A 144,179-nucleotide genomic window follows, 5' to 3' on the forward strand; every position below is an offset into this window, starting at 1 on the left:
CACCCAGAAACATCACCACAGAAACAACCAAGATTCAGAATATTATAAGGTAATACTTCTCAAAACTTTATGCTAATAAGTGTGACAACTTGGCAGAAATGGACCTTTTTCTAGCGAATATTGACATGCCAAAAGTAAACCAAGATGAGTTAAACCATCTTAACAGGCCCATATCAAGCATTGTAATAGAAACAGCAATAAGAAACTTCCCATCTAAGAAAAGCCCAGGACCAGAATTCTAAAAGGACTTCAAAGCAGAGTTCACACCAATACTCCCCCAACTCTTCAATGAAATTGAAAAAGAAAGTTCACTACCGAACTCATTCTATGATGCCATCATACCCTCATCCCCATACCAGGCAGGGACTCATCAAAAAAAGAAAACTATAGGCACTTTTCTTTGATGAACATTGATGCAAAACTTATCAACAATATTTTGGCCAATCGACTTCAACAATTCATCCAAAAAATCATACGATGAAACAGGATTCATTTCAGGGATGCAAAGCTGGTTCAAAATAGGCAAATCAATTAATATAATTCATCACATAAACAAGAGAAAGCATAACAACCACAACGTTATCTCAACAGATGCAGAAAAACCATTTGACAAGAGCCAACACCCCTTTATGATGAAGGTTCTGGAAAAATTAGGAATCCATGGAACATTCCTCAATACAATAAAGGCTGTATATGACAAACCTACAGCCAGCATTATACTTAATGGTGAGAAACGAAAGCCATTTCGTCTTAACTCTGGAGCAAAACAAGGAATTCCACTCGCTGTACTTCCCTTCAAACTACTATTAGAATGCCTAGATACAGCAATAAGTCAAGATGCAAATATAAATGGGATCTAAATAGGGAAAGAATAAGTTAAACTCTCCCTTTTTGCAGATGACATGATCTTGTATTTAAAGAATCACACAGATTCCACTCCCAAATTACTCAAACTGAATCAAAAGTTTGGCAAAGTAGCAGGGTAAAAAATTAACCGCAAAAATCAATGGCTTTTCTGTATGCCAAAATGAGAAATGTGTGGCTGAAATTAGGAAAGCAACTCCATTAGTAATAGCCCCACAAAAAATAAATTACCTAGGAATTAACTTAACCAAAGAAATGAAGGACCTCTATGATGAGAACTTTAAAAACCTGAAAAAGGAAATCAAAATAGAAGCTAGAAAGTGGAAAAAACTCCCATGCTCCTGGATTGGAAAGATCAACATCGTGAAAATGGCAATACTTCCCAAGGCTATCTACAAATTCAATGCGATACCTACCAAAATTCCAACCTCACTCTTCAAGGAAATAGAAGAGGCAATCCAAAAATACATATGGAACAATAAAAGACCCCGAATAGCAAAAACGCTCCTCAACGGAAAGAACACTGCTGGAGGAATATCAATACCAATTTTCAAACTCTACCACAAAGCCATAGTAGTAAAAACAGCTTGGTATTGGCACAAGAACAAACCTCAGGACCAATGGAATAGAATTGAAAACCCAGAAATGAACGTACAGACCTATAGCCATCTAATCATCGATAAGGGAGCTAAAACAATAGAATGGAAGAAAGACAGCCTCTTCAGTAAATGGTGCTGGAAAAAAAATGGTTAACTACTTGTAGAAAACTAAAGCTAGATACTTATATATCACCTGGCCCGAGAATCAATTCCAAATGGATCAAAGACGTCAGAGTCAAAGCAGACACTCTGAAAACATTACTGGATGGAATAGAGGACAAACCCTAAGTCTCCTTGGCACAGGCAGAAATTTTCTTAATAGAGATCCAGAAACTCAACAAATAAAAGAAAGATTGGACAAATGGGGTTGCATGAAATTGCAGAGCTTCTGTATGGCAAAGGACATAGCTAGCAAGATCAATAGAAACCCCCGGTTTGAGAGAAGTCCTTCACTAGCCACACAATGGACAAGGGTCTCATATCTAACATATAGTTGGAAATCAAAAAATTAAATCCCCCAACAACAAATCTTCAAAGAAACAACTGCCCAATAAATAAGTGGCCTAAAGACTTAAAGAGAAACTGCTCTGAAGAGGAAAGAAGGATTTCCAATAGACACAGGAAGAAAAGCTCAACCTCTCTAGCCATAAAAGAAATGCAAATCAAAACAACATTGAGATATCACCTCACCCCATTTAGAATGGCTATAACCAAGAACTCTAATAACAACAGATGCTGGAGGGGATGTGGACAGATGGGAACCTTACTGCATTGTTGGTTGGAGTGTAAACTTGTTCAACCACTTTGGAAAGCAGTATGGAGGTTCCTCAAAAGACTCCACATAGAGCTCCCCTATGACCCAGTAGTCCCACTTTTGGGCATTTACTCAAATGATCACCAACAAGACCACACTAAAGCTATCAGCACAAATATGTTTATTTCAGCATTATTTACCATTGCTAAGATATGGAACCAACCCAGATGCCCCTCAGTAGATGAATGGATCAAGAAAATGTCGTATATATACACAATTGAATTCTCTGCCTCCATCAGAAAGAATGACATTGCCTCATTTGTTAGGAAATGGAAGGACTTAGAAAAAATTACATTTAGTGAAGTAATCCAGGCACAAAGAAACATAGTTCCCATAGTTTCCCTTATTTGCAAAAACTAGTATATGTCTGAGTGAAGCAGAAAAGGTCAGTTATGTTGATGTTAGGGAAATGAACCCTAAGATATATATTCAATTTTTTCTTTCATGTGATTGTTTCTAGCATATTTATAAGATGATTTCTTTGTTGCTTTGTATGTCCCTCCCCCATGCTATAACCCCTGCTTTCACTGTATTTGATGTTGGTATAATTTGTGGAGGTGAAGGGAACAAACAAATCGTTTAAATAGAGATACAGTTTGACCTATTGCAACAATGAGCTGTACAAGTCATTTTATCGAAAAATTAACTTTACAACTTTGGTGATGGGGGTATAGGGAGCGGTGAATTCGGTGGAGGTGGCGGAGGGGGGGAGGATGTGAAGGGATAGGAAGGGGAAACAAAGGAGCAGGCTACAATGCTTAGTAAGAAATGTACTCATTATCTTGCCCATGTAATTGTAACCCCTCTGTACAGTATTTTCACAATAAGAAAACGAGATCATTGTCTTCTTAATCCTTAACATCTATAACATCTGTTAGCATTCTTAATAGTCTATAACATCTGTTTATTCTTCTGAAGGAATGTCACTTTCAACAAAAATGTCATCCTCAGTTTGCCGGGACAGAATTCTTGCAAATGCAACCAGGAATTGATGTTTATGGCTTCCAAAATTAAGTTTGAGCCTGTTGCATATTAGACAGGCCATGAACGAAACGTATTCAGGTTCCTGCTTTTTTTGGTATTTTCTTTTGGCATTCTCTTCCATTACCTGCCTGTGATGCTCACAGTCACAGTGCTCTTCCTCCTTTGGCTTTGAACCCACTTTCTATAGAACATGGCTGTCATTTGGACTGCATTTTAAATAGGCTTCAGATTCTTGGAACTTCTGTTTGTCCTAGACGTCTAGCCCTAGAATAAGAAGACTATGTCTATTAGATTTTTTATGATAGTATATTACATTATGGTCTCTAATAAGAGTAGTAAACTGGGGCTGCAAGTACTTCATGTATTTCTAGATAAATTACTTCATTCTCTGCTGTTTCCAGGTAAACAAGATTTGTCATATTATTTAGCTCTTGTCTGCCAATTTTTTTTTCTTATCTCAAGGATCAGATGGCTTCTAGGATTCAGAGTTCTTCCTCTGCTGCTATTAGAATATTTCAACCATTTGGGGGAAAGGCTTTTTGTAAATTTTCACCTGCAAGATTTTCTTCCATGTAAGTGTTAATTGAAAAGTACACGGCAGTGTTGTCAGCTTTAACAAACTCAGTATAAAAAAAAAGAAAGAAAAACAGACAATGTTATTTTTCAAGCCTTTATGACTGTTTGTGGACTTGTTCTGAATCATTTTTATGTGACTCTACCTCAAAAATGCAACAAAACTAGTTCCACCATCTATCCCAGAATGTTCCAGAGTTTTCCTGTTGTTATCATTGATAAATGCAATGAAGGGAACAAGTGACTCATTGAAAATAAACATAGTGCTAGGTTTCCAGACTTGGAACCATAGTCTAGGAGTTTAGATATGACACCACAGCAGGAACTGGTTCTCACAAATAAAATACAATCCCTACTGATAAAAATATCCTATCATTTATGAACTTGTGAATGCCTTTTTTGTTGCTTTTTATGAAATAATAGCATTTTTTCTGAAGGCTAGGAAATCCAAGCTCAAGGTCTCTTTTGGTTAGGACCCAGGCTCTCTGTTTCCAAGATGATACCTTGTCACTGCACTCTTCAAAGAGGGGCTGCTGTATCTTCACTATAGGAGATCTAAGGGCAAGGAGGGGAGAATTCTCTTCATCAAACACATACCAGGACTTGTAATCTACTTACCTGTCAAGTACCTCCTAAAGGCAATGCCTCTTTCTAATAAGCCTTGGATGATGAAGTTTCAGTGTTAGTTCTGAGAAGACAAAAATATTCTAAACATAGCAAAGCTAGGTGCCAGTGGTTCAAACCTGTAATCCTAGCTACTCAGGAATCTGATATCTGAGGATCACAGTTCAAAGCCAGTCCGGGCAGAAAAGTCCGGGAGAATCTTATCTCCAATAAACCACTAGAAAACCAGAAGTGGAGTTGTGGCTCAAGCGGTAGAGTACTTGCCTTGAACTGAAGAGCTGAGGGACAGCGCCCAAGCCCAGAATTCTAGCCCCACGACCAACCAAAAAGAAATGTCCTACACATAGCACAGATATTTATTGAAAATGAAGTAGTAGTTTTTTAATACTATCCTATACAAATAATAGTAGAAAATATTAGGAGTGATGTTTAGACTTGAAGGTAACTGTCATACAGGAAGTGGACATGGTGGGAGAGGTAGAGTGGAGGAATGCTTTCTTGTTATGATTTGAAGTACCAATGAGAGTTTAACCATGTCACATGAATTATTTTAATGAGAATAAAAATATTTGAAGAAAATCTTGAGTGACAGCCGGACATTGACATTGCAGAAGAACTAAGTCTGATGTTAAAAATCAACCCATTCTAAAATGGAATCTGACAGAGTAGAAATCCTAGAACCCGAGATGAATGCTAAATACTTAAAAGGACTAGATTTTAACAAGAGTATCTGCCTCTTAGTTTTCTATTATGTAGCCAGAGTGACCAATAATAATTACTTGGATTCTAACAATTCTGATTAATTTTGACTGTTTTTGAGATATATGTAAATAGATTTATGTACTATGTGTTTTTCTGTGTTTGGTTTCTTTCATTCAACATTGTATTTGTGAGATCCTTCCATATTCGTGTATTTATTGGTAGATTCTTTATACTCACACTGCATAGCACTGTTTTCAAGACTTCGTATGTTTAGAAAAAATCTGGAGTGTTTAGTAAAGCAGATCTCTTGATCCACTTTCAGAACTTCTGTTTTAGCTACTCTAGGGTAAGTTTTAAGGACTGGTTTTACTAACAATGCCCATATGTGATGCTGGAATGGGGATCGTATCTTGAGAACCATTTCTATAGAGGATGCCATATAGGAATAGACTACCATGCTTTCAATAGGCATTTGGTTTGTGATTACTGTTTTCTTTCTTGAGATAAGGTCTCCCTGTTGCTTAGGTTGGCCTGGAACTCTTTATCAGAATTCCCACTTGTGCCTCTCAAGTGCTGAAATTACAGATATATACCACAATGCCCACCTTTTTCTGATCACTTTAAAAAATATTATTCATGTATTTACTCTTGGCTATACTAGTTTATTCTGATAATCTTCATTAATTCCTTTATTAAAAATAAATAGCTCATGTAGTGAGACTATGTATTATCTTATTTTTAAAAATACATTGTACAGACAAAGGATAATAATGACATCATATTGTTTTCTGAGTGCCAAGAAATAAAGTCATTTTATTACCATCTCCAGTTTGCTTATGAGAAAGTAAAAAGTATAGGATACTGAGGTTGGCAAAGTTCAAGGACATGTCCTTAAGTACCACATCTCTTCCCCTTGACATGCCATAGTAAGTATGCCAAGCCAGAAGTGTAATCTATATAAATATAGATCGGAAGATACAGGAGAAATCACTCTCACTGCAGAAATCCCTGCCTTGCATTCATAGAGCCAATACTCCAGCTGATGGGACAGATACAAAGTGTATGCAATAAAGGATAACAGCAGGTGGGTACAAGTCAGTGAGCTCAATTTCATTTGATAAAAAATACAGAAAGAATTCAAAAAGAAAAGAATTGAGTCCTACAATCCACGGAGAAATTTAGTAAACACTGTGAAAGGGCCTTCTAGGCAGGGGGGATATTCTGAGTAAAAGTATCATATGTTCTGACAACTGAAAATAGTTCTATCTGGTTGAGACATGGGGTGAATATGGATGAATTGCATCGTAGAAAACACCTCATGGGGGCTTTGTTATATGAGAGTTTAGAAAAAGGTAAGCAAGGGAAATGCGGTCAGATTTGCTCTGTGTGTGTGTGCATGTGTGTGTATGCATATGTATGCATATGTGCAGAGCATGTGTGCACTGGGTCTGGAGCTTGAATTCAGAGGCTAGGTATTGTCCTCAAGGCATTCTGCTGGTTAATTGAAGATGAGACTTTGGAATTTTTTCCCGCTAGCTGGCTTCTAACCTCAGTCCTCAAATCTCAGCCTTCTGAGCATCTGTGATTATAGATATGAGCCTCTAGTACCTGGTTCAGAAGCAGAAACGGTCAGATAAGTTGATGTTAGGTGAAATGAGCCCCAAGATAGGGACTCAAATGTTTTATTTTCTTACTTGTTATTGTTTCTAACATATTTATGAGATGATTTCTTTGTTGCTTTGGATGTCCCTCCCCCACGGTATAACCCCTGTCACTGTATTTGATTTTGATATCATTTGGGGAAGGGAAGGGAAAAAACAAATTGTTTAAATAGGGATACAGTTTGACCCATTGCAACAATGAGAAGTACAAGACGTTATGTCGAAAAATGAACTTTACAACTTTGGTGCAGGGGAGGGGGGAGGAAGAAGGGGAGGTGCGGGGAAGAAGGGGAGATGGGAAGGGTAAACAAAGGAGGAGGCAACAATGCTTGATAAGAAATGTACTCATTACCTTGCTCATGTAATTGTAACCCCTCTGTACGGTATTTTCACAATAAAAATAAAATAAAATAAGTTTTAAAATTTGCCTTTTAAAGGATCACTAAGATGTCAGATAAAGGATAGACTATAAAAAAGGAAGAAAACTATACATTGTCATAACTGAGAATTTTAAGGAGTATTCAGTCAATAGTACATTTTCCTCAAAATTTCTAGCCATAATAGAGCAAGTGTTTGATATAATTTTTGTTAAGCACTTTAAGTAATTTCTAATATTAATCTATCTATGCCTACTATAATTATTATCTACTAAAACAAAGATAATGATAAAAATGCCATTCCATTGTAATACTTCACTTGAAATCACTCTGTCACCAAAGATAACACAATAGATAAGTTACAAAAGTATTCTGGAAAATTACAGACTTGAAAGAAATTGAACTGATTGTAAAAACAAATTATTTCAACTTGATTGATTGGTTCTAAAAATACAGAGTACTTCTAAAGGGTTGGGTATAACAATAGTCATGAAATTAAAAGAAGTGATATTCCTCTGGTATGTGAGAACTCTCTGTTATAGAGCTACAGAACTAGGTATATACATACTCTGTTCCTCTTGGGCAGTACTTTCAAAAATTTTAGATACACTGAAAATGTTAATTATGACGATGGCATTAATTAACTACTGCTCATTAAGTACCTATTGTGAATTGAATGTTTCATTTTTAAATTAATTTTATTTCTAATTAACATTTTTTATTATTGTATAAGTGGTTTCAACTCAATGGTCAAGTGTTTCATTTCTATTATTTCAATTATATAGATTAATTATCCTTTCTTTGAAGTGTTAGGCATCAGAAGTGTTTTAGATTTCAGATCTGTGATTGGATTTTGGAATATTTGTATATGTGTGTGTGTTTGCATGTATCTTTTAGGACAAGATTGAAATAAAAATATGAAATTCACTGTTTCATATACAATGTACATATTCTGAGGTAATTATATATATATATATATGCATACTGTGTGTGTGTGTGTGTGTGTGTGTGTGTGTGTGTGTGTGTGTGCGCGTGTGTGTGTGTACCTTCATTTTCGCTGAATCCCATCAGAGGCAATTGGGAATTTTCCACTTGTGAGGTCGTGTCAATACTCTGAAAGCTCTGGATTCAAGTATTTTGGACTTTAGATGTTCAGGTTAGGAATGTTCAGCCGTTTCCAATTCTATGAAGCTGGTATCATTATTCCCATTTAGCGATAACAAAACTAAGGCTTAAATAATTTATCCAAAACACTCACATTGTATGTGTTAATCACTTACAATGTGAGGGTTTTAAGCCTCACATTTATGAGGGTTTTAAGACTCACATGAATGTTACCTAGAAACTCATGTCTTCAATTATGACATAAATCTCTTTGTTCTCTAGATCTGCATGTGATACTCAATTTTCAATAAATAACTGGCTCCAAAATACATGAAATATGTCAAAAAATGCATTGAACTAAGCTTTTTAGGGCCTAAATAACTTTCTTTAAATCTTCATAAAAGATAAGAATGATATACAATTAACAGAATTATATCCCATAATTATAGCCATAAGGAATAGGACTATAATTATAACCATAAGGAATAGGAAAAATGTATAAAATTTAGAACTGATTTCAAAACATTTTCTAAATTAATTCTAAAAAAAAAGAAAGATAAACATAATGAAAGTAGAGATCTTTATAGAAAGGACAAGAGAAGGGGTATAAGAGGAAGATTTATATGCAATGGGAACTAGAACAATAGATAAAATATATGTAAGCGCTCGTGCCTGCTATCACAGCTACTAAGGAGACTAAATCTGAGGATCCTGATTTGGAGCTTAGCCAGACAGGAAAGCTTGTGAAATTATTTCTGATTAACAAGAAGTAGATGAGTTGTTTAAGTGGTAGAGAGCAGAGAGCCAGCCTTGAATGAAAAAAAGCAAGGGAAAGCACTCAGCAAGCCCCAGTACTGGGAAAAAAGGGAACACACACACACACACACACACACACACACACACACACACACACACACACACACACACACAGAGACACACACACACTCTGCACATAGATAAGGAAACTGAGAGTGTGATAGGGTTTAAGGGTTTGGTGGAAAGGGATACAGATATCCAAGACAATACTACACAAGTATCCCTTCTGATTACTTTGGTAATTAAACTTTATGTCATAACATTATAGAGAGGAATGACCCCCATGAAAATATCAAGTAAATATACGGACATAAAACTAGGAATATTTCATCCCCCAACTCTAAAGCAGAGGGAAGACATTGGGATTTTGCAGAGGGATTAGGCAGCCAAGAGTTGGAGTGTTAAGTGCTGGTTAGCTTGGAACTTGTGTGCCTCAAAGTTATTGACTATTAAAGGTGTATGTTCTGTTGGACACTAGTGGCTCACCCCTGTAAATCTTAGCTTAAAAATTGCTTTTACATATAAAATTAATGATTATAAATACTAAGAATGAAGTTGACATAACTAATTTAAATATTTCATTAGTTATTTCTGGACTTTGACTTTAGTCAGTTTCATATTTCTAAACTAATTTCAAAGTATTTTTATGCTTCCAGCACTTATGTAAGTCCTTGAAAAGCTAGCAGGTGCAAGGCTTAGGGTCTACATTGTATAACAGAACCAATGGTCATGCACCACATGTTACATTGAGTATGCACTGGTGTGGCATGAAGACAGGCACACTTTCTCCTGCATCAACCTATGAGGGAAAACTCCAGTCATTCTCATAGAGTGTTTTGAAACAGAAGTTCAAATTCTACAAATACACACACACACACACACACACACACACACACACACACACACACACACACACACACACACACACAGGCATTTTACCAGGGGCAAGATCACAGAAGATCCATCCTCTTTCCAGTAGTCCCTTTTCTCCAAAGGCTTTTCACTTAGCAACCAGTAATTTTGTCTGACTCATCTCTGAATATTTATTATAAATATAAAATGGTAAATTTCTAACTACATTGTTCTCTCTGATGTATTCAGTGTCATACTTCTACTGTAAAAATAAACCTTTTCTTCACATCTATTTACTATCTAATTTATATAATTATCCATACATCTACCCACATAGCTATCTAGCTAGCTAGCTAGCTATCTGTCTGTCTATCTGTCTATCATCACTGGTGTCTTGTACTTTTGGAAGAACCAATGTGTAGCCTTGGATTCTTATTCTATTCAGTGGATTATTGTCTACTTACATTTTCATAGATATGGCCAAATGAGACTTTTTTAGAACTGATCAATTGCCATATTCCTTTGTGATGTCCCCAGATATTTATATATATTATTTTCCTAGGAATTCTAGATCTTATTAGTGTGGAAAGGTACTAAGGAAAAAAGATTTGAGTGCTTGATAATGGGTTTAATTAATTTTCTTTAGTAAAGAAAGCTAGAAAACACAAAATATATCCATGCATTCAAACTTCTACTAAGCTTTACATTCTAATCCAGACTTCATAGAATTTTTCCTTTACTATCAATATTCCATTGTAATGCCCATCTATAATGAGAAATTTTGTTCCCACCATAAATACATTTCCTTACTTGTTCAATTTATTTAGTTCTACAATATACACAAAGTTTCAGAATAACTAAATTCTTACACTCCTAAAAAGGACAGCAAAAAAGAGTTTATAATTTTTCCACGTTTTTATTTAGTAAGAGCTTGCTGAATAACCTAGGGTAGCCTCAAAAGCATGATCCTTCTGCCTCAATCTCCCAAGTAATAAGTATACAAGTCTGTTTGACCACCACCTCTAACATTGCCTTTGCTAGGCAAGCTTTTTTCCACTAGCTATATGTTAACTCTTTATCTTCTTTAGATTAAAGATATAACGCAAAGCTATTTTATGCCAAAATAACTGGGATAAGTTGGATTTATTTAATACTATTTCTGGTTCATTTTCAAATGTGAGGTATGGATAATTTCTACTCCACTTATTAGCTTAAATAAATCTTTCTAATGCTCTGAATTAAGTTCTGTTAGGTGATTTCAGTATCTTTGTTTTTCTGTGAAGAAATTTCCCTTTGAATCTGCTGTGTTTCAAAATAGCAGTGATCTGGTCTCTCATTTCACCTCTGTTAACCTCTGAACAAGTGGTGAGTTTCAACACACTTTTACTGAAAAAAAATGAATTTTATGTAATAATTGCTACAGGATTTTTTAAAAAATAGGAATTGGAAGAGATAAGTTGTTACCTATCTTTCTGCTCTATTCCACCTCTTTTCTTTCTGATTTCACAGGCAGAAGAGATACTATTTGAAGTTTGTTGACAAACATTTCTTAAGATGTTGGGTATATTCTAGGCACTGAAACAACTAGATCGATCTGAGGATTAGCATCTAGTGTCAAAATGAAATTGTCCTGTGACATGAGGCATCCACTGAGAACATTATGAACTTTTACTACATGATATATCAAAAAAGTACATGTTTTTATTTGACTAATAATAAGCACATTTCTGTTTATTTAAAGTATATTTTTGCCTGGTTTGCTTTCCCTCTAGTGATTAAATGGCAAAATTAAATTTCTCACTTGGAGTCCTATATATCAAGTTTGTGTAAGAGTATGAAAATCCATTACTGACATCACTATGCTATAAATCATTGTAAATAATTTTTAAGATGGGTCAAATCTATGTAACCTAATTTGGACCCACCAAATGAAAATTATGTGTTCAAAATTAATTTTTTCATATGTATTTACAAATGATAAAAAGAAGACACAAGACAATGTATCTTCAACAATAGGGGACAACCTCTTCACACAAAATTTAAATTAAGTAGGAAAAATATTAACATGAAGTGTTTTTTTGTCTCATTTTCTCCCTAGATTCTATGAGGTGTGCACCATCTTTCTCTATAGTCTAAACAGATTATTGCTTATTTCTGTTAAATTCCTATGATGCAGTTGATAAGATTTCCTTCTTTTGCCTTAATTGCTGGAGAAAAGAGTATAGTAATGAACTAGAGAATGCACAAGGAACTCCCATGGACTTATGAGCAAGTTTATGCTAGAATCCAGAAAAGTCTTTCCCTGTATCTCTCCTCTTCTGAAAGGAAAGCCTTGGATAAAGCCAGTGTTTATTATTAAATAATGGTCCATTTTCAGGATATATTTTTTTAAGATTTAAAATTATATGATGTTCCTCATACTTTGACTGATGGTTAGTGATCATAAGCAATTTGTAGGCCTTATGTGGGTTCTCTTTCTTTTTCTGTGCACAGGTCTGTTCTGTGGACAAATATAAATTAACGCTCAGATACAATTTCTGTTATGTATGATTGCGTGTAAAGGGGAACAGTAAGAGGGATAAACCTGAAATTATTCTTAATAATGAAGCAAGAATAAAGCCAGTCACTGCAGACACAGCACTTATACTCTCAGCAGTATGCACTGGAGGATTTTTTTAATTTTAATTTTATTGTAAAGGTGTTATACAGAGGAGTTGCATTTATATAAGTAGTGCAATGAGTACATTTCTTGTTGAACAGTGTTACCCCCTCTCCTGTTTTATTTTTCTTTTAGAGGATTTTTCTGACACGAGACAACAAAAACAGTGCCCACAAATTCCAAGAGTCGGTTCTAAGAGTTATCAATCATAGTTTTTAATGGACACAAAGTCAAAACTGACCATGCCTGGCCTTGTAGCAAGATTCAAAATGTTGACCAAATATTGTCACAAAACATTCAGGTGTTAGCTGGTTGGTGGCTCATGCCTGAACCCTCGCTACTCAGGAGGCTTAGATCTAAGGATTGAGGTTCAAAACCAGACTGGGCAGGCAATTCCGTAAGACTCATCTCAAATTAAGCGCCAAAGACCTGGAAAAGGAGGTGTGACTCAAGTAGTAGAACATTAACCTTGAGCAAAAACCTCAGGAACAGCAAGCTGGCTCAGAGTTCAAGCTGTGACATACCAAAAGAAAATCAATCAATCAAACAAAAAATCAATGAAAGTCTTACAAAATCTGATATACTCAACAATCTTGTTAAGGGAGGTTTTCAGATAACAGAAGGCAAGCAAGAGCTAGGTAACAGAATTGCTAATACAGAGGAAGGGCCAATTCCTAAGAATTAAATCTCAATGTATCCTGGGTTTAGGTTAACATACAAGGTCTCTAATGATTAGATGTTAATTAGGTTACTTACAGAAGCCTTACTACTTTGGCCATAAAATATATCCATTTCAAACAGGTGTTATACGATTGGATTCCTGTTATGTTTACGATAAACAATCTTATGCCAGGTATACCCTGCTGTGAATTACAACTTTCTTGTTAGCAATACCCTGGGTTTTTGGTTAAAGGATATTATCCTTAGAATATTTGTTTATAAGGATATTTAACTAGTCATCTTTTCTCTTCCCTAAAAGTATCCTCTTACAATGGTAACGAATGAATTGGAAACCTTTTGTTTATTTCTCAGATGGCAAAATCCAGTGGGTTGAAATCCAGCCAAGTTCTTCCTTTCTGAAATCTGAATTCATTTTGTAATTACTTAAGAACAGAATCAGATAAACTTTAAGGAATTTTGTTTGTCTCGTATTCATTTACCTAGTAAATGTATCTCACATCAAATTTTAATAGGTAAAACAGTTCAAGCATTGGTGGCTCATGCCTGTAATCCTAGCTAATTAAGAAGCTGAGGTCTGAGGATCATGGTTTGAAGCCAGCCAGGACACAAAAGTCCATGAGTCTCTTACCTCCAATCAAACTCTTGAAAATCGCAAGTGGCTCCATGGCCCAAAGTGGTAGAGCACTAGCCTTGAGCAAAAGAGCTCAGGGACAGTGCTCAGACCCTGAGTTCGAGCACCACGACTCACACAAAAAAAGGAAAGGGAAGGAAAGAAGAACGAAAGAGGGAAGGAAAAAGGGAAGGGAATGGAAGGGAAGGGAAGGGAAGGGAAGGGAAGGGAAGGAAAGGAAAGGGAAGGGAAGGGAAGGGAAGGAAAGGAAAGGAAAGGAAAGGAAAGGAAAGGAAAGGAAAGGAAAGGAAAGGAAAGGAAAGATAAAGGAAAGGAAAGGAAAGGAAAGGAAAGGAAAGGAAAGGAAAGGAAAGGAAAGGAAAGGAAAGGAAAGGAAAGGAAAGAGGAAAGGAAAGGAAAGTAAAAAGGAAAGGAAAGGAAAGGAAAGAGGAAAGGAAAGGAAAGGAAAGGAAAGCACTGGCCTTGAGCAAAAGAGCTCAGGGACAGTACTCAGATCCTGAGTTCAATCACCATGATTCACACATACAAAAAGAAGAAGAAGGAAAGGAAAGGAAGGAAGGAAGGAAGGAAAGAAGGAAGGAAGGAAGGAAGGAAGGAAGGAAGGAAGGAAGGAAGGAAGGAAGGAAGGAAGGAAGGAAGGAAGGAAGGAAGGAAGGAAGGAAGGAAGGAAAAAATAAGGAAAGAAAAAACGTACACATGATACTTAAAAACGTGCTCTTTACTATCTGGCATAAGGGAGATGGGACAAATTGATATAATCTGGGCAGACTTTGTGACCTGTCTTATTTCCTTCCTCTTTGAATTTAACTTGTTCTCTCAGTGTGATATAGTAAGGATGCATTATGCTAGGGGATTATATCCTGTCTTATAAAATCAAAGCATACTCACCCAAAATGCAAAATAGGAGTAAACGTAATAGAGTAAGTCACATTTACTAATTTAATAAATAGAATAAATAGAGTAAGTGTAAGTAAAATAGTAGAGTAAGTAATATTTACTAATGTTAGTAAATATCCTTTAATGATATATATTCTCTCTTGAATGGGATCAACTTAATTTATCATTAATAAATTCATGACCCATTATTAAATTCAGAAATCTCTCTTAGCAGCATCTCATACCCGCTGGAAATATTTTGTAAAGAAATTGTGATATCTCAACCATAGCTTCTCATGAACAGTTTCATATCAAACTAAATGTCAGTAGATATCCTTCCAGTTTAGTTTTTGCTCATAGTTAATGAATAAGCAAGAATTAGATATCTTGCATATAAATAATACAAAAGAAAAGAAAACTAAGCAATATTAGGACTATGAGCCGGTTGGCTTTGTGTCTTCCACTTGATGGGCTTTGATACCCTGTAACTACTATAAAAATTTACTTTTTAAAAAAGAATCCATGGGCATTTAGAGCTATAACATCAGTGCTGAGAAATTACACATGGTAGGAGCATACAGCTTCTCTGAGACTTTTCACAAAATATGTGAGCAATGGCACATACCATATAAATCTATTTTTATTTCATATTTATTTACATTTATGCTGTATTTATTATATCATAATATTTATATATTTATTGCTGATACCATGGTTTAAATTCAAGGTCTTGTGCTTGCTTAGCTTGTTTTCTTTGCTGGCATTTTACTACTTGAACATGTCTCCAGTCCTGTTTTTTGCTGTCTGTTTCGGAGATAGATTCCCATGTACTTTTCTGCCTGGGCTGGCTTTGAACAGTGATCCTCTGAATCTGAGACTCCTGAGTAGCTAAGCTTATAGGCATAAGCCAAATCTATTAAGCCACCTCTGTTTTAGAGATTTCATGACAGTTCAAATGTAACTATAGGCTTAAAGAGAAAGATATACAGGATAGACTATTATATATTTTTGAAAAGCAACTAAATTATAATCAAATCCACGTCCTTGAATATAGTTGATATAGATTTTAAGAAAAAAGTTTGAAACTACTAATTTGCCAATCTTAATGAGCTTATATTTATTTATTATCGTCCAATCTATTATTGAAAATAGCTCTAAGAAAATCTTATGTTCTACCCATATTAGTAACATCTCAATGTGGAAACAGCTTTTGCTTGAAGTACAATTGAATCTCAATGTGGATGGTACTCAGGAGTTTGTAGAGGAGCCCCTTCTGTCCTCTTAAAGATGTGCCTACTGCCATCAGAGTACTGGCTGCCAACCTTCTGCCTTTCAAGTCCAACAGATGAGGGATTCTAAGAAACATCACTTCTTGCCTGTGAAACACACTGGGCATAGAAAGAGGGTTACCACAGGCCAAGGATGGATACCATAGCTTACTATCTCACTATCTGGTACATTGAAATTTTATTTAAAGCATCTGTATGCAAACTTTGTATGTTAACATTCATGTATTTACCTCAAAGATATGATTTATATCTTCTTTATATAAAAATTAGCCACTTTAAAGTATAGACTGAAGGAAATTCAAAATGGATTTGTCTCACAGTTGAAAGTAATCATGTCGAGAAGACATAACCTTTTGATACTTATATTTATCATTTTAGTCACAAATGTTGCAGAATACTCTGAATTTTGCTTTGTGTTTTGATAAGCAAGAACTGTGGTTTATCATTCTTCAGTGTCACAAGCATGACCAGAAGACAATAATGGTTAGGATAAATTTGTGATCTTTTCTTCATTAGAAAAAAGGTTTTAAGAGTCAACATATAAGTATGTATTTACTTCAGTTAACAATACTATTTTAAAATGTTTAATATTTATTTGAAATCATTCCAGGGAACCATATGGAAGGGGCTAATAATATTCCTCTTCCTCCTCGTCGTCGTCCTCCTCCTCCTCTTTCTTGTCCTCCTCCTCCTCCTTGTCCTCCTCTTCATCCTCCTCCTTCTCCTCCTTCATGAGTCCTGGGGTTGAACTCTGTCTGGGCACTGTCCCTGAGCTGCTTTTGCTCAAGGCTAGCAGTATACCACCTGAGGCACAGCACTACTTCTGGCTTTTTCTGTTTATGTGCTACTGAGGAATCAAACCCAGCGCTTCATACATGCTAGATAAACACTCTACCACTAGGCCACATTTCCAGCCCAACAATACTATTTTTAAATTAAGGATCTGTAGGAAACAAATTGGTAGTTTGCCAATTTGTTTTTCACATGAATGGTTTATACTGGATATATTTATGAGTTATTGAATTATCAAGTCCTTTTATGTGTATAATTGTTTGAAATGATGCTATATATCAGACATTCATATCTAAATTTTATGAGGAAGAAATATGGAGGCTAACATCACAGATAGTCAGTGATATTATCTAGGAATTGGATCTGGGTGGCTCCTGTTAACCAATTGCAATTGAAGTTAATATTATAGAACTAGTGGGAACTACATGTTTTTTTAAATTTCAGTATACTAAAAGCCAAAGAGCTGAAGTATCTTGCCTTTGACTATATTGCGAACTACAGAGCTGGAATTATAAGGTACAATAGCAAGGCTACGTTAAGCAAGGTTGTAGCAAACTTGAATCTCAGTGGATTTAATATAGAAAAGTGTGCTTTATTCTTTCATAATGGCTACTAGGTATTCAGAACACCCTGAGAAATGTATTCTACTTCCCTTACTGCCTTAGACTGGAAGTGACATTAAATTCCTTTACAAAGAATGAAAACAAATGATCTCAACTACACTTTCAGAATGTGTGCAGGAATGTAGTCTTCTTACAGATGTCCTTGTCAGAATGAGTCCTTATACTCTGCTACTTACTCTTATCGTGACACTTATCTATGTCTCAACTTAGATACTGTGAACTTTGAATCTGGTCTGATGTTATTCAAAGAAAATTTGTATCCCTAAGAACTGTTTATTCTTAGCTTTCCTTGCTTTAAAAATATTAACTTAAATATTAAAAATATTAATATTCTTATAATGGATGGGATTTGGGATATTTCCTTTATCATACACAATATTAGACAATAATAAACCCTTATTCAAAATTGATGGAGAAACTCATTAGGCTTCAAGAAAGAATTTAGGTTTCAGATTTATTTCTTCAGGTTTTACAGTGAAAATGGGCACTCTGAACATTTCATATCCCTATTTTCTCTTGAAAAATGTCATTCTATAGCTCCAACTACATTTTCTTAGGTGAAATAGCTACAAAAAATATCATTGTAAAACAGAGGAAAATTAAGCCAAGAAATGATGTTTTTATAGTACTCTGAACAAAAGCATGGTATATAAATGAGAGACATACACTTCATATTTATCATATTCATATAATATATAATGATGCAAAAATTCTAAAATTAAGTAATATTTTAATAAAAGATATAAACCTCACTCTACACTGACACCAAAGGACAATAAAATATGGTAGAATAATTTAATATCACCGAACAAGTTGTGCCATGAAGATTTTACTCTGCAGCCATGTGCCCATAGAGGCCTGGCTCATAGCCTCTGGGACCTTTGGAAAGCTCTATCTTTGTACAGAGAATTGGGACAAACAAGAGGCTTTATACTAAGGATGACACGTGTGAATGTTTTTGTTATCCTAGGATGCTGACCATAGTATGTAAGTTTACTTCAATGGAGACAGGAGGTTATAAGGACTGAATCTCATAGCTGATTCATGACTCCATGAGCAGCCCCCAGTAAAAACTCTGATGTTAACACTCTTGTGAGTTTCTCTGGTTGGTACCATACCTTGTCTCATACTGTTGCTGGGGGAATTAACTTCTGTCTGCTTCTACTACATTAGTCAAGAATAACTCAAAGTTTGCTCATGGACTTTGCTGTCAGGTTTGCTTTTAATGCCTTTGCTTCAATTTTCACTGCAATAAATGGCACTGCTTTAGCCAGATCTTCAAGTCTTTCCAGTGAATTACTAAAAAGGAGGGAGTTCTTAAGTCCTTTAAAGCTTAAAGTGAATAAAAGTTCATAAATAATTTTCTAAACAAATTATGAGACCAATTATCATAATAATATTTCAAGTATTTGTTAGGCACTTTTGAATGAATATCCTTTTCTCTATTCTCTATAAAGACACAAAGAATCCAGCATCGTTTTAATCTGTAGACGTCTAAAAGCTTTGTGCATAAGGGTGTGAGTTTTAACCTAATCTCACAGAGCTCAGGAGAGAATAGAGCAATGCTTGAAAGCTGCAATCCAGACAACAGTGTGATGAAAAGAAATGAGTTGAAATGTGACTATGAGGTAAGTAAAAGGTTAGTCCTAGCAATGTAGATTGGGGCCAAGTTGAAGAGGTTTTTGATTTTGCTGTTGTTTTCCATGAGACCAACAGATACACTTTCAGTAAATTTCAGTTAATCAGATTTCTGAAAGTTTCTGTATGAAGACAATTCCCTATAGGGATCTCTGTATGCTGCTAAATTCTAATCAAAATCTTACTGTTAGAAAAAGCACCTGTAATAAGGATATTGCAGTATTCCACACATATCCTCTCACTGTGACGTCCTTATCAAATTTACACAATACAGAACTGCAAAACTGATTTGTCTCCAGCCAGAAGTTGTTTTCTCCACCTACCGTCTAAGAATCCAGCTATGTTCTCTTGGATTATTGTAAATCACAGTAGTAAAGGTTTCACAATCACAATCATAATTTGGGTAATGAAATATGATGCAAATCCACTTCTATCCCAGTTTCCCTGTGTTTTCCCTGGCTCTAAAGCTTCCAGAATGACTGTTGTCAGAAAGATGCACTGGCAATTATGTTATTGATCACAGAGAACCTGAATGCATACTGGTTTATTTGGAATTTATTTTTGAGGGATGAGGGTTAGAATGGGTGGAGCTCATAAGGTGTCAGGTTGAGGTAAAATATTTGGATTACACAAGAACATGAGGACCTCATGTAGGGTTTCAAAGGTTATAGCTTCATGACGACCACCTCACATTTTCACTTGCACCAGCTTGCCCACTGCCTTTTCCCCACTGCTATATAAAGATAATATATCAAAGATATGCACTGATTTTAGTTTGTATTGTTTGTTTGTGTTTCTTCTGTCAAATGTGGAATATAAAGGCAATCTGTATTTGATGTTCCTTAATTTGATTCACTTCAAAATTCAGGTGATTTGGCCACATTGAAGTACTAATTTTCTCACAGCTATAGACTATCTTTCACATTTATGAATGTATCATCTGTGTTTATATTATGTGAACGTTTATTCCATTTGCTTCTTACTATTTAGTAGACATGAGCTTGCAATACAATAAAATTAGACCTCTTATTTATTTCCTTTTCCTTAAAATTATATTCTTTCATATATTTCCTATCTCAATGTCATCAATGTCCACGATGATTTCTAAGCCAGAAGCTGCAATCATTATGACTTTTCCCACTTCTTCATAAGTCCATTTAGCCACCAGGTTCCAGATAATTTACTGCCAGAAACTTCATTATCCTATGCTCATTTTTTCCTGTTCTCCTATATATAAACAGCAGTATTACTTTAGGCAACTATTCTTGTCTGATTCCTGTTTCTTGTTTTGTATTTTTCACTTTGAAAATATATCATGAAATGTTGTAACAGATGCTTAGAGTATAGAGCATGAGACATAAAAGGGTCAAGGTAAATCTTGTTTCCTTATGCTGCTAATCCTAGAGGAGTCTTCTATTGAGGAAAACGAACTGGAGCTATAGAACTGGAGTTCTATTGATATGTTAGGCTGAGCACTTGGGTGGAGATGTTGAATTGATGACTGACCCATAAATTGGATTTAAGGATACAGATTTTGGAAGTCACCTGGTTAGTAGTGGTATCAAAAAGCCAAAAGTTTGGATAAGGTCAAAAGGAACTGAGTCTAAGTAGAAAAGGTAGCTGTCTGTAGACTAATAAGTAGAAATTTCCAATTATTTAGGGGATGAGATAAAGGGGACAAGAGAAGTATAATGTAGGTGAAGGTCAGCTACAGGGAAATGTAGTTGTAGATGTGGGAGGGAAGGGACGATAGGGGAAAAACAAAGGAGGAGGCAACAATGCTTGATAAGAAATGTACTCATTACCTGGCTCATGTAACTGTAACCCCTCTGTACAATATTTTCACAATAAAAAACTTATTTAAAAAAAGAATAATTGAGGTGATTAAGCAGGAGCTTCCAGAGATGTGGAAGATAACCCTCACAAGTGTGGTGTTGGAAACGAAGTGATAGGCTCTGGGAACTGAAGGTGAAGGGGAAATAGATGAGAACTATTAGCAACTTGAAGGTTATTGGTGACTTTCTAATTCTACTAAAACATTGGGGCAAAAATCAATTTTGAAGAGTGTCTAAAAAGAATTAGATAATAGATTGAGAAGGAAGAGTATAAGTGAGGTGTATAAGGAAGAGTATATAAGTGAGCAGAGAGGGGCTGGGAAGATGGCTCAGTGGTAGAGCGCTTGCCTTGCATGCCTGAGGCCCTGGGTTCGATTCCTCATCACCACATAAGCAAAAAAGAAAAAAGCCGGAAGTGGCGGTGTGGCTCAAGTGGTAGAGTGCTAGCCTTGAGCTGAAGAGCTGTGGGACAGCGCCCAAGCCCAGAGTTCAGGGCCCACGACCGGACCCCCCCCAAAAAAAATAAGTGAGCAGAGAAATGGGATGGTTTTCTAAAAAGTACACTCTAAAAGGGTTTTTGAGATGAGAGGTGTTTCATGCTACTGAGCAAGAGAAAATTGATGGCACAGGCAAGGAAGAAGAGAGGGAGCAGAGTAATGTTCTTGAATAAGCAAGAGGGGATTGGATCTGATACATGAGTGGAAGGACTGGATTTATCTAAGATCATGGAGATTTCCTGAATGCACAGAAGAGGAGGCCGAGTGCATAGCTCAGATGTGGACAGATGAGATGTGATGAGAGCTTGTGAAGTTTTCTTCCTGTTGATGCAATTCTCACTGAGAAATGCAAACCAGGGCACTGGGAAGGTGGCTCAGTGGGATAGCGCTTGCTTTGCATGCATAAGGTGCTGGGTTCGATTCCTCAGCACCACATAAGCAAAAAGAAAAAAGCCTGAAGTGGTGCTGTGGCTCAAGTGGTAGAGTGCTAGCCTTGAGCTGAAGAACTGAAGGACAGCGCCCAGGCCCAGAGTTCAGGGCCCACGACTGGACCCAAAAAAATAAAAGAAATGCAAACCAAGGTCATGATCTGGAAGTGAGGAACTGAAAACTTTGGGAGGTAATTTTCTTTTTCTCATGTCTTAAAGAAATTTATAAGCCTATGAACTGGGTACCTGTAGCTCACATCTGTAATCTTAGCTACTCAGGAGGCTGAAATCTGAGAATCATGGTTGAAAGCCAGCCTAGGCAGGAAAATCTGTGAGATTTTTATATCCAGTTAACCACCAAAAGCCAGAATTGAAGCTGTGGCTCAAGTGGTAGAGCACAAGCCTTGAATGAAAAAGGTAAAGGACAACACCCAGGTCCTGAGTTCAAGCTTTGGGACTAGTACATGTGCACACATGTACGAGTGCATGCACACATGCCACCACACCCACACATGGCTACTTGAATAAAAATAGAACAATTTATACAAGAAGTTGGAGATTTAAAAGATAAAAAATGATACATAAACCTTCAGCTAAGCTGACTAAAGGAAGGAGGAAACAGGCTCAAATGAATAAAATTGTTGGTGGGAGTATAAACTTGTTCAACCACTTTGGAAAGTAAAATGCAGGTTCTTCAAAAGACTCCACATAGAGCTCCCCTATAACCCAGCAATTCTACTTTTGGGCATTTACACAAATGCTCACAAACAAGACCACGCTAAATCTACCAGCACGACTATGTTTATTGCAGCTTTATTTACCATAGCTAAGATATGGAACCCACCCAATGCCCCTCAGTAGATGAATGGATCCAGAAAATGTGGTATGTATACACAATGGAATTCTATGCCTCCATAAGAAAGAATGACATTGCCTCATTTGTTAGGAAATGTTAGAAAGACTTGGAAAAAATTATATTAAGTGAAGTAAGCCAGACCAAAAGAAACATAGGTCCCATGGTTTCCTTTATTTTCAATTCCTAGTGTATGTCTGAGTCAAACAGAAAAGATCAGATAGGTTGCTGTTAGGGAAATAAAATCTAAGATAGGTATTCAAATGTATTTTTTTCTTTCATGCGATTGTTTCTAACACATTTGTAAGATTATTTCTTTGTTGCTTTGTATGTCCCTTTCCCACGATATAACATCTGCTTTCACTCTATTTGATATTGTTATAATTTGTGAAGGGGAAGGGAAAAAACAAATCATTTAAATAGGGATAGAGGTGGACCCATTGCAACAATGAGACGTACAAGTTGTTATGTCAAAAATGAACTTTACAACTTTGTTGGGGGGGAGGGGGGGGCAGTGTGGGAATGATTGGGTGAGGGGGGTGGGGGGAGGATGGGAAGGGATAGGAAGGGGAAGCAAAGGAGGAGGCTACGATGCTTGATAAGAAATGTACTCATTGGGGCTGGGAAAGTGGCTCAGTGGTAGAGCCCTTGCCTTGCATGCCTGAGGCCCTGGATTTGATTCCTCAGCACCACATAAACAAAAAGAAAAAATCCGGAAGTGGCGCTGTGGCTCAAGTGGTAGAGCGCTAGACTTAAGCTGAAGAGCTGAGGGACAGCGCCCAGGCCCAGAGTTAAGGCCCCACAACCGGACCCAAAAAAAAAAAAGAAATGTTCTCATTATCTTGCCCATGTAATTGTAACCCCTCTGAACAGTATTTTCACAATAAAAAAAGTGGGGATAACACACACATCAATGAAATAATGAGGATAATGGGCTGGGAAGGTGGCTCAGTGGTAGAGCGTCTTGCTTTGCATACCTGAGACCCTGGGTTTGATTCCTTAGCACCACATAAGCAAAAGGAAAAAGCGGGAAGTGGCACTGTGGCTCAAGTGGTAGGGCGCTAGCCTTGAGCTGAAGAGCTGAGGGACAGGGCCCAGGCCTAGAGTTCAGGCCTCACGACTAGACCGAAAAAAAAAAACAAAAATAATAAAGAAAAGAAATAATGAGGATAATGAGGGAATATTTGAAAGCTTATATTCAAGTAAACTGGACAATCCCAAAGAAAGAGATACATTTCTAGAGTTACTTGAACTACCAAAATTCAATCAAGAAAATATAAATCACTTAAATAGATCTATAAGGAATGAGAATAAAGCAGTAATAAAATTCTCCTGACCACAAAACGTCCAGGATCATATAATTCAGTGCTGAATTTGACCAGACCTTTAAAGAAAAACAAGCATAAATATTCAAAATTTTCCATGAGTAGAGGGGAAAAAATACTTTCAAACTTGCCACGCCTACTCCGGTGGCATGGAACACCTGCTTTCAGACCTGAGAATGGGGCTTCACAGAAGCATACCTCTGAGAATGGGACTTCACTGAAGTCTACCTCAGAGAATGGGGCTTCAAAGAGGCCTACCTCCTGGAAAGGCTGGCAAACCCCTGGGAAAGATGTCTTTCTCTTCCTGTTTTTCTTTTCTTCGCTGTATAGGAGTGCCTATTAATCTTTTACTGTTCTTGGTGCTTGTTCTACTTACTCATGCTCAACGTTCCCTTATTCAAGGCTCTTTCTTGGAAGTGTTGATGACTCCAACATCTGATGAGTGTCCTGAGAATATGACTAACTCACCAGAGTTAAGTGCTACCCTAAAAGCCCCTCTTATGGAGGCTATTAGACAAGTCATAAGTAAATATAAAAGTATTGGGGGTTTCATGACGTCACTTCAGCAGAAGGAATTGTTTGTAAGAAATTTACAAGAAGCTGTAGTCATGGCTAAAGCAAAAAGAGTGTATGGCTATTGGAGACTTCCTTTTAATCCTAAAGCATATACAATAGACTCATATAGATATCCTGTAGATAAAAAAGTTGCAGAGGGATATTTATACCAAAAGCTAAAAAAGATTCCTAAAAGGTTGATAGATGAAAAGTGGCAATGGCTTATCAGAGGAAAATGGTGGGATCCTCCATTATCTAGAGGACCCCAAAGACTTCCCCCAGATCCATAGCCTTTTACAGGTGTGTAAGGATGGCAACAGATAAGGATTGCAACCGTTGGGTAAACTACTTAGGAGAAAGAAATTCCTATTACTCTCTTTCATTTACTGAGAGACTTGCTAGATCTAGGCCTCCCTGGTGCTTACTATCAAAGAAGGAATAAGAAAGATCTTATGAGACAGTTAAGGCCACTATGGAAAAGAGTAAACGATTATGTAAAAGGGTTACAGAAAAGACACTAAGAGCTTAAATTTGATATATGGCCAGATTTAACTAAGTATACTGAATATCATGATTTTGGCCACAAATTGGGGACCCTCTATAGAATGACAAAGAAGCACAATTGCTTTGAAACACATAAAGTACAAAACTAAACAAAAGTAACAATAAAGTACTAGAGTTCATGCCTTTCTGTCCAGCACCTTGCCCATATGCTCTGGTTAATGGTTAATAGGTGATAAACATCGAAACCAATTGTATTTCTTAAAAATAGAGGTAAAGCCAAAAACAAGTGCCTATCGTCATAGCTCACCATCCAAAAAACAAGATCAGGCGACCAGCTGGTGACCACCCAAGAAAGAAGCCTTGCAGCAAGATTGTGTAACCTTTTGCCCTTTCTCATGGAGACTTTTGCTATAAAAGCTTGTTATCCTCTGCAATAAATCGCACTCAGCATTCACTCCTCTTGTGTGTGAGTTGTGTTTGCCATCCCCCCACCTGTTCCAGTTACCTCCACTAGGTGTCCTCTGTCGTACCGACAGAGCCGGTCCGTGGCACAAACTCATCATATGAAGCCAGTATTCCACTTATTCTAAAACTAGACAGTATACAACAAAAAGAGATTTATAGACCAATCTCTATGATGAACATAGATGTAGAAATTCCCAAAATAATTGTTGCATACCAAATGCAATACATCAAAAAGATTATATCCTATGACCAAATTGCTATATTCTAGGTACTCAACGTTAGTGGATCAACATACTTACATCAATAAATGCAATATCACATATGAACAGACTCAAGGAATACTATTATCATTTTAATTCAGGCAGAAATATCCTTTGACAAAAATTCAACATCTTTTCATGACAAAAGCTCTGGAGAAACTATGAGTTTAGGCAATGTTACTCAATATAATAAATGCTATATTTGACAAGCCTATATTGTCAACGTCATAGTAAATGAAGGCAGAACTAAAATAATTTTTTCTAAAGTTAAGAACAATACAAGACATTCAGTCGACTCCCTTTATTTCTATTCACAATAGCACTGGAATCCTAGCCAGAGCAACAATGCACAAGAAGGAAACAAAAGGGATTCAAATAGGGAATGAAGAAATAAAGTATTTTTATTTTCAGATGATACGATTCTATACTTAAAGCAACTTAAAGTTCCAGAATATAAAGTCAACATTAAAAAACCAATAGCTATTCTGTACATCAACAGAAAAATAGGAGAATAATTCCATTTTCCAATAGTTTCAATTTTTTCTATGAATAAATTTAACCAAGGTGAAAGATTTCTATACTGAAAAACATGAAACATTGAAGAAGAAATATTAGAAAGACACTAGATGATAGAAAGACCTGCCTTGTTCCTGAATATACAGAATTAATATAAAGAAAATGTATATATTATGGAAAGCAATGTTTGCAGATAATGAAATTCCTACCAAAATCTCAATATCATTACTCACAGAAACAGAAAAATATCAATACTACAAATATAGCAAATATCCAATGCAATCTTGAACAAAACTAAAAGTTGAGGGTATCATGATACCTCACTTCAAATTATATTACAAAGCCATAGGAACAAAAATAGCAAGCAACTGGCCCCAAAATAGACATAAAGATTACTGAATAGAATGCCCAGAAATGCTGCTACCACAATCTGATTTCTGACAAAGGATCTGAAAGCATGTATCAGAGAAAAAATAGACTTTGCAAGAAATGGTGCTGGAAAAACTAGCTTTCTTCATGCAGAAGACTGAAACCAGATCGCTTTCCCTCTCTCTCTCCCCCTCTCTCTCTCTTTCTCTCTCTCTCCTAACATCAATTAAAAGTGAATCAAGAATTTTAATGTAAGACCTGAAACTTTGAAACTACTAGTCGTAGTCAAAACACTGGCATGCATTGGCATAGGTAGTGACTTCCTGATTAGAAATTCAATAGCTCAACAAATAAGGGCAAGTATTGACAAATAGAATTATATTAAACTAAAAAGCTTTTACACAACAATGTCTCTAGAGGCTAAAGGGACAACCTACTGTATGGGAGAAAATCTAAAGCAATTATTCATCTGACGAAGAATATACATAATACAGAATATACAGTATATACATAAAACTCAAAACACTGAACTCTTCAAGAATAAAAATGGGCAAAAGTGCTGAACAGATCATTCTTGGGGTAAGAAGAACAAAAGGCCAATAAATACATAAAGAAATGCATAACGTCCCTGGCCATAAAGAAATGCAAATCAAAATGACAGAGATTTCATCCCACTCCAGCCAATATGGCTAGAGCAGAAACAACATCACATAACACATGAGGATGCCAAGAGAAAGGAGTCCTGTTAGTGGGAATGCAAATTAGTGCAATTATTATGTAAATAAGCCTAAACTGATTTCCTAAAAAAAAAAAAATAGTACTGTATGCTGCAACCATGTCATGATTGGGTATTTTATTTATTGAATATTTTTAGTGGGAGTAGGTATTGAATTTACATCCTTGAACTTGCTAGGCTGGTGCTCTACCACTGGAGCCACACCTCCAGCTCTGCTTTATGCTGGTCATTTTCAAGATGGAGTCTAGCAAACTTTCTTAGGCAGGTTGTCTTTGAACTATGATCCTCCATATCTTAGCTTCCTGAGTAGGATTACATGTATAAGTTATCATCATTTGGCTCACATTTAGGCATTTATCTGAAGGAATGAAAGTCATAAAACAATAAATGTACTTATATATCCATGTTCATTACAGCACTTTTCTTAATAGCCAAACCTGAGAAAAACCCAGATGCCCTATAACTGATGAGTGACTCTAAATATGTGCTCTATATACACAATGGGCAAGGAAAAGAACCACATGGTCATCACAATAGATGGGGAAAAACATTTGACAAGCTCCAACACCGCTTTATGATGAAAGCTCTGGAGAGTCCAGGAATATATGGGACATTCTTCTATATAATATAGGCATATATAATATAGACAGACCTACAGCCAGCATTTATTTAATGGTGAAAAGTTAAAACCATTCCCTCTAAAATCAAGAATGAGAGAAGGATGTTCACTCTCTCCACTCCTCTGCAATATAGTACTGGAATTTCTAGTCAGAGCAATAAGGCAGGAGACAAACATAAAAGGGATCCAAATAGGGAAAGAAGAAATAAAACTCTCCCATTTTCCAGATGACATGATCCTGTATTTAAAGAGCCCCATGGATTCCTTTCCTAAGTTACTTTGGCTGATTTGAAACTTGGTAAATTAGCAGGGTATAAAATTAACCCCAAGCTGGGCACTGGTCGCTTATGCCTGGCATCCTAACCACTCAGAAGGCTGAGATCTGAGGATCGTGGTTCAAAGCCAGCATAGGCAGGAAAGTCCATGTGGCTTATCTCCAATTAAGCACCAGAAAACCCGAAGTGTCATTGTTGCTCAAAAGTTAGAGCACTTACCTTGAGCTGAAGAGTGCTGGGACAGAGCCCAAGCCCAGAGTTCAGGCCACATGACCACCAGAGGAACAAAGGAAGAAAGAAAGAAAGAGAGAGAGAGAGAGAGAGAGAGAGAAAGAAAGAAAGAAAGAAAGAAAGAAAGAAAGAAAGAAAGAAAGAAAGAAAGAAAGAAAGAAAGAAAGAAAGAAAGAAAGAAAGAAAGAAAGAAAGAAAGAAAGAAAGAAAGAGAGAGAGAGAAAGAAAGAGAGAAAGAAAGAAAGAGAGAAAGAAGGAAAGAGAAAAAAGAGAGAAAGAAAGAAAGAAAGAAAGGAAGAAAGAAAGAAAGAAAGGAAGAGAGAGAGAGAGAAAGAAAGAAAGAGAGAGAGAGAAAGGAAGGAAGGAAGAAAGAAACCCACAAAAATCAGTAGCTTTTCTGTATGCCAATAAGGAGAAGAGTGAATCTAAAATCAGGAAAGAAAGTCCTTTTGTAATAGCCTCAAAAAATACTTTGGAATTACCAAAGAGAAGAAGGACCTCTGTGATTAAAACGCTAGAAACAGGTTTAAGGAAGTAGAAAAACCTCCCATTCTCCTGGATTGGAAGGTTTAACATCATGAAAATAGCAATATTGCCCAAAGCTACCTACAAATTCAATTCAATACCCATCAATATCCAACAAAATTCTTCAGTGATATAGAACAAACAATCCAAAAACTAATCTAGAATAATGGAAGACCTTGAATAGCACAACCAATCCTTAGTAGGAAGATCAGTGCTGGAGGAATATCAGTACCAGGAGGAATATCAGTACCAAGCTTTAATCTCAATTAAAAAGCGATAGAAATTAAAACAAACAAACCAAAACAACTTAGTACAGGCACAAAATAGGACAGAGGACCAATGGAATAAAATAGAAGAACCAGAAATGAATTTACAGACCCATAGCCACCTAGTATTTGGTAAGGGAGCCAAAGGATGGCAAAAAGGACAGCCTCTTCAAAATTGATGCTGGCAGAACTGGCTACCCAGTACTTGTGCAGAAAACTGAATTTAGATCCTTATATATCAACCTGCACCAGAATCAACTCCAAATGGATGAAAGACTTCAATGTAAGATCAGATACCATGATAATATTACAGGAAGATATAGGGGACATGTTAGTGGGGTGGTACAGTTCAAAACTTACTAAGTAATGATCCAGAATCAGAACAAATCAAAGGCTAGGTAAATGGGATTGCATACAACTAAAGAGTTTCTGCCTGGCAAAAGACATGCTTTAACAATTGCTGGTGGGGATGTGGCCAAAAGGGAACATTATTACACTGTGGTTAGGAATGCAAACTGGTTTAACTACTCTGGAAAGCAATATGGAGGTTCTTCAATAGACTAAACATATAACTTCCCTATGACCCAGCAATTTCACTCCTGGGTGTGTATCTAACTGTCTAAAATCAGGCTATACAAAATGCCACCAGCATGACCATGTTCATTGCATCATTTATTACCATACACAAGACATGGAATCAGTTCAGATGTCTCTCAATGGATGAATGGATCAAGAAAATGTGGCCAGGCACTGGTGGCTCATGCCTATAATCCTAGCTACTCAGGAGGCTGAGATCTGAGGATCGTGGTTCAAAGCCAGCCTGGGCAGGCAAGTCCAATAAACCACTAGAAAAAAATGGAAGTGGTGTTGTGGCTCAAGCCGTAGTGCATTTGCCTTGAGCTGAAGAGCACAAGGACAGGGCCCAAGCCCAGAGTTCAAGCCCCACGATGACAAAAAAAAAGAAAAGAAAAAGAAAATATTGTATGTAACAATGCTCAACAAGAAATATACTCATTGCCTTACTCATGTAACTGTAACCACTCTGTATAGCATCATTAGAATAGAACAAAACTGTTTTTAAAAAAGAAAGAAAATGTGGTATGTATACACAATGTAATTCAATGCTTCCATTGGAGAGCATGACATTGCCTCGTTCATAAGGAAATGAAAGACTTGGAAAAAAAATTTACTAAGTGAAGTAAGACAGACCCAAAGAAATACAGGCTGCATAATTTCCCTCATTTGTAATAATTAAAATGTGTCTATAAATCTACAAAAAAATTCCAATGGATAGTAAAAGACAAATAACTACACTTGGACATGATGAATTAAACAGAAGTCTAAACATTCATACAGTGAGACAAAAGGAGGATATCCTTAAGAGAGGGCTCAATAGTTATGTACATATGAGCATATAAAATGATATTTATAGAAATGAACTCCAAAAAATGGAAGTAAAAAGTTTTTATTGTACTGTTTCAGTATTTTTTAAAAAAATCTTTCTTCTCTTCTTTTCTTTCTTTTTCTTTTAATTATTTTTATTTTTTTTTTACTGTGAATATACTGTACAGAGGGGTTACAATTACATGGGCAAGATAATGAGTACATTATCTCCTCCTCCTTTGTTTCCCCTTCCTATCTCTTCCCAACCTCCTCCCGCTCCCCCACCCCAGCCTTCCAGGCCCCCCCCACCAAAGCTGTAAAGTTCGTTTTTGACATAACTACTTGTACACCTCATTGTTGCAATGGGCCCACCTGTATCCTTATTTAAACGACTTGTTTTTCCCCTTACTCTCCACAAATTAAACCGACATCAAATACAGTGAAAGCAGGGTTTATAATGTGGGGGAGGGACATACAAAGCAACAAAGAAATAATCTTACAAATGTGTTAGAAACAATCGCATGAAAGAAAAAAAATATTTGAATACATATCTTAGGGTTCATTTTCCTAATATCACCTTATCTGACCTTTTTTGCTTGACTCAGACATATACTAGAGACTGCAAATGAGGGAAACCTTGGGAACTATGTTTCTTTGGGCTTGGCTTACATCACTTAATATAACTTTTTCCGAATCTTCCCATTTCCTAACAAATGGGGCAATGTCTTTCTTTCTGATGGAGGCATAGAATTCCATTGTGTATACGTACCACATTTTCTTGATCCATTCATCAACTGAGGGGCATTGGGTTGGTTCCAGATCTTAGCTATGGTAAGTAATGCTGCAATAAACATAGTTGTGCTGGTAGCTTTAGTGTGGTCTTGTTTGTAAACATTTGGGTAAATGCCCAAAGTGGGATTGCTGGGTCATAGGGGAGCTCTATGTGGAGACATTTAAGGAACCTCCATACTACTTCCCAAAGTGGTTAAACAAGTTTACACTCCCACCAACAATGCAGTAAGATTCCCTTCTGTCCAAATCCCCTCCAGCATCTATTGTTGTTAGAGTTCTTGGTTACAGCCATTCTAACTGGTGTGAGGAGGTATCTCAATGTTGTTTTGATTTGCATTTCTTTTATGGCTAGAGAGGTTAAGCATTATTCACGTGTGTATTGGAAATCCTTCTTTCTTCTTCAGAGGAGTTTCTCTTTAAGTCTTTAGCCCCCTTATTAATTGGGCAGTTTTTTCTTTGAGGATTTGTTGTAGGGGGATTTAATTTTTTGAGTTCCAGGTATATTTTAGATATGAGACCATTGTCCGTTGTATGGCAGTGATGATCTTGTCTCAATCTGAGGGCTTTCTATAGATCTTGCTTGCTATGTCTTTTGCCATGCAGAAGCTCTGCAACTTCATGCAATCCCATTTGTCCAACCTTTCTTTGATTTGTTGTGTTTCTGGGTCTCTATTAAGAAAATTTCGGCCTGCACCAAGGAGACCTACGGTTTCTCCTATTCCATCCTGTAATGTTTTCAGAGTGTCTACTTTGACTCCGAGGTCTTTGATCCATTTGGAGTTGATTCTGGTGCAGGGTGATATATAAGGATCAAGCATTAGTTTTCTACAAGTAGTTAACCAATTTTGCCAGCACCATTTACTGAAGAGGCTGTCTTTCTTCCATTCTACTGTTTTAGCTCCCTTATCGAAGATTAGATGGCTATAAGTCATTTCTGGGTTTTCAATTCTATTCCATTGGTCCTGAGGTCTGTTCTTCTGCCAGTACCAAGCTGTTTGATTACTATGGCTTTATACTACAGTTTGAAATTTGGTATTGATATTTCTCCAGCAGTGTTCTTTCCGTTGAGAAGCCTTTTAGTTATTCGGGGTCTTTTATTATTCCATATGAATATTTGAATTGCCTCTTCTATTTCCTTGAAGAATGAGGTTGGAATTTTGCTAGGAATCACATTGAATTTGTAGATAGCCTTGGGAATTATTGCCATTTTGACGATGTTGATCTTTCCAATCCAGGAGTATGGGAGTTTTTGCCATTTTCTACGTTCTGCTTTGATATCCTTTTTTCACGTTTTTAAAATTTTCATCATAGAGTCCTTCACTTCTTTCGTTAAGCTTATTTCTAGGTATTTTATTTTTGTGGGGTTATTACAAATGGAGTTGCTTTCCTAATTACAACCACACTTTTCTCATTGTTGGCATACAGAAAAGTCATTGATTTTGGGGGTTTAATTTTATACGCTGCTACTTTGCCAAAGTTTTCAATCAGCTTGAGTGATTTGGGAGTGGAGTCTATGGGTTGCTTTAAATACAAGATTCTGACATCTGCAAAGAGAGAGTTTTACTTCTTTTCTTATTTGGATCCTCTTTATGTTTGAATCTTGTCTTATTTCTGTAGCTAGGCATTGTAATAATAGATTGAAGAGAAGTGGAAAGAGTGGATATCCTTGTCTTCTTCCTGAGTTAAGACGAAATGACTTTAGTTTTTCACCATTAATATTATGCTGGCTGTAGGTTTGTCATATACAGCTTTTATTGTATTGAGGAATGTTGCATGGATTCCTAATTTTTCAAAAACCTTCATCATAAAGGGGCGATTGATCTTGTCAAATGCTTTTTCAACATCTATTGAGATAACCATGTCAGTCTTATCTTTGCTCCTCTTGATGTGATTAATTATATGAATTGATTTGCATATATTGAAGAAGCTTTGCATCCCTGAAATGAATCCTGTTTTATAATGGTGTATGATGTTTTTATGAATTGTTGATGTACCTGTTGACCTAGATTGTATCTGCAGACTATTGACTGTGCAAATACAGACTTTGGTTGATGCTTGCCTTAAGATAGTGTTCTAGCACAAAACTGGTGTTATTTTCATCCCAAATGGGCAGAGTAAGGCGGAAAAAAAAACACAAGGAAAATGGCAAGTCCCGGTATCTCACTCCCACTCATGATAATCAGGGACAGAATAGATAATAAATAATCCAGAATAGAGTTCCCAAATAGCTCTATAAACACTGCTGGCCAACATGATAAATGAAAAGATTGAAAACCTACAAAGGACTCTGTATGAGCGTGATAGTGAGAGAGAGGAGGCAAACCAAAGGTTTATACAGGAATAGCATGAGTGTGAGGAAGATACTCAAAAACTAATACACAACTTGCATGAGCAGCTTGAGAATTCTCAAAGAGAAAGGCAGGAATGGCGTAGGAAGGCTAAGAACACTCAAAGAGAACTACAGGAATGGCGTGAACGTGAGGAAGCTAAGCAAAGAGTAATACAGGAATTGCGAGAGCAGGATGAGAATAAAAAAAGATCACTAAAAGCATGCATGGAATCCATTAACAAAGAGCTGAAGGAAGTCAGGTAAAGGGAATGCTGAATAGAACCCAACAGAAGGAATGGAAGTCCAAGGAAACCATAACCAATCAACTAAGTGATTTGAGAATAAACACTGAACACCAAATTAAGGAAGTAAAGAAGTTCATACAAGATCTAAAACAAAGCTTCAACAAAGAATTTGAAGCCATCAAAGCTGACCAATTAGAAGGAAAAGAAATAAAAAACAAAGTAGAAAGTCTTGACAGCAGGTTAGACCATGCAGAAAATCTAATCTCGGGGATTGAAGACAGCCTAGATATTATAGAGAAAGAACATACAATCATCCAAGACAATTCCAAGAAATATGATAGATCTATCCAACACTTGGAAAACACAAGCAAAAGGAATAATCTGAGGATAATGTGTGTAGAGGAGCACCTAGAAATAGAAGTTAATGGTCCAGGAAATTTGTTTAACAGGATCCTAGCAAAGAACTTCCCATACATGCAAAAAGATAGGCCTATTCAGATACAAGAAACTTTTAGAACCCCAAATAGACAAGACAAGAAAACGACATCCCACCGCAGCATTATAATCCACACAGGATCAACTCAGACCAAGGAAAAGATCCTTAAAGCTGTCAAGGAGAAAAGATTAATCACCTATAAAGGAAAACCAATTAGAATCACCTCAGATTTCTCAGCAGAGACAATCAAAGCAAGAAGAGCCTGAAATGATGTATGCCATGCCCTAAAACAAACAACTATCAACCAAGAATACTGTACCCAGCTAAACTCTCCTTCATAACTGAAGGACAAATAAAAACCTTCCATAGCAAAGAAAAAAATGAAACAATATATCTCCACCAAACCAGTCCTACAAAAGATTCTTAAAAATGTCCTACACATAGAAAACCAACAAGACCACAATAAAGGCCAAGAAACTGCACCCAAACTGAGAATCCAAGAACCATAAGAAGAACCCAGGTTTCGCAACCCCAGAGAAGGTGGATAACATGGCAGGAACTCCCAAATACCTCTCAGTCCTTTCTATCAATATTAACGGACTTAACTTTCCAATTAAGCGACATAGACTGTCTAGTTGGATTAAAAAACAAGATCTTTCTATCTGCTGCCTTCAGGAGTCACATCTTGCCCATAAAAACAAACACATTTTCAATGTGAAAGGCTAGAACAAAATCTACCAAGCAAACGGCCCCCATGAACAGACGGGAATTGCAATCCTAATACCAGATAAAATAGACTTCAAATTAAATTTGTGAGAAGAGATAAAGAAGGTCTCTACAGATTAATTAATGGATCTCTCCATCAGGAAGATATTACAATTCTAAGTATCTATTCGCCGAACTACGGAGCACACAAATTTATCCAAGAAACACTACTTTCCCTCAAATCCCACATAGATCCAAAGACATTAATTGTTGGGGATTTTAACACACCACTCTCCCCACTAGATACATCAACTCGGCAAAAACTCAAAAGAGAACCTGCAGATCTAAACAACTGCATAGATAACTAGATTTAACAGACATCTACCGAATATTTCACCCAGCAGCATCAGAATACACGTTTTTCTCAGCAGCACATGGAACATTTTCTAAAGTAGACCACATTTTAGGCCACAAAGGAAGTTATACTATGCATTCTCTCAGACCATAAGGGAATAAAATTAGAACTCAACACCAAAAGCCACCAAATGAAGTCCGGTAACACATGGAGGCTGAACAACACACTGCTGAATCACGAGTGGTTCATGGAAGAGATTAGAAAGGAAATTCAAATGTTCATGCTATTTAACAAAAATGAGCACACAAATTACTAGCTCCTCTGGGACACAGTAAAGGCAGTACTCAAATTCAAGTTTATAGCTCTGAGTTCCTACATCAACAAATTGGAGAGATCTGAAACCAACAATTTAATGACACATCTGAACCTCCTTGAAAAAGAGCAGCAAGATAAACCCCAATCCAGTAGACAGAAAGAAATAATTAAAATTAAATCAGAATTAAATTAATTAGAATCCAAAAAAAGTATAGAAAGGATCAACAAAACAAAGAGTTGGTTCTTCAAAAAAATTAACAAAATTGACAGACCCTTAGCAAATTTTATCAGAAAAAGAAGAGAACACACCTAAATAAATAAACTCAGAGATGAGAATGGAAACACCACCACAGAAACAACCAAGATTCAGAACATTATAGGGGAATACTTCTCAAAACTTTATGCTAATAAGTTTCAGAATTTGGCAAAAATGGACCTTTTCCTAACAACTATTGACATGCCAAAACTAAACCAAGATGAGTTAAGCCATCTCAACAAGCCCACATCAAGCACTGGAATAGAAACAGCAATAAGAGGCCTCCCATGTAAGAAAAGTCCAGGACCAGATGGTTTTATAGCAGAATTCTTCAAGCCCTTCAAAGCAGAGCTCACACCAATACTCCGCCACCTCTTCAATGAAATTGAAAGAGAACGCTCACTACCGAACACATTCTGTCAAGCCATCATAACCCTCATCCCAAAACCAGGTGGGGACTCATCAAAGAAAGAGGACTATAGACACATTTCTTTAATTAATATTGATGCCAGTCTTCTTTCTTTTATTCCCTTCCATTGTGGTATAAGATTTCTGCAACCTTCATCTTGTATATAAGCTCATCTGATTTGGGGAGGGGGAACACAGAAATAGTGGGACAATAGGAAAACCAATCGGCAGTTCGATATGAACTATACAACTTTTAGGGGGAGAGAAGTCAGAAGGTGGAAAACTGGGAGAGAATGACGGATGGGGTGACCCTGTTCGAAAGAAAATGTACTCATTACCTGAATCATGCTACCCCTGTGTACATCACCTTTACAATAGAATTTTTAAGAAAGAAAACGTATTTTATTTCTAAATAGAAGAAAGAAGAAATGGTTGGAACTGGAAACACATTAATTGAAGTAAGCCATGTTCAAAAGGACAAAGGTCAAATGTTTTCTCTCATATGTTAATGCTAGACCTAAAAAGTTAACATATACATAAACACCTAAAGAATGTTTGTAATTTAGGGGATGGTTGAGGAATGATATAAAGGAAAGGAAAAACAAATGTTAGCTGATGAACAATATAGAAATACAGTGCACCTGTGAAGAGACCAGAATGAAATTCAATGAAAGCATTTGAGTAATAGATAGTACTGGAGATAGGAGAAAATTAGAGCAAAAGAGGATAGCAATAGAGTAAATTACACACATGTAAAAGGGCATGGTGAAACCCGTTTGAATAATAACCATACACTGAAACAAGCGAATGACAATCAGGAAAAACAGGTCTTATCCAGGGTATAGGTACTAGTGGCAAGGGGAAGGGAGAAGGAAAAGGAGAGTAAATAAGATCAAACTACTCTATGCTCAGGTATGAAAAATGGTTAATGAAGTTTGTTGTGATTGGTTTGGGAAAGGTGGAAGGGAAGAGAGGGAGAGTGAGGAGGGACTGAGTCTAATGGAAGTGCATGGTATAAGTATGGACATGTCAAATTGTTCCTCTACAACTAATTGATGCTAATAAAAATATACAAAAGGAATTGTTATGCACTAAAATGTGATTATTAATTTAAGTTTAAAAAAATGATTATATTTGTTGAAAGTGTGCTATTCCATGTAAATAAAGAGATGGCATTAAGACTACTTTCAGCAATCATTTTTATAGTTTGTTACTAGAGAAACTCTGCTGATTGTGTAGAATACCACTATACTATAATGGGAAAAAAATCAGAATCACTACAGATCTCTCCACACTGAATGCAACAAAGGCCTGGGAAAGTATGATCTGAGCTTTGAGAACCAATAACTGCCAGCGCAGACTGATTTAACCAGGAAAGCTAGCAATCACATCCAATGGAGAAACTAAAATTTTTACTAACAAAGAAAAAAATAAATGGATTCATAAACAATAAGCTATCATTACAAAGAATATTAATATGGGGAACACAACCTGAAGAAAGCAATCATGAACAGAAATTCACATCAGCAGATATCACTAGAAGTCTGATTTAATAAGCTCAGGAAGAAAGGAAAGAAGAAAAAGTTAGGAAAGCAGGAAATTGACCGGAAACACAATGCATCTCTCTATAATAATCATAAATATTAATGGGCTCAATTCATCAACAAAAAAAAAGAACTGAAGATTGGATCAGAAAACAAGACCTATACACCTGTTGCCTTCAGGAGACCCACCTCACATACAAACATAAAAACAAACTCCGAGTGAAGGGTTGGAGTAAGATCTACCATGCAAATGTTCCCAGCAAGAAAGCAGGAGTAGCTATCATGATATCTGACAAAATAAATTTTTCATCAAAATCAATACAGGGAACAATCCAAGAAGAATATATTACCATTATTAGTTTATATTACCCAAATACTGGTGCACCCAAATATGTTAAGCAAATACTCTCAAACTGAAAGAATAAAATAGATCCAAATACTATAATACTGTTGTGCCCAGATCGCAGGACCCCCACCAAAAAGAACACGAGGGTCAGACTTTACAGCTGTTTTAAGTTTTAATTTAGATGGGCTGCAGCTCGGGCCTCTTCCTACACTCCAACACAACGGAGACTAGGAGGAGAGCCCTGAGATAAGGATTTGCAGGGCTTATAAAGGCTCACAACCCGATGTACCACCACTTGTTCCCCTACTAGCTGAAACAAGCAACAAATGGTCACTGCCTCATAACCATTCATTCCTCGCCCCGCCCCGCCCCACTTGACTTATGGTCCTGAGACACAATCTTGTGGCTCCGGCCCAAAATTAACTCCAACAGTTCTCGATCTTGAATGAGTTCTTATATTTCTAGTCCCTCTCTGACAATAGCCATAAACAACAATACCAATAACAATCAGTCCATTTTTCTTTTCTTGAAGCATATGCAAAATGGTTGGTTAGGATGCTTGGAGACTTCCCATGTTTCCCCTGGTCATCCATGGCAAAGAGTTCAGCTGGTCTGGAATGGGAGCAGTGGATCCAAGCAGCAATCCCATCTACCTTAAGTGCAGGAGGAGTAGCCAGTAGCACCATGTAAGGTCCCTTCCACTGTGGTTCCAGAGATCTCTGGTTGTGTCTTTGAACAAGCACCCAATCCCCTGGTTTAAACGAATGGGGGGGTAGGAATAGAGGCAGAATCATATAATGCTCTAAACTGGGGCCACACACTTTTGTGGACAAGCTGTAGATAGTCAAGTTTACATAGAAATTGAGTATCACTCAAATCAGCAAGCAATTCAGTCTGAAGGCTAGGGATAATGGGTGGAGGGTGTCCATACATTATTTCAAAAGGAGTAAAGCCAAGCTGATAGGGTGAATTTCTTACTCTAAACAGGGCAAAAGGAAGGAGCGATACCCATTCTACACCAGTCTCCAAAGCCAATTTAGTTAAGGTCTCTTTTAGAGTCTGATTCATTCTTTCTACCTGCCCTGAACTCTGGGATCTATAAGCACAGTGCAATTTCCAATCCATCTCCAGTGCTGCGGCTATTCTCTGACTTACTTTTGAGATGAAGGCCGGTCCATTATCCTACCCGATGGTGGATGGAAAGCCATACCTGGATAGGATTTCTTCCAGGATCTTCTTAGCCATGACGTTCACGGTCTCATGCTTTGTTGGGTAAGCTTCAACCCAACAAAAACTAGCAAATATTTATATCCAAATTTTCCAGTTTTATTTTCTGTGAAGTCTACTTCCCAATATACACCTGGCCTATCTCCATGGAGGCAAGCTTCTTTTGTAACCGGTTGAGTGGATAACCCATGGGAATTTTCTTTATCCACTCCAGTCTTCTTTGGAGTACTGAGGGTCATGAGGCAAAGCTCATGGCTCTGGATCTACTAGAGTCAGTACTTCCGCTCTGGGCTGGAGGGCCACCTCCTTAGCTGCCTGATCGGCCAAGTTATGTCCTTTGGTTATAGAATCAGTTCCCTTTTGCCGGGTGCTGGTTGCTCACGCCTGTAATCCTAGCTACTCAGGAGGCTGAGATCTGAGGATCGCGGTTCAAAGCCAGCCCGGGCAGGAGAGACAGTGAGAATCCTATCTCCAATAAACCACCAGAAAACCGGAAGTGGCGCTGTAGCTCAAATGTTAGAGCACTCGCATTGAGGTGAAGAGCTGAAGGACAGTGCCCAGGCCCAGAGTTCAAGCCCCAGGACCGACCAAAAAAAAAAAATCAGTTCCCTTTTGATGGCTCGGCAGTGCATAATGGCAATATTTGCTGGTTCCCATAAGGCCGGGATGAGGCTTAAAATTTCTTGTTTGTTTTTAATAGCCTTTCCCTCAGCTGTCAGTAGTCCACTCTCGTGGTAAATGGCTCCATGGACATGCATGGTGGCAAAAACATACCGACTGTCTGTGTAAATGTTTAGTCTCTTCCCTTTTCCCATCTCTAGGGATTTTGTTAGCGCCACTAGTTCTGCTCTTTATGCAGACATTCCTTAGGGAGTGCTTCTGCCCACACTATCTCAGCGTCTGTGGTGACTGCTGCGCCCGCGTACCTTTTTCCATCTTGAATGAAACTGCTGCCGTCTGTGAACCAGGTATGTTCGGTATGCCATAGTGGCAAGTCCAACAAGTCTGGCCTCTTTTCTTTGGCCAAGTCTCTCTTTTCACGCTCAATTTCATGTTCTCTGTCCTTCCTTTCCTGTCTTTGCTCCTCTGTCTCTCTCATATTGTAAACCTTTTCCGCCATGGCTACTAGATCCCTAATAAACTTTTCACCAAGTCTGTCTAGAGCCTGCAACTTTCGCTTTATGTCTGGTGCAGCTTGATTTATATAGGCAAACATAATCATCTGAGTCGACTCCTGGGTCTCAAGGTTTTGACTAAAAACTTCCATGAGCCTCTCAAGATATGCTGCCAGACGTTCACTTCCTCCCTAACATCATAAACTTTGGCCATGTTAGTAGGTCAGTGAGCCGCCAACTTGAGACATGCCAACAGAGCCTGGCGATAGAGGAGGAGTCACTTCCTAACTTCAACAGTATTGTAGTCCCATGTTGGTCAGATCTCAGGAAAATAGGCAGCAATCAGGGCAGGATCTGTGATGGGCGCTCCTGTGGGCCCAGGGATATGTTTCCAGGATGCCACTCGGATACGGTCTCTCTCTTCACTGGTAAAAAGTACCTGCAAAAGCTGACTACAATCATCCCAAGTGGGCTGATGAGTAAAGAGAATAGTTTCAAGTAAACGAATTAAATTCTGGGGTTTCTCAGAAAAGGGGGCATTTTGGGCAAACCAAAATGGTAGAAAATGGCCATTTTTGGAATTGCTGTCGACCATCCACATCCACAGGATCTACAGTGCATAAGAGAAAAACAGCTGCATTAGATGGCGTCGTGGAGTAACTGGCCCCTCAGAAATTTTAAGGGCAGGTGCCAAGTGTTCGGCTGCTGGTTCTATAGCTGCCTCCTCCTCTTAAATATTCTCAGGCTCCACAGAAGAAACCTGGGAAGAGGAGTATGGGGGAGGAACATTTCTTCTTCCAAATCATCTCCCTGAAAAAGCGGGGGGTACAATTTCTTTTCCTCTTTCTTCGTTTCTTTTTGTAAGTCTAGGGAGCTAGAGGGAGGGTTGCCCATGGTCTCCAGTTCCATCAGTCGTACAGTCCAAAAAAACAATAAATAATACAAACAAAACACATGCAGTCCTGACAATTACGAAGTGGAGATCTCCCAAATTGGTCCGCTGACTCCTGTCACGGCAGGGTTCCACAACACCCCACGCCTCACAGCAGCAGTAGCAGATCCACAGTGGGCGAATTGGGCCTTGGTTAGGAGGCCCTCTTGGTCAGTTCCGGCCCAACACCAAACAAATCCATACCCCACAATTCTCACGGTGGGGTTCCAAGAACCCCCCCCCCACACACACAAGAGGATCTGGGAATTCTCCCAGTTCCTCCAGGTTTGTTGTGCCAGCGTGTCTATTTCAACAACCCTTTACACAATATGAATCGGAGCGTTTGTCCTCACAAAGGAAAATGAAAGTACAAACAGACAACAACAGGACAAGACAAATTAACAAAGACAGCGCTGTTTTACCTTTGGAGTCTGAGGTCTCAGGGGTCTTTGTGGGGATCTTGAATGAGTCCCCACTAATATGTTGTGTCCAGGTCGCAGGACCCCCACCAAGAAGACCACTGAGAGTCAGACATTACATCTGTTTTAAGGTTTTATTTAGATGGACTGCAGCTCAGGCCTCCTCCTACACTCTGACACAGCAGAGCCTTGGAGGAGAGCCCTGAGCTAAGGATTTGCAGGGCTTATAAAGTCTCAAAACCAGATGTACCACCATGTGTTGCTCTGCTAGGTGAAACAAGCAACAAATGGTCACTGCCTCATAACCTTTCAATACTAGGAGAGTTTAGTACCCCAATCTCACCAAAAGACAGGACTACCCACCAGAGGATTGGCAGAGAAGCCACAGAGTTAAGTGAGGCCATATTTCAAGTGGAATTAATTGACATTTACTGAGTTTGCAACCCTAAAATGACACAGTGCTTATTCTTCTAATCATCTCATGGAAATTTCTCAAAAATAGACCATATCATACTTCATACAAGGAATTTAAACAAATACAAGGAGACTGACATAATCCCTTGAATCCTGTCTGACCACAATGGAACCAAGCTAGTTCTCAATAACAAAGGACACTGTAGAAATTGCTCAAATACATGGAAATTGAACAGCACACTTTTGAGCAATACCTGGGTAACAAGAAACTAAAGAAGAAATTTAAAAGTTCCTACAATTCAATGACAAGGAATACACATCACAAAGAAACCTGTGGGACAGGACAAAAGCAATCCTGAGGGGTAAATTTATAGCTTTCAGTGCCCACATGAAGAAAATAGACACAGGCCAAGTAAATAATCTCATGTTGTGGCTGAAACTGCTGGAAAAGCATGGGAAAATAAATGAACCTAAGGTTACTAGATGGAGCAAGATAATCAAAATAAGAGCTGAGATCAATGAGAGAGAAACTAAGAAAACCATAAATAAAATTAATAAAACAAAAGGCTGTTTTAAAAAAATAATAAAATTGATAGAACTTTAGCAAGATAAACAAAAAAAAAAGAGAAGAAACCCAAATCAATAAGATCTGGGATGCCACGGGAAAAGTTACAACAAATACCAAAGACACCCAAACAATTATAAAGAATTATTTCCAGAAACTATACTAAGGAAAGAAAACCTAGCAGAAATGGATGAAGTTTTAGAGAAACACAAATTGTCCAAACCAAACAATTAAATAAGCCAAGATCTTACAATGAGAAATAGGAATCAATCAGAAGTCTCCTAAGAAGGAAAAGCACAGGACCAGATGGATTCACTACAGAACTCTATGAGACCATTAAAGATGAACTAATACTCATACTCCTCAGATGCTTCCGAGAAAGAGAAACAGAGGGAGATTTCCCAAACTCATTGTATGATTCCAATATCATACTCATCCCCAAACCAGGCAAAGACCCAACAAAAAAAGAGAACTACAGACCAATCTCCTTGATAAACACAGATCTTAACCAAATTCTAGCCAAGAGAATCCAGAAACACATTAAAAAAATCATACATTACGACCAAGTAGGCTTCATTCCAGAGATGCAGAGATGGTTTAACATGCATAAATCAATAAATGCAATCCATTGCATCAACAAATCCAAGGTCAAGAACTACATGATTATCTCCATTGATGCAGAAAAGGCTTTGGATAAGATACAACATTCATTTATGCTAAAAGCTATGGAGAAAATAGGAATAGAAGGAACATTCTTTAAAACAATAAAAGCCATATACAACAGAACAATAGCCAATATTATACTCATTGGGGAAAATTACAACCAATTCCCCAAAAATCAGGAACAAGGCAAGGATGCCCACTTTCACCACTCCTCTTCAATATAGTTCTGGAATCCTTAGCCAGTGCAATAAGGCAGGAAAAGGCATTTAAGGGATCTCCATAGGGAAGGAAGTAGTTAAAATTACCTCTTTCTGCAGATGACATGGTACATATACCTCCATGATCCAAAAAAATCCAACCCCAAACTCCTAGAACTTATAAGTCACTTCTACAAAGTAGCAGGATACAAAATTAACTCACAAAAATCAGTTGCCTTTCTGTACACCAACAATATACAAGCAGAAAGGGAAATCAGGGAAACAACCCTATTCACAATAACCTCAAAAAAATTTAGAAATTAACTTAACCAAAGATGTAAAAGAACTATTTAATGAAACCTATAAAAACTTAAAGAGATTATAGAGGATACTAAGACATCGAAAGACCTTCCATGTTCTTGGATAGGCAGACTTAATATAGTGAAAAATGGCCATACTGCCAAAATTGATATTCAAATTCAGTGCAGTTCCCATTTAAATCCCAATGACCGTTCATTACTGAAATAGAGAAAACAAATACAAAAATTCATCTGGAACAAAAAGGGACCTAGAATACCCAAAATTATTCTAGGCAAAACAGACAACACTGGAGGGATCTTGATGCCAGACTTCAAACTCTACTATAGAGCCGTAATAACAAAGACAGCTTGGTATTGGCACAAAAACAGACCCAAAGACCAATGGAATAGAATAGAAGATTCAGAAATAAAACCACACACATACATCAGCTGATATGTGACAAAGCGGCCAAAGTCACACAGTGGAAGAAGCACAGTCTCTTCAACTACTGGTGCTGGGAAAACTGGGTGGCCACCTGAAGAAAACTAAAAGTGGACCACAGCCTGTCACCATGCAGTAATGTAAACTCAAAATGGATTGAAGACCATAACATCAAACCTGAAACTGAAACTACTGCAGAACAGAGTAGGAGAGACACTTGAACTTATAATAGGCACAGTCAAGAACTTCCTGAGCAGAGGTCCAACAAATTGGAGAGAGACTCGACAAATGGGACTACCTTAAGATAACAAGCTTCTACACAGCTAAAGGCATAGCAATCACCCTAGAAAGACAGCCAACAACTGGGAAAAAATACTTACCAGCAATATACCAGACAAGGAGCTAATATCCAGTATATGCAGGAACTCAAGAAAATAATTCTTCCCAAACCCAACAAACCAAATACAAATGGACAAGAGAACTAAAGAAAGACTTCTCAAAAGAAGAGATAAAAATGGCAAAAAAAAAAAAAAAACCCATGAGGAAATGTTCACCTTTTCTGGTTGTAAAGGAAATGCAAATAAAGACAACCCAGAGATACCACCTTATCCCAGTCAGAATGGCCCACAATCTAAATTCAGCCAGTGACAAATGCTGGTGGGGATGCAGAGAAAGAAGAGCCCTATTACACTGCTGGTGGGAATGTACACTTATACAACCACTCTGGAAAGCATCTGGAGGCATCTCAGAAAGCTAAATATAAACCTTCCCTATGACCCATTCATACCATTCCTAGGCATCTATCCTGAGCAACAGGAACCAGGATTCAAGGACACATGCATCTCCATGTTTATTGTACCACTGTTTACAATAGCCAGAATATGCAAACAACCCAGATGCTCCAGTACAGATGAATGGATCCAGAAATTGTGGTACCAATATACAATGGAATATTATGCAGCCATTAAGAAGGACAAAATAATGGCATTCACAGGGAAATGGATGGAACTAGAAGAAACCATGTTGAGTTAGGTAAACCAAGAGCAAAGAGACAAATGGCACATGGTCTCCCTGATAGGTGGATGTTAAATACAAAATGTAAAGAGAAAAGAAAAAGTAAATAAGACTTGAGAAACAAAGGACCTCCACTCATCTGGTCAAATCATTACTAAATGACCGCATGCTGCTGACCACATATATGGCATATATGTGCACATTGGAGGAGGACACAGAAATAGAGGGAAAGAGGGGAAAACATATAACAATGGGACCCATCAGCTGCACTGGATATTAATCAAAAAGAAATAAGCAACTCAATGGCAGTAATGGGAGGGAAGGAATGAGTGGGAAAGAGGGAACAGCTGACATTAAGCAAAAGGAAAGAAATATACATATCACCTGATATTAAAGAAATAACTGTGTTGTCAAACCTCATAGAACTCATAAACTTTATAGACCATGATAAAGACAATTGCCCCCATGAATCTTAGAATGTGTTTGTGACTTAACTATCCCACAATACAGTGAAATTTGTGAAATTTATGCAATCACTTAATCACAATTTAAAAATTGCAAAAAAGAAATGGTATCAAAGAGAGACACACACACATACACATATTTGTGTGTGTGTTTATATGTCTGTTTATGTATGTTTATATATATACACATATATTAATATCTATATTTCTATATCTATAGATATAGATACTTATATCTATAGATATAGAGCTACAGATATAGATATATTACTCCAGTTCTATGGTTGTACTCAGGGCCTGGGCGCTGTGCTTGAGCTTCTTTGGCTCAAGGCTAGCACTCTAACACTTGAGCCACAGTGCCACTTCAGGCCTTTTCTGAACAGTGTACTATAGATAAGAGTCTCTCTGATTTTCCTTCCCAGGCTGGCTTCAAAACACAATCCTCAGATCTCAGCCTCCTGAATAGTGAGGATTACAGTTGAGAGCTATCAGGGCCTGGCTCAGACTTATATTTGACCTTATATTAGTCAAGAGCAGTCAGCAGCAGAGAAATATTATTTATTCATTTATCTATTTGTCTATTTATGTATTTGCAGTTCTATGGAGCAAGGAATTGCTTACATAGATGACAGGAAAAGGTAGGGTGGGCAATTCAAAGATTAGTGTGTACAGAAGCAATGACAACTAATAGGCTACAACTCAGGGTGGCAGTTGAGTTACCATAGCTTCAAAGTGGAGGCCATGTAATGAAGCTAAACCTTTAGTTAGATTCCCCCAGTGGAACTAAGGTTCCATCGGAATTCAAACCTTACGTTCAGGTCCAGTGGGTCTAGTTGTAGTTTTTCGAGCTGGAGCTGCTTCTAGAAAGGTTATTTCAAGCAAAGCAAAACAGGGGAGGTATTCAATCTTGAGTCCTCTTGTCTCTGAGTATCTACTGGTCCTAACCATCCCACTCCATGGAAGCCATTCAAAAGTAGCTGTGTGCAAGAGCTCCTGCCAAAGAGTGGAGGACAAGGGGTGGGCAAGAAGAGGGCAGAGGATACATCTGAGAGCAAAGACACACTCAAGACACCATATTCAAATTCTTATCCACAATACTTGAAATACTGCACTGACAGAGTCTACTTTTTCATCTATAATGGACATTTACTCCATAGGGTTTTCATAATTCTAAATGCATTAATATATATGCATAGTGTCTGGACATAGATCTATTCCTTTTTAAGCATTGGTTTTCCTAGAGAGGTGAAGCGGCTAATGATTCTAAAGTGAACTTCTCCACAAAATCTTTTTTGGCAGTGCTTTCATTTTGGTTATTTGATCAAAAACATCAGCAGAACCTAAAACTTCCTCAAAGAAGCAACTACTTAAAGCTCACATTTGTGCTAGAGGTCCCTGACAAGGTACTGCTTGCAAGAATGCTCACAAAGATCAATGAAAAAGTGTTATGAAAGAAAAGTCAGTAGCAGCTAATCCTTGCTGGTAAGATAGAAACATAATTTTTCATAAATCTACAAATAGAGAGCCTTTAGTGGCTGCACCAAATTTTTCGGAGAGGCATGTTTCTTAACAGTAAAATCTGCTTTCAAGGTTAAAAGTGTTCTCAGAAAAAATATATCTGAGAAAAGGCAATATAACTTTAGTTAGTTAGTTAGTTAGTTTGACCTAATTTGAATTTAGAAGGAAAACTTGGTCTGGGAAAGATTTAGGTCCCTACAAGAGGATCTAATTAATTAAACTCAGCCAGTTCCTGCCCACCACCTACAGCTGCACATGACCTAGAGCTGAGCCCAGGGTGAAAATGCATCATATCTCTCATACTGTCTCTACTTTCAAGGACTTTGTTTCTTGTTCTTTGTGCAAATTGTGATTTAGGGAGTAAATGAAATAAATCTATTTGATAATAAATAAACAAATAAATAATAGGCAAATTTTATGGATCACTGTAATTCTTTTCTGTGTGTGCTGGTCCTGGGGCTTGAACTCAGAATCTTGAGCGCTGTCCCTGAGCTAATATGCTCAAGTCTAGTGCTCTACCACTTGAGCCAGAGCTCCATTAACAGTTTTCTTTGTGTTTAACTGGAGATAAGAATCTTATGATCTTTCCTGCCTAGGCTGACTTTGAATAGTGATCCTTAAATCTTAATTCCTGGCCAGGATGAGCCACTGGCAACTGACTTCAATCTATATCTACATATGTAACATTATACATATATATATATATATATATATATATATATATATATCACTTGATTAAAGTTAGCTGCATAAAACACTTACTTTGTTTAAAGGGACATTTAATTTTAATGGAAATAATAAGGATTTTCAACAGCTTGTTCTGGAACAATATAGGACTTTGTCATTTACTAGCGGAATGGTTTGGGGAAAATCACCAGCTTGTGGAAAATAATATTGACTCTTGTATTTCCATAGTGAGTACCTAAGGATCACCTAAGAGGGCTTGGTCTGCTGCCTGGTTCTACATTCACAAGTAACATGAGACTAATTCATGTGGACATACTCCATCTCGGAGCATCAAATTATTGTTACAATTACTGGAGAGTAATAAATGTTACTCTAAGTTTTCTGCACTTCAAAATTATTTGCCGAACATTTGGGTAAATGCCCAAAAGTGGGATTGCTGGATCACAGGGGAGCCCTATGTGGAGTCTTTTGAGGAACGTCCATACTGCTTTCCAAAGTGGTTGAACAAGTTTACACTCCAACCAACAATGCAGTAAGGTTCCCTTCTCTCCACATCCCTTCCAGCAGCTGTTGTTATTAGAGTTCTTGATTATAGCCATTCTAACTGGGGTGACGTGGTATCTCAATGTTGTTTTGATTTGCATTTCTTTTATGGCTAGAGAGGTTGAGCATTTCTTCAAATATCTATTGGCCATCCTTCTTTCCTCTTCAGAGAAGGTGCTCTTTAAGTCTTTAGCCCACTTGTTTATTGGGCAGTTGTTTCTTTGAGGATTTGTTGTGGGGGGATTTAATTTTTTGAGTTCCAAGTATATTTTAGATATGAGACCTTTGTCTGTTGTGTGGCTAGTGAAGATCTTATCCCAATCCGTGGGCTTTCTATTGATCTTGTTAGCTATGTCCTTTGCCATGCAAAAGCTCTGCAACTTCATGCAATCCCATTTGTCCAACTTTTCTTTGATTTGTTGTGTTTCTGGGTCTCTATTAAGAAAATTTCGACCTGCACAAAGGAGATCTAGGGTTTCTCCTATTCCATCCTGTAATGTTTTCAGAGTGTCTGCTTTGACTCCGAGGTCTTTGATCCACTTGGAATTGATTCTGGCGCAGGGTGATATATAAAGATCCAGGTTCGTTATCTATAAGTAGTTAGCCAATTTTGCCAGCACCATTTACTGAAGAGGCTGTCTTTCTTCCATTCTATTTTTTAGCTCCCTTATCAAAGATTAGATGGCTATAGGTCTGTGGGTTCATTTCTGCATTTTCAATTCTATTCCATTTGTCCTGAGGTCTGTTCTTGTGCCAGTACCAAGCTGTTTTGATTACTATGGCTTTATAGTAGAGTTTGAAAATTGGTATTGATATTCCTCCAGCACTGTTCTTTCTGTTGAGGATCGTTTTTCTATTCGGGGTCTTTTATTGTTCCATGTGAATTTTTGGCACACTAAAGCTATCAGCACGACTATGTTTATTGCAGCATTATTTACCAAAGCTAAGATATGGAACCAACCCAGATGCCCCTCAGTAGATGAATGGATCAAGAAAATGTGGTATATATAAACAATGAAATTGTATGCCTCCATTAGAAAGAATGACATTGCCCCATTTGTTAGGAAATGGAAAGGCTTGGAAAAAATTATATTAAGTGAAGTAAGCCAGGCCCAAAGAAACTTAGGTCCCATGGTTTCCCTTATTTGCAATATCTAGTATATGTCTGAGTCAAGCAGAAAAAGTCAGATAAGTTGGTGTTAGGGAAATGAACCCTAAGGCATGTATTCAAAAGTTTTTTTTTTCTTTCATGCGATTGTTTCTAACACATTTATAAGATTATTTCTTTGTTGTTTTGTATGTCCCTCCTCCACGGTATAACCCCTGCTTTCACTCTATTTGTTGTTGTTATAATTTTTGGAGGGGAAGGGAAAAGAACAAACCGTTTAAATAGGGATACAGGTGGACCCATTGCAACAATGAGACGTAAAAATCGTTATGTTGAAAATGAACTTTACAACTTTGGTGGGATGGTGGGGAGGAGGGTTGGCTGGGGGAGTGGGGAGCAAAGGGGATGTGAAGGGGAAACAAAGGAGGAGGCTACAATGCTTGAAAAGAAATGTACTCATTATTTTGCCCAAGTAATTGTAACCCCTCTGTACAATATTTTCACAATAAAAAAAGAAAAAAAATTATTTGATGACAGTACTTTTTTTCAATATTGGGGTTTGAACTCAGGACCTGTGCTTACTAGACAAGTAGACTGCTACTTGATCTATGCCCTCAGCCCTACAAAATTATGTTTAACAAACTATGCCTTGTTACCCTGTTGTGAGTTTACTTGAATTAGAAAGGAATTTTTCTTGTGTTTCTTATATTTATCTCCAAAATCACAACGAGGTGGGGTGCGGCGGATGGAATGAGATCGTTTTCTCCTGATGACCATATTATTATGAGAATATTGTAAGGAAGCAGAAATTATTTTTCTTAGCTTCATTCCTGAATAGTACCACTGCAAAATTATTGGCATATTTTTTTCTGTGCTTATTTTTTTTTCCCTTTCAGGAAATAAAGGTTGTGCTGGAGGCTGAGTAGACCCTCTTTAACTGTGGAGCCGTGCATTGAGTCTTTATGTTTGATCATTACTTTTGAGTTAGGCTCTCACTTTCTGCCTGCGTTCATCCCTGGTCATGATCCACTTACATGAGGCTTGCTGGTAGTGAGTGTGGCATATCTATGTCACGACATCCAGGGCTCCATTAAAAAGAGGTTTCATTATTTTCTTTGTATCTGGGCTGGCCTTGAGCCACTATCCCAAAAATCTCAGCCTCCCAAGTTGTGAGGATTAAAGGCATGGACCACCAATATCTGGCTTCCTTTAGACAGTTAATGGGCTATTTATAAATATTAAATTTGTACTATGTTCACTATGCATATTACTATCCTGCCTTTTGGTTAATTTTGCATTTTAAGGATTTTCTTATGTCAGTAAACATGCAGAGGTGCAATGCTCATAATGTTATAATATTTCTTAATTATAGAAATATTGCTTCACTGTTGGGCCCTTTGATAAAAATAGCATTAGTTTTACTATAAATAACAATATAGCTATCTTGGTGTATTCATATTTGCTTACACTGCTTGGTTGTTTCCTTATACACTAAGCATCAAAATTAAATGCATAAAATATAAGCCTTTAAAAATATTTATCTCTAATCAATAAAATAATGTGTATTATATCAGCTTTTATTTATTTTTACCAGTGTTGAAAGATTTTTTTGGTTTGTTTTGTTTTTGCTGGTATTGGAATTTGAACTCAAGGCTGTTGACCGTACTCAGCTTTCATGGCTGGTGTTCCACCACTTGGGTCATGCCACCAACACATAATTTGCTAGTTATATTAATGGATTCATATTGATTTTTCTACCTGACTGGTTTAAAGCTGCATTCCTGCTGGTCTCAGCCTCCTGAATAGTCAATATCATAGAGTTGTGAGATTGAGGAGTTTTAAAAATATGTTTGGTAGCCATTTGAATATGAGTTTCTTCTTTGACAAATTATTTGTGAAGGAGAAAAGAATCTTTCTTTTATTTTCTGGGATTGAATCTAGAGTTGCTATATTAGCCCAGCATATTTTACTACTGGAGTCTACATATGCTTTATCCTGTTTTTTTTTTCTTTTTCTTTCCTCAAGTTCTATTGTTTTTGAAACAGGGTCCCACTTCTATCTTTGTTCAAGCTGGCTTTCAACTCATGGTCCTCCTGCCTCCTGAGTACCTGAAAATATTTCTTGAACATAATTTATGATGTATTCATTGGAAAAGAAGTTTGATATGTAGAGATGCATAAAATATGAATTCTGTACTCAAGGAGCTCTAAATATAAAGTAAAGAGAAGAGTAAAGTGTCACAGGATCAGCAATGGGAACCTTGAATGGATTGTAGGTAGGCTGAAGAAAAGTTATTCATCTTTGAGAATGACAATCTTTTGAAGAATGAGTAGGAATTTTCCAGGGAGGTAATCAACAGAAGTTTTTCAGAGCAGAAAGTGAATACTGTATATGAGCAAAGGCTGGAAGCCTGGAAGAACAAATATACAGAAGTTTACAAAAGCTAGCAACTGCTGAACTATAAAATAGGTTAAGAGGAGATGGAATTAGAAGACATGAAGGTGGAAAAATGGAACTTAAAAGGACTGAATGGTGATGGACGTAGTACACTTCACTGACTTGATCCTGAAGGAGATACGTAGCCCCTGAAGTCTAATTTATGACCACATAGCTAAATAAGTAGATGGCAATTTGAGTTTTTTGAATGTCTCATCTGTAGGCCAGAATCTTCTGATTAATAATTGGCATTTAGTAATTTGGCATTCTCAAAGAAACTCAATACTGATTATGTGCTGGTTATATTGGAGACACGGGCATTATTTTAGGAAGAAGAATAATTGCCTTATCCATAGCTGAATCCCAGTAGGACCCAATTTTATTTCCCCAGCATCACACACATCATTTATCTACTTAGTTCTGGAACACAGTGATATTTTTTTTATGTCATAGTCAAATCAGTGAAGCAGTTTTCATCCTACATAGATACAACATCCATGTCTTTATCCAGCCATTGCATATCATTAGATTTGGGATGGAATAAAACCATATTTCCATTATAGATACTCATTTCATCACCTTGTCCCTTGGAGGTCAAGGAGTCCCAAAGAGCCTCAGGCTAAACTATATAAATATACCTCTCTTGTATTTGTTCTGTCCCAGTAAAAACTGGAGCTATATTTGGTATAGGAGATTTGGATGGCATAGACTAATTTAAATAACAACTGACATCTAGTTATTTCTATGATTTAAAAAAAATAAACCTTTATATGATACATAACATATAAATAACTAAATAGCTAGAAGAATTATCACAAATGAAGCTTCCCTTATACCCACCTTTCAGGTCACAAAATTAAATTGGAAATAAAAGTTACCTGCTTATATCTGCCCCTTCACCCCAATTTCTATCCTAACATTTTTTTGGAGGGTGTCCGGTCGTGGGGCCTGAACTCTGGGACTGGGCGCTGTCCCTCAGCTCTTCAGCTCAAGGCTAGTGCTCTACTATTTGAGCCACAGCGCAACTTCCAGCTTTTTTCTTTTTTTGCTTATGTGTTGCTGAGGAATCAAACCCAGGGCCTCATGCATGCAAGGCAAGCGCTCTACCACTGAGCCACCTTCCCAGCCCTATCCTAACTTTTATCATCATAGATTACCTTCTTTGTATCCATTCTGGATAATTATAATATTGTTTGATGTCTGGTGCTCCTCAACCTAGTTGTCTATTTTTCCCCCCACCGGACATTTGGTACCTTCCAGTAGTAACATACTATTTCCACTCTAAGTTCACTGGCCTGAACTACTTAATAGTTTTTGGGTCATAAGAAGCCCACTTACTCCATGTATCCAGAGTGAGGGAAAATTGAAAATGCTTGTAAACATCACTGATGACAAGCCCCACCCGCACCATCAACTTGCACTCTGTGGAAATCTTCGGTCTTTACTTACAACTTGAAGATCAAAGAAAAACCCTATCAATATACTGAATGACAACCACGAATATTCCCTCTTCAACACCTCATATATTCTTGGAATTGCCATATAAACAATTTAGCCTTCAAGTCCCCAGAGGCAGGTTTGTCTGAGAATAAGACATCTATTTTCTTTTGTCCCCCAAAATCTCAAGCTAAGCACCCCTCTGGTGTATATGTAGTCTGGGAAAGGGAGTCTGGGTGTTTCTTTGGTGTCTCTTAGTAAGAATCATTGATTGTTTAAAAATATTCTCTACATTCTAAAATATCGTATGGAATGACAATCTTCAAGAAATACCAGACACCACAAGGTCTAATTTATTTCTTTTGTAATGCAAATACATCACAATGTAGTTGTTTTGTAAATGTACCACAATGTAGTATTAGTCAAACATATTAACCCAACATACCACAGTGTTTTCAGATTTAGTCTATTATATAATAATGCTACTTATTTTCTTCATGGTTTCTTTTTATGTATACCTATGTATTTCAGTTGGACACATACACATACATGCACACACACACACATGCATTTCTACGAGTGAGATGCCAGACCCTATAATGAATTAATAGTTACCCTTAAGCATCAATGTTACAAGGTAGTGTTCCAAAATTGGATTTAACCTTCAATGTCTGCAGCTGCAGTGCATTCTGCTCGCATTCACATTTCTTTCCATTCTTGGCCTTCTTCAAAGTACACTGGTACAGCACTTGGTTGGTTTTTTTTAAATTTAATTTAATTGTAAGAGTGATGTACAGAGGGGTTACAATTACACAAGTAAGGCTAAGAGTACATTTCTTGTCAAACATTGTTACCTCCTCTGTCACTTTCCCTCCCCGACCAAGTTGTAAAGTACATTTCCACCATTGTGTCTTGTGAGTATTGCTGTTGCATTGGTCCTTTGTCCTTTGTCTCACCATTTTGTTAGCCCCTTTCCATTCCCCAAATCACATAAATACATACACAAGACATGGGGTACCAAAATGAAGAACAGTGACAATAGGGAATAAACTACAAGAGGGAAAATGAAAGAAAAAAGAATTTCACACAGAACATAAAAATTAAAAACAAACAAAAACCCTCATTTCCATGGAGTTCATTTCAATTAGCATCATCTTATATGGTCATATGTATGTTTGGTCATATGTACATTGAGCTACTGCGATCCTCTGCTAGGACTATCATAGACATATGCTAATTATTACAAATAAGGGAAAGCATGGAGCCTATATTTCTTTAGTCCTGGATTACTTCATTTGATATGATTTTTCCCAATCTTTCCATTTCCTTATGAATGAGGTGATGGCATTCTTCCTGATGGAAGCATAGAATTCTATTGTGTATATGTGCCACATTTTCTTCATCCATTCATCTACTGAAGGGCATCTGGTTTGGTTGCTACAAAGAACATAGTTGTGCTGGTAGCTTTAATGTGGCTTTGTTTGCAAATGTTTGGGTAAATGCCCTGGAGTGGGATTACTGGATCATTAGGAGATCTATGTGGTTTCTTTTAAGGAACCTCCATAATGCTTTCCAAAGTGGTTGAACAAGTTTACATTTCCACCAACAGTGCAGTAGGGTTCCCTTTGGCCACATCCCCTCCAGCATCTGTTGTTATTAGACTTCTTGATTATAGACATTCTCACTCGGTGAGGTGGAATCTCAATGTTGTTTTGATTTGCATTTCTTTTATGGCCAGAGATGTTGAACATTTCTTCATGTGTCTATTGGCCATTCTTATTTCCTCTCCAGAGAAATCTCCTTTTTATTCTTTAGCCCATTTTTAATGGGGTGGTTGTTTCTTTTTTAAAAAATTATTTTTATTGAAGTTGTGATTACAAAAATTTCACAGTACTGTGGAATTTTGATACATAGTTATAGTCACAAACACATTTTAACCTTCACAAGGCAACTTGCCTTTATCATGGTGTATAAAGTTTGTGAATTTTATAAGCTTTGGCAATAAAACTATGTCTTCCAAATCGGGTGATATGTACATTTCTTTACTTTTTCTTAGTGTCAGCTGTTCCCTCTTTCCCTCTCATTCCCTCCCTCCCATCACTGCCCTTGAGTTGCTTAGCTCATTTTCATCAATGTCCAGTGCAGCTGATGGGCCCCTCTGTTGTATATTTTCCCCTAATTCTATGTCCTCCTCTTAGCTTCCCTCAGATGTGCACATGTATATACCATATATGAGGTCAAGAACATGAAGTCATTTAGAAATGATATGACAAATTCAGTAGTGGTCCTTTGATTCTTGTGTCGTGTTTACATTGTCATATCTCCTTTCATTTTGGATTAACATACACATATCAGGGAGATCATGTGTCGTTTGTCTCTCTGATCTTGGTTTACCTCGCTTAACATGATTTGTTCTAGTTCCATCCATTTCCCTGTGAATGTCATTATTTTGTCCTTTCTAATGGCTGCATAATATTCCATTGTATACAGATACCACAATTCCTGGATCCATTCATCTGTAGTGGAGCATCTTGGTTGTTTTCATATCTTGGCTATTGTGAATAGCGCAGCAATAAACATGGAGGTGCATGTGTCCTTGTATCCTGGTTCCTGTTGCTCAGGGTAGATGCGTTGGGAGTGGTATGACTGGGTCATAGGGGAGGTCTATATTTAGCTTTCTGAGGTGCCTCCAGACTGCTTTGCAGAATGGTTGTATTAGTATACATTCCCATCAGCAATGAAGTAGGGTTTCTCTTCCTCTGCATCCCCACCAGTATTTGTTGTTGGCTGAATTTAGGATATAGGCCATTCTGACAGAGGTAAGGTGGTATCTCAGGATTGTTTCTATTTACATTTCCTTTATGGACAGGGATGGTGAACATTTCCTCATGTGTTTCTTTGCCACTTTTTATTGTCAGTTGTGGGGCCTGAACTCTGGGCCTGGGCACTGTCCCCTAGCTCTGCAGCTCAAGTCTAGCACTCTACCACAACTCCACTTCCAGGTTTTTCTGCTTATGTGGTTCTGAGGAATCAAATCCAGGAGCTCATGCATCCAAGGCAAGCACTCTACCACTGAGCTACTTCCCAGCCCTTCTTTGACATTTTTATCTCTCCTTCTGAGAAGTGTCGCTTTAGTTCTCTTGCCCATTTAATGATTGGTTTGTTGGATTTGAGATGGATTGGTTTATTGAATTCCTTTTTTATTTTGGATATTAGGGCTTTGTCTGATATAGTGCTAATAAATATCTTTTCCCAATTTGTTGTCTGTCTTTCTAGTTTGGTAGCTATATCTTTAGCTGTGCAGAAAATTTTTATTTTAAGGGATTCCCATTTGTTGAGTCTTTCTCCAATTTATTGTGACCCTGTGACTTTGTTCAGGAAGTTCCTTCCTGTGCCTATAAGTTCATGCGTCTCTCTTACTCAGATTTGATGTTTAGGTCTTTAATCCATTTTGAGTTGGTGTTAGTGCACAGTGACAGGCTAGGATCCATTTTCAGTTTTCAGCATGTGACCACCCAGTTTTCCCAGAACCAATAGTTGAAGAGGCTATGTTCCTATCACTGTGTGTCTTTGGGTCCTTTGTCAATTATCAGCTGACTATAGGTATGTGATTTTATTTCGGGATATTCTAATCTATTTCATTGGTCTTCAGGTCCATTTTGTGCCAATAGCAAGCAACTTTTGTTATTATGGCTTTATAGTACAGTTTGAAATCTGGCATCGAGGTCCCTCCCATGTTGTCTCTTTTGCCTAGAATTGTTTTGGTTATTCTAGGTCGTTTGTTGTTTCATATGAATTTTTGGATTTTTTTTTTTTTCTATTTTCGGTAAAGAACATCATTAGGATTTTGATGGGAACTGCATTGAATTTGTATATCAACTTTGGCAGTATGGCCATTTTCACAATATTGATTCTGCCTCTCCAAGAACACGGAAGGTTTTTCCATTTCCTGGTGCTCTCTTTGATTTCTTTCTTTAGGCTTTTATACTTTTCACTAAATAGGTACTTTACATCTTTGGTTAGATTAATTCCTAAATATTTTATTTTATGTGATTATTGTGAATGGAGTTGTTTCCCTGATTTCCCTTTCTGCTTGTACATTGTTGGTGTACAGAAAGGCAACTGATTTTTTGGGTTAATTTTGTATCCTGCTACTTTGCTGAAATGGTTCATAAGTTCTAGGAGTTTGGGAGTGGAGTTTTTGGTGTTGCTACGGTATAATATCATATCATCTGCAGAAAGGGATAACTTAACTTTTTCCATCCCTTTGGAGATCCCTTTAATGTTCTTTTCTTGCCTTATTGCTCTGGCTAAGGATTTAAGAACTATATTGAAGAGGAGTGGTGAGAGTGGGCATCCTTGCCTTGTTCCTGATTTTTGGAGAATTGGTTGTGTTTTCCCCATTGAGTATAATATTGGCCATTGTTCTGTTGTATATGGCTTTTATTGTTTTAAGGAATGTTCCTTCTGTTCCTATTTTCTCCATAGCTTTTAGCATGAATGAATATTGTATCTTATCCAAGGCCTTTTCTGCATCAATGGAGATAATCATGTAGTTCTTACCTTGTATATGTTGATGTAATGGATAACATTTATTGATTTATATATGTTAATCTATCCCTGCATCTCTAGGATGAAGCCTAATTGATCATAGTGTTTCATTTTTTGATATGTTGATGGATTCTGTTTGCTAATATTTTATTGAGGACCTTTGAATCTGTGTTCATCAAACAAATTGGTCTGTAGTTCTATTTTTGCTGTATCTTTGCCTGGTTTGGGGATAATTGTGATATTGGCTTCCTAGAATGAGTTTGGGTTGTCTCCCTCTACTTCTATATCATGGAAGAGTTTGAGGAGTATGGGTATTAGTTCCTTTCTGAAGGTCTTATAAAATTCCATAGTGAATCAATCTGTACCTGGGCTTTTCCTTATTTGAAGACTTCTGATTGCTTCCTCTTTCTCATTGTAAGATCTTGGCTTATTTGATTGATATCTTCTTGGTTCAGTTTGGGCAATTTGTATTACTCTAAAACTTCATCCATTTCTGCTAGGTTTCCTTACCTTAGAGAGTATAGATTCTGGAAATAGTTCTTTCTGAGTGTTTGGATGTCTTGGATATTTGTTGTAATTTTTCCTGTGGCATCCCTGATCTTATTGATTTGGGTCTCCTCTCTTTTTTCCTTAAGCTTGACAGAGGTCCATCAATTTTATTAATGTCTTGAAAAAAGTTTCTTGTTAATTTTATTTATAGTTTTCTTAATCTCTACCTCATTAATATCAGCTCTTATTTTGGTTAACTTGTTCCATGTATTATTTTTAGGTTGAATTTTTTCTTGCTTTTCTAGCAGTTTTAGTTGCATCATGAGATTACTTACTTGGTCTTTCTCTATTTTCTTTCTTTCTTTTATTTTGGGGGGGGGTTTGATCGTGGTGCCTGAACTCTGGGCTTGGGCGCTGTCCCTCAGCCCTTCAGATCAAGGTTAGCGCTCTATCACTTGAGCCCCGGCGCCATTTCTGGCTTTTCCCCTTTTGCTTATGTGATGCTGAGGAATCGAACCCAGGGCCTCATGCAAGGCAAGTGCTCTACCACTGAGCCATCTTCCCAACCCCTGTCTCTATTTTCTTGATGTGTGCACTGACAGTGATAAAATTGCCCCTCAGGACCGCTTTTGTAGTGACCCATATATTTCTTTAAATTCATTAACTTGTAGGAACTTTAAAATTTCTTATTTAATTTCTTCTGTGACCCAGGTGTTTCTCAGAAGTGTGTTGTCCAATTTCCATGTATTTAATAATTTCTATGGTATGCCTTGTTACTGAGAACTAGCTTGATTCCACTGTGGTCGAATAGAATACAAGGAATTAGTCGATCTTCTTGTATTTGCTTATATTCTTTGTACAAACTATGATGCTACTTTGGAGAAAGTTCCATGGGCTGCTGAAAAGAATGTGTACTGGGTTGTTGTTGGGTTGAAAACTAGATATTGTATCATTGAATTCAGTGGTTTCTTTACTAATCCTCTGGTTGGTAGACCTGTCCTTTGGTAAGAGCGGAGTATTAGGATCTATTTTGAGAATATTTACTTAACATATGGATGCACCAATGTTAGGAGAGTTTAAACTGATAATGGTGATATCCTCTTCTTGGATTGTTCTCTGTATTAATATAAAGTGTCCTTCTTTGTCTTTTTGTGTTGATTTTAATGAAAAGTTTATTTTGTCAGATATCAGGATGGCAAGTCCTACCTTCTTGCAGGGAGCATTTGCATGGTGCATCTTCCTCTATCCCTTCACTTGGAGTTTGTTTTTATCTTTGGCTGTGAGATGCGTTTTTTTTTTGAGGATTTGTTTGGGGGGGCTAAATTTTTTTTGAAGTATTTTTTGCCAACCCTATGGCTGGAACTTTAGGCCTGGACACTGTCCTTGAGATTCATTTGCTCAAGGCTAGAACTCTACTACTTGAGCCACATCACTGCTTCAGGCTTTTTCTGTGTATGTGGTACTGAGAAATTGAACTCAAGGCTTCAGACATGCTAGGCAAGCACTCTACCACTAGGCCAAAATTCCCAGCCCCTGAGCTTTAGGTATATTTTTGATATGAAGCCCTTGTCTGTTGTATAGCTAGTGAAGATCTTCTCCCAATCTATGGGCTTTTTATTTATCTTGCTAGATATGTCCTTTGCCATGCAGAAGCTTTACAGTTAAATGTAGTCCCATCAATCCAGTCTTTCTCTGATTTGTTGTGTTTCTGGATCTTTATGAAGTTTCTACCTGTGCCAATGATCCCTGGTATATCCCCTATCCCGTCCTGCAATATTTTCAGGGTATCTGGTCTTTCATTGAGGTCTTTGGTCTATTTGGAGTTGATTCTGGTACAGAGTGATACATAAGGATCTAACTTCAGTTTTCTGAACATGTAGCCAATTCTGCCAGCACCATTTTTTAAAGAGGCTGTCTTTCTTCCATCTTAGAATTTTGACTCCCTTATCAAGGAGAGATCTGCGGGATCATTTCTGGGTTTGAATTCTATTCCATTATTCCTCAGGTCAGCACTTGGTTTTAACTTACAGTTTTCTGATCCTAATTAAGTGAAGAATCATTTCATACTTTATTGACTGTTTGTACATTTTTAGTAAAGTATCTATTCTGATAGACACTAGTCTCTAACCGAGGTTGTTTTTGTTTTTGTTGTTGTAGGTCATGGGCCATGATCTCTGGGCCTGGGTGCTGGCTCTCAACTCTTCAGCTCAAGGCAAGCACTCTACCAATTGAGCCACAGGGCCACCTCCAGTTTTCTGGTGGTTTATTGGAGATAAGAGTCTCATGGACTTTCCTGCCTGGGCTGGCTTCGAACTGCAACCCTCAGATCTCAGCCTCCTGAGTAGTTAGGATTACCGGTGTGAACCATGGGCACTTAGCTAACCCAAGTTTTTATTTACTCATTTTTTACTTATTTAATTTTTGAAAGTATTTCCTATATTTTGGGTACTATTACATTCCTAATAAAATGTCTATAAGTATTTCTTCAACATGAGTTTGTCTCTTCAAAGTATCATGTATGTGAGAAAAGTGTTCTGCCATTAAACTATATCCCCAGCTGTGTTTGTCCTTTTTACTTACTTCATTTGATTAACAACCACTTAATATTAATGTCACCTACTTAATCTCTATTTGTGTTGTGTTAATCCTCCCCTTTATTGTCCTTGGCTAGACCTATTTTCTCCTTCTAGCCATGGAAAGGCAATGCTGAACAAAATTGCTTTTATTCAGAAAGTTTACTTAATTTCTTTGCATTAACATGGAGAAAGCACTTTGAGGGTACTGAGACACTTGGGACTGCACATGCTCAGATGAATTCAGGGATAACATTTCTGAGTTGGATCTTTTTCAGAGCTAGGGATTCTATACTGTCATTTGCCTGATGAGGCTTATTCTCAATCTGTATTATGGGAAAGTCAGGACCTTTGGTCCATATAGATTGTATAATCTTTCTCTTGAGGAAGAGCGGTACAGAAAAGGAGGGTGGCTTATTAAGAAAGTATCATTCACCAGGCCCTTGTGGCTTATACCTGTAATTCTAGCTCTCAGGAGGCACAGATCTGAGGATTGAGGTTTGAAGCCAGCCTAGGATAGAAAAATTGGAGAGATTCTTATCTCCAGTTAACTAATAAAAAGCAAGAAATAGAGGTGTGGCTCAAATGGTAGACCATCAGTTTGAGTAAAAACACTAAGCAAGAGTAAAAGCACCAATTCCAGCATGCAGCTTTGAGTGAAAACACTAAGCAAGAGTTCAAACACCAGTTCCAGCACATGCGTGTGCATGCGCATGTACACATGCACACACACAGTAGAAGAAGAAGAAGAAGAAGAAGAAGAAGAAGAAGAAGAAGAAGAAGAAGAAGAAGAAGAAGAAGAAGAAGAAGGAGGAGGAGGAGGAGGAGGAGGAGGAGGAGGAGGAGGAGGAGGAGGAGGAGGAGGAGGAGGAGGAGGAGGAGGAGGAGGAGGAGGAGGAGGAGGAGGAGGAGGAGGAGGAGGAGGAGGAGGAGGAGGAGGAGGAGGAGGAGGAGAATAGGCTGGAGGAGGAGGGGCTGGAGGAGACGGAGGAGAAAAAGAAGAACAATAACAACAATAAGGAAAGGGGAAAGCAAGAAAGAGGAGAAGAAAGAAGAAGAAGGTGGAGGAGGGAGAAGGGGAGGAGGGAGAGGTGGAGGAGGAGGAAAAGGAGGAAGAGGAGGAGGAGGGGGATGATAAATAATTCATTTACCTTTTACCCTTTTGCCAGCATTGGTAAAGGTGAGATATTTGCAGAAATCTCACCCCCAAAAGACAGGGAGGAGTGCATATCTACTTGTGTCATAGAGAAAGACAGCTTTGAGTTGAAAAATTAGGAACTTTGGTGAAGAACTACAAGATAATCTGGGCCAATCCCAGAAGAAAGTGGTCTTGATGATCCATGGTTGGGCTTCAATGTTTCAGAGCAAGTCACCTGAATGGAATTGAAACATATTTAGAAATGCTTGCATTTCAGACCCTTTCCATGTATTTTCTTCCTTTTTTTAATGTTAGACACTCCTATATCAATCAAATTCTCATAAGATCAAATCTGCTCATTATGAAGTATGACATAATTTAAAGAATTACAGTTCTTCTGAAAATCTCCATAAGCAATAAAGATTATTTTTGAAAGTTGTATTTATATTAAGAGAGCATTAACGCTGTGTTCCCCTAAATATAATGAAGAAACGTAAAATTCTTCCCTTCTTCTCTGGAGATTGTTATTAATGGCCTTTTAAGGGTATTGGAACAATAGGCCAGAGTTTAACATAATTCTGCATTTCTACAGAATTCCTCTGATGGAAATGTGATGCTATAAGCCAATCTGATTGTCTTTGGGTGTCATTCTTCATATTGGTGATCAAGTATGTACATCCTGCATGCCTTTTATCAATTAAAAGAGGCTATATGAGCCTGAGATTTTTTTTTACCAAAGAAGAATTCGTCAAGGAACTATATAGATTTATTGGCCAGAATACTTAACTATTACATGCACTTCTCATTCCCATTAATATAGCATTCTTCACTTACTTTTCAGCCATTTCCTGTCTTCAAGTACAACCTTTTGCCACCTTCTCACATAACTAGTCTCCCTCTTTCTATGGACTTTAATTGCTCTTGGAATTCTGATTCTTGAGCCAAGTGTCTTGCTGTTAACTACATTTTTGGACAACATAATCTTCTATTGCAAGTGGCAAAATAGAACACAAATGCTTCTCTTTCATAAATACCAATTATCTCTTATATACATTCCATCCTTAATTATACTGAACTCTTTCTAAGCATCTAAGTACCTCTTCCCCCTCCACTCCTTCTTGATGTGCTTTTCCAGTCTCAATGTGGTGACTGAAGTGGCTGCTTCCACTTGTGCTTAGAAACATTATATCTCCATTCCATCTATTGACAGGAGTTAGTAGAAAACTGGTCAGGAAATTGAAGCTGATACAACTTGCAGATGACAGAATAAGCTGATAAACCAAAACTTGCTAATGAAAACTTGCCGGAGGACAAGGGCTACAGAAGAATAAGGAAGGAAGACATTTGTTAAGTAAGAAAAAAAAAGAATGAAAAACTAAAGCTAGGATATTAAATCATTGGTGCCATAACTTGACAGAGAAAAGAAGGAACCTCACTAATATGGAGGTCTGTAGTTCTCCCTATTCTCCCTGAGGCTAATATCTCTATCCCTGAAGATGGGTGAAGATGAGCTGAAGTACTGTCTTCTCCTAGCATAGCTATTCTATATGTTCTCTCATATTGCTTATGTTCAACTTTTGCCTGACCTCTTTTCTTGCCAGATACAAAGACCCAAGGTCAATTTAGCTACCCTAAATTTCTGGTAACATGATCAACTTCTGGTTATATTTATCCTTCCTGGTTTCATTCATCAAAACTTACCTGGTTATTCCTTTATTTTTAAGTAGTTGTACAAAGGGATTTCAATACAAAAGTCAGACTATTAGTACGATGAATAATGATCAATGTCATCTCTTCTCACTAGAGATTATTTAGAAAATGAAGTATATAACTTGCAAGTGGGGACAGGAGGGAAAAAAACTGGAAGAGAGGGAGAGAAGGGGTAATATTGTTGAAAAGGAAATGTACTTGTTACCTGACATGTAACTGTAAACCCTCTATACATCATTTGACAGTAAAAATTTAAAAAATATTACCCACATAAATAGAAACAGGGTTTATCTCTATGCATCTGTCTCTTATCTCTGTCTTATATGTGTTTTGACTTCATTTATCCTTCTTCAGATGAATCTTTCCATCCATTAGCAGCTCTAATTCATGGTATCCTCATACATCTGGACCCAAGAAGAAAAGACTTCTATTCTTAATATCCCTGTAGCACATAAAAGGAAAGAATCTGATTGGATCTGTCTGGATGAGCTCAGAATCAATCACCAAACCAATAAATATGGAAATATTTTATTCTTCTTGAGTGAATTTGGATCTTGACATCATGACAATGAATAAAAATAAAGTTGAGCCCACCTAAACCAATGAATAAAAATATAGTTGAGCCCATATAAACCAAAGGAAAAGGAGAAATTTCCCAAGGAAAGGGCACTTACCTATTGATAAAAACATAATAGTACAAAAACAGATATCTGTTCAAAAGACAAGTTGTACTTAATGGAATCCAACACTTAAAATTAGAAAACTATATTTGTATTTCCTTACCTTAAAAAGAATATAATTTTAATCATATCAGAACTACTAGGGATACTTAGAAGATATAAAAGGCCCTCATGATTCTAGATCAGATTATAATAATAGTAGTAATATCTAGTTAACACTGAATGATTGGCCAGGAATAACATTAATTACACTCTTAAAATAAGTCTTCAGGTAAATTACATTTTCAAATGAATGTATTGAGACTTAGAGGGTAAGTTTTTTTAAGTCATTTAGCTAAATACTAGCAGAACTTTCTTTGTGTTATATTCATTGTCATGTTATGTGATCTTGTCTGAGATGTTATAAAACATTCTGAATTAGCCCTATTGTTTCCAAAGATACCACTTAAGAACTGAAAAAAAGTATTAACAGAAGGCTTTATTCTATCTATGTTATCTATTTATGTTTATAAATTAATGTATATATTAAGTTGAATGATAATTACTATATAATTTTACTGAGATTATTAGTCCCTGAATAATTTAAACATATTTATCTAAAAGTTAAATTGTAATAATTTTGAAGACATATTTGCCAACCGAGTTCAGTCCTTGTCTAAATTTTCACAAATTAGAAATTAGTGGAACAGAATTTAATGTGCTTTCATCTACTAAAAATGGTAAAATAAAACTCAGTCACTTTTCTATTAGGGTGTTTTCAGAGAAGTTTGGGTAGAATGTTAAGGAGGATATTTGAAATCGTTAAAAATAAAATCATTTACAAAGAATTTAAAATTCACCAGATGTTAGTGGATTATACCTGTAATCCAAGCAACTCAGGAGACTTAGATCTGAGGATCACAATTTGAAGCCAGCCTAGACAGGAAAGCCTATGAGACATTTTTTGTAGATTATAAGTCTGGAATTCAGGAGCTGGGAGCTGTCCCTGAGCTTTTTTGCACAAGGCTAGTGCTCGACCACTTTGAGACTTAGTTCCATTTGTCATTTTCAGGTAGTTAACTGGAGATACAAGTTTAATGGCCTTTCCTCTCCTGGCTGGCTTTGAATCACAATTCTCAGATTTCAGCCTCCTGAATAGCTAGGATAACAGGTTTAAGCCATCAGAGCCCAGACCTACGAAACTTACTTATCTACAATTCACTACCAAAAATGTCAGAACTGGAGCTGTGGCAAAAATGGTAGAAAACTATTCCCGAGCAAAATGCTCATGGACAGTGCCCAGTCCCTGAGTTCAAACCCTAAGACCACACACACACACACACACACACACACACACACACATTTACCTAGGAACGGTCCATGGCTCACACTTATAATCCTAGCTTCTCAGGAGGCTGACATCTGAGGGTTGTGGTTCAAAGCCAGCCCTGGTAGGAAAGTCCCAGTGAATCTCTTATCTCTAAGTAACCACTTAACAACACAGAAATGGAGCTGTGGCTCAAAGCACTCAAAGCACTAGCCTTGAGCAAAAATGCTCAGGGACAGCACCCAGGCCCTGTGGTTCAAGCCCCACAACTTCAGGGAGAAAAAAATGCCTGTAAAATGTGTTTTTCCAGAATTCCTTTCACGTTATCATTTGTCAATCAATAAATGCATTTTGAGTATTGTATATTTAAAATATGGCTTAGAGTACGCATTTGATATTTCTGTAGAAGGGGGTCCCTTAATAATTAATAATCTCAATAAATAATAATACGGGATCCCTTACCTCACAGACCAAAGAGTGTATGAGAAACAGAAGAAAAGACTAATGCTGAGGAGTGCCACAAGCTATGGAAATGTATAAAAAACACCCCAACACAGCTTCTGTGCCTTTGAATATCTGTCTTTGGTCTCTGTGTGAATGCCTACAGTCCTGTATAATTTATCATGTCTCTGTGTATCTGTGCATCTGTCACGTGGATGTGATTGGGTCTTTGAAGAAGCACCGTGGAAGATTTCTGTAATACATTCATATCTTCACAATAGAGTCCTGAAGTTTTCCTAGCAAGAAAATAATATAAAAATGAATTACTCTTGATGGGAAAATAAATAATTAAAACTATTTCAACACCATAATAGTGTATGTTAATTAGCATGTATCAAAATAATAAATAATCTGCACTTGATACTTGAGATCAGACTAAAATACAAGCCTTTTAAAAGTTAAAATTAGAATCTATGTCCCTAAAGATGTACAGCAAATACTTTTTGACAAAAACTACTGGTGGACCCATTGAAACAATGAGATATACAAGTCGTTATGTCAAAAAATGAACTTTACAACTTTGGTGGAAGGGAGGATCGGGTGGGGGGAGGGAGGAGTATGGGAAGCGATGGGAAGGGGAAACAGAGGAGACAACAATGCTTGATAAGAAATGTACTCGTTATCTTGCCCATGAAATTGTAGCTCCTCTGTACGGTATTCTCACAATAAAAAATAAATAAATAAATAAAAAACATATTCATGCCCTGTCTACCATTATCTTTCACAAACAGTAAGATCTGTGCAGAAGTAACATTCTTACTGATCAATATACACATAACTTTGAGAACTGAAGTTGCGGCTCAAGTGGTAAAGTGCTAGTCTTAGCAAACTTAAGAACTTGAGATCAAACCAAAAAGGCACTAAGTTTTGAATCAAATTATTTTTCTTAGGTACTTTCACAGATTTAAGAAATTCATTGGGTGTGGTTTGCATGATTATTTTTCCTAATTTTTGTTTCCAAATGAATAACTAGTTAGGTAACTCTAGCACTTTAACAAATAAATTCCAAAATTTGAAAGCTTAGTAGTTTATGAAATATTATATACTCATCCGTTGTATGTGTTCCTGGCTGGAGTGCAGCCTTTTACAAAAATAATTCAAGTACTCAAGCTGTTCTATCAGGTCGGTCACCCGTCTTCTCTGGTAAAGAATAAACATTTTCTTCACAGGTTTGCCTTAAAGTGAATCACAACACCACCTTTTCCCTTTCCATTGTCTTTGACTTTGCTTAGGCCTGACCTAAGGCACTTACCATCTTACTAGGTTTTGTGTTCAGACTCAGGGCTTGAACTAAGGGCTTAGAAGTTGTCTCTGAGCTGTTTTGCTCAAGGATAGTGCTCTATCACTTGAGCCAAAGCTCCACTTCTGCTTTTTGGTGATTAATTAGAGATAAGAGTCTCAAGGACTTTCCTGCGTGGGTTGACCTTGAACCAGATCCCAGACTTCTAAGTAGCTAGGTGTGAGCTACCTGCACCCAGCTCATATTCTAAGTTTTTTGGGTGAAGAAATGTATAAAAAGTTCCTTTAATGAACAAACTTTTCTTACTTTAGCAAGTCAATAAATTTGGAAAATAAAATACCTATAGTGAGAAAAAATTAAATAACTTACATAAAATATACATTGTAACCCTATTATATGTTAAGAATTAAATAAATTGGCTGGAGATTATAATAAATATAAAATTGAAATCATACTTTTTGTTTGTTCATAGGAAAGTGAGCAATGTTTGGGGTTGTAGAGGAGGAGGGTATATATATTTTCCACGGTTTGTCCTTACAAACTGTTGAAAGGCAAATATTTGCCTCTTGTTGGCTTCTGATTCTAAACTTCACAAATTTTACATAAACTTCAGCTCTTAAACATAGACAATAGTTTGAAATCAAATTTTATAAATCTTGGAAGTGAAGTTTGTATTTTTGGCTAGGTTATCTTTGAATGGCTAGCTCCTTATTTGTATTCCTATTGACTGGCTGGCTCTTTCTTGGACCATGGTTCAAATTTTGGACATGGGGAACAGCTTGAGAGGGGGATTCTTATATCTGCATCTTATCTGTCCTATTTCATGCACTTCATCATCACTACATTTCATCTGGGCTTCAGTATTTCTCTGTCAGCACATTTCCTCTGATGAGACCTCCTCCAGAGCATTTAGGTCTCTGCTTGTTTTCAGGACACTTTCTACAAAACAAACAGCTTTCCTGTCAGACAGAATGGCGTCCATTACCAAATGGATAGGTTAGGTTAATTTGATTGGGCACCTTATTGGTCTCACATTTCTTCTTTGCTTCAATTCCTTGTTTTAGCTGGACCATTACAATAGCCACTGAACAGGTCCCTATCTCCTTGTTATCATCTATCCTTAGCTTAAAGTCTTTTTTTTTTTTTTTTTTTGCCTGAAGATTGAAATCTTAATCTTAACCACTTACCTACATTTCCTGGATCTTCATAGTAAGATACCTTAAAATCTTTTCAGATATATGCTTTTCTTGATTCTAACATCAGTCATCTAGCTGACTTAATACAAATATAAATTCAATTAAATTTGTTAGGTATATGAATTGAAAGCATCTTGTGTAGTTTCTGAAAGATTCATTAATGCACTCTACCTTCTACTAGATGTATGTGTGCCTGTGTGTGTGTGTGTGTGTGTGTGTGTGTGTGTGTGTGTGTGTGTGTGTGTGTGTTCTGGGCTTTGAATTCAGTGCCACAGAAATGTCCCATTGCTTTTTGCTTAAGGCTGTGCTTTACCACTTATGCCAGAGCTCCACTTCAGCTTTTTGTTGGTTAATTGGAGATAAGCATCTCATAGACTTGTCTGCCTGGACTGGCTTCAATCTGTGAGTCTTAGATCTCAACCTCCTGAGCAGCTAGAATTACAGGTTTAAGCCACCAGCAACATCTGGCTTCCAATTTTATTGTCACAGTTATTATTTTCTCTTATTAATTGTAATGCTTGCTCAAATCTTAGCCTTCATTAAAACTTCCCAGATTATCTCTCTTCCTCATGTACCACAGCAGAGTATTGAAATTTCTCTTATAAGTGATATTTCTATGTGCCATATATTTATTCTTTTCACTGTTTATTTTCATTCTGACAAAATTGAAATGAGATTTTGTTTACTTTAACAGACCTTATAGTTTCTACAATATTTTTTATAGGTAGGAAGATCTCCATACATTGCAAATATACTTTACGAAGTATAACCACACAATTTTGTTGTTTCAAGAGAAACACTGTGAAGGTGAGAGAGGATTTTCCTGATAATTGTAAGGGAAAACAATGAAGTATATGGCTGAGAGGAAGCAAACTCCACAAAAATAGAGCTCAATATTGCAAAGATTACCCTAATTGAATTAGCTGATTTGGTTTTGCTCTAACAGAAGCAGCCCTTTTAGTGAAAAGGTTATGTTAGAGAATTTTTTTAGTATATAGAGAGAGTAGAGATCTACAGGGTAGGTGGCACAGTTTGAGATAGTTAGAATTAGCCTCAGTTGACCAGAGCATCAAAGATTTGAAGTAAGCTCCCTTCTCCTGAGTGCTTGAGATGGAGATTCCGAGCAGATGTTGAAGACGTTGCCTGCTGTGATATACAGGAGTGTGATGGGGAATGTCCCAAGCCACAGGCCTGTGCCACTACTGAAGTGTAAACCCTTGCCTTCTTCACTCCTTCCTTATTCAAGAAATTCTCAAGTTGTGGCTTTCATGGTCTGCACATCTTTGTGGTTCCTTTCCCTCTCTCATCTTTTAATGTTAGGTAGCTACTTTCAGAATGGTTTATTCCTCCTTCCACACCTCTTAAGCACCCATGTTCTCAACTATGAAAATGTTATCCAGTATGTGAAGGAAGGACACTTTTAAAGATGATGTCGTATTGTCTACTGGATGTGGTCCTGTGGCAGGCAGGCCAGGAGGTTGAGTAAGCCAGAGTCTGCACAGGGTGCATGCACACTGCAGAGGATCCATGAGAAGAAGACAATTCATCCTGACCCAGTCCTAGTTTAGGCTCTCCTCTACTCTCACCACTTGAGCAGCCAGCCATTTAAAAATTTAATACTAGCACAGAATGACCATATCACCCATGCTCCATAACAAACATGTCATGTGGAAGAAATCCAGAATTTACAGCCAAGAGATGAAGAGGTGAGGAATGATTCCTGCTTAACACTAGTACTATAACACTTATATCAACCCTCTATCTAAAGTAATCAAAGACAGTAACAGAGCTTGGGTTGTAGTACAGGGGCCAAGCACTGACCTATCTTGTCTGAGACCTCGAACTTGATTTCAGCACTGAATAACAGAGTCCAGACAGTGACAATCACTGAATAAGGATTATATGAAGGCAAATGTGAAATCACATGGGAAACTTTAATCACTTGTAATGTCGTGCCTTTTATTATGAAGACAGACTCTTTATTTCCTATATGTTACCCTCTAACATCATGGAGATTTGACTGTTTCATTAAACATCATTCTGCATGTAATTAATTGTTTTTTTTTTATCATGATTCCAGTTTTTGGTGGCCATATCACCTCATGAAAAGTATTATTACTTTAAGAAAAACAAGTAAAAGGATTTTGCTTTTTAAATTAAGAAAATTATCTAAACATGACATAACTTTTGACAGCAGGAACACTTGTGAGGCAATCTGTATAATTTGGAATGCAGGAACATTCAACTATGTATGATTTAATTGATTATGGAAGAACTTCATTTTTGGAATGCTATGTTACATTAATGTATTTAATTTCATAAATAAGATGAGGGGAAAATACCAGACTTTTGATCCAGCTCAACAACTTCTGATATTTATGACTGCTGGAAAGTCACATAATGTCTTTGGGTTTAATTTTATTTGCGAATCACTCAGAATAAATATTATTTAAAGATTTAAGATTCATTCTAGTTTTAAAATCTAGACTATTTTAAATTATTATAATTGTTCTGTATGCTGATTCTAGGTCTTTAACTCAAGGCCTAGCCACTGGCCCCTACAACTTAGGCCTTAGCTCCACTTCTTGCTTTTTAGTGGTTAACTGCAGATCAGAGTCTCACAGACTTTTCTGTCTGGGCTTGCTTTGTAATGTAATCATAAGAGCTCAGCCTCTTGAGTAGTTAGGATTACAGGTGGGAGCGACTAATACCCAGCAATTACTTTAAAAGTGTGTTTTCTAGGGTTTTTTTTTCTTTTATTAAGTTACTAAATACTTGGCTGTGATTAACTTCCTCAGCACCATGAAAATAACACCCCAGGGGCTGGGAAGGTGGCTCAGTGGTAGAGCGCTTGCCTTGCATGCTCGAGGCCCTGGGTTCAATTCCTCAGCACCACATTAGCAAAAAGAAAAAAGCCGGAAGTGGCGCTGTGGCTCTAGTGGTAGAGTGCTAGCCTTGAGTTGAAGAGCTGAGGGACAGTGCCTAGGCCCAGAGTTCAGGCCCCACGACAGGACCCAAAAAAAAAAAAAAGAAAAGAACACCCCAAATAATGATATTCATAGAATAAAGTTGTCAAGATGAAAAGAGCAACTTATCAAACAAAGTATTAAAATGTAATTGACTTTGGAATAACCTGCCTAAGCATGGCTCTCAAATTCTACTAAAAACAACATTCTTGAGACTGTTTGCTTAGTGTGCAAATTATCATCATCATTAAAAGATCAGTGACCATGTGGAGCCTCCATGATTAATGAATTCTATGGCCAAAGGGAGAGATCATAGTTAATTGGCCCGGTGGACCTCTTTATTTCTGCCTCTTTTGGGGAAGAGCTGGATGCAAAGGTGCTTCCTTGAGGGACAGGCAGGAGTCCTCTTGTTGTGGAGGCCACACTCTTCATCTGAACCCCATGATCTCATCCACATCCTCTCTTCTTGTTGAAACTGAGGGAAGGACATTCTTTGAAAGACAAGGAGATTATGGTCCCAAGAGAAGGTTAGATCATTACACTTGGTTGCTGATGGAAAGCAAAATAGGAAAACATGAAAATAAAATACTTTGCAAAAAGGAAGACAAAAGTAATAAGGGATAGCTAATTGCCCTGGCTAGGTAGTTAGGGACATAAAAAGGCAGCTAGAATGAATGGCAACACGACAAGAACTATGATACTGTGCAGAATGTCCCTCTTGTTCCATCAGTAACTGGGCTCAGATGACTTAGCGCACTCCCCTGACATGTGCTGGAGTGAAGCACCTGTCTCTCCATCCATGGTCATGGAAGGACCCATTCCCACTCATGATCCCAGTGGAGGACCCAATAAAAGAAAATCCCAGCTCATAGGAGTCTCTTCTCGGTTTTTCTTATGTTCTATCTGCTTCAAGCACTTTTCTGCCCTTTAATCTTTATTTTTTGTACCAGTACTGGGGTTTGAACTTAGTTCCTGAACACTGTCCCTTAGTGTTTTTGTTCAAGGATAATGCTTTGCCGTGCAATACACAACTCCATTTGTGACTCTTTGGTGGTTAACTGTAGATACCAATCTCATGGACTTTCCTACCTATGCTGGCTTTGAGTCATGATCCTCAGATCTCAGCCTCCTGAAGAGCTAAGTTACAAGGATGTAATCAGCAGAGAAGAATTCAGACCTACATGATATTAAAAATGCAAATTGCTTACTGGAAAACTCCACACGCTTTCTTTTTACACATAACTTCTTTGCTTTTTCTTGTTCCTAATGTAGTAGAAAAGACCATCTTTTGGTTTCCTACCACTTGATTTCACAAACATGAAAACTGACATCTTATCAGGGACTCAGTTTCTTTGTATAAAAAACATTTCTACTTGTAAAGATTCTTCAAGTGAGGAACTCCACAATTTCCTTAATTTTAATGAAAAGGAATACAAAAAGGTTATTGGTGAAGTCTCAAGATTAAAGCAGTGGTGGATCAAATTAAGTGGAGAGAATTTGAAAAGGTAAAGCAGAGATAGTTAAGAAGTCTAATCTTATTCAAGTGATCTTTGATCAAGTCAGCAAAACCTTAGAGGAATTAAGACTGTCTAACCTGTTCATGCCTTTCTGGTCACTATTTTCCTTTCCTGTACTCTTAGATTTTCCTCCTCTATGTTAGTGCTATTTTTGTTTTCTTCTGCTGCTTTTGGTTTGCTTAACTATTGAGAAAATTCTTTTCCAGGACCTCTTCTGTGTTTCCCTTTCTGTTAATTCTTTCCCTTCTTAAAAATTTGTCCTGAATTCTCTTGGGATATTATTTTCTTGTTTATTTCCCTACTTTCTTAACTAAGTCCCTAAGAGAACATTTAGTGTCCTTTATTCCTTGTCCTCTATTACCTCTTCATCAGTTTCTATCTGCGGTCTGGCTCCTCAGAAGCAGACTCTGGACATGGATTCAAATGCAAATAGCTTACATGGAAAATGATCCTGGGTCATACAACAGGAGTGGCACAACAGTGAGATAGGAAGAAGGCAGCCATTGAGGGTATGCGGTCAGGGCTGATGCTGATGATTTTCAACTATTTGTCTCCAGCTTGTATCTCAGCTTCAGAGTCCAAATTTACAAAACTTCTGAAACCCAACTGCTACAAACATTGGCATAAGGAAAACATCCAAGTCCTAGCACTCCTAATCCCTGACTATGTTGACATTGAATAAATTACTTCTCCAAGTTCCAGGCAATGCTCATGCAAGAACAGGAACAATAACAATGCCATCAACATAAATGTTTTAATTATGAAATGAGGTTGTTTATGTTAAGCAGTAAGAGGAGTGCCTATTACACTGGAAGCAGTAAATACTCAGGATCTGTCAATGTTGATGACACAAACCAATTTCTTTTCTTACTTTTTAAAAATTAGAAACTCACCATTTATTAATCCCAAATGAAATAATGTCTCTGGTCACCATCTTTGGGATTTGCATATGCCATTAAGAGAGAGGTTTATGAGGAAACTTTAAAGTTGGTAAAATGATGGCACTGATATCACCCAAATCCACAGGTCTATACTAATATCTCCCCACAAACTAATTTCCTCTTATGCATTCCATGTCTCTTAATAGCAATTCCATCTATCACTTGCATCAGAAAGTTTAAAATGCTCCCAGAATCGTTCTCACTTTCAACATGAGGCACCACATCCTACCAACTCCGACTCCCACATACTTCTTAAAATTGTCATTTCCTCTACATCCTTCTTTTTCTGCCTAATGCCAGCCCTCAGAAGGCCTTGCTTAGATTAGAATGCTTTGGAGGGTTATAGTATCTGATACAAAATAATCACTAAATAAATGTTTGAATGAATAAATATCATCAAATCATTTCTAATACAGCAAATGATACCATACTACTCTGGCTGCTTGGAGTTGCCCTAGATTTCACATTTTAACCTCTACCCTTTAACTTCTACCTTCAAATATACCTTGATTCGGAGTGGCTTTTAACACCACTCCTCATCTATCCACCTAGACTTTGTTCCTCTTGACTTTTAAGGTGCCAAAGCATTTATTAGTCTCACTATTGAAAGGCCACCAATGAAAGATCTTCACATCTGCCTCAGAGGACCACGTGGAGGCAAGCAGGCACAGCAGAAAGGTTATTACAAAGTTTATTAGATGAGCCATATTTCCTCCAAGAGGGAGCACATGGCACCTGTCCAAATGCAGGTAGCAGGAGGTTCTGGGGCAGGAAGTGAGGTAGGTGGGAGATCAGGTGGGTCCTGGAAGAGAGAGAGAGGGAGGGGCCAGCTGTATGGCGGGAACTCCAGGGCTGGGAGGAGCTCTGGTCTGGGTGGAGCTGAGGACCAAAGGTGAGCAACATGCTTACAACTAGGCCTTTCTATGTTATCTTTCTGTGTTCTCTATTGACTTGTCTAACCTTATTGTTTCACCTGTCCATTCCCTGACCTTGTTTTGGTCATATTCACCTCTGTGACATACTACCAACAAACAAAACCCTCAGTCTTTGCAATTGTAGTTTTCCTGCTTGGACCACTCTTTCTCTGGGTCTTCACCAAGCTGTGAATTTACAGAAGTTTATCTTATTTTTTATGGATCTTTGGATTAGAACTCATGGCCTGGGAGCATTTGTACTCCAAACTACCTTGCTACCACTTGAGCTACAGTGCCACTTCCAGTTTTTTGGTGTTCAATTGGAGATAGGCGTTCCATGGACTTTCTTGCCTAGGTTGGCTTCAAACCATGATCCTCAGATCTCAGCCTTTTGAATAGCTAAGATTACAGGCATTAGCCACAAGTGCCCAGCCATAGTTCAAAGTTTTAATTTCCCACAATTACCTCCTTCTCTATATTTTTACATCTTACTGTCTTTCTCCATCTTAGAATGTAAGCTTCTTTTTTTATTTTATTTTATTTGAAAACATACTGTACAGAGGGGTTACAATTACATGGGCAGGAAAATGCATACATTTCTTACCAAGCATTGCAGCCTCCTCCTTTGTTTACCCTTCACCTCCCTTCCAAGCCTCCCCCCTCCCCCCCACCCAATCATACCCCCCCTCCCTCCCCCCCACCGACATTGTAAAGCTGGTTTTGACATGACATTTTGTACTTCTCATTGTTGCAACAGGTCCACCTGAATCCTTAAACGACTTGTTTGTCCCCGTCTCCTCCACATGTTATACTGACATCAAATATAGTGAAAGCGGGGGTTACACTGTGGGGGAGGGACAAACAAAGCAACAAAGAAATAATATTATAAATGTGTTAGAAACACATGCATGAATGAAACAAAAACATTAAAATACATATTTGAGGGTTCGTTTTCCTAACATCACATTCTCTGACTTTTTCCGCTTGACTCATACTTATACTAGATATTGCAAATAAGGGAAACCATGGGACCTATGTTTCTTTGGGCCTGGCTTACTTCACTTAATACAATTTTTTCCAAGCCTTTCCATTTCCTAACAAATGGGGCAATGTCATTCTCTCTGATGGAGGCATAGAATTCCATTGTGTATATATACCACATCTTCTTGATCCATTCATCTACTGAGGGGCATCTGGGTTGGTTCCATATCTTAGCTATGGTAAATAATGCTGCAATTTGTGCTGGTAGCTTTAGTGTGGCCTTGTTTGTGGTCATTTGGGTAAATGCCCAAAAGTGGGATTGCTGGGTCATTGGGGAGCTCTATATGGAGTCTTTTGAGGAACCTCCATACTGCTTTCCAAAGTGGTTGAACAAGTTTACATTCCCACCAACAATGAAGTAAGGTTCCTTTCTGTCCACATCCCCTCCAGCATCTGTTGTTGTTAGAGTTCTTGATTTTTGCTGTTCTAACTGGAGTGAGGTGATATCTCAATGTTGTTTTGATTTGCATTTCTTTTATGGCTAGGGATGTTGAACATTTCTTCATGTGTCTATTGGCCATCCTTCTTTCTTCTTCAGAGAAGCTTCTCTTTAGGTCTTTCGCCCACTTACTTATTGGGCAGTTGTTTCTTTGAGGATTTGTTGTTGGGTGGTTTAATTTTTTGAGTTCCAAGTATATTTTAGATATGAGACCCTTGTCCGTTGTATGGCTAGTAAAGATCTTCTCCCAATCCGTGGGCTTTCTATTGATCTTGCTAGCTATGTCATTTGCCCTGCAGAAGCTCTGCAACCTTATACACTCCCATTTGTCCAAACTTTCTTTGATTTGTTGTGTTTCCGGGTCTCTATTCAGAAAATTTCGGCCTGAGCCGAGGAGACCCAGGGTTTCTCCTATTCCATCCTGTAATGTTTTCAGAGTGTCTGCTTTGAGTTCAAGGTCTTTGATCCATTTGGAGTTGATTCTGGTGCAGGGTGATATATAAGGATCTAGCTTTAGTTTTCTACATGTAGTTAACCAGTTTTGCCAGCACCATTTACTGAAGAGGCTGTCTGTCTTCCATTCTATTGTTTTAGCTCCCTTATCGAAGATTAGATGGCTATAGGTCTGTAGGTTCATTTCTGGGTTTTCAATTCTATTCCATTGGTCCTGAGGTCTGTTCTTATGCCAATACCAAGCTGTTTTGATTACTATGGCTTTATAGTAGAGTTTGAAATTTGGTATTGATATTCCTCCAGCTGTGTTCTTTCCGTTGAGGAGCGTTTTTGCTATTCGGGGTCTTTTATTGTTCCATATGAATTTTTGGATTGCCTCTTCTATTTCCTTGACGAATGAGGGTGGAATTTTGATGGGTATTGCGTTGAATTTGTAGATAGCCTTGGGAAGTATTGCCTTTTCACAATGTTAATCTTTCCAATCCAGGAGCATGGGAGGTTTTGCCATTTTTTAAGTTCTGTGTTGATTTCCTTTTTCAAGATTTTAAAGTTTTCATCATAGAGGTCCTTCACTTCTTTAGTTAAGTTAATTCCTAGGCATTTTATTTTTTTTGGGGCTATTACAAATGGTGTTGCTTTCCTAATTTCAGCCACACTTTTCTCATTGTTGGCATACAGAAAAGCCATGGATTTTTGGGGGTTAATTTTAAAACCTGCTACTTTGCCAAAGTTTTGAATCAGCTTAAGTAATTTGGGAGTGGAGTCTATGGGATTCTTTAAATACAAGATCATGTCATCTGCAAAGAGGGAGAGTTTTATTTCTTCTTTCCCTATTTGGATCCCCTTCATGTCTGCATCTTGTCTTATTGCTGTAGCTAGGCATTCAAACACTAGATTGAAGAGAAGTGGAGAGAGTGGGCATCCTTGTCTTGTTCCTGAGTTAAGAGGAAATGGCTTTAGTTTTTCACCATTGAGTATAATGCTGGCTGTAGGTTTGTCATATACAGCCTTTATTGTACTGAGGAATGTTCCATGGATTCCTAATTTTTCCAAAACCTTCATCATAAAGGGGTGTTGGATCTTGTCGAATGCTTTTTCTGCGTCTATTGAGATAACCATGTGGTTCTTATTCTTGCTCCTGTTGATGTGATGAATAATATTAATTGATTTGCGTATATTGAACCAGCTTTGCATCCCTGAAATGAATCTTGTTTGATCGTGGTGTATGATTTTTTGGATGAATTGTTGAAGTCGGTTGGCCAAAATTTTGTTGAGAAGTTTTGCATCAATGTTCATCAAAGAAATGGGTCTGTAGTTCTCTTTCTTTGATGAGTCCCTGCCTATTTTTGGGATGAGGGTTATGATGGCTTCATAGAATGTGTTCGGTAGTGAGCTTTCTCTTTCAATTTCATTGAAGAGTTGGAGGAGAATTGGTGTGAGCTATGCTTTGAAGGCCTTGTAAAATTCCGCTGTAAAACCATCTGGTCCTGGACTTTTCTTAGCTGGGAGGTCTCTTATTGCTGTTTCTATTTCAATGCTTGATATGGGCCTGTTAAGATAGTTTAACTCATCTTGGTTTAGTTTTGGCATGTCAATATTTGCTAGGAAGAGGTCCATTTCTGTCAAGTTCTCAAACTTATTAGCATACAGTTTTGAGAAGTATTCCCTTATAATGTTCTGAATCTTGGTTGTTTCCGTGGTGATGTTTCCATTCTCATCTCTGAGTTTATTAATTTGGGTGTGTTCTCTTCTTTTTCTGATAAGATTTGCTAAGGGTCTGTCAATTTTGTTAAGTTTTTCGAAGAACCAACTCTTTGTTTTGTTGATTCTTTCTTTAGTTTTTTTGGATTCTAATTCATTTAATTCTGATTTAATTTTGATTATTTCTTTCCGTCTACTGGATTGGGGTTTATCTTGCTGCTCTTTTTCAAGGAGGTTTAGATGCGTCATTAAATTGCTAGTTTCAGATCTCTCCAATTTGTTGATGTAGGAGCTCAGAGCTATAAACTTGCCTCTGAGTACTGCCTTTGCTGTGTCCCAGAGGAGCTGGTAATTTGTGTGTTCATTTTTGTTGAATAGCATGAACATTTGAATTTCCTTTCTAATCTCTTCCATGACCCACTCATGATTCAGCAGTGTGTTGTTCAGCCTCCATGTGATACCGGACTTTCTTTGGTGGCTTTTGGTGTTGAGTTCTAATTTTATTCCCTTGTGGTCAGAGAGAATGCAAGGTATAACTTCAATGTTTCTGAATTTAGACAAGTTTGCTTTGTGGCCTAAAATGTGGTCTATTTTAGAAAACGTTCCATGTGCTGCTGAGAAAAACGTGTATTCTGATGCTGCTGGGTGAAATGTTCGGTAAATGTCTGTTAAGTCTAGTTGATCTATGCAGCTGTTTAGATTTGTGGTTTCTCTGTTGAGTTTTTGCCGAGTTGATCTATCTAGTGGGGAGAGTGGTGTGTTAAAATCCCCAACTATTAATGTCTTTGGATCTATATGGGATTTGAGTGAAAGTAGTGTTTCTTTGATAAATTTGGGTGCTCCATTGTTTGGTGAATAGATATTTAGAATTGTAATATCCTCCTGAAGGAGAGATCCTTTAATTAGTATGTAGTGACCTTCTTTATCTCTTTTCACGAATTTTAATTTGAAGTCTATTTTATCTGATATTAGGATTGCAACTCCCGCCTGTTTATGCGGTCCGTTTGCTTGGTAGATTTTGTTCCAGCCTTTAACATTGAAAACGTGTTTGTTTTTACGGGCAAGATGTGACTCCTGCAGGCAGCAGATAGAAGGGTCTTGTTTTTTAATCCAACTAGACAGTCTATGTCGCTTAATTGGAGAGTTCAGTCCGTTAACATTAAGGGATAGGACTGAGAGGTATTTGGGAGTTCCTGCCATGTTATCTACCTTGTTGGGGGCTGCGAAAACTGGGTGCTTCCTATGGTTCTTGGATTCTCAGTTTGGGTGCAGTTTCTTGGCCTTTATTGCGGTCTTGTTGGTTTTCTATGTGTAGGACATCTTTAAGAATCTTTTGTAGGGCTGGTTTGGTGGAGATGTATTGTTTCAATTTTTCTTTGCTATGGAAGGTTTTTATTTGGCCTTCGGTTATGAAGGAGAGTTTAGCTGGGTACAGTATTCTTGGTTGATAGTTGTTTGTTTTTAGGGCATGGCATACATCGTTCCAGGCTCTTCTTGCTTTGATTGTCTCTGCTGAGAAATCTGAGGTGATTCTAATTGGTTTCCCTTTATAAGTGATTACCCTTTTCTCTCTGACAGCTTTAAGGATCTTTTCCTTGTTCTGAGTTGATCCTGTGTGGATTATAATGTGGCGGTGGGATGTCCTATTCTGGTCTGGTCTATTTGGGGTTCTAAAGGCTTCTTGTATCTGGACAGGCCTATCTTTTTGCATGTTTGGGAAGTTCTCTGCTAGGATCCTGTTAAACAAATTTCCTAGACCATTAACTTCTGTTTCTATGTGTTCCTCTACACCCATTATCCTTAGATTAGGCCTTCTGATGGTGTCTTCCAGGTGTTGGATAGATCTATAATATTTCTTGGACTTGTCTTGGATGGTTGTATGTTCTTTCTCTATAATATCTAGGCTGTCTTCAATCCCTGAGATTCGATCTTCTGCATGGTCTAACCTGCTGTCAAGACTCTCTACTTTGTTTTTTATCTCTTTTCCTTCTAGTTGGTCAGCTTTGATGGCTTCAAGTTCTTTGTTGAAGCTCTGTTTTAGGTCTTGTATGAATTTCTTTACTTCCTTAATTTGGTGTTCAGTGTTTGTCCTCAAATCACTTAGTTGATTGGTTATGGTTTCTTTGGGCTCCCATTCCTTCTGTTGGGTTCCATTCAGCATTCCCTTTGTGGTCTCCCTGACTTCCTTCAGCTCTTTGTTAATGGATTCCATGAATGCCTTTACTGATCTTTGTGTGTTCTCTACCTGGTCTCTCAATTCCTGTATTACTCTTTGATTAGCTTCCTCCCGTTCGTGGGATTCCTGCAGATCTCTTTGAGTGTTCTCAGCCTGCTCACGCCATTCCTCCCTTTCTCTTTGAGTATTCTCAAGTTGTTCACGCAAATCCTGTATCATTTTTTGAGTAGCTTCCTCACGCTTATGATATTCCTGTATAAACTTCTGGGATGCCTCCTCTCTCTCCCTGTCACGCTCATACAGAGTCCTTTGTACATTGTCAAACTTTTCATTTATCATGTTTGCCAGCAGTGTTTGTAGAGCTATTTGGGAACTCTCCTCTGGATTATTCATTATCTGTTCTAACCCCTGATTATCAAGATTGGGAATTGAGATACCCGAATTTGCCATTTTTCTTGTGTTTTTCCGGCTTACTGTGCCCATTTGAGATGAAGATAGCACCAGTTTTGTGCTAGAACACTATCTTAAAGCAACCATCAACCAAAGTTTGCATTTGTACAGTCAATAGTCTACAGATACAATCTAGTTCAACAGATACATCTATTCGACATCAAACAACTATATGTTAAAGGACTTCGAACCGCAGAGAAGAATTTGGAAAACCAGAAATTATTAGGGTTAGGGAGAGATGTGGGTAAAAAATAGGAATAGATTGGTGTGGGGAGGCACAGGGAGAGTTAACTATGTCCTAATCACAGTGCAGGAAATAGGTTGGGTAGGATGCAAGTAGAGAGAGAGAGAGAGAAAGAAGAAAGGGAAAGGGGAATGAAAAGAGACCAGAAAAAAAAATAGAAACGTAAAAATTAATGTTATTTTAGAGATCAAAAGACCATCTATTTATAGAGGAATATGAATATGTTGAGAGAAAGGGAGGGACATAGAGGAGATGTGAAAACTTTAAAAAATGCTTAAAATATTATATAGGTATAAAGAGGTAGTACTGCTATTAATGAATTTAAGTCTCAGAGGTTTTGAATTGAGTAATAAGTTTGTGGGTTAAGTGTGTACACAATGGGGGGTAGGGTCTACTGGTTAACTATGGGTTTATCTGAGGATGTGCAGGACAAGAGTTAAGTCACATAAAGAAGAACAAAGAGGAAAAGATGGAAAGGATATGAAAGTGAGAAGAAAAGATCAGAAGTTCAGTAGAGCTAGACAAAAAACAAAAATATAATTAAGAATGAGAGAAAAAGAGAAAGAAGACAAGAAAAGAAAGGAAAACACACATTCACGTATTCCTAAAATAAAAATTATAAGAGGAGAAAAGAAAAAAAAAAAAAGTTAATGGAAAACAATTATTTTTTCAGAAGAGGCAAAAATTAAAGATTAATAAAAGTTTTAGAAAAGCAAAAAAAAAATTTTATATATATAAGGTAACAAAAAACGAAGAAAAAAAAAAAAAAAAGGTCTTTGATTTTTTTTTTCGGGGGGGAGGGGTCGGAAGAGTCCTGTATCTCCCTTTTGTCTGTAACCAGATTGTGGTTGGAGTCTCTGGTCAGCTTGAGGTCTTGTGGCTTGATTGGTTTCTTAAGTCAGTTTGTTGGAACAGGCAGAAAAATGCTCTGCTTTACCCAAGATTTTGAGATTCCCCCTCCCAGGTTAGTTTACTGGGAGGGTGATCTGCTTTGAGAATCACAAAAGAGGGGGATGCAGTGATGAGGCTAGGTTCTGGGTAGAGTTGAGGCCTTTCAACAAACAGTAGCTTTTCCCTGGGGCTATTTTGTGAAAAAAAACTCACAGCACCCAGCCTGGAGCCATTCTCAGGCTTTCTGTTTTTCAATTGATTGTGGTGGCTGCTAGAGGGAGGGGCAGCCTCTGGCTCTGGTTACCCGGTGAGGAGAGCCACTCCAATGGCTGGCGCCTGAGCTGGGTGACTTTTCCCTGGATGGAACTGAGTCTGTGAGGTCACTTCGCCGTTAAGTTCTTGTGACCTGCTAAATGACTCGTTTTATTCCAAGGCCTGAGCTGGAGCTAGCCGCTCCTCCGAGCTTTGTCGGTATCCAAGATGGAGATCACCGGTGCTGGGTGGGGGGAGGGGTGGCCTTCCCTCCTCTGCTCCCTGGGAAGGAGTGAGGAAGTGGGGCTACTCACGCCGAGTCTTGGATCCTGGGTCGTCTCTGGTCTGCAAAGTGCAGGATGAAGTTGTCCGCTCCTTGTCGGTTCTTGCTGGTGTTGAGTAGAATCCGCTCGCCCGCTGCGTCTGGCTCCTTCGTCCCGGACTCTCTGTGTGAGCGCTCAGGTATGGCCGCGGCTGCGGTCGCCGCTGCGACCCTGCCGCCGCAGCAGCAGCTGCTGGCAGACGCTCAGATGTGTCTGCTTGGCTTCCCCTCTCTTGGCTAACTCTCTGTCCTGTGATGGCACACTTGGTGTGATTCTCTGGCTTGGGACTGTTCACTGGAACTCTGAAATTGTTTTCTATGCAAGAGCTTGTTCAGATTCCAGCTTCTCCTCCGCCATCTTCCCGGAACGCCAGAATGTAAGCTTCTTAACATAGAATTTATGGCTTCTCTTGATTGTCATCTAGATCTTAAGACCAAAGTCAGCATATAGCAGCACCTCAATAAATATTTGTTAATAAATATTTATTGATTACTGTTTAAAATGAGCACTCAATGAGATGTACGAGACGTTATAAAAAAATGTACTTTACAATTTTTGGGGGAATGGGAGGGCAGGAATTTTAAGGGGAAACAAAGGAGGAGGCAACAATGCTTGACAAGAAATATACTCTCATTACCTTGCTCATGTAATATCAATATCAATAGGAAAAAATCAATTGTCTTTTATAGGTAAGAATAGGAAATGAACCTGGAGAATTAGAAAACTGATTAATATGATAGTTCTACCTTGTTCCTTTTTTGAAAATTCCTTTATTGGATTTGAGGTCAAGATGGCAGAGGAGAAGCTGGAGGCTAAAGAAGCTCTCACATAGAAAGCAGTTTTAGAGTTCCAGTGAACAGTCCTAAGCCAGAGAATCACACCAAGTGTGCCATCACAGGACAGAGAGTTAGGCCAGAGAGGGAAAATCCAGGCAAGGAGACAGATCTGAGCTCTTGCCAGAAGCTGCCGCCACCCAGAGGCAGCAGTGGCAGTGGTGGCCGAACCCGCCATACCTGAATCACACAGAATACTGGACGAAGGAGCCAGACACAGAGGGCGAGCAGATTCCACTCAGTACAAGCAAGAACCGACAAGCAGCAGACATCTTCATCCTGCAATTCACAGACCAGAGACAACCCAGGAACCAAGACTCTGCGGGAGTACAAGCCTGATGTCCTCACTCTTTCTCAGGGAGCAGAGGAGAGAAGGCCACCCCTCCACCCCCAGTACCGGAGATCTCCATCTTGGATACTGACAAAGCTCAGCGGAGCTGCTAGCTCCAACTCAGGCCTTGGAAGTAAACTAGAGTCATTAAGCAGGTCACAAGAACCTAAACTGACCTGCCAGACTCAGCTCCACCCAGGAAAAACTCAACCAGCTAGGGCGCCAGCCCTAGGACTGGCTTTCTTCACTGGGTAATCAGAGCCAGAGTCTGCCCCTCCCTTTAGCAGCCTTGACAATCAATTGAAATTCAGTAAACAGAAACCCTGAGAATGGCTCCAGGCTTGACTCTGTGAGTTTTTCACAAACTAGCCCCTGGGAAAAGCTACTGTTTGCTGAAAGGCTTCAATTCTACCCAGAACCTAACCTCATCACAGCATCTCCAAACTTGAGGAAAAAGCCATCTCCCTCTATTATGTTACTCAAAGCAGATCTCCCTCCCATTGAACTAACCTGGGAGGAGGATAGCAAAATCCTGGGTAAAGCAGAGCATGTTTTCTGCCTGTTCGAACAAACTGACTTAAGAAACCAACCAAGACACAGGACCATAAGCAGACCAGAGACTCCAACAAGAGGCTGTTTACGGCCACAAGGGAGATACAGGACTTTTCCGAACCCTCCCTTAAAAATCAAAGAATTTTTCTTCTTCTTTTTTTTTTGAACCTTTTATGAAAAACTTTTTTTCTTTTCTAAAACTTTTTTTAATTTTAAATTTTTACCATTTTTGAAAAAAATATTTTCTAGCAACTTTTTTTTTTCTTCTTATAATTGTTATTTTAGGGGTACGTATGTGTGTGCGTTTTTCTTTCCTTTTTTTCCTTTCTTTTTTTAAAAAAATTCTTTTTGTTTTTTGTTAAGCTCTACTTAACTTCTGATCTTTTTTTCTTTCTTTCTTACCCTTTCACCTTTTCTTCTCTTGCATTCTTCTTTATGTGACTTAATTTTTGTTCCACACATCCTCAGATAAACACATAGTTGAATATTAGACCCTATCCACCAGGGTGTACACACTTAATCCATAAATTTATTACTCAATTCAATCCTCTGAGACTAAAATTTCTTAATAGCAGTACTACCTCCTTATACTGATATAATATTTTAAGTATTTTTATTTTTAAATTTTTCACATCTCTTTATATCCCCCTCCCTTCTCTCATTATATTCACATTCTTCTCTGCATAGTTTGTTTTCGTTTCTGCATAATATTTTTAATTTTTACTTTTCTATTTTTTCTGGTCTCTATTTTTTTCCCTTTCTCTTTCTTCTTCTTTTCTCTCTCTCTGCTTTCATCCTACCCAACCTATTTCCTGCTTTGAGATTAGGACTTAGTTAATTCTCCCTGTGCCTTCCGACATCATTCTCTTCCTATTTTTTACCCACATCTCTCCCTACCATAATAATTTCTGGTTTTCCAAATTCTTCTTTGCGGGTCGGAGCCCATTAATACATAATTGTTTGATGTTGAATAGATGTATCTGTTGAACTAGACTGTATCTGCAGATAATTGATTGTGCAAATTGAGATTTTGGTTGATGCTTGCCTTAAGTTAGTGTTCTAGCACAAAACTGGTGTTATTTTCATCCCAAATGGGCAGAGTAAGCCGTGAAAACACAAGAAAAATGGCAACGCCGGGTATCACAATTCCCACTCATGATTATCAGGGGACAGAATACATAATGAAAAATCCAGAGGAGAGTTCCCAAATAGCTCTACAAACACTGTTGGAAAACATGATAAATAAAAAGATTGAAAACATACAAAGGACTCTGTATGAGCGTGATAGGGAGAGAGATGAGGCAAACAAAAGGTCAATGCAGGAAAAGATTGAAAACCTACATAGGACTCTGTATGAGCATGAGAGGGAGAGAGAAGGGGAAATCCACAGGTTTATACAGGAATATCATGAGTGTGAAGAAACTACGCAAAAACTGATACAGGACTTGTGTGAGCAGCTTGAGAATACTCAAAGAGAAAGGCAGGAATGGCATGAACATGCTGAAAACACTCAAAGAAAACTACAGGAGTGGCTTAAACGGGAGGAAGCTAAGCAAAGAGTAATACAGGAATTGAGAGAGCAGGATGAGAATGCACAAATATCACTAAAGGCATTCATGGGATCCATTAACAAAGAGCTGAAGGAAGTCAAGGAGACCACAAAGGGAATGCTGAATGGAACCCAACAGAAGGAATGGGAGTCCAAGGAAAACATAACCAATCAACTAAGTGATTTGAGAATAAACACTGAGCACCAAATTAAGGAAGTAAAGAAGTTCATACAAGATCTAAAAGAAAGCTTCAATAAATTATTTGAAGCCATCAAAGCTGACAAATTAGAAGGAAAAGAACAAAAAACAAAGTAGAGAGTCTTGACAGCAGGTTAATCCATGCAGAAGATTGAATCTCGGGAATTGAAGACACTCTCGATATTATAGAGAAAGAACATACAACCATCCAAGACTAGTCCAATTAATATGATAGATCTATCCAAAACTTGGAAGTCTCAGAAGTCCTAGTCTACGGATAATCGTGTAGAGGAGGACTTAGAAACAGAAGTTAATGGGCTAGACAATTTGTTTAACAGCATCCTATCAGAGAACGTCCCAAATATGCAAAAAGATAGGCCTATTCAGATACAAGAAGCTTTTAGAACTCCAGATAGACCAGACCCGAACAGGACATCCCATCATCACATTACAATCCACACAGGAACAACTCAGACCAAGGAAAAGATCCTTAAAGCTGTCAAGGAGAAAAGATTAATCACCTATAAAGGGAAAACAATTAGAATCACCTCAGATTTCTCAGCAGAGACAATCAAACAAGAAGAGCCTGGAATGATGTATGCCATGCCTTAAAAACAAACAACTATCAACCAAGAATACTGTACCCAGCTAAACTCTCCTTCATAACTGAAGGCCAAATAAAAACTTTCCATAGCAAAGAAAAATTGAAAAAGTACATCTCCACCACACCAGCCCTACAAAAGATACTTAAAGATGTCCTACACATAGAAAACCAAGAAGACCACAATAAAGGCCAAGAAACTGCACTCAAACTGTGAATCCAAGAACCATAGGAAGAACCCAGTTATCACAGCCACCAAGAAGGTGTATAACATGGCAGGAACTCCCAAATACCTCTCAGCCCTATCTGTTAACATTAACGGACTTAACTCTCCAATTAAGTGACATAGACTGTCTAGTTGGATTAAAAAAAAATCCTTCTATTTGCTGCCTCCAGGAGTCACATCTTGCCGTAAAAACAAACACATTTTCAAGGTGAAAGGCTGGAACAAAATCTACGAAGCAAACGGCCCCCGTAAACAGGCGAGAGTTGCAATCCTAATATCACATAAAATTGACTTCAAATTAAAATTTGTGAGAAGAGATAAAGAAGGTCTCTACATACTAATTAAGGGCTCTGTCCTTCAGGAGGGTATTACAATTCTAAATATCCATTCGGCAAACAACGGAGCAAACAAATTTATCCAAGAAACACTACTTTCCCTCAAATCCCTCACAGATCCAAAGACATGAATTGTTGGGGATGTTAACACAACACTCTCCCCACTAGATAGATCAACTCGGCAAAAACTCAACAGAGAAACCGCAGATCTAAACAGCTGCATAGATCAACTAGATTTAACAAACATCTACCAAACATTTGACCCAATAGCATCAGAATACATGTACTTCTCAGCAGCACATGGAACATTTTCTAAAATAGACCACATTTCAGGCCACAAAGCAAGCTTTTCCAAATACAGAAACATTGAAGTTATAACTTGCATTCCCTCTGACCACAAGGGAATAAAATTAGATCTCAACACCAAAAGCCACCAAAGAAATTCCGGTAACACATGGAGGCTGAACAACACACTGCTGAATCACGAATGGGTCATGGAAGAGATTAGAAAGGAAATTCAAATGTTCATGCTATTCAACAAAATTGAACACACAAATTACCAGCTCCTCTGGGACACAGCAAAGGCAGTACTCAGAGGCAAGTTTATAGCTCTGAGTGCCTACATCAAAAATTGGAGAGATTTGAAACCAACAATTTAATGACACATCTAAACCTCCTTGAAAAAGAGCATCAAGATAAACCCCAATCCAGTAGACGGAAAGAAATAATTAAAATTAAATCAGAATTAAATGAATTACATTCCAAAAAACTATAGAAAGAATCAACAAAACGAAGAGTTGGTTCTTCGAAAAAATTAACAAAATTGACAGACCCTTAGCAAATCTCATCAGAAAAAGAAGAGAACACACACAAATAAATAAACTCAGATATGAGAATGGAAACATCACCACGGAAACAACCAAGATTCAGAACATTATAAGGGAATACTTTTCAAAACTTTATGCTAATAAGTTTGAGAACTTGGCAGAATTGGACCTTTTTCTAGCAAATATTGACATGCCAAAACTAAACCAAGATGAGTTAAACCATCTTAACAGGCCCATATCAAGCACTGAAATAGAAACAGTAATAAGTGTCCTTCCATCTAAGAAAATTCCATTACCAGATTGTTTTACAGCAGAATTCTACAGGGCCTTCAAAGCAGAGCTCACGCCAATACTCCTCCAACTCTTCAATGAAATCACAAGAGAAAGATCACTACCGAACACATTCTATGAAGCCATCATAACCCTCATCCCAAAACCAGGCAGAGACTCATCAAAGAAAGAGAACTATAGACCTATTTCTTTGATGAAGCTTGATGCAAAACTTCTCCACGAAATTTGGCCAATCGACTTCAACAATTCATCCAAAAAATCATACACCATGATCAAACAGGGGTGATCATAGGGGATGCAAAGCTGGTTCAATATACGCAAATCAATGAATATTATTCATCACATCAACAGGAGCAAGGATAAGAACCGCATGGTTATCTCAATAGATGCACAAAAAGCATTCAACAAGATCCAACACCCCTTTATGATGAAGGTTTTGGAAAAATTAGGAATCATAGAACATTCCTCAATACAATAAAGTCTGTATATTAAAAACATACAGCCGGCATTATACTTAATTGTGAAAAACTAAAGCCATTTCCTCTTAACTCAGGAAAAAGACAAGGATGTCCACTCTCTCCACTTCTCTTCAATCTAGTATTAGAATGCCTAGCTACAGCAATAAGACAAGATGCAAATAAAAAGGAGATCCAAATAGGGAAAGAAGAAATAAAATTCTCCCTCTTTGCAGATGGCATGATCTTGTATTTAAAGGATCCCATAGACTTTACTCCCAAATTTCTCAAGCTGATTCAAAACTAGGGAGATTGAGCATTTCTTCATGTGTCTATTGGCCATCCTTCTTTCTTCTTCAGAGAAGTTTCTCTTCAAGTCATTAGCCCACTTATTTATTGGGCAGTTGTTTGAGGATTTGTTGTTGGGGGATTTAATTTATTGAGTTCCAAGTATATTTTAGATATGAGACCCTTGTCCGTTGTATGGCTAGTGAAGATCTTCTCCCAATCCGTGGGCTTTCTATTGATCTTGCTAGCTATCCTTTGCCATGCAGATGCTCTGCAACTTCTTAGTTACTATCATTTATTCCTTCCATCTGGAGTTATTCCTTCTCTTCTGTCACAACTCTTAATTAGCCTCTGCCTTTTTGGTGCCACGACTGAGCAAAACAAATTCCAAATCTTACTTGGACTGCACTTCTCTTGTGATTAGCAATGACCATTCAAATGCATGGAATCTTTGAATTTCCAGTATTAATCTTCACCTGATATCTAAGCACATTCCTGGCATTAATTTCTGTGACCTAATGAACAAAACTTTTTTTTCAACACAGTATACTAATATAGGTAAAGTATATGAGTTACAGACTATTGTCAGGTATCAGTATGGAAGGAGCAATTATATGTTCTAAGTATGGGTTCTTTATTGTGCATTCACTAATATTTTTTGAGAGTCCTGGGGCTTAAACTCAGGACTAAGGAATTATTCCTGGGCATATTTTTTCTCAAGACTAACACTCTACCACTTGAGGCACAGAACCACTTCCAGTGTTTCTTTTTCTGTTTATGTGGTACTGAGGAATTGAACCCAGGGTTTCGTGCATGCTAGGCAATCAGTGTACCATGAAGCCACATTCCCAGAGCCCTAAATGAATTTCTTAAGATGGCATTACATTTTCATTCTGTAACTATGTATCATAATTTTGGCCATGTGCTAGAAAATGATGTAGAAAACAATACTAGTCCAAGAAGCCTGGAAATACTATACATCACTAGGGAAGTACAGTGTTAAGACTTGCAGGACTCTTAGGACTCCTAGGGCTCATAGGACACTATCCTTGAGCTGAAGAGCTGACATGCCATGCCCAGGCCCAGAATTCAGGCCCCACAACCGACCCAAAATGGCCATATTTTCATACCATTCCATGGATAAATGTCTAATAGCACATAGTTTTAGAACTCTCCCTCTGATTTGAATATTGCCTATACTTCTATCTACGGTTGATAATTTTTCTGCTCTATCTTCCTTATGGAATTTCTTACATATCTGAAAACAAAATAAAATATTTTGCCTACTACTAAGCTACATATATCTACTTATATAGGTTGTTCTATATACTATGATTCTGTTACTAAGCATGTGACTTTAGCTCTCAAGTTTTTTCAGCTTTAACATGAGAGGACAGAGCCTGTGACATGTCAACACCTCTAGTAATTATGATTAAAAGGATAACTAAAGCTAAAATGTACAGATGCAAACACAAACCATCTATAATTCTTGTAGTAACACCTAGAACTAAGTACATAGAGATTCTCAGAAAATTTTTTCCACCAAACAAAGATGTCATCTTTTATATTTGCAGCTAGAGAATGCAAAGTATCCTTCTGTGCTCGTTAATAGTTCTCTCCTAGATCAGACTTGGCAGATTGGTCTTTAATGGCACATAGTTAAGAGTTTCTGGTGAGAAATAATGAAGCAAGGTAACCGTGAATGCCTACAGACAATTATCCTGGGCTCATGACTTTTTATCTTCCATGGTGCCCTGAAAAGAGACTGTGTAGCTATAGAACTGAGAACAAATTGAAGAACAAAAAAAGAAACAAAATACAATTCCATCTGTCAAACTGATGATGGATACTGTCCTAACCTGCCGAAAAAAAATGAAGTGCTTATTCTATGCTCTACTGATGCCTTTATTTATGCAAATTTGACAGATGGAAAGATCATTATGCAGCTTTTATTTAAGAAACTCATGCAACTGTACAGTTTGTGCCAAGTGTAATCCGTCACATGAAAGAATCTACAACAAGTATACCTCTACCTTTTTTTTATAGCTTACTAGATCCTAATTATATTTCATAAATGGAGAGTCAAATAAGGAAAATAGAAAATATATATGACTGTAAATTAGAATGTAGAAACAGGGAGCCTTTTTCTGTGCCTGTTCTAAGGCTGGAATTCAGGTCCTGGACTGTGTCCTGAAATTTTTTTACTCAAGGTTAGCATTCTAACACTTGAATCACAGGTCCAGTTCTGGGGGGTTTGGTGGTTAATTGGAGATAAGAATCTCACAGTGTTTGCTTCTTCAGACTGGTTACAAACTGCAATCCTTAGATCTCAGCAACCTGAGTAGCTAGGATTTCAAGTCTGAGACACCTAACCCTGCTTAGGCAGCCATTTTCAAATAGCACAGTAATTTTCTAGCAAGCAACCCACAGCAAGAGCACAATGAAGATAATACCACTGTTACAGGATTCCTGATCCCTGATGTCCCAGAGAGGAGGTCTCCAAAAGGAAAGACTCATCTGCCTGCATACTGAGTTCCTTATGTTGTCTTGGAAAAGAATTTGAGGATACAAAATAAAGGCCAAGAACGTTTATTAGTGAAGCAGAGTGAAGCAAAGATAAAAAGATAGTGCGCAACACAGACATGTGTATGGGAATATCTGACCATAAACACTTCATGATGTTAAAGCATTCAGCATACCTGTGCTCAAAGGGAGGTTGAGAGTGATCAAATGTACCAAATCTGAGAACAGAGTTAAACACATAAGGTACACTTTCATCAATTAGGCTGAGAGGCTTCTAGGCTGAACTATTTGTTCAATTTTCGTCATTGATGTCTGGTAAGCCCTTAAAAGAAAGGATGAATACATATCTTAGGGTTCATTTCCCTAACATCAACTTATCTGACCTTTTCTGTTGACTCAGGCATATAACAGATATTGCAAATAAGGGAAACCATGGTACCTATATTTCTTTGGGTCTGGCTTACTTCACTTAATATAATTTTTTCCAAGCCTTTCCATTTCCTAACAAATGGGGCAGTGCCATTCTTTCTGATGGAGGCATAGAATTCCATTGTGTATATATACCACATTTTCTTGATCCATTCATCAATTAAGGGGCATTGGGTAGAGGGGGCAGGGAGAGGATGGGCAGGGATGGGAAGGGGAAAGAAAGGAGGACGCTACAATGCTTGATAAGAAATGTACTCATTATCTTGCCCATGTAATTGTAACACCTCTGTACAGTATTTTCACAATTAAAAAAAAAAAGATGAATTTTGCCACATAGTCCAAGGTTTACCATAAGATTAATAAAACTTTTAAACACGTTTTTTTTAATTTTAGAAGTATTTTTATTATGAAAATACCGTACAGAGGAGTTACAATTACTTGGGAAAGATAATGAGTACATTTCTTATCAAGCATTGTTGCTTCCTCCTTTGTTTCCCCTTCCAAACCCTTCCCATATTCCTCCCTTCCCCCCCACATCCACATCCCCCCTCCCACCCCTGTTCAAAGTTGTAAAGCTCTTATCAAGAAAAGTTATTTTTCTCAAGTGTTTGTTTTTTCCAGGATGTCTCTGTTTTTTAATTGTGAAAATACCATACACAGGGGTTAAAATTATATGAGCAAGGTAATTAGTATATTTCTTTTTTGGGGGGGAGGGGTCCGGTCATGGGGCCTGAACTCTGGGTTTGGGCGCTCTCCCTCAGCTCTTCACCTCAAGGCTAGTGAGTTACCACTTGAGCCACAGTGCCACTTCCAGCTTTTTCTTTTTGCTTATGTGGTGCTGAGGAATCGAACCCAGGACCTCATGCATGCAACGCAAGCGCTCTACCTCTGAGCCACCTTCCCATCCTGGAAATGAGTATATTTCTAATCAAGCATTGTTGCCTTCTCCTTTGTTTCCCCTTACCATCCATGTCTTCCCACACCTACCCACCACACCCTACCCCCGCGCCAAAGTTGTAAAGTTCGTTTTTTGACATAGTACCTTGTAATCCCATTGTTGCAATGGGTCCACCTGTATCCCTATTTAAAGACAAGACATAAACCATGCTCATTCACTTTACTAATATAATGTGAAACATCTTATAACAGGAGGAGTCTCTTTAAGATATTGTTGTTCAATTTTCAGATCACTCTTTATATTGGACAAGCAGGCTATGTCAGAGGAAGAGATCTACACTTTTCCTTTATTCTTTTTCTTTTAACTAATACTGCAGCTTATAATGGAAGGTAGGCCTTAAAGATAAAGCTTTTGTGCTTGTAATAGAATTACTAATAAAGTGCCTCTGAATTCCATGATGCTTGTTCCCATCCCTCTTTCCCTGATTTATGTCACCTCACCTTGTAGAGGTAGTATTTCAAAGGTGTGAAATATTTTTCTATAGTCTTAATTTCATCAAGATCTCCAGGAAATAAAAAACAGAATAATTTCTGTTTTCCTGAAGCATGCCTATCTTGGCTTATAGGGGCTTATCTGATTCTGATTGTTTTCTCTGTCCCTCCTGGCAGTTCCTTGAGGTACAACTGTTTCCTATCATGTACTTTGGTATCTCACTTGCCCTGATACTTTAGAACATTTCCTTTGGTGTTCACACATTGGGGCAGGTCTTCTGCTCATCTCTCCAACACTCTGTTGTCATCTTTTTTCTAGAGAGGAGACGAGTGCCTGGCAGCTCTGCAGATATTTAATCTCAGGACAGTTAGTAAGTAGTTGGAAGTGTCTTCTCTTTTTGACTCCATGACTGCCTCTCAGTCCATGCCTTCACCACCATGAAGTTATTTACATGTGCTCAGACATAGTTTCCATACTTTCTATTCCTCTACCTCTTGATTCATCCTGTTCATTCTTGTCAGATGGATTTTAAAATACAGTTCTTCACATAGTCCTCCTATTTAAGATCTTTAGTGAGTCAACTTCATTTAAAGTTTTAATCTTTCTTTTCTTCTCCTTCTGCTAAGCAATATATACCCTCATCTAATCATCAAGAGTCTATCATTTCCTAGTTTTTCTCTTCTCATCTTTTTTTTGTGCATCTGCATTTACCTGCCTTGAGTATCTTCCAAACCATCTAAACTTCTTTGAAACCTACTTCTTTTTCAATTGATAAAATATAGGATTCAAAGAAGTGTGACTACTCCAAACTATTTACCTTCCATTCAGTTATGAAACATGGCCACGTGTAAAGTTATAAAAATAGCAACTTAGACTGCAAATACTAAGTGAATGTCTTTGATAAAGTTGTAAAAGTTTAGATTTTGAGATTCTGAGAGGTAAAATAAGGTAGCATGAAGAACACAAGGATTAGTCTTGGGTATATTTCAACTCTAGGCCTGACTTCTTTATGCCATTGAATATATTACCTAACTCTTGAAACCTTATGCATTGATAAAATTTAGATGGATATTGTAAAACTAGTATCATGAATTAAAAGTTTACACAAATTAAAGCTATTAATATATTTAATTTACTTGACTTTTTCAATGTTAAACATAGTGACTGTTAAATAATTGGCATTTAATAAACCTTAATGCAATCAACTGACTACATTCTCATTTAACTCTAGCCATTGCACCTACAGATATTAGATAATAAATCATCTGGATTTAACTAGGTTAAATGTGCAGAACTTATTACTACAAAATCATTTAAACTTATGTTTTTCATCAATAAACTTGTCTCAGTTACAAACATATATATTTCAGTTGAGTTTACTTTTACACAGGCTGGATGGTTGAAATGCCTTTTGACAACCAAATGAAGACACCTGCAGAAACGGTGGCCTGAATACAATAAAAACAGGTGTCAACTGAATTTCAGCAGAACAGCCTGTTGACACCAAAGAAATTTTTAGAGATAAAAAACAACAAAGAGAGAAAGGGCCTTTCATTTTAGGGAGGTTAGTAGAGGAGACAGCATGACTAGGTCTTTATTTTGAACACTTATTTGTAATTCAGGAGATTGGAATAAGCTACAATTTCATATACAAAACAGAGCATCTTTTAAAAAATAAAACTAGCTAGATGAGGTTTCCCAGTAAAAATTCAAGCTTGATTCTTCCCTTCCTTTAATAAAGGGGAGATTATCATTTTTATGACAAAGTAGTCTAAAACTACCATTCCCTCCCTCATGTTGTATGATGTACCAAAATAAATTTATGGGGAACACTGGTTAACTGTGATGCTTGCTCCTTCATTGCCAGATTCCTTTGACGTTTCAAGAGTGGTGATGACCCTTCTAGGTACTCTCCATCAAGTTCTTTGTTTCCAAAGGTGCTTAATGAGATCAACAAAGCAGAAGTATCATATTCAAAAGTTGATGGTAAGAAGAAATTTGTATGAACTGGGAACAGATCCAAGTCATTTTACAAACAAGGTAGATTTACTCATTTCCTCATGCTCACAATCATAGAGAGTGACGATATTTGATCTATTTTATCAAATGAAATGATACAAAGTAACAGGATTTCTGTATAAAAAAATAGGACCCATTGTGTGCAAAGAAATTAATACCTAATGGAATTTCAAAATTGGTAGATCCTCTACTCCTCTGCATAAAGTTCCACCAAGTCTTCAAGACGCAACAGTGAAGGTCAAAGCAAATATATTGGGCTATTATTGGGTACCTGGTAAACAGACATGCCTTAACTCTGACAAAGTGCATACGATAGTCATTAATGTGACCTTTCTGAACAAATACATAGACTATATGTTCCAGTTTGAGCCCATGGGTGGCACAATCATATCTGAGACTGAGAAGCTTGTCATCAATGTAAAACCCCTCCTCATCTTCCACCAACATCAAAGGGGTGACCCTGGAACTATTTGTGTAGTTCTCTGATGTCTTCACGAGGAGGAGGATGGGCTTAAAGAGGGAAGCCAAAAAGATGATCATTTGTGTCCCTTCTCTGGTATTTCAGTGTTTCTGAAGAATGTGAACACTGAGAAATTTAACTTCACCAATGTCATCAACAAATGCCTCTAGCTTGAACAAATACTTACACTTCTTGGTTATAGGCCATCATGATAATTTTGAAATCATAGAGTGACTCATCATCATAATCCATGCCACCTAGACCATAAATTCCCTTTCAGAAATTGTCACTTGTAACCTGTCAAGTTGCAACATATCCAATGCTTTTAGCTATAAATCTGACCTGTCATCACATTTGGTAGCTGTTTTCAGATGTCATCAAGAAGTATGGTGATCCACAGGAAAATGTGGTATATATACACAATGGAATTCCATGCCTCCATCAGAAAGAAAGATGACATTGCCCCATTTGTTAGGAAATGGAAAGACTTGGAAAAAAAACATATTAAGTGAAGTAAACCAGGCCTAAATAAATATATGTCCCATGGTTTCCCTTATTTGCAATAACTAGTATATGTCTGAGACAAACAAAAACTATCAGATACGTTGATGTTAAGCTAAATGAACCCCAAGATAAGGATTCAAATTTTTTTCTTTCTTGCGATTGTTTGCAACATACTTATAAGATGATTTCTTTGTTGCTTTGTATATACCTTCCCCAGGGTATGATCCCTGCTTTCACTGTTTGATGTTGATATAATTGGTGGAGGGGCAAGGAAAAAACAAACTGTTTAAATAGGGTTACAAGTGTACCCATTACTACAATGAGATATACAAGATGTTACGTTGAAAAATAAACTTTACAATGTTGGTGGGGTGGGGTGTGGGGTGAGGGGGTAGTACAGGTTGTGCGGGTGGATGGGTAGAGAGGGGAAGGGATGGTATGGGAAAACAGGAGGAGGCAATAATGCTGGATAAGAAATTGTAACCCCTCTGTATGATATTTTCACAATAATAATGATAATAAAAGTATGGTGATCCAAACATCCAGAGCTCCCCTAAAGGAATACTGAAAACCCAATTGTCTATTTTTTTAACAATGATATCCACTCTCCAACTTGGATCTGAGAACCCATAGCACCCTTAATAATTAACCATTTGTCAAGTTCATTTCTTGCTGCAAAATTAATTTAACTGAAAAACCAATATCTACCAGGATGGTAGATATTTTGATTCACATGGCCTCCAATGAGTAACCTTGTGACCCTACCCCACTCAAATAAAAGTGTTCAGATTTGGGGAATTTTCCTTGGAAGGGGAGACCTTAAATTGGGACAGATGATCTCCTCCTCTACTGTTTCCAGATCAGGTCCTTGAAGAAAAGGAGGAACTTGGGGAACTTTACCTTATATATGGTCAACAAATTTCACTATATCCAGAAACTGCTACTGAAACTTAGAAAAAAGCCAACTAAAAAGAACGCAAATTGGACTAGGAATCACAAAAAGTTCAGATTTGCGTTAACTATTTACTGGTCATTGGACTTCACATTTGTAACTCCTCTTAGCTTCTTAAATACTGTTCCCCATTACATTTTTTGCCCAACTATAGGGAAAAGGCAATTTTATTCTCAAACTTAACTCTTTTGGACATCTGTGGGAATTTTTCTCAAAAATATGTAATTCAGTTATCTGATACACATTGGTAAATCATCAAGTCCAACCACTTAAGGGATGAAACTTACAAGATTGTCCACCTTCAGATGTCAGTCATCATCCCTTCATTGTTAGAACATTTTCTAGAATGGTTCACAATCCTCAGAAAAAGTTTACTCCTACATTAAGGATTATAATAGGACATCACTCAGGAATTCGGATATTCCATATTTTCTCCAGATGTGTCACTTTTCTGCCAACCAAGGGTTTAACAACTTAGAAACTCATTGAACTTTGGGATTTTATTTTAAATTTTATTTTAATCTTTTAGTAGTACAAAGGAGTTGCCCTTTCAACAATGCTATTTGTGAATATAATGCAAAGTCCAGAATAAAAAAAATAAACTGTATTTAAGAGTGCTAAAATGAAATAGCCAGTATACTCAGTTAAGGGGTAAACTACAATAAAAACTGAACACAGGAAATTGACCATACTTAGGTAAGCTGTAGAGTTGGAAACTACTGACCATATTCAAAGAAAAAATAAAATAGAATCAAAATAATACTGCTGCTCAAAACACTACTAAGGTCTCTGTTTAACTCCTTCCCTAGAGATTTCTTTTAGTCCTTGCAATACACTCTGAGAGCATGTAATAGATCATTTATTTCAAAATAAAATGCCCTATTTTTGGAGTACTATCCCAAAATTTTTATTTTGCATGTAATAATCTATTGTCCTGGATAACAAAAATTTTATTGGGCAAGAATTATTTAAAGCTTTCCAACAGAAAGCAGTATAATGAAGCTTATCGAATTTCTTAGAAAAGTAGTAACTTTTATTGAAGAGCTCTCTAAAATTGAGCCATATAAACTCGTACCAGTGATATAAAACAAGAATGATGGAAAATGATAAAAAGTGAAGGAGGCTCGAAATAATGGGCCAAGTAGCAATTTGATGTAAAAACAGAACATAACCAAACAAAAACCCTGGTAAACCAGGTATCAGTACCTCATATTTGTAATCCTTCCTATACAGGATTTACAGCATGGCAGTTTGAAGCCAATCTGAGCAGAAAAGTCTATGAGATTCCATCTCCAAAATAACTAGAAAACGTCGAACAGGTTCTTTCTGGAGGCTGAATGAAAATTGTTAGCTTATTTTTTCCAGCTTCTAGTGACTATTAAAATTTTTTCTTTGTGGTATATTCTATCACTAAAGCATATCACCATAACTGCTTTCATCACATCACCTGCTTTTATTACATCACCCCCTCTTGAATGAAATATACCTTTGCTTTGGTGAATGGAAACTCTTTTGTAAAAATACTCCCAACACACCTTTTCCCTCATTTATCTTATTTTTATGTTATGTACTAAATTTGTTTGCATTTAACCCAGCAGTTTATGTGTACAATGCATCTTAATCTGTGTCATCACTTCAACATCAACACCTTTGGCCCACTCCTTCCTTTATAGTTCTCAATTCTGTGGTATATACAATTAATACTTGCCTGTATTCTATCCCTTCCCTCTCCATTCTTTTACTCCTCCACTTGACTACAATTGCCCCTCTTACAAGAATACATTTCCAGGCACTTATTTTGTTGGACTTTGACTTTTTAAAAAACTTTAGAGTTTTTTTTAAAGAATTATTTTATTTGCAGTCTCTATCATAGAGTCTAATAAACTTCAGTTAATTCATTTGTAACCCATGTCTCACCCACTGCTTATGCTCCAGAAAATTATAGGCAAATTGTAGCTACCACAAATGAAGGAAATAATGAAACTATATTGCGCTGTGTTTAGTTTGAGGACAGTCATGATTGTATCCATGAGGGATCTATTTGAATAATCCACCAGATGCCCTTCAGTAGATGAATGGATCAAGAAAATGTGGTATATATACACAATGGAATCCTATGCCTCCATCAGAAAGAATGACATTGCCCCATTTCTTAGGAAATGGAAAAACTTAAAAAATTTTATTAAATGAAGTAAGCCAGGCCCAAAGAAACACAGTCTCAAGATTCTTAATTAAATCTTCTCTGTCTTTCTTTACCATAAACATGCACAGCTACTAAGGATTAGAATGAAACTATTTCTTGGGAGACCATTGTTTAACCTACCATAATGATCCAGCAAAAATTAACTGTTCTGTGCATTCCTAAAAATAACTAGCTTTGGAAAACAGTGGGTTATTTTTCAAATGTAAAATAAAGTGCTTTGCGTTGTCAGAAAATTTCAAAAGTAGAGAGAATTTCTTGGATCTGTGAGAAGATAGCAAACTGGATTTTTTATTCCAGTCCTGGGGCATGACCCAGAGTTTTCTCAAGGCTAGTCCTCTACCACTTGAGAATAGCTCCACTTTCAGCCTTTTTTGGTTTAGTGGAAATAACAGTCTGACACACATTCCTAACCAGACTGGCTTCAAACTATGAAACCATGAAACCATGATCCTCAGATCTCAGTTTAAATATTATTTCCAATAGAATTAGTTTTGATTAAAAAAAAATCACCTTACAGGAGAGTTCCGGGAAGATGGCAGAGGAGAAGCTGGAGTCTAAACAAGCTCTCGCTTAGAAAGCAGTTTTAGAGTTCCAGTGAACAGTCCTAAGCAAGATAATCACACCAAGTGTGCCATCACAGGACAGAGAATCAGGCCAGAGAGGGAAAATCCAGGCAAGGATACAGATCTGAGCTCTTTCCAGCAGCCGCTACGGCGGCAGCAGCGATGGCGGCGGAGACCACAGGCGCCATACCTGAATCACAGAGAGTCTGAGACAAAGGAGCCAGATGCAGCAGGAGAGCAGATTCTATCAACAGCAGCAATAACCGACAAGGAGCGGACATCTTCATCCTGCAGTTTGCAGACCAGAGATGACCCAGGATCCAAGACTCGGCGTGAGTAGAAGCCCGACGTCCTCACTCCTTCTCAGGGAGCAGAGGAGGGAAGGCCACCCCTCCACCCCCAGTACCGGAGATCTCCATCTTGGATACTGACAAAGCTCAGCGGAGCTGCTAGCTCCAACTCAAGCCTTGCAATAAAATGAGTCATTTAGCAGGTCACAACAACTTAACGGCGGCATGACCTGCCAGACTCAGCTCCACCCAGGGAAAAGTCACCCAGCTTGGGCGCCAGCCCTAGGAGTAGCTTTCTTCACTGGGTAATAAGAGCCAGAGGCTGCCCCTCCCTTTAGCAGCCTCGACAATCAATTGAAATTCAGTAAACAGAAACTTTGAGAATGGCTCCAGGCTGGGTTCTGTGAGTTTTTCACAAACTAGCCCCTGGGAAAATCTACTGTTTGTCGAAAGGCCTCAACTCTACCCAGAACCTAGCCTCATCACTGCATCTCCCTCTTTTGTGCTACTCAAAGCAGATCTACCTCCTATTGAACTAGCCTGGGAGGAGGATCGTAAAATCCTAGGTAAAGCAGAGCATTTTTCTGCCTGTTCGAACAAACTGACTTGAGAAACCAACCAAGCCATAGGACCACAAGCAGATCAGAGACTCCAATAAGATTCTGGTTACTGACACAAGTGAGATACAGGATTTTTCCCATCCCTCCCAAAAAAATGAAAGAACTTTTCTTCTTCTTCTTCTTCTTCTTCTTCTTCTTCTTCTTCTTCTTCTTCTTCTTCTTCTTCTTCTTCTTCTTCTTCTTCTTCTTCTTCTTCTTCTTCTTCTTCTTCTTCTTCTTCTTCTTCTTTCTTCTTCTTCTTCTTCTTCTTCTTCTTCTTTCTTCTTCTTCTTCTTCTTCTTCTTCTTCTTCTTCTTCTTCTTCTTCTTCTTCTTCTTCTTCTTCTTCTTCTTCTTCTCCTTCTTCTCCTTCTTCTCCTTCTTCTCCTTCTTCTCCTTCTTCTCCTTCTTCTCCTTCTTCTCCTTCTCCTTCTTCTCCTTCTTCTCCTTCTTCTCCTCCTTCTCCTCCTCCTTCTCCTCCTTCTCCTCCTTCTCCTCCTTCTCCTCCTTCTCCTCCTTCTCCTCCTTCTTCTTCTCCTTCTTCTCCTTCTTCTTCTCCTTCTTCTCCTTCTTCTCCTTCTTCTTCTTCTTCTTCTTCTTTTTTGTTACCTTATATATATATATATATATATATAAAACTTTTCTTAAACATTTTTTAATCGTTAATTTTTGCCTTTTTTGAAAAAAAATTGTTTTCCAGTAACTTAATTTTCCTCTTATAATTTTTATTTTAGGGATACGAGGGTGTGCGTTTTTCTTTCTCTTTTTTTCTTCAATTATTTTTGTTTTTTGTTTAGCTCTACTGAAGTTCTGATCTTTTTTTCTTCCTTTCTTATCCTTTTCACCATTTCCTCTCTTTCATTCTTCTTTAAGTAACTTAATTCTTGTCCTGCACATCCTCAGATAAACCCATAGTTGTCTCTTAGACCCTATCCCACATTGTGTACACACTTAATCCACAAATTTATTACTCAATTCAAAACCTCTGCGACTTAAATTCTTTAATAGCAGTACTAACTCTTTATACCTATATAATATTTCAAGCATATTTATTTTTAAGTTATTCACATCTCCTTTATATCCCTCCCTGTCTCTCAATATATTCACGTTCTTCTCTACATTGTTTTCGATTCTGCAGAATATTATTAATTTTTACTTTTCTATTTTTTCTGGTCTCTTTTATTTTCCCTTTCCCTTTCATCTTTTTTTCTTGCTCTCTACTTTCATCCTACCCAACCTATTTCCTGCTTTGAGATTAGGACTTAGTTAACTCTACCTGTGCCTACCCACATCAATCTATTCCTATTTTTTACCCACATATCTAACTAAATCTAAAAATCTTTGGTTTCCAAATTCTTCTTTGTGGTTCGTAGCCCCTTACTATATAGTTGTTTGATGTTGAATAGATGTATCTGTTTAACTACATTGTATCTGTAGAATATTGACTGTGCAAATTCAGACTTTGGTGGATGCTTGCTTTAAGATAGTGTTCTAGCACAAAACTGGTGCTATTTTCATCTCAAATGGGCAGAGGAAGCCGTGAAAACACAAGATAAAAGGTAAGTCCGGGTATCTCAATTCCCAATCTTGATAATCAGGGGACAGAACAGATAATGAATAATCCAGAGGAGAGTTCCCAAATAGCTATACAAACACTGCTGGCAAACATGTTAAATGAAAAGATTGAAAACATACAAAGGACTCTGTATGAGCGAGATAGGGAGAGAGAAGAGGCAATGCAAAAGTTTGATCAGGAATATCATAAGCGTGAGGAAGCTACTCAAAAACTGATAAAGGATTTGCGTGAGCAGCTTGAGAATAATCAAAGAGAAAGTCAGGAATGGCAAGAGCAGGCTGAGAACACTCAAAGAGAACTACAGGAATCCCATGAACGGGAGGAAGCTAATCAAAGAGGAATACAGGAATTGAGAAAGCAGGAAGAGAATACATAAAGATCATTAAAGGCATTCATGGAATCCATTAACAAAGAGCTGAAGGAAGTCAGGGAGACCATAAAGGGAATGCTGAATGGCACCCAACAGAAGGAATGGGAGTCCAAGGAAACCATAACCAATCAACTAAGTGATTTGAGAATAAACACTGAACACCAAATTAAGGAAGTAAAGAAGTTCATACAAGATCTAAAACAAAGCTTCAACAAAGAATTTGAAGCCATCAAAGCTGACCAATTAGAAGGAAAAGAGATAAAAAAAAAACAAAGTAGAAACTCTTGACAGCAGGTTAGACCATGCAGAAGATCGAATCTCAGGGATTGAAGTCAGCCAAGATATTATAGATAACGAACATACAACCATCCAAGACAAGTCCAAGAAATATGATAGATCTATCCAACACTTGGAAGACACCATCAGAAGGCCTAATCTAAGGGTAATGGGGGTGGAGGAGCACCGAGAAACAGAAGTTAATGGTCTAGGAAATTTGTTTAACAGGATCCTAGCAGATAACTTCCAAAACATGTAAAAAGATAGGCCTATTCATATACAAGAAGCTTTTAGAACCCCAAATAGACCAGAGCAAAATAGGACATCCCACAGTCACATTATAATCCACACAGGATCAACTCAGACCAAGGAAAAGATCCTTAAAGTTATAAAGGAGAAAAGATTAATCAGCTATAAAGGGAAAACAATAAGAATCACCTCAGATTTCTCAGCAGAGACAATCAGAGCAAGAAGAGCCTGAAATGATGTATGCCATGCCCTAAAAACAAACAACTATCAACCAAGAATACTGTACCCAGCTAAACTCTCCTTCATAACTGAAGGCCAAATAAAAACCTTCCATAGCAAAGAAAAATTGAAACAAAACATCTCCACCAAACCAGCTTTACAAAAGATTCTTAAAGATGTCCTACACATAGAAAACCAACAAGACCACAATAAAAGCCAAGAAAGTGCACCCAAACTGAGAATCCAAGAACCATAGGAAGAACCCAGTTTTCACAGCCCCCAAGAAGGTGGATAACATGCTAGGAATTCCCAAATACCTCTCAGTCCTATCTCTTAATGTTAACGGACTTAACATTAAAAAAAAAGATCCTTCTATCTGCTGCCTTCAGGAGTCATAACTAGCCCGTAAAAAAAAAACAAACACATTTTCAATGTTAAAGGCTGGAACAAAATCTACCAAGCAAACGGCCCCTATCAACAGGTGGCAGTTGCAATCCTAATATCAGATAAAATAGACTTCTAATTAAAATTCTTGACAAGAGATAAAAAAAGGTCGCTACATAATAATTAAGGGATCTCTCCTTCAGGAGGTTATTATAATTCTAAATATCTATTCGGCAAACAATGGAGCACACAAATTTATCCAAGAAACACTACTTTCCCTCAAATCCCATAGAGATCTAAAGACATTAATTGTTGGGGATTTTAACACAACACTCTCCCCATTAGATAGATCAACTCGGCAAAAACTCAACAGAGAAACCGCAGATCAAAACAGCTGCATAGATCAACTAGATTTAACAGACATCTACCTAACATTTGACCCAGCAGCATCAGAATACACGTTTTTCTCAGCAGCACATGGAACGTTTTCTAAAATAGACCACATTTTAGGCCACAAAGCAAATTTTTCTAAATTCAGAAACATTGAAGTTATACCTTGCATTCCCTCTGACCACAAGGGAATAAAATTAGAACTCAACTCCGAAAGCCACCAAAGAAAGTCCGATAACATATGGAGGCTGAACAACACACTGCTGAATCACGAGTGGGTCATGGAAGAGATTAGAAAGGAAATTCAAATGTTCATGCTATTCAACAAAAATGAACACACAAATTACCAGCTCCTCTGGGGCACAGCAAAGGCAGTACTCAGAGGCAAGTTTATAGCTCTGAGCTCCTATATCAACAAATTGGAGAGATCTGAAAACAACAATTTAATGACAAATCTAATCCGCCTTGAAAAAGAGCAACAAGATAAACCCCAATCCATTTGATGGAAAGAAATAATTAAAATTAAATCAGAATTAAATGAATTAGAATCCAAAAAAAACTATAGAAAGAATCAACAAAACAAAGAGTTGGTTCTTCGAAAAAATTAACAAAATTGACAGACCCTTAGCAAATCTTATCAGAAAAAGAAGAGAATAGACCCAAATAAATAAACTCAGAGATGAGAATGGAAACATCACCACGGAAACAACCAAGATTCAGAACATTATAAGGGAATACTTCTCAAAACTTTATGCTAATAAGTTTGACACCATGACAGAAATGGATCGTTTCCTAACAAATATTGACATGCCAAAACTAAACCAAGATGAGGTAAACCATCTTAACAGGCCCATATCAACCATGGAAATAGAAAGAGCAATAAGACACCTCCCAGCTAAGAAAAGTCCAGGACCAGATGGTTTTACAGCAGAATTTTACAAGGCCTTCAAAGTCGAGCTTCCACCGATACTCCTCCAACACTTCAATGAAATTGAAAGAGAAAGTTCACTACCAAACACATTCTATGAAGCCATCATCACACTCATCCCAAAACCAGGCAGGACTCATCAAACAAAGAGATCTATAGACCCATTTCTTTGATGAACATTGATGCAAAACTTCTCAACAAAATTTCAGCCAAACTCCTTCAATAATTCATCCAAAATATCATACACCATGATCAATCAGGATTCATTTCAGGGATGCAAAGTTGGTCCAATATATGCAAATCAATTAATATTATTCATCACATCAACAGGAACAAGGATAAGAACCACATCATTATCTCAATAGACGCAGAAAAAGCATTCAACAAGATCCAACACCCCTTTATGATGAAGGTTTTGGGAAAATTAGGAATCCATGGAACATTCCTCAATACAATGAATGCTGTATATGACAAACCTACAGCCAGCATTTTACCTAATTGTGAAAAACTAAAGCCATTTCCTCTTAACTTAGGAACAAGACAAAGATGTCCATTCTCTCCACTTCTCTTCAATCTAGTATTAGAATGCCTAGCTACAGCAATAAGACAAGAGGCAGACATAAAGGGGATCCAAATAGGGAAATGAGAAATAAAATTCTCCCTCTTTGCAGAGGACATGATCTTTTATTTAAAGAATCCCATAGATTCCACTCCCAAATTACTCAAGCTGATTCAACACTTTGGCGAAATAGCAGGGTATAAAATTAACCCCCCAAAATCAATGGCTTTTCTGTATGCCAACAATGAGAAAAGTGTGGCTGAAATTAGGAAAGCAACTCCATTTGTAATAGCCCCACAAAAAAATAAAATACCTAGGAATTAACTTAACCAAAGAAGTGAAGGACCTCTATGATGAAAACTTTAAAAGCTTGAAAAAGGAAATCAAAACAGAACCTAGAAAGTGGTAAAAACTCCCTTGCTTCTGGATTGAAAATATTAACATCGTGAAAATGACAATACTTCCCAAGGTTATCTACAAATTCAATGGGCTACCTATCAAAATTCCAACCTAATTCGTCAAGGAAAAGAAGAGGCAATCAAAAATTCATATGGAACTATAAAAGACCCCGAATAGCAAATAACACTCCTCAACGGAAAGAACACTGCTGGAGGAATATCAATACCAAATTTAAACTCTACTATAAAGCCATAGTAATCAATACAGCTTGGTATTGGCACAAGAACAGATCTCAGGACCAATGGAATAGAATTGAAAACCCAGAAATGAACCTACAGACCTATAGCCATCTAATCTTCGATAAGGGAGCTAAAACAATAGAATGGAACAAAGTCAGCCTCTTCAGTAAATGATGCTGGCAAAATTGGTTAACAACTTGTGGAAAATTAAGCTAGATCCTTATATATCACCCTGCACCAGAATCAACTCCAAATGGATCAAAGACCTCGAAGTCAAAGCAGACACTCTGAAGACTTTACAGGATGGAATAAGAGAAACCCTAGGTGTCCTTGTCTCACTCCCAAATTTTCTGAATAAAGAACCGGAAACACAACAAATCAAAGAAAGATTGGACAAATGGGATTGCATGAAGTTGCAGAGCTTCTGCATGGCAAAGGACATAGCTAGCAAGGATCAATAGAAAGCCTATGGATAGGGAGAAGATCTTCACTAGTCATACAACAGACAAGGGTCTCATATCTAAAATATACTTGGAACTCAAAAAATTAAATCCCCCAACACCAAATCATCAATAAATAAGTGGGCTAAAGACTTAAAGTGAAACTTCTCTGAAGATGAAAGAAGGATGGCCAATAGACACATGAAGAATTGCTCAACCTCCCTAGCCATAAAATAAATGCAAATCAAAACAACATTGTGATACCACCTAACTCCAGTTAGAATGGCAAAAATCAAGAACTCTAACAACAACAGATGCTGGGGGGGATGTGGACAGAAGGGAACCTTACTTCATTGTTGGTTGGAGTGTAAACTTGTTCAACCACTTTGGAAAGCAGTATGGAGGTTCTTCAAAAGACTTCACATAGAGCTCCCCTATGACCCAGTAATCCCACTTTTGGGCATTTACCCAAATGTTTACAAACAAGACCACACTAAAGCTACCAGCACAACTATGTTTATTGCAGCATTATTTACCATAGCTAATATCTTGAACCAACCCAGATGCTCCTCAGTAGATGAATGGATCAAGAAAATGTGGTATATATACCCAATGGAATTCTATGCCTCCATCAAAAAGAATGACATTGACCCATTTGGTAGGAAATGGAAAAACTTGGGAAAAATTATATTAAGTGAAGTAAGCCAAGCCCAAAGAAACATAGGTCCATGGTTTCCCTTATTTGCAATATCTATTTTATGTATGAGTCAAGCGGAAAAGGTCAGATACTGTGATTGTTAGGAAAATGAACCCTTAGATATGTATTTTAATATTTTTTTCTTTCATGTATTTGTTTCTAACGCATATATAAGATTATTTCTTTGTTGCTTTGTATGTCCCTCCCCCACAGTATAACCCCTGCTTTCACTATATTTGATGTCAGTATAACTTGTGGAGGAGATGGGGAAAAACAAGTCGTTTAAGGATACAGGTGGACCTGTTGCAACAATGAGAAGTACAAGTTTTCATGTCAAAAATGAGCTTTACAACGTTGGTGTGGGGGGGGGGAGGATGGGTGAGGGGGAGGGGGAGCCTGGGAAGGGATGTGAAGGGTAAACAAAAGAGGAGGCTGCAATGCTTGATAAGAAATGTATGCATTATCCTGCCCATGTAATTGTAATCCTTCTGTAAAATATGTTCATAAAAAAATAAAATAAAAATAAAATGATAACAAATCACCTTATAGTTCAATTGTCGTGCACCATGTCTGTCAAAGTTTATTGATGTAAACTCTATCAAAATTTAAAATTTATTTGTTATTACTTGGGAATGAACTACTGGTGTAACTGATTTACATGATACTCCCTCCAAACACAAGACAATTGTAAGGTAAGAAGTTCAATAATTAACAATAGTTAAAGGCCAATAAAAAGTCTGAATATCCTGATAAATGCACTATTAATATTCAACCCAAGAAAAACTTGAAAAATTCTAAAGTGTATGTTATGAAAATATGCAAGGATGAAAAATATGCCTGAACAATGCTCCAAAGGAACACATTAAACCAAAAGATAGTACTATAAGCCTATTAAAATGGCCCAAATCCAAAGCATTCAGTACAACAAATGGTGAAGGCCATGAATAGAAACTTACTCATTGCCAGTGAGAATGCAATTATATAAGTATGCTGGGAGTAAGGGTCATGATGACAAGGGTATATGGTGAAAATGTTTAGCTTTGTCAGAAATCATGTTCTTCACTGTTTACACAGAAATGCTAAAAATTCCTCTAAAACAAAATTAGAATGTGGGCGTTCTCAACAAGTTAATCCATAGTAGTCTAAACATGGAAAGAACCAAGATGCCCTTCAGTAACTAACTGAATGGATAAGCTGTGACCCATCAAGTGTAGTAATCTGTGATAAAATATAAATGAGTATTTAGCAATAGCCATGAAGGAAAGTTAAGCAATCACTAGTTAAAAGAAAACAATTGGAATATTACATATGTATGTACTATTTCTTAAATGTATGTACCCTTTCCAACTACATGGCATAAAAAGGCAAAACCATCAAGACAGTAGAAAAGTCAGTAGTTACCAAGGGCCAAGGGACAGAGTGGAGAAATGAGAAGGCAGGTAAAGAGAAATAGATTGATGCTATCATGGTAGATTCATGGTGATGCTCATTCCATGAATGTGAATAAATTTATACCAAGAGTAAATCCTGATGGAACCTGTGGGGGATACCAGTTGATAATGATGTGTCATTTGGAACAATGTACCACTCAGAAGATACTGATATTTTGGGAGGCCATGGATATTTACGGAGAGGTTATATAGGGAATCGCTGTATCTTCTACTCAATATTTTTTGCCATGAAGTATGAAACCAAAAAAAACTTATTTATAAAAAAATACAACTGCTCACACACAAACATTTGCATGCTTTAGTTCAAAATATGGTAATATGAAAGAATAAGTTTACAGCCACAACTCTTTTTAAAGCTAGTTTATCTCCAATTGTATGAATGTTTTATTACTGTTATTATAAATGCCCTTTAATATAGGCCTTCTTGTTTATTATCATGGATAGTTCTGAAGTGAAATGAAAAGCAACAGCACCTTGACAAGCTTACAGACTTTAAAATTATTCGAATAGGTGAATGAAATGAGTGCTGCAAAGCTTTATAGACATTGGTAGGTTGCTTTACTCTAAAATGATATAAATAAGCCACTTCAAAAGCTACACCAAGTATATCATGTAAATTTCTGTCAGTTTTTGCAAGTGGACAACTTTTGGACCTTAGGCATAAATAAAATACATTGCCCTGCAAAACTTGAGCCAATGCTTTTACTAGCAACTTCACAGATTTCTAAAACTGCCTTCTGAGAGTTAGTAATCCTTAAGTGAGTGAGTGAGTGTGTGTGTGTGTGTGTGTGTGTGTGTGTGTGTGTGTGTGTGTGTGTGTTTGGACACACGTGACTGGATGCATGTGGGTGTGTGCACCTGCACGTGCGTGTTATTTCAAACTGTAAAAGTGCTTTTTATGAAAGTAGTAAGGGAACTTTTATTATGTGTTAGGTACTTCAACATCTCACTTAATCTTAAGAGGTCAGAATTGTCATCTTCTTATCTTCAATTTAAACATCAGCAAATTATGGTATGGATTCACATAACATTGAGCACTATGTGCGGGACACTGTTTCAATTATTTTCTTGTATATTGACATTTAATTTCTAATTTTACCAGTATTGGAAAGATGGGTATGTCCAATTACTCCATTTTGCAGATGAGAAAACTGAAGAACAAACAGATTATTGAAAGTAAGAGACACTGATTGGAGACACATGACATCTGGCTGGATTCTGTGACTTTAACCAAAAAAGCAGTTCAACGTAAAGAATAGCAAGTGGATACCCAGTATGGAATGTAATCATCCCAGCTGCTTTTCAATGGACAAATGAATCAAGAAAATGTGGTATATATACACAATGAAACCTGTAAGTAAACACGGAATGATAGGCAAGTGGCAGATTCAAGGGAATACTTAAAGATTCAAAATGCCTTAGAAAGGCAAAGTGATAGCCTAACAAAATAAACACCAAGAAACATAACTGCAAGAGGTAGGTGGGGCAGACCAGTAAACAAATGAAGAGTAGAAGGGGAGAATGAAATTGACTTCCATGTACATTTCAAACAACTAAGATAAGGAAGAACAACTAAGTAAATGTCAGGAGGGATGAGTGAGAATGCAGAAGAACAATGATCAAGATGAGTTGTATTTATAAATTGCTTGGTTAAATGGCAACTCATATGTTCAACTGGAGATGATAAAAAATAAATTACAGAGCTCAAGGATCACAATGAGTTGGAAATATACAACCTACCACTTCTGTTCAGGAGATATTTTGCTACACCTATATTTTTGATCCTTGAACTCTGTCATCGTTTTAGTCATTTTCTCATTTTAGTGAAAATTTGTATGTTACTGTTATTTCCGAACTGTCAGAGTATTAGGATAAAATCAGGGAGTAACAATAAAATATAGGGAATTAGGATAAACTGTTTCATCTAAGTTGAAATGACACATTATTTTTAGCTCCACCAAACAAGTATTTAATTCTGATTTGGATATTTACATTAAGCTCTTTTAAGATAACCTCTTGTCTCCTTGCACCATAATCCCCAGGGAAAGTTTGAAAATGTTTTCTTTGTTTCTCTGTTAAAGAGACAAATAACAAAGGAAAATGTGACATTACCATAGAAGTCTGAGTAAATATTTTAATGTAAGTTGTGAGAGAATTTGAGTTATTATACAATAAAATACGTAAGACCTCACCACGAGGAGATCCGAAGATAGCACTGGTGACCAAGATGGCATCAGGAAAGTAGGGAAATGCCACAGCTCTCTCCAACTAAAACAAGAGTTCAAGTTCCAACTCTTAATTTCCCCAAGAGACTGACAAAAACAAAAAGACAAACACCCAGAGAAAAACAGGAGGCAGAAAAAAAGAAAGAGAGAATGTAAAGGAAGAATTTCAGAACTGAGAAGCACAAAGACTTCTCCCCCAATCTTTACTGGCTGCATGGCAACACACCAAGCTGTGGCCAGCCCAGCCCGGCGAGGGCTGCCAGAGTCCCCAGAGATACAAGGGACTGTCTGAAAAATCACCCTCGCAGAAGATGCCTGAGGTACCCGTGTTGGACCTGCTGATTGCAACCAACAGAGAAACCTCTGAGCTGGGAGCCTGCACAAAGATACTACTCCCACCCCTCACTCTCCGAACAAAGGGGCTCAATCCCAACAAAGCCACTCGGCCACACAGAAGTAATCCCAGAAATACACAGGTCACCCACAGAAGGCCAGATCAGAATACCTGGAAGGTATTGAAACTGATCCGGAGAGCACAAACAGAGACAAAACCCAACGCTCAGAACCTGCATGGAGACACCTCCCTCACCTCTCAGCCAGAGGCCTATACCAGGGAACCGACCCAAACAGCATCAACAGAGGCAGAAACAGAGGAGAAACACGCAGAGCCACCACCACCCAGCCAAGCCCACAAACATCTCAACTGAACTCTGATTGCATCGGCAACCAGAGACCTACAGCAAACAGAAACAACAATTATCTCCAGGGTAAGTACCCCAGAGGGGACAATGTATCCCTCAAGGGAGAATACAGAAGGTGGGAACCCCTAGACCTTGACCCAGACCCATACCTCAACACCTGGACTACAGGACCCACTAAAACTGGGAACTGTTCAAGAGCTCTATCAGCCTGAGAAGCACATTCAGCCAACCAGGCTATATCAAGAGTGCCCATGGAATACTTTAAGTTATTTAGAAGGAGAGATTGGAGGAAGATGGTAGAAGAGAAGCTGGAGGCTAAAAAAGCTCTCACATAGAAACCAGTTTTAGTGTTCAAGTGAAGAGTCCTAGGCTAAAGAATCACACCAAATGTGCCATCACAGTACAGAGAGTTTGGCCAGAGAGGTAAAATCCAGGCAAGGAGGCAGATCTGATCACATACCAGTAGCCCTAGCTGTGACGGCAGTGGCGGCTGCCTCAGCTGCCATGCCTATGGACAGTCTCCGGGACAAAGGCACCAGACACAGCAGGCGAGCAGATTCCACTCAACACCAGCAAGAACTGACAAGGATCAAATATTTTTATCCTGCTGATCACAGATGAAAGATGGCCCAGGAATCAAGATTCTTGTGAGTAGAATCCTGACATGCTCAATCCTTCTCAGAGTGCAGAGGAGGGAAGGACTCCACTCCCCCACCACTGGAGATCTCCATCTTTGATACTGACAAAGGCCCAGCTGAGCAGCTAGCTCCAATTCAGGCCTTGGAAGAAAACAAAAGAGTCATTTATCAGGTCACAGGAACCTGACCTGACCTGCCAGGCTCAGCTCCACCAAGGGGAAGTCATCCCACCCAGGCAGAGGAAGCTCTCCCAGCCACCAGGAGTGACTTTCTTACTTGGTAAACAGAGCCAGAGACTGCCCCTCCCTAGAGCAGCATAGACAAATAATTAAAATTCACTAACTATAAACCCTGAGAATGACTCCAGGCTGGGTTCTGTGAGTATCTCAGGAGCTGGTCTCCCAGGAAAAAGCTACTGTTTCCTGAAAGACCTCAACCCTACCCAGAACCTAGACTCATCATAGCATCTCCAAAATAGAGGAAACTGCCATCTCCCTCTTTTGCGATACTCAAAGCAGATCTCCCTACTACTGAACTAGCCTGGAGGGAGCATCACATAATCCAAGCTAATGCAGAACATTTTTTTGCCTATTCGAACAAACTGACTTAAACCAATCAAGCAACAGGAATACCAAACACCACAAACAGACGAGAGACTACAGTAAGAGACTGATTGTGGACACAGGAGACATACAAGATCTTCCCAACCTCACCCCTCCGAAAATAATCAAACAATTCTTTTTTGTACCATTTTTAAAATTTTTCTATTAAAAATTGTTTTCTATTAATCATTTTTTCTCTCATACTTTTTATTTTTGGTGTATATGTTTGTGTGCTTTTTAAAAAATCTCTTTGTATCTTTTGGTCCTTTTAAAAAATTCTTTTCATTTTTTTCTCTTTATTTTTTACATAGCTTAATTGCATTCTGCTCATCCCCAGATATGCAGTTGTCGTTGATTTTTAGAACTTATCCCCTCTTGTGTATATCCTCAATCTAGAAATTTATTACCCAATTCACAACCTCTTTGGCTTAACTTCTTAATATCAGTATTGTCTCTTTATACCTATATAATTTCCAACAATTAATTTTAAGAATTATTACTTTTCAGTTTTTCATATTGCCTTTCTATCTCCCTTCCTCTCATCCTACCCTTTTCTTATCTCAATATCATTTCTTTAAACTTACATCATTTTAAGTGTTTCACTTTTTAAATTTAAATTTTGGTTTTCCAGTTTTTTTTCTTTTTTTTCCAAACCTCTCTCCTATCATTCTGTACAATCAATTTCCCTCTCTGAGATTAAGACTTGGTTAAATTCACTCTTTTTACCTCTCCATAGCCCTCTAATCCTATTTTTCCACACATTTCTCCCTAAACTTAATAATTTCTAATTTGCCATATTCTTCTTTGCTATTCTTAGCCCATTAATCCTTAGTTGTTAGATGTTAGATAGATTGTATCTGTTGAACTGGATTGGATCAGCAGCCATTTTGACTGTGCAACTATAGGACTCTGGTTGATGCTTACCTTGACATAGTGTTCTAGCACAAACCTTGTGTTACTTTAATAACAAATGGGCAGGACAAGCCAGAAAAACACAAGAAAAATTGCAAGCCTAGGTAGCTCAACGCCCACTCATGATAATCAGGTGACAGAACAGTTAATGAATAACCTAGAGGAGAGTTGCCAAAAAGGTCTACAAACATGACTGGTAAACATGGTGAATGAAAAGATTGAAAACCTGCAAAAGATTCAGTGTGAGCATGATAGGGAGCAAGAGGAGGGAAACCAACGATTAATACAGGAAACTCATGAGCATGAGGAAGTTACACAAAGATTAATACAGGAATTGAGTGAGCAGGTTTGCACAGCAAAAGACAAAGAAATTGTGTAAGCACGCTGAGAACAAACATAGAGAAAGACAGGATTGGGTGAGTAGGCTGAGAACATTCAAAGAGAAACACAGGAATTGTGTGAGCAGGCTGAGAACAGTCAAAGACAATAGAGAATTGCGTGAATGTGAGGAAGCTAACCAATGGGTAACACAGGAATGGCGAGAGTGGGATGAGAATAGACAATGATGAATAGAGACATTCATGGAATCCATAAACAGACAGCTGAAAGAATGCAGGGAGACAACATAGGGAATGCTGAATAGAGCCTGACAGAAGGAATGGGAGTACAAGGAAATCATAACTAATCAACTAAGTGATTTGAGAATAAACACGGAACACCAAATTAAGGAAGTAAAGAAGTTCATACAAGATCTAAAACAAAGCTCCAACGAAGAATTTGAAGCCATCAAAGCCGACCAATTAGAAGGAAAAGAAATTTAAAAAATAGAAAGTCTTAAGAGTAGTTTAGACAATGCAGAAAATCGAATATGGGGGATTGAAAACAGCCTAGATATTATAGAGAAAGAACATGCAATTATCCAAGACAAATCCAAGAAATATTATAGAACTATTCAACATTTGGAAGACACCATCAGAAAGCCTAATCTGAGGACAATGGGTGTAGAGGAGCACCTAGAGACAGAAGTTGATGGACTAGGAAATTTGTTTAACAGGATCCTAGCAGAGAATTTCCCAAACATGCAAAAAGATAGGCCTATTCAGATACAAGAAGCTTTTAGAACCCCAAATAGACCAGACCAGAACAGGACATTCCACCATCACATTATAATCTACACAGGTTCAATTCAGACCAAGGAAAAGATCCTTAAAGCTGTCAAGGAGAAAAGATCAATCACCTATGAAGGGAAATCAATTAAAATCACCTCAGGTTACTCAGCAGACACAATTAAAGCCAGATGAGCCTGGAATAATGTATGCCATGCCCTAAAGACAAGTATCAACCAAGAATACTGCACCCAGCTAAACTCTCCTTCATAATCGAAGGTCAAATAAAAACCTTCCATAGCAAAGAAAAATTGAAACAATACATCTCCACCAAACCAGCCCTACAAAAGTTACTTAAAGATGTCCTATGCATAGAAAACCAACAAGACTCACAATAAAGGCTAAGAAAATGCACCGAAACTGAGAATCCAAGAACCATAGGAAGAACCCAGTTGTTGCAGCCCCCAAAGTGCATAACATCTCAGGAACTCCAAAATACCTCTAAGTCCTAACTCTCAACATGAACGGACTTAATTCTCCAATTAAGTGACATAGACTGTCTAGTTGAATTAAAAAGCAAGATCCTTCTATCTGTTGCCATCAGGAGTCACACCGTGCCCATATAAACAAACACGTTTTGGTGAAAGTGAACGGCTAGAACAAGATCTACCAAGCAAATACCCCCACCTCCCATAAACAGGCAGGAGTTGCAATCCTAATATCAGATAAAATAGACTTCAAATTAAAAGTAGTGAGAAGATATAAAGAAGGTCATTACATACTAATTAAGGTATCTCTCATACAGGACAATACTAAAAATGTAAATATCTATTTGCCAAACAACGGAGCAACCAAATTTATCCAAGAAACACTACATTCCCTCAGAGCTCACCTTGATACAAAGACATTAATTCTTGGTTACTTTAACACACCATTCTCCCTACTAGATAGATCAACTCGGCAAAAACTCAACAGAGAAACCACACATCTAAATAACTGCATAGATCAAATAGATTTAACAGATATGTACCGTACATTTCACCCAGGAGCACCAGAATACACGTTTTATTCAGCAGCATATAGAACATTTTCTATAATAGACCACACTTTAGGTGACAAAGCAAATTTGTCCAAATTCAGAAACATTGAAGTTATACCTTGCATTCAAAAGCCACCAAAGAAAGTCCAGTAACACATGGAGGCTGAACAACACACTGCTGAATCACCAGTGGGTCATGGAAGAGATTAGAAAGAACTTCAATTGTTTGTGATATTCAAAAAAATTGAAAACACAAATTAACAGCTCCTTTGGGACACAGCAAATGCAGTACTCAGAGGCAAGTTTATAGCTCTGAGTTCCTACATCAAAAAATTGGAGAGATCTGAAACCAACAATTTAATCAGACATCTGAACCTCCTTGAAAAAGAGCAGCAAAGAAAACTCCAATTCATTCATCTATCTTTCACTATATTTGATGTCAGTATAACTTGTGGAGGAGATGGGGAAAAACCAGTTGTTTAAGGATACAGGTGGACCTGTTGCAACAATGGGAAGTACAAGTTGTCATGTCCAAAACGAGCTTTACAACGTCAGTGCGGGGGGGGGGGGTGTAGGGAGGGAGGGAGAAGGGGGGGAAGGAGAAGGATTGGGATTGGGGGGGAGGGGGGAGGCTGGGAAGGGAGGTGAAGGGTACACAGAGGAGGAGGCTGCAATGCTTGGTAAGAAATGTACGCATTATCCTGCCCATGTAATTGTAACCCCTCTGTACAGTATGTTCACAAATAAAATTAAATTAAATTAAAAAAAAAGAAAAACTCCAATTCAGTAGATGGAAAGATGTAATTAAAATTAAATCAGAAGTAAGCAAATTAGAATCCAAAAAAATCCATAGAATGGATTAACAAAACAAAGAGTTGGTTCTTCGAAAAAATTAACAAAATTGAGACACCCTTAGCAAATCTTATCAGAAAAAGAAGAGAACAAACCCAAATAAACAAACTCAGAGATGAGAATGGAAACATCATCACAGAAACAACCAAGATTCAGAATATTATAAGGGAATACTTCTCAAACATTTATGCTAATAAGTTTGAGAACTTCGCAGAAATGGACCTTTCCTAGCATATATCAACATGCTGAAACTAATCCAACATGAGTTAAACCATGTTTACAGGCCCATATCAATCATTGAAATAGAAACCGCAATAAGATACCTCCTCTCTAAGAAAAGCCCAGAACGGATGGGTTTACAGCGGAATTCTTAAAGGCCTTCAAAGAAGAGCTCACACCAATAATCATCCAACTCTTCAATGAAGTGGAAAGAGAAAGTTTACTACAAAACTCATTCTATGAATCAACCATAATCCTCATCACAAAACCAGGCAGGAACTCATCAAAGAAAGAGAATTATACACCCATTTCTTTGATGAACATTGATGCAAAATTTCTCAACAAAATTTTGGCCAATCGACTTCAACAATTCATCCAAAAAATCATAAACAACGATCAAATTGGTTCCATTTCATGTTTGTAAAGCTGATTCAATATACATAAATCAATTATTATAATTCATCACCTCAACAAGAGCAAAGATAAGAACCATGTGGTTATCTCAATAGATGCAGAAAAAGCATTTGAGAAGATCCAACACCCATTTATGATGAAGATTCTGGAAAAATTAGGAATCCAGGGAACACTCCTTAATACAATAAAGGCTGTATATGACAAACCTACAGGCAGCCTTATACTTAATGTTGTAAAACTAATGTCTTTTCTTCCTCATTCAGGAACGAGATAAGGATATCCACTCTCTCCACTTCTCTTCAATTTAGTAGTAGAATGCCTAGCTACAGGAATAAGAATATGCAAATATAAAAGGGGTCCAAATAGGGACCCCTTTTTTGCAGGTGACATGATCTTGAATTTAGAGAATCCCACGGACCTAATCCCAAATTAATCAAGCTGATTCAAAACTTTGGCAAAGTAGCAGGGTATGAAATGAACCCTCAAAAAACAATGGCTTTTCTCTATGCCAACAATGAGAAAAACGTGGCTGAAATCAGGAAAGCAACTCCATTCTTAATAGCCCCACAAAGAATAAAATACCTAGGGATTCACTTAACAAAAGAAGTGAAGGACCTCTATGATGAAACTTTAAAAACCTGATAAAGGAATCAAAACAGTTCTAAATCTAAGATTGCAGCATCCATATTCCAGAACATGCCTACAGAACTAGGTATAAACTACATCGACTGTTTTTCCTTCAGTGACCTAGCTGTAAGAAAGCCCCCATTTGGTCACAGGTGTGGATTGTAGGAAAAAAGACAATTCAGTATAAAGAAAATCAAAGGATCTGGGACACTTACAGAAATTCTGGACATCACTTCCACTTGAGGAGTTGCTGTGCAGGCCCAATATTGGATCTTAAGCAAAATTAGGGATTACAAAAATTAAAACCCAATGTCTAGTAACCTCTAAAAGGCCTGGTTAATTCCTTAGTCCTCACACCTGATACTGTGATCTAGTGGGAAAACCAGAGGGAAGATTTCCAGCTATTGCAGATATCTTCCTTGGTGAATTATGAGCTATCAACTCAGTCAGGTGGGTCCAGCAGACTTGGCTCAGGTCAATAAAACTGAGTGTAGAAGTTTGAATCTCCATACAGTGAATGGAATTTTGGCCTCCTACTACGCAGTTTGGGCGACCTTGGATAGCTGTGGACAAGAAGTCTCTTTTTAATAGCCTGTCCTTTGTGCATGGAAACATAATAACTAGCATCAGTGGTCACCCCAAGGAAGAACAAGAGAGCCACACTAGAGGGACGGAGGTCAAGCTCATACCGTCATTTTATGCTGCTTGAATTGACATGTTCTGCATGTATTTTAGTAATTGACGAATAAAAATTAATATTACATATAGAATTTTAATTCCTCTTTGTTTCTGTCTTTATTAGATTATTTTTCTAAGGGAGAAATTTTGAGTATCCTAGATCAGAAGATCCACTGCATTGGGGAAAGATCAGGGAGTCAATAAAGCCCACTATTAACCAGTTATGAGACCAACAGTAAGTCCTTGCACTTTCTGGCCTCAGTTAATCTATTTTCTATATATCTTCCTGCTGTCCTCTGGAAGTTCTATGGAGCCAACCTCATGTGCCAGACCAACGTGTGGCTAAAATTACAAAGCTGTTCTTCTGTGTGCCAAAGATTAGGTGGGGTTGGGGTGGGGCCAGGACAGGCTAGGCTACGGTGGACAGTGCTTTGATAGCAAAACCAGTAAGTCCATCCAGATCAGGCCAGTGAAGCACAAGACATCATCTTGTCTCCAATTTGTTGTACAAACTCCTCTAAGTCCCTGCTCCAAGGTGCTGGCTGTAGGATCTGGTGTCTGAGAGGCTTGCATTGAACTTCTCTACAGTTCATGGTCCACTTTACATAACGAAGTCTGCTGTCAAATATGTATGTATGTGTGTGTATATGTGTGTGTATGTAGCATGTTATACTTAACACTATGTCATATATTCTTACGGGAAATATTTGCTTAACCCATGTGAAAAAAACTACCTAGTGCCAAAGTACACAAAAAGTTCCAGCTGCTATTAGTACCAGTAATGGTTTATTATTAGCACTAGCAGAAGTATAAATTGGAACACATAGAAGGACCCATCTGATCTACAAGGTAAGAATTCAGGAATCATATCCTCCTCTGCTGCATCTGTTGAAAAGACAAATCTTTTCAAGAGACTTGGGGAAGAAGGGGTTAACTCTACCTGTGAGGCTCAAAAGAAGCCCCATGCTGGCATATGAGTACTATCATGCACACACACACACACACACACACACACACACACACACACTGGTAGGTCCATCAGTATATCAGTATTCTCAGGCATCTTCCATGAGCTGTGAAATCTATACAGCAAAGTCTAGAACTGTGTGGGAAACAGGAGCAGAGCAGCTTGTCAACAGTTCACCAGATGTCTGACTTGTCTTCCACTGCCCAGTAGTAGATTTATGTTATCTCAGATGCTCTCTGAGCTGGAGGGACAGTGAAGGGATTAGAGAATCTACAAAGGTAATTTGAGCAGTCCAGCATCATGAAAGTACTTCATTTAAATGCTAGTTTATTAGTAAGCGATGAGCACGCTTGGCCAGTACTGACATATATCATGTATTCTCCCTATTTTGTTTAAATAAAAATCAGTATTTATGAACTCTCATTTCTCCTTGCCCCTTCTGGTATATTCCTGTAGTGTCTAATGCCTCACGTTAAAGCTTCACTCCCCCCTATCTCTGGTGAACTTTGGTGAGGATTACCAAGTAATTTTCTTATGTAATGCAACCAAGATAAAGATGATGAAGAAAATAGTGTTACCTTCAATCTAGTATGGATATCTCTTCTGATAAAGGAAGATGATGGTCTTACCACCATCATGCAAAAGATTCTGCCTCTGGAGACAGGGGATTGTATTTCCTCTGACTTCCGAGTTTCCTCTGGCCTCCTAGTAAAGGAATTCCTTTCTAGGAAAAAAAGCATGCCATCAAATTGCAGAAGGCCAGCACATCCACATTGTTCCTGCTTAAAAACAGTTTTAAAAAAACAGTTCTCCTAGCTGTAGACTGATGATTCACACCCATAACCCTAACCATTCAGGAGTATGACAGCAGAGGATCTCAGTTCAAAGCTCGCTGGGCCAAGAAGAGTTCATGAAACTTTTATCTCATTCACCACACAAAGCCTTTAAGAGAGTGGTGGGCCAAGCGGTACAGTGCTACCTTGAACAAAAGAGCTCAAGGACAGTGCCCAGGCCTGGAATTAAAGCCTCATATTGGCATGCAAACACACACACACACGCACACACACACACACACACACACACACACACACAAAGCTAGAAGTGAGACTGTGGCTCAATAGTATAAGTTTAGTCTTTTTTCTGCATTTTTTAATTGTAAAAATGCTGTACGGACGGGTTACAGTTACATGAGCAAGGTAATGAATATATTTCCTATGGAGCATTGTTGCCTCCTCCTTTGTATTCCCCCTACCATTCCTTCCCTCCCACCTCAATTATCCTCCACCCCCCCCCCCGCCAAATTTGTGAAGTTCATTTTCAACTTAGTGTTTTGTACACCTCATTGTTACAATGGGTCGACCTGTACCCAAAAAATACAAACTTAAGTCATATGTGAAAAATTTCTCTGTGGGAAAATGTCAAGGCCCAGCATGCAAGCCCAAATATCAGTACACATTAAAAAACACTACTTTTAATAAGCTTTCCAGACTGGTTCTCTTATTTTTTATGGTACTGAGGTTTGAACTCAGGGTCTCATATTTTCTAGATACCCAGTCTACGATTGAGCAACAGCTGTGAAATTTTTGCACTGTTTGTGAGAGAGGGTCCATATCTTGCTCAGGTGTGGAACTGGATTTCAGTCCTCTTGTTTTCCTCTCCCATCAGTGCTGGGATGAGAGGTGCGCACCTTTATGCACAGCTTCTTCTGTTCAGATAAGGTCTCACAGAATTCTGATTGGGTTAGCCTGAAAACGCAATTTTCACTCTCTCAGCCTCCCGAAAAACTAAGCCTATACGTGCATATCACTATTCTTAGCTTATTGAAGCCCTAGATTTAATCACCAATACAAAAATTGAAAATGAAAATAAATTTAAATGGAAAGGCAGTATGGTAAGAGCAGGGAAAAGGGATGAATCAATGATCCTGGGCAGCTCCTCAAGTCCAATCAGGAAGCTTTATTTACTGACATTGGGAATAAAATGAAACTGTGTAACAAGACAGGCTTGCCTGCTTTTCCTTAGCAACAAGACAGCCTTGCCTGTCTTTCTGCATTTATGCCAGAGCCAAAGGGCTCAGTAGACAATGAATAAGGAAGAAGTTAGAGCTCTTTTTGTAAGATGAAAAAGAACAAGCCTTGGACACGTCTGGAAACCAACAAAGCATCTGGAGCCTTAGACTCTTAGGCCTTTCAGAAACTACTATTCTAAAGAAACCAAATGTTCAGAGAGAAAGCTCTGAGGTGTGTAGATTCCATTATTCAACACCCAGACTTCCCAATGACACAATTCTTCCTGCCAACAATAGTCCTTCAGAGTGATTCTCAGGGGTAAACACACTGTCCTCTGCTACCCACCAGACATTAGCCCACATCATGAGAGCATCAGGAGGTGCTCAGCCCTGTAGCAATCCAAGGAAGACTCTCAGAGGACCACACCTAATCTCGTGATGTACTCAGGACTCCTAAAATCCAACAGCTGCCAGAAGGTGTCCTCAACCCTTCAAAAAGTTCAAGCTGTGATGCCCAGCTCTACAGCCCAAACTCCGGACCCAGTGTTAGCCCTGTTGAGTGACATGCAAGACAAGTAGGGCTCTCTGATAAATTTCTTAAAATCATCAGGCTCCGTGCCAGCATCCAGTTTCTTGTCCTCTGGTGACAAAGCCTTGTGGTGATTCAAGACAGAAGCAGCCATGACCTCAACTCCATCTGCCATGGGCAGTTCAGCAAGCGTTTTTCTTTTGCTCCCTCAGGGGTTGGCTTTAATTTTTGGATAATCTCACCATTACTGTCTCCTAATATCACTGCCCTTAAGGGGCGACCCCCTACCCAACCAAAAAGTCAAACAATGTATAGGTGTTTTCTTTGGACAAACCAGCCTATCCATGATCTCATTTCCAGGGCATCACCTTCCCTCAGAAGCCTTGGAAAGGGCATCTTCTCCCTTCGGCAGCAGGCCTCTAATTCCTCCCAAACCTGCTGACCACAGCAGCCTCTAGCATGCTGGACACTCCATGTCCAAGTTGAGAGAGCTGCTTTCCCCAAGTTCTTTGGCTGAGGAGATGCTAGGCAGTTTCTTGTACCATCAGGTGGCCCATATTGAGGACTCTGCAAAGCCGTCCAGCAAGATTTCACCTACCAGCCTGCCCAGTGTGCAATCCTGGTGTTTGCTTGGTCTCTGGCTTCCCTAGATCTGTCATGTTAGTAAACCCACAGATCCTCCTGCCAGTACCACCACTGAATTGCCCACCAAGAGCACCGAGTGCTCCTGGTCTGTCTACTTTGGTCTTTGGGATTTTGCCCATCACCAGAATGGGGCCCTCTGGTGCAACCAGTTATAGGGGTATATTTCTGTGTAGCAAGCAAGTCTAGCTTTTCGTTTGGAAGCCAGCAGACTACTAGTGTAGGCTCATCACCTCTCCCCTGACAACCTGGACAGCACTGTCCCTCCCACCTCCATTGCCCACCCTGTGTTTAGGGGCCCCCTGAGCTCAGCTTCTGCTCCCTGAACCTGCCCATGTATTCTGGAAAGAGCCCAGAGAAGCCTTTGGTATCTGTTGTGCCCCAGAAGTCAGGCCACAGTGAGGCTTCTGTTGCCCACAGCCTTGCTCCTAGCACAATCACCAACAGATCAGTGTTCCCAGGATCCAACGCAAACCTCTGACTTGGGTCAAAAAAGAGGCTGTGCTTGTGCCGCTCATAGTTACCGGTCAGCAGTCCTTGCACAGGGGAATCTGCTAAGGCCACCCCAGTAGCTGCAGGGACTCTGACATCAAGACAGGGGCAGGTACAACCATGCAGGCTGACTTTGTAGTAGCTCCTCTTCCATGTGCATGGCCTTTGAAGCAGAACATGGCAATGCAAAAGATCACACACACTAGGAGAACCTGATAAACAATAGTCCTGTGCTCAGAGACCTGACAGAGGTAAGAAAGAAAGAGAGAGACAGAGACACAGAGAGAGAGACAGAGAGAGAAAGAGCTAGCTCTGCATTGTACCTGTTTCAATATCACTGCTGAGAAATGCATATTTTCACCAAGAAATAAAATGGAAAACTTCTAACTCTAACTCTGCTGGAGTAGCTGGGATCAATCTAGACTTCTACCATAAACAATAACAAAAGTGGAAACTATGTGAAAAACAAACATATGTATGTAAATGTAGGCATATAAATGTGTAGCCATACATATGTATATTCACATATACAATGTGAATATATAATATATGTATAATATATAATGTATATATGTATAATGTACAGGGAGGAAAAAAGAAATACATAGTATTTGAAGGAGTAATGACCAAACCTTCCCAGTTTTGATTGAAAGCATGAACTCTTCTATGCAGGCACCTAGCAGCTCAAAACAGTCAATTAGCATAATTACACAGGTCCACACTAAGACACATTCTAAACAGTCAAATACAGAAAACCTCCCAAAGTACAGAGGCACAAATCACACACAAGTGATCTTCAAAGAAACTAGATTAACTATTAGACAGCAAAGGCAACAAATTTAAAGTGCTAAAGGACATACCTAAAATCAAGCTTTCTAACCTTTCTACTTCCTCCAATGTGAGAGATGAGCTAAGTACCTACCCATGGCTTAGGCCTATAATTCTAATTACTTGGGAAGGTGAATTGTGAGGATTGTGGCTCAAAGCCAGTCTGGACCTCTAGGAGCAAGTTGTAGGATAGTGTCCTTGAGAAGGACGGAGGCCTTTGTGCCGTATTTTTGCTGGAATAAGGCACAGTACAAGTTGGCCATCAAGAATGGATGCTATAAGTTAGTGTCTCCTCAGAAGCAATTTATAAGATGCAGTAGTCCTCTAGAAGGTCAGAGCACCTTGACTACTGTCCTAGTGGTTTCAGAAATGCCATGATAATGACCATGGCAAACTCAAACCCACCTGGAGTCCTTAGCAACAGTCTTTGAGGCCTAAGAGCTAGAGTGTCAATGCTGGCAGGCATTGTTACCTCACTGTCCCAGATTCTGATTGGTCCATTTCCTCCATGATGTCACTATGCCCGGTTGTGATTGTTCCATTGTGAGAGGTTATGCAGGGTATATAGGAAGCCACTGTGTTCCAACTTATGTCAGTTAACAGGGCTGGGAGCTCTTGCTTGGTGACCCACTGGACTGGCTCAAAGGTAAATTGATGATTATTTTGGTCACAGGGATGGTTTGTCGTTTGGATTTTGGTATTTCTTTTTACTTTTTCTGGGTTTTCCATTATGTTATTTAGATAATTTCAGGCAGACTTACTAGCTGCCACCGTACCAGCTCCTTGAAGGAGATATCAAACAATACCAGATGAAAGAGCTCATTGACCATGGTACCTATGGACAAGTGCATCTGGCCAATCTGCACCTCACAGATATGGCGATGGCAGTACTGAGGTTTTGATTCAGAGGCTGGTGCTGGGCAAGCAAGTGCGCTACTCCTTGACCCTGGCCTCCAGTCCTTACTCTTCATTTTACTTTAGATGAGCTCTTATTGTATTATTTTGCTTGAGTTATCATCAGACTGTGATTGTAATGTATTTTCCTGCTGGAAAGCTGGCACCTACCTTAGATGGTTCAAACCTTTTTTGCCTTTTTATATTTTTTGTTAATATTTTTCTTATTGTTATAAAGATGGTGCACAGAGGGAGTACATTTATATGTCATTTTAACATTCAAAACTTTATTTAAAAGAGTGAACATGCATAAAATCACTAAAATTTATCTCTAGAAAAAATGACGATCAGAATAAATGTTTTTGGAGGCTGGGTCAGTGGCATTTGGTGTTGTTCTCACTTCAGCTCTAGACATTGCTACATAGTTCCAAGACCGCATGGCCTAAAAAAATAAAGGAAAAGTAAAAAATGATCCTTTAGGGCACAGCTGTGGAAGATTTGAAATACTCTTGTACATTTTATTGACCATTTGTACACTACTGTGTTGATGGAAAGTGATATAGCATTATGGAAGAATTTGAAACGATAACATAGCTACCATAACATAGCATTACCACTTGACCCAGGAATTCCATTGCTCATTGCATACCCAAAATAACTGAAAACAAAAGCTAGTAGTTTATATGCCAATTATAACATCAACAATGTTCACTATAGTCAAGAGTTGGAAACACCTGGAGTGTTTATCAGATGAATAGGTTTATGAAATGTGAGGTATGCATAAACGGATTATGACTTATCCACAAAAAGGCTTCAATTAATATATGCCTGTCACAGATGGACACAAAAAATAATCTACTATTTATTTGAAATATATTGACTAAACCATTTCATAAGAGAAAATGGAAGATTAAAAATTTCTGGGGCAGGTCATTGGGGTGATCATTGCTCAATGATTGTGTGGATTCCATCAGTATCAAAAAGAAAGTTCACAAATAGAAATCATTGTTACAAATCAGTGCGGATATAATTAATGTCACTGAATTTTATACCTTCATAGCAAACATGAGGCCCTGCGTTCAACCCCCAGCACATCCAAATAAAAGCTAAATCTTCATCTGTTACCTATCTAATGTGGTAGGTGCTGTTCTACTGATTTGACTGTATTCCTCAAAGGAACTCTGGTATTTATTCATGCTTTTACACATAATCAATTATTTGAATATTGACATTAAGTTTTAAAGGAAACCTTTAGTAAAATGAGGGCAGTGCCTACAGTTCTAAATAAAGACACTAAAGTAGGAAGATCCCTAGGGATACTGTCAAGGCTGTATAGAGAGGTTATGTCTAAATCCCCATGCTAGCTGCTGAAACTGGAGGGATAATTGTTTGTAAGCAATTACAAGTGAGATATAAGTGAGAGTTAAGTTTCTGATCACATTAGATTTTAGTCACATCATCTTGGATTTAATATTTACATGAAATTTTAAAAATTTCCTTTTGTATGTCATATTGAAACTTTGTACAATGTTCTTGTTTTCTACATTTAAAAAGAAACATAGTTTTCCTTTGTATCATATTAAACATGACTTTTTTCTGTATTACAATTAAATTATATATTTTTGAAAGTTTTTATGTTTGTTTTTCTGCATGTGGGAAATGGCCACTGTCTCAACAACTCAGTTGAGACAGAGCTGCTCAGTTCTTCCAATTGAGCCATAGCTCAACTTCCAGCTTCTTTCTTTTTGAAGTCTCATGAAAAGCCCAGCACAACTAAGGAGGGGGAAATCTGAGGATCTTTGTTTGAAGTCAGTCTTAGCAGCAAAGTCCGAGATTCTTATTTCCAATTAATCACCAAAATTTGGAGGTTGTAGAACTCTAGCCTTGAGTGAAACAGGGCAAGTTCAAGCCCTTGCACTGGTAATTACACACACAAGTCTCATGGACTTTCTTGCTTGGACTGGCTTTGAACTGCAGCCCTTCGAATTCAGCCTGCTGGGTAGCTATTATTTACGGACATGAGAAAACAGCCTGTGACTTATTTTAATAATATTTTTAATCAGCTCTTTCTTGTCTTCAACTTCAATGCTTTTTTATTTTGCTCAGTAGACCTGATCTCTGGGCCATATTGCTGTTTCTTAGCTATTTTTATGATGGGTAGGAGTGAACTCTGGGCCTGGGTGCTGTCTTTGTGCTTTTCAGATTAAGGCAAATGGCCACAGTGCCACTTCAGGTTTTCTGGTGGTTAATTGGACATAAGAGTCTCATGAACTTTCCTGCCCAAGCTGGCTTTGAACCATGATCTTCATATCTCAGCCTCCTGAGTAGCTAGGATTGCAGGCAATAGCCACCAGCGCCCTTCGGTTTCCTAGCTTTTTTGACTCAAGTAAGTTTTACAACTTCAACCACAGCACCATTTCTAACGTTTGCCTGGCTTATTAGACTTAAGATTCTAATGTAGGGGTTGGGAAGGTGGCTCAGTGATAGAGCGCTTGCCTTGCATGCCTTAGGCCCTGGGTTCGATTCCTCAGCACCACATAAGCAAAAAGAAAAAAGCCGGAAGTGGTGCTGTGGCTCAATTGGTAGAGCGCTAGCCTTGAGCTGAAGAGCTGAGGGGCAACGCCCAGGCCCAGATTTCAGGCCCCACGACTGGACCAAAAAAAACAAAAAGATTAAAAAGATTCTACTGTACTTTTCTGTGTAGTCTGGCTTCCAACCATGACCTCAGATTTCAGCTTTCTGAGGTGCTCCAATTATACACATGAACCACAAACCCATTGCTCATTTAAAAACATTAATATGCTCCTTTTCCACGTTTTCTTTTTAAAATTTTCTTATGTTTGCATATGTGCAATTCCTGGGGCTACAAATCAGGGCCTGGTTACAATGCCAGAGCTTTTTCTTCAAGACTAGTGGCTTACTACATGAGCTAAAGTATACCTTGTGGCTATAATTATTTTGTCCTGGTGCTTGAATGAAGGCCCTGGGTGCTATCCTAGAAAGTGATTGCCAAGTTTGCCACTTGAGTCACAGCTCAACTCCAGGATTTATTTTTTGGAAATTCTTGGTAGTTAATAGGACTTAACTGTTTTATGCAAAGCCAAGCATGAATCAGTTGGCTGAAATCTGAGGATCATGGTTCAAAGCCAACCAGGGCAGGAAAGCTGATGAGGTTTTTAGGTCCAATTAATCACTGAAAACCTGGGAGTGGAGGAATTTTATCCTTAAACAAAACAGCACAACATTAAGCCACAGGATGGCACATTGATGCCTCATGGACTTCCTTGTATGGGTTAGCTTTGAACCAGGGTCCTCAGATTTCAGCCTCTCTTCATCCGCTCTGCGTTGTAAATTTTATTGGTCTTGTGGCTTGACCTCTGACTCTTGGGATTAAATTTTAGCTTTTATACTCAAGGCTGGTGCTTTTCCACCTCAGCCACAGTTCAAGGCTTTGTGGTGTGTAGCTGGAGATGAGTCTCAAGCATGTTCCTGCCCACGCTGCCTTGACACTACAATTCTCAGATGTCAGCTTCTGTGTAGTAAGGATTGAACACATGACCAGCAACATTTGGGTCATTTTTAAAACTTTAATATAGGCTTGCTTAAACCTTTTCTTATTTCTTACCTTTTGCTTGTCCTGGGAGTAGAAACTGAAGCTCAGATGCTGTCTCAGGGCATACATGGGACTAACCATAAAATGTGTCTTTTAGGGGGAGGTTAATTGAAGAGAAGAGAATCATGTAGAGCTAGACCAGATTCAGGAGGCTGAAAATTGAGGTAAGTCCATGATATTCTTTTCTCCAATTAACAACTAAAAAACTGACAGTAGAAGATCATTGATCAAAACTGCAAATTCAAGCACCAGGAGTGGCACACACACACACACACACACACACACACACACACACACACACACACACACACACACACACACACACACACAGAATTCTTATGAACTTGTATACTTGTGCTAAGCTTTAAACAGTATCCTTAAATTTCTGCCTGAGTACCTAGAATTACAGATGTGAGCCACCAATTATTGGCTCATTGAAACCTCTGTTATTGGCTCTTTCTTCTCTTCTTCTACCCTGATTTCCACTTATCTCATTCCTGTTGGTACTGGTCTCGAACTCATGCAAGGCCTGGCCTGATTCAGGAGGCTGAAATCTGGCCATCATGGTTTGAAAGTGGCCTGAGCAGAAATGTCCACGAAACTCTTACCTTCAGTCAACAAAAACCTATCCCCAGTGTGGCCACCACACACAAAACAGTCTCCTGGAATTTCTTGATTAGGTTTTCCTTTACACTGGATCACATAATTTAGCCTCCTGCATTTCTAGAGTTACAGACATGAGACAATAGTCCTAGGTTCTCTACTTCCAACCATTTAGTTTTCTTATTGTGATCCTGAGGCTGGATCTCAAAAACAGGGCACTGTTTCATAGGTTTTTCACTCAAGGATGGTGCTTTCCAACTACAGCCACATCTTAATTTCTGACTTTTTGCTAGTTAGTTGAAGACTTATGCACTTCCCTGCCCAGGCTGGCTATGAAAAACAACCTTCAGATTTCAGCCTTGTGAGTCAATAGGATTACACATATTGACCAAAAACTCATGCAAATGGCTCATTTTGAAACTTTAATTGGACTTTCTCACACCTTTTTTTTTCAAATTCTTTTTCATAGTCTTCGGGCTTGAACTCAGGGCTTGGGCACTGTCCCTGTTACAACTAAAGGTGAGAACTCTATTACTTCAGCCACAGTGCCACTTCCAGCCTTTCGTATTTATGAGGTACTGAGGAATTCAAACATGCTAGGAAAGCACTCTATCACTAAGCCACATTCCTAGCCATTCTTACGCCTTTTAATTTTTATTTTAATTTCCATTTTTATGCTGGTCCTGGGTCTACAAATTAACGCAGGTAGTCACGGAGGATTTAATTCAAGACTAGCACACTAAAACATGAGCCACAGTACAACGTGTGGTTATTTTTTGTTTTGTTTTAAGTAGCTACTTAGAGTTGAGTCCATGAATTCTCCTACCTGAGATGGCTTTCAACTATGATCCTCAGATTTGAGCCTCCTGAGTAGCTACTATCACAGCTGTGTGCCACCATTGCTTGGCTCATTTTGAACTCTGAAATTGGCTTTCTTCTCCAACCCTTTTCTACATTTATTTATTTTATTCTTTGTGTGTGTGTTGGTACTGAGCTTAATATCAAGGTCTGGATGCTGTCCCAGAAAATATTTTCTTATTTCTGCCATTGGAGATACAGCTCAATCACCAGGTTTTATTTTTCTTCTTTTTGGTGGTTAATTGGAGATAAGAGTCTCATGTAAAGTGTGGCAAGACTCAGGAGGCTGAAATCAGAGGATTGCAAATTGAAGCCACCCTGGGCAGGAAAGTCCATGAGACACTTTTCACCAACTAACTACCAAGAAACTGGGAGTGGTAGAACTCCTACAAAAATTCAAGCCCTATGTTGGTACACACACAGAAAAAAAGTTCGGTGGACTTTCCTGTTTGGTCTAGTCTTTAAATGGTATCTTCAGACTTCAGCCTCCTGAATAGCTAAAAATATAAGAATGAACCACCAGCCCCAGACTTATTTTTAAATCTCAAATAGTCATTTCTTCTCTTCTTTCAGCTTTCTTTTTGGTCGACTTTGAGCTGAATTATGGACGTGTTTCCCAGGTTTTTCACTAAATTTCAGTACTTTACAACTATTATCACACCTTCATTTACAGTGTTTTCTGGGTAGTCGGAGATAATTTCAATAACTTTCCTGCCCAGGCTGGCTTTGAGTTGTGATTCTCATATTCCAACTACGTGAGTTGCTAGGAATATATAAATAAACCAAAAATGCCTAGTGCTATTTGAAACAATAACTTTCTCTTTCTCCATCTTTCACCATTTGTACTCCTTTTTTATATCTTTTTGCAAGTGTCTGTGTTGGGGTCTCAGCACCAGGGCCTGTGTGCTGTCCCAGAGCTTTCTGTTTAAGACTAGTACTTTACCACATGTGCCAAAGCACAGCTAGTGGAATATTTTAGTGACAAATGAAACAGGAGTCTCATGGATTCTCCTACTTGGGCTGGCCTTCAACCATGATCCTCAGATTTCATCCCCTTGAGTAGCCAATAGCACATCTGTGAGCTACCAATGCTTGATTTATTTAAACCTCTGTCATTGTCTCTTCCTTCTGTACGTCTAACCTCCTTTTCTTTAATTCTTCTGTGATTTCCTGGGGTTTGAAGTCAGGGCTTTCTTGCTATCCCAAAAGGTGATTGCCCAGTTCTGCCACATGAGCCACAACTCAATTCCCAGGTTTTCTTTTCTGTTTGATAATTATTTGGAGATGAGTCTGAGGCAAAACATAGCATGAATCAAGCCAGCCTGGGCAGGAAAATCCATGAGACTAAGACCTCCATTTAACCACTAAAAAGCTGGGAGTGGTAGAGCTCTATTCTTGAACAAACCAGCACAAGTTCAAAGATGGCACACACAAGGTTCAGGATGGCATGCAGATGCACACACGCACAAACAGAAAGTCAAATTGATTTTCTTGCTTGTGTTAGCTTTGAAAAGATTTCAGTCTCTTTTCTTACACTCTCCTTTGTGTTGATTGTTTTTTCACTCCTGTAATTTTTTTAAATTGTGAAAATACTGTACAGAGGGGTTACAATTACATGAGCAAGATAATGAGTATATTTCTTATCAAGCATTGTAGCCTCCTCTTTTGTTGCCCCTTCCCATCCCATCCTCCCCTCATCCCCCACCCAACCCTCCTAGCCCCACCCACCAAAGTTGTAAAGTTCGTTTTCCACATAACGATTTGTACGTCTCATTGTTGCTATGGGTCCACCTCTATCCCTATTTAAACGATATGTTTTTTCCCTACACACCCACAAATTATAAGAACATCAAATACAGCAAAAGCAGGGGTTATACCGTGGGGGAGGGACATAGAAAGCAACAAAGAGATAATCTTATAAATGTGTTATTAACAATCGCATGAAAGAAAAAAAAAACATTTGAATACATGTCTTAGGGTTCATTTCTCTAACATCAACTTATCTGAACATTTCTGCTTGACGCAGACATATACTAGCTATTGCAAATAAGTGAAACCATGGGACCTATGTTTTTTTGGGCCTGACTTACTTCACTTAATATAATTTTTTCCAAGCCTTTCCATTTTCTAACAAATGGGGCAATGTCATTCTTTCTGGTGGGGGCATAAAATTCCATTGTGTATATATACCACATTTCATAGATATATCCATCTACTGAGGGGCATCTGGGTTGGAAAGATCACCATCGAGAAAATGGCAATACTTCCCAAGGCTATCTACAAATTTAATGCGTTACCTATCAATATTCCAACCTCATTTTTCAAGGAAATAGAAGAGACAACCCAAAAATTCATATGGAACAATAAAAGACCACGAATAACAAAAAACGATCTTCAACATCAATATCAATACCAAATTTCAAACTCTAATACAAAGCCACAGGAATCAAAACAGCTTGGTACTGGCACAAGAACAGACCTCAGGACCAATGGAATAAAATTGAAAACCCAGAAATGAACCTACAGACCTATAGCCATCTATTCTTCGATAAGGGAGCTAAAAAAAATAGAATGGAAGAAAGACAGCCTCTTCAGTAAATGGTGCTGGCAAAATTAGTTAACTACTTGTAGAAAACTAAAGCTAGATCCTTATTTATCACCCTGCACCAGAATCAACTCCAAATGGATCAAACACCTCGGAGTCAAAGCAGACACTCTGAAAACTTTACAAGATGGAATAGGATAAACCATAGGTCTCAGACCGAATTTTTCTTAATTGATTGTTTTTATTTGCAATTTTTAGTGGTCATGCAGCTTGAACTCTTGCTCTGGGGACTGTTTCCTCGTTTTTTCACTAAAGGCTGATGCATTTCCACTCCAGCCACAGCTCAAGGCTTTGTTCTAGGTAGCTGAAATAAGAGTCTCAAGCATGTTCCTGCCCAGGCTGATTTGATACCACAAACCTCAGATGTCAGTCTCTTGTGTAGTGAAGATTTTACACAGGCCAACAACCCTTGTGTCATTTTAAAACTACCTTCTTTTGTTTACTTTTTATTTTTTGCATGTGTGTGCTGTTCCTGGGTCTACTCATTTTGACTCATATTCTCCCCCAGGAGTTTTTATTCAAGACTATCCTCTATTATATGACACACACCATAACATTTTGGCGTTTTGGGGGGGGGGATTGATTAATTACAGACAAGATTTTCATGGGCTCTTCTGCCTGGGCTGGTCATCAACCATCATCCTCAGATTTCAGCCTCTTGAAAATCTAGTATGTATGAGCCACCAATGCTTGATTAATTTAATGCTCTGTCACTTGCTTTTCCTTGGTTAAATCTATTCTTCTTTACTTTATTTCTTCTGTGAGTTTTCTGGAGCTTGAACTCAGGATTTGGGGACAGTCCTAGAAAATATTTCCCCAGTTCTGCCACTTAAGCCATAGCTCAATACCCAGTTGAGTCAGGTGGCTGAAAACAGAGGACCAGGTTCCAAAGCCAGCCTGGGAAGGAAAGTCCATGACATTCTTATCTCCATTTCACCACCCAAAAGCTGGGAATGTGAGGGCACTAGGAAAAGAATGGTACACAAACACATACATCAAACATACAAACACACACACATCCATGCACCCATACACACACATACACACAAAGTGTCCTGGACTTTGCTTCTTGGTCTGGCCTTGAAACTTGATCCTCAGGTTTCTGTCTCCTGAGTAGGACTACAGCCATGATCAACAACACCAGGCTTATGTTTAAATTTACAATTGGCCTTTCTTCTCTCCTCCTACACTTTTTTAGCACTAGGAATTGACCTCTGGGTCATCCTTTTGTTTTTTAGCTTTTGCACCAAATACAGTGCTTTACAACTACAATCATATCTACACTGGGTAGTTGGGCTAAGAGTTTCATGTACTTTTCTGACCAATCTAGGTGTAAACCTTGAATAACTAGGAATACACATATGAACCAAAACCCATGCTCATTTTGAAACTTTAGTTTTCTCTTTTCCCATTTTTTTAGTTTGTGCTTTTTTGTTTTTTTGAAACATGTGTCTAGGAATTCAACTTAGGGCTTAGGTGATGTTCTAAGCTTTCTGGTTAAGATTAACACTCAACTACATGAGCCAAAGTACAGCTTGTAGCTTATTTTTGGTGGAAATTTGAAATATGAGTCTCATGGTCTCTCCTGCCTGAGCTGGCCATGAACCAAGATCCTTATATTTCAACTTGATGAGTACCTTGTATGTGTGAGCAACCAATGTTTGATTCATTTCAACTGCTCTCACTGACTCCTTTTGTACTTCTATCCTCCTTTTATTTCTTTCTTTGTCCTGGGGCTTGAACTCAGGGCCTCAGTGTGGTCCCAGAAATGTTTTCCCAGTTCTGCCAGTTGAATCACAGCTCAACTCTAGGTTTATTTCGTGGTTAATTAGAAATGAATATCATGCAGAGCCAGACCAAACTGATGAGGCTGAAATCTGAGGATCAAAGTTTGTACCAGTCTGGGCAGGAAAGTCCATGATATCTTCCAATTATAACCACTAAAAGTTGAGATTAATAGAGCCTTGACCAAATCAGTACAAGTTCAAGCAACAGGACTCACACACAACATACATACATACATACATATAGACACAAACAAACACACACACAGAGACACATACACACACACAAATTTTTTTTTTTTTTTTTCCGATGTAAGCACACGAGAGTCGTTTATTACAGCTCGAGCCTGGACACAGCCGGTCAGAGTTGGGAGCCCCGACTTCCAGTTTGTCAGGGTTTTTATTGTGGTTACAGTAAGGGGAAGGGGTTCCCAACGTAGCAGTTACATGATTGGTTAACATTTGGTGAGTGGATCTTGTAACCATCTTACTGGCTAGCTTGTACCCGCTAAGCGGTTTAAGCAGCAAACTATGTTAACTATGCTACCTTAAGAAACACCCGGAGCTTTACTTTCCTGCTAGTTACTGATTGGCTTGCTAGGGGGTTACCAGTCAGTGTGGTTTTGGTTAGGCTGGAACAGAAATCCGAACAGCTTATATTTTCCAGTCCAGGCCTTACAATGGCTTTTGGTAAAGGCTTTACAATGGGTGCTTTTGGGAAGGTCCTTCAAGATGGAGCCTGAATCTGAAATGGCTGGGCTTTGGCTAAGTGGTTTCAACCATGCGGTTTTTCTAGGGACCTGAGCTCATACACACACACAAATTTTATAGACTTTTCTACTTGGCCTGGCCTTTAAACAGCAACCTCAGATATTAGCCTCCTTGTAACTAGAATTACAATTTTGAGACACCAATGATTATCTGATTGGCTCACTGAAGCTTCGGTTATTGGTTGTTTCTTCTCTTCTACCCTTCTTTACATTTATTTGATTCTTTTTGTGTGTGCTGGTCCTGTAGCTAGAACTCATATAAGGCCTGTCTGATTCAGGAAGCTGAAATCTGACCATCATGGTTCAAAGCCAGCCTGAGCAGGAAAGTCTAAGATCCTTACCAACAGTTAACTGCCCAAAATCTGGGAGTAGTACAGTTCTAGACCCAGGATGGTCACAACCAACTGTCTTCTGGACATTCCTGCTAGGGTTGGTTTTTACACTAGATCCCCATATTTCTGCCTCCTGAGATTCTAGAATTATAGTCATGAGTCACCAGCCCCAGGTTCTCTTCTTACAACCATTGTTTGTGATCCTTAGGCTGGATCTCTGATCCAGGACACAGCTTTCTCACTCGAGGCATGTGCTTTACAACTCCTATAACAGCTTCACTTCTGTTTTCTTGTTTGTTTTGCTGGTGATTTGATGATAAGAGACCATAGCCTTCAGATTCCATCTATCTTAGTATTTAGGATTACACACAAAACCCAAAAACTTATGACTCATTTTCAATATTTAATTGGATTTTCTTACAATTTTTTTTATTTCTATTTTTAATTTCCATATATATGCTGGCCTTGGGGCTATAAATAAGAGCCTAGGTATTGTCCCAGAATATATATATATATATATATATATATATTGTTTTTTTTGGGTCCGGTCGTGGGGCCTGAACTCTGGGCGTTGGTACTGTCCCTCAGCTCTTCAGCTCAGGGCTAGTGCTCTACCACTTGAGCCACAGCGCCATTTCCGGCTTTTTTTTCTTTTTGCTTATCCGGTGCTGAGGAATCAAACCCAGAGCCTTATGCATGCAAGGCAAGTGCTCTACCACTGAGCCACCTTCCCAGTCCCAGTCCCAGTACATTTTTAAGACTAGCACTCTAATATGTGAGCCATAGCACAATTTGTGGCTTTTATTTTTACTCTAGTTGGCTAATTAGAGATGACTTCATAGACTCTCATGCCTGGGATGGCTTTAAACTCTGATCCTCAGATATGAGACTCCTGAGTAACTAAAATAACAAGTGTGAGCTACCTAGGTTTTGTTCATTTTAACCTCTGAAATTGGCTTTCCCTTTTCTTCTTCCACCTTTCTTTTCATTTATTTATTTTATTGTTGTTCTGTGTGCTGGTCCTGGAGCTTGATCTAAATATGTGGGTGCTGTCGCAGAAATGATTGTTTCATTTCTGCCATTGGAGCCACAGCTCAAACTCCAGCTGTTTTTTTTCCTTCTTCTTTTTGGTGCTTCATTGGAGATTAGAGTCTCGTGCAAAGCACAGAATAACTCAGGAAGTTGAAATCTGAGGATCACAGTTTGAAGCCAGCCTGCACAGGAAATTACATGAGACTTTTTATCTCTGATTTGCTGGTAAGGATCCCACCTATAAGCTGAGAGTGATGGAACTCCAGCCTTAAATAAAGTAGAACAAATTCAACCCCCATGACTGGCACATGCAGGAAAAATCCCCCATGGACTTTCTTGCTTGGGCTTGCCTTAAAATGGTATATTTTTTCTTTAGCCTCCTACGTAGCTAATACAACAGTGAGTGATTAAGTTAACACTCTGTCACTGGTTATTCCTTCTCATCTTTCACAATCCTTTATTTCTGTTTTGCTGGACCTGAGGGTTCAACTTGGGGCTTCAGTGCTGTTCGTCTTTTTATGTCTTCCATATAAATGTTTTCAGGTTTGTTGTAATGTTTCATTTGTTTATGCTGCTTTTTCTATCCTACATAAGTAAATTTTTATATCTTAAAAAGTAACTTTTACCTGACTACTGGTGGCTCATGCCTATAATAGTACTCAGGAGGCTGAAATCAAGGATCACAGATTGATGACATCATAGGTAGAAAACTCTGTGAAATACTTTTTTTAATTTTTTATATTGTGAAAATACTGTACAGAGGGGTTACAATTAGATGGACAAGATAATGAGTACATTTCTTATCAAGCATTGTAGCCTCCTCCTTTGTTTCCCCTTCCCATCCCTTCCCAACCTCCCTCTGTCCCCCCACCGAATCCTCCCCCCCCTAACAAACTTGTCAAGTTCATTTTCGACATGACAACTTGTACTTCTCATTGTTGCAACGGGTCCACCTGTATCCTTATTTAAAGGACTTGTTTTTCCCCTTCCCTCCACAAATTATACCGACTTCAAATACAGTGAAAGCAGGGGTTATACTGTAGGGGAGACACATACAAAGCAACAAAGAAATAACCTTATAAATGCGTTAGAAACAAATGCATGAAAGAAAAAAAAACATTTGGATACATATCTTAGGGTTCATTTTCTTAACATCACCTTCTCTGAACTTTTCTGCTTGACTCATACATATGCTAGATATTGCAAATAATGGAAACCATGGGACATATGTTACTTTGGGCTTGGCTTACTTCACTTAATATATTTTTTTCCAAGTCTTTCCATTTGTAATAAATGGGGCAATGTCATTCTTTCTGATGGAGGCATAGAATCTCCTCCAACTCTTCAATGAAATTGAAAGTTCACTATCGAACACATTCTATGAAGCCATCATAACCCTCATCCCAAAACCAGCCAGGGACTCATCAAACAAAGAGAACTATAGACCCATTTCTTTGATGAACATTGATGAAAAATTTCTCAACAAAATTTTGTCCAATCGACATCAACAATTCATCCAAAAAATCATACACCAAGATGAAACAGTATTCATTTCAGGGATGCAAAGCTGGTTCAATATACGCAAATCAATTAATATTATTCATCACATCAACAATAGCAAGGATAAGAACCACATGGTTATCTCAGATGCAGAAACAGCATTCAACAAGATCCAACACCCCTTTATGATGAAGGTTTTGGGAAAATTAAGAATACATGGAACATTCCTCAATACAATAAATGCTGTATATGACAAACTTACAGCCAGCATTATACTTAATGGTGAAAAGCTAAAGTTATTTCCTGTTAACTCAGGAACAAGACAAGACTATCCACTCTCTCTACTTGTCTTCAGTCTAGTATTAGAATGCCTAGCTACAGCAATAAGACAAGATGCAGACATAAAGGGGATCCAAATAGGGAAAGAAGAAATAAAACTCTCCCTCTTTGCAGATGACATGATCTTGTATTTAAAGAATCCCATAGACTCCACTCCCAAATTACTCAAGCTGATTCAAAACTTGGCAAAATAGCAGAGTATAAAATTAACCCCCCAAAATCAATGGCTTTTCTGTATGCCAACAATGAGAAAAGTTTGGCTAAAATTAGGAAAGCAAATACATTTGTAATAGCCCCACAAAAAAAAAATACCTCGGAATTAACTTAACTAAAGAAATGAAGGACCTCTATGATGAAAACTTCAAAAACTTGAAAAAGGAAATCAAAACAGAACTTAGAAAATGGCAAAAACTCCCATGCTCCTGGATTGGAAAGATTAATATCATGAAAACGGCAATACTTCCCAAGGCAATCAAAAATTCAATGCAATACCTATCAAAATTCCAACCTCCTTCTTCAAGGAAATAGAAGAGACAACCCAAAAATTCATATGGAATAATGACAGACCCCAAATAGCAAAAATGCTCATCAACAGAAAGAACACTGGTGGAGGAATAACAATACCAAATTTCAAACTCTACTATAAAGCCATAGGAATCAAAACAGCTTGGTACTGGCACAAGAACAGACCTCAGGACCAATGGAATACAATTAAAAACCCAGAAATGAACCTACAGACCTATAGTCATCTATTCTTCGATAAGGGAGCTAAAAAAAATAGAATGGAAGAAAGACAGCCTCTTCAGTAAATGGTGCTGGCAAAATTGGTAATTGTAGAAAACTAAAGCTAGATCCTTATATATCACCCTGCATCAGAATCAACTACAAATGGATCAAAGACCTCGGAGTCAAAGCAGACACTCTGAAAACTTTACAAGATGGAATAGGAGAAACACTAGGTCTCCTTGGCGCAGGTCGAAATTTTCTTAATAGAGACCCGGAAACACAACAAATCAAAGAAAAGTTGGACAAATGGGATTGCATGAAGTTGCAGAGCTTCTGCATGGCAAAGGACATAGTGAGCAAGATCAATCGAAAGCCCACGGATTGGGAGAAATCTTCACTAGCCATACAATGGACAAGGGTCTCATATCTAAAATATACTTGGAACTCAAAAAATTACAGTCCCCAACAAGAAATCCTCAAAGAAGCTAATGCCCAATAATTAAGTGGGCTAAAGACTTAAAGAGAAACTTCTCTGAAGAAGAAAGAAGGAGGGCCAATAGACACATGAAGAAATGCTCAACCTCCCTAGCCATAAAAGAAATGCAAATCCAAACAACATTGAGATAACACCTCACCCCCGTTAGAATGGCAAAAATCAAGAACTCTAGCAACAACCGATGCTGGAGGAGATGTGGACAGAAGGGAACCTTACTTCATTGTTGGTGGGAGTGTAAACTTGTTCAACCACTTTGGAAAGTAGTAGGGAGGTTCCTCAAAAGACTCCACATAGAGCTCCCCTATGACCCAGCAATCCCACATTTGGGCATTTACCCAAATGTTTACAAACAAGACCACACTAAAGCTACCATCACAACTATGTTTATTGCAGCATTATTTACTATAGCTAAGATATGGAACCAACCCAGATGTCCCTCAGTAGATGAATGGATCACGAAAATGTGGTATATATACACAATGGAATTCTATGCCTCCATCAGAAAGTCTGTGAAATTCTTATCTCTACTACACTATCAAATATACTAGAAGTGTTCTATGAATCAAGTAGTAAAGTGCTAGCCTTGAGCAAAAGAACTCAAAGCCCAGGCTGTTGGCTCAACCCCCTGACTGGCACAAAACCAAATGTTTCATTAGCTTATATTATACTAGGATTTCTGGTGTGAGACACCAGTCCTGGTTTTCCGAACCAACTTTCATAGCAGCTGCCACTTTTGATCTTTTCCCTAGTAGCTTTTATGATTGTTTTTTCCCATGCCTTATATTTACATTCCACTAATGGCATTATTTTGTTGGTTGGAGGGACATTTCAAGAATTCAATGACATAACAAAAAGGCATGTCTTGAATTTATTTTATTTTAAATAGGAAAAGGAAAAAATATGCTGAGTCTGAGCCCAGCAGAGAGTGAATGATGGTTTGATTGCAGAGCTGTTAAATGTATTCCAGGACGTGGGAGCCTACCAATTTAGGTGCTTAAGTTTTCAGGTCTTCCTGTAGCTTCACAATAAATATCTATGTTGTCACAGCCACCCTTGCCATCACAACCGATAAGTGTCAAGCCTTGATCTCACCCTTAGGTCGATGTAGATAAACAGGGAGGAATAAATGTAAGAAGAAATGGCGATTGACCCCAAGACCACAGCTTGATGAGCTTTCCTCATGTAACTCTGAGATTTCATGAGCCTAGCAGGCTTATCTCCACACAAGGCTTCTAAGCACTAAGGACCAGGCACTGTTGTAGACAATTGGAGAAATAGTTGTGAACACAGCTGCAAATCGCCTGCTCCATGCAAAAATCGCCTGCTCCATGCACATATCATGCTGAAAGAGAAAAACAGAAATAACAATGATATTGTCAATAAATCAGTAAGATGATGATGTGGGGAGACAGCTTAACATTGGAGGATCAGAGGAAAAGACATATGATCTAATAGCAGAGGGCATTATCCATGAAGTTATTGCTTTTCCAGGCTGGCTCCAATCTCAATCCCAGATCTCATCTTCCTGAGAGGCAAATTATAGGTGTGAGGCACCTTCAGTGGGATCTTTGATATAAATTTCTATAACCAATGTGTGTTAAGTTCCTTGGAAGTTTCTTGTGAGGAAGCTTCAAAATTAAACATATTATGCATCCTAAACTTTCTTTTCATTATCTTCTAATTATTTGAATATTAGCTGTCTTCCTCAGTTTTTGGAAAAAATCAAGACAATTTATTTTCATTGTTCAAAACCTGGGGAGGGATGGAAAATCACAGGTTCTTTGCTAAAGTACTATAATGTAATAGTCATTTTGACTTGCAGTTTTACCAAATAATATGTCTTGCCCTTGATGGATTTTTCATCTTCAACAATGTTAGATAAATAAAACTATAAATTGGAGAAAAGCAACCACATAGTTGCAAGTTTATCACAATGACAGATATAAGCTGTCTACTTTCTATGCAATGAAAACAGTTGCCACAAGGATTAAAACCTTGAATAAAAACTTGGACATTCTTCCTCTTTGTACAAAGTTATTTTCTTTCTTTAATTTTCTTTTTTGTTTGTTGGTCGTTGGCCTTGAACTTTTGTCCTGTGGGCAGTCCCTCAGCTATCCAGCTTAAGGAGAACACTCTACCACTTGAGCCACAGCACCACTTCTGGTTTTCTGGTGGTCATTTGTAGGTAAGTCTCACAGCGTTTCCTGTCCAGTATGGCTTTGAACTGAAATCCTCAGATCTCAGTCTCCTGAGTAGATAAGAATACAGACGTGAGCCACCAACACCTGGCCAAAATAGTATTTTTTTCAATTTGGCTAGCCTGAATGATTAACAAGGAAAAAATAAGACCTAAAATTGTTAATTTGTGCTAAAATTTGCAATAGTTTTACCAGGAAGAATAGTGAAAGTCTGAGTTCAGAACTTGTACTTGTTGGCATGCACTCTACTCTACTCTCCTTCAGCTTATTTTTTAATCAATCATCGATTAAATAATTTGAAGCTTACAAGGCATCTTTTGGTAAGAATAAGTAAAATGAGCCTAAACTCCTGCCTTTTGAGTAGCAGAAGAAATCCTAGTATCTAGAATATATAGACAAAAAATGAAACACTCAAAGAACAAATAATCTTATTAATAAATAAGTGAATTGACTAGATAGGTCCTAAAACAGATATAGGTGTCTAAGGAATACATGAAAAATATTCATCTTTAGTAATCAAGGAAATGCAAATCAAATCTATGTTGAAGTTCCATCTCTGCCTAATAAGAATGGCTCTTATCAAAGAAAACAAAAATACTGGCAAGGAGGTGGGGAAAGAAAGCCTGCACAATGTTGGCGATTAAGTGAATCA

Source organism: Dipodomys spectabilis, unplaced genomic scaffold (genome assembly GCF_019054845.1).
Source record: "Dipodomys spectabilis isolate Male_0828 unplaced genomic scaffold, ASM1905484v1 ptg000349l, whole genome shotgun sequence".
Classification (NCBI taxonomy): domain Eukaryota; kingdom Metazoa; phylum Chordata; class Mammalia; order Rodentia; family Heteromyidae; genus Dipodomys; species Dipodomys spectabilis.